This window comes from Toxorhynchites rutilus, chromosome 3 (assembly GCF_029784135.1).
Source record: "Toxorhynchites rutilus septentrionalis strain SRP chromosome 3, ASM2978413v1, whole genome shotgun sequence".
Taxonomy (NCBI): domain Eukaryota; kingdom Metazoa; phylum Arthropoda; class Insecta; order Diptera; family Culicidae; genus Toxorhynchites; species Toxorhynchites rutilus.
In genome coordinates, this window is record NC_073746.1 from 150,034,933 (window position 1) to 150,179,111 (window position 144,179).

Genomic DNA, 144,179 nt, shown 5'->3' on the forward strand with positions numbered 1-144,179 from the left:
CATCAATTTCTCTGTGCATTTTGATCTGTCCATGAAGCAAGATATCCATGGATATTCAGATTACCAACGATAGAGGATCGCTCCAACGATCTTCGATGAAAAGTATGGGGGTATCAATTGTGATAATATGTACTTTACTGATGGGTCCACTATAAACGAGTCCACAGGATTTGGAGTGTTCAACGAATTTTTTAGCACCTCACACAGTCTTCAGAATCCTTGCTCAGTGTATATTGCTGAATTGGCAGCAATTCATTGGGCGCTGGACAGCGTCGCCTCACGACCTGTTGAACACTATTACATTGTAACGGATAGTCTTAGCTCTGTCGAAGCTATCCGTTCAGTGAGGCCGGAAAAGCACTTGTCGTACTTCCTTGAGAGAATACGAGAAATTTTGAGTGCTTTATCCAGACGCTGTTATGTCATTACCTTTATCTGGGTCCCTTCACATTGCTCCATTCTGGGTAATGAGAGGGCTGACTCATTAGCAAAGGTAGGTGCATTTGAAGGCGATATTTATCAGCGTCAAAACGCCTTCAATGAATTTATTCTTTAGTCCGCAAAAATACCATCGCTAACTGGCAACGCAAGTGGAATGAAGATGAATTGGGCCGGTGGTTTCACTCGATTATCGAGTTAGCCTCAAACCGTGGTTCAAAAGTCTTGAGTCGGGACTTTATTCGCACCTTCTCCCGACTCATGTCCAATCACTGTTCGTTAGATGCACTACTCTTTCGTTTCAATCTTGCCAGCAGCAATCTCTGCGTTTGTGGCCAAGGTTATCACGACATCGAGCACATTGTTTGGTCGTGCGAGGTGTATCTGGTCGCCAGATCGAATTTAGAAAACTCCCTTCGGGCCCGAGGAAGACAGCCCAATGTGCCGGTGAGAGATGTGTTGGCTCGGTTAGACCTTGATTACTTGTCCCATATATATGTTTTCCTTAAAGCTATAGATCTTCGTGTGTGATTGTCCCTACATCCTTATACCCTCCTTTCCTTCCTTTGCGGGTAAATCGTCCCCTTGCTATAAATAGTAGAATAAGTTGAAATGTAAATACACTATAGATATACCAATAGATTTATGAAATGAATGTTCATCAACATTGTTACAATTTCCTTATATCCCATCCTCCTAAAAATATGTCACCCTCCTAAACTCGAGTACACCGCGAGTAATCGGTTTTCCACCTTACTAACCATAGATGTAAGAAAATTGTTTATATATATATAGTTTTAAAATTATATTTAAGAATTCGGCTCCTTTAAACTTAAGTAACTGAGCCTGTAAAAATAAACGAATTAATAAAAAAAATGCTCTAAATATACCGACAAAATTTAGACATATGGAAAACAAAATTTTAAAAATAATATAGCAGTAATGGGTGTCTAAATTCAAAATGAATTTATAATGCCCAAAGGCAAAAAAAAAATTATTTTTGCGCTATTTTCTTGAAAATTTAAGAAAAAATCAAGCTACATGTGGGAAAAACAACACATACGAACGCATTTAAATAAAAATTAGAGTAAAATTGGGTCTCAAAGTAATATTTTTCGTCCAAATTCCGAAATGCCTAAAAATATATATAATTTTTTTGTACTGCGAAAAACACTCAAAATTCTGAAAAAAAACCACATATACCTAAAATAGACGTAGGAAGAAACTTGAATACAAACTAGAATAGCACTGAATCTCAAAATCAAAAAAAAAAAATTAAAATTAAATTTAAAATAAAAATAAAATTTAATTTAAAAAAAAAATCATATTTTTGTGTCACAGCTATCAAGAATGGCATGAAAAAAAACGAGGTGCATTTTTCGCCATAGATTCTATGGTGTACCATATAAGGACTCAAATATCTGGTACTACTGCCGAAATGTCTTATTTAGTACCCTATACAATATTTTCCATACAGCGTGTGATTTAGTTTGGGGGACTTTTTACTCCCTTACCCAGCCAGACTCTTCGGAAATATAAAAAAAAATTGTACCGCGCAACACTGAAAAAAATCACACATATCTAGTGGTTTTTTCTAGGAAGCATAGACCAGCAAAACCAAAGCTTCAGCTTTTGGGTAAACCGATAACTCATGCTATGTCATTCAAGTATCTTGGGGTCTGGTTCGACTCCAAATGTACTTGGGGGGCCCATATTAGGTATCTGAGTAAAAAATGCCAACAAAGAATAAACTTTCTCCGTACAATTACCGGCACATGATGGGGAGCCCATCCAGAAGATCTTATAATGTTGTATAGAACAACTATTCTCTCAGTGATGGAGTATGGCAGTTTCTGTTTTCAATCAGCTGCCAAAACACACCTCATTAAACTCGAGCGAATTCAGTATCTTTGTCTCCGTATCGCGTTGGGATGTATGCCCTCAACGCATACCATGAGTCTCGAGGTTTTGGCAGGCCTACTCCCACTAAAAGATCGCTTCAATTTATTATCTCTTCGGTTCTTCATCCGGTGTAAGGTCATGAACCCATTGGTGATCGGAAATTTTGAGCAGCTGATCGAGCTAAATTTTCACTCCGGATTCATGAGTTCATATCATGAATTCATCTCCATGCAGGTTGATCCTTCTTCGTATTTTCCCAACCGTGTTTGTTTCCCTGACTACATCAATTTCTCTGTGCATTTTGATCTGTCCATGAAGCAAGATATCCATGGATATTCAGATTACCAACGATCGAGGATCGCTCCAACGATCTTCGATGAAAAGTATGGGGGTATCAATTGTGATAATATGTACTTTACTGATGGGTCCACTATAAACGAGTCCACAGGATTTGGAGTGTTCAACGAATTTTTTAGCACCTCACACAGTCTTCAGAATCCTTGTTCAGTGTATATTGCTGAATTGGCAGCAATTCATTGGGCGCTGGACAGCGTCGCCTCACGACCTGTTGAACACTATTACATTGTAACGGATAGTCTTAGCTCTGTCGAAGCTATCCGTTCAGTGAGGCCGGAAAAGCACTTGTCGTACTTCCTTGAGAGAATACGAGAAATTTTGAGTGCTTTATCCAGACGCTGTTATGTCATTACCTTTATCTGGGTCCCTTCACATTGCTCCATTCTGGGTAATGAGAGGGCTGACTCATTAGCAAAGGTAGGTGCATTTGAAGGCGATATTTATCAGCGTCAAAACGCCTTCAATGAATTTATTCTTTAGTCCGCAAAAATACCATCGCTAACTGGCAACGCAAGTGGAATGAAGATGAATTGGGCCGGTGGTTTCACTCGATTATCGAGTTAGCCTCAAACCGTGGTTCAAAAGTCTTGAGTCGGGACTTTATTCGCACCTTCTCCCGACTCATGTCCAATCACTGTTCGTTAGATGCACTACTCTTTCGTTTCAATCTTGCCAGCAGCAATCTCTGCGTTTGTGGCCAAGGTTATCACGACATCGAGCACATTGTTTAGTCGTGCGAGGTGTATCTGGTCGCCAGATCGAATTTAGAAAACTCCCTTCGGGCCCGAGGAAGACAGCCCAATGTGCCGGTGAGAGATGTGTTGGCTCGGTTAGACCTTGATTACATGTCCCATATATATGTTTTCCTTAAAGCTATAGATCTTCGTGTGTGATTGTCCCTACATCCTTATACCCTCCTTTCCTTCCTTTGCGGGTAAATCGTCCCCTTGCTATAAATAGTAGAATAAGTTGAAATGTAAATACACTATAGATATACCAATAGATTTATGAAATGAATGTTCATCAACATTGTTACAATTTCCTTATATCCCATCCTCCTAATAATATGTCACCCTCCTAAACTCGAGTACACCGCGAGTAATCGGTTTTCCACCTTACTAACCATAGATGTAAGAAAATTGTTTATATATATATAGTTTTAAAATTATATTTAAGAATTCGGCTCCTTTAAACTTAAGTAACTGAGCCTGTAAAAATAAACGAATTAATAAAAAAAATGCTCTAAATATACCGACAAAATTTAGACATATGGAAAACAAAATTTTAAAAATAATATAGCAGTAATGGGTGTCTAAATTCAAAATGAATTAATAATGCCCAAAGGCAAAAAAAAATTATTTTTGCGCTATTTTCTTGAAAATTTAAGAAAAAATCAAGCTACATGTGGGAAAAACAACACATACGAACGCATTTAAATAAAAATTAGAGTAAAATTGGGTCTCAAAGTAATATTTTTCGTCCAAATTCCGAAATGCCTAAAAATATATATAATTTTTTTGTACTGCGAAAAACACTCAAAATTCTGAAAAAAAATCACATATACCTAAAATAGACGTAGGAAGAAACTTGAATACAAACTAGAATAGCACTGAATCTCAAAATCAAAAAAAAAATTAAAATTAAATTTAAAATAAAAATAAAATTTAATTAAAAAAAAAAATCATATTTTTGTGTCACAGCTATCGAGAATGGCATGAAAAAAAACGAGGTGCATTTTTCGCCATAGATTCTATGGTGTACCATATAAGGACTCAAATATCTGGTACTACTGCCGAAATGTCTTATTTAGTACCCTATACAATATTTTCCATACAGCGTGTGATTTAGTTTGGGGGACTTTTTACTCCCTTACCCAGCCAGACTCTTCGGAAATATAAAAAAAAATTGTACCGCGCAACACTGAAAAAAATCACACATATCTAGAAAAGCCGTTGGAACACATTTAAATATGAATTAGAGTAGTACTAAATCCCTAAATAAAAAAAAATTAAAAATTTCAATATTTTTTTAGTGCTTAATTTTTTGATGAGCTTTTTTTGATAATTTTTCTTGATACACCGCGGTAATATGCACATTCAGAATTTTTTTCAAATTTTAATCTCGAAGCTTTTGAGGATGGCGTGGAATAATTGAAAAAGAACGTTTTTCACTACAGATCCTATGTTAAACCACATAGGGGTTCAAATAAACCGCCAAAATTTCTTTTTTTATATCCTATACAATATTTGCCATACAGCTAGTGATTTGGTTTGGAGGCACTTTTTACTCCCTTACCCGGCCAGGCCCTTTGACGCAGCCCGCTTCAATTGGTCCATGCTCATAGATGTTAGTCCGTCTCCCGTTATAAATGAAAAATCTGATGCTATAACCGCTATAGCTTCTCCACATTGTCCATACTATTTAGGATACTTTCCCAAAGATCTAGAAGACAAAGAAATTTAAAATCTATTTGATTCAATAAAACTTCAGACGTGCTTCATCACTGATGTATAAAGGTTGTTAGGCTTTCGGATTGTACATGACAATTATTTAAGAAAGATAATTATCCATTAATGTTTATTACACTCAAATGATAGCGCTGCGATTTGTTTTTGCATACATTTTATTTTGTACAGACAATTCTGACAGGCCGTTTTCGCTAGTCGAGCTACGATGAATTTATATTCCGCATATGCAACTACAAATTTGTGGAAACGTTGTTACTTGAAAATTTTAGATCCGCAACTGTTTGTGAAAACCGGAAATATATAGCTCGTTATACTGTCTAACAGAAAGCTCATTGCTTTTAAATCTAACGATAATAAATACCTCTGGCGTCTCGTAATAGAATATATATTTGAACGTATATTATTCATTCAACATTGTTGTGAATTTTTTAGCACCACAAGGTGTAGACCGCATTTGTGGAATTATCAAAAATACATTCAAAATAATCAATTTCAGTGAAATACTCAATACTTTGTGTAAATAGATATGAATACATGAAATATATTGCGTTACGTTTTGAACGAACCCTCTATTGATTGAAATTTGAAATATTTTTGAATGTTAAGCCTTGCCTTGTTTTCAAATACAGTTTATGATTAAAGTAGCACGCAATTTATCAGTTTTTTTTTCTTTCTGTATTATAGTGACTTTCAACACTTTTGGCTGGTTTTGAACGAACCCTCTATTGATTAAAATTTGAAATATTTTTGAATGTTAAGCCTTGCCTTGTTTTCGAATACAGTTTATGATTAAAGTAGCACGCAATTTATCAGTTTTTTTTCTTTCTGTATTATAGTGACTTTCAACACTTTTGGCTGGTTCGTCACACAATTTATCAGTGATAGAAGCATTACACGCATAATACAGCTATGTTTTACAACTGCTTTCAATAAAACGCTTTATCGTCCTCTTCAATTACACTTACGTTCCATACAGGAACTTCGTCATTCCCTCAGTATTTGATTGAAGTTTCGATGCCGAATAATAGGCATTGATTTGAGTGGTATGTGTGATTGTATTTTTGTCGACTTGAAGATATGTGTTTATAAGTCGATAGAATTTCTATTGACGAGAAAAATCACTCGTTCCGAACGGGGGTTGAACACGTTATGTAGGATAAGCACTGAGGCCGCTAATCATTCGGTCTTCTTCTTCTTCAATGGCACTAACGTTCCTAGAGGAACTTCGCCGTCTCAACGTAGTATTACTTGCGTCATTTTTATTAGTACTTAGTTGAGATTTCTATGCCAAATAACACGCCTTGAATGCATTCTGAGTGGCAAGCTCTAGAATACGCGTGATCACAGTGCAAGTCGGAGGAAATTTCTTTGACGAAAAATTCTCCCGACCAGAACGGGAATCGAACCCGAACACCCGGCATGTTAGTTATGACGCTAACCACTCGGCCACGGGATCATTCGGTCACGGAAGCCGAATCACCTGACTTGTATTTTCCCATTATTTTATTTGATTTTTGTAGCAGCATCACATGATCGTACCATTTTTGCTGTTATCGTATTATCATAAATTCATAAGCATACGAAGCTTAGTATCATTAACTTGAACACATTTTGCAATTAAGCTCGTTACTACTGATCCCCTTCACATGTTGGAACTTCTCAATTCGCATTTTTCAATTTCGAAATTAGTTATCCGAGAGCGATAGTGACTGCTGTTGAAACATGTTGTGTTACTCTGTTTACTTTTTTCAGTTAAAATTAAAATTGTACTTTTGTGTTAAATGTATCTGTAGACCGCAGCATATTCAATGGCAGAATGTTCAATAATAGAAAAGTTGTAATTAAGATTAGAATAAGTAGAACTTCATCCAGATTTTAAATTTAGTTCGAGATAGCGGAAGCAATTAAGATCTCAAAAGCACTTGGAAACACTATGTAGTACTAGTCAAAAATTTTTATGGGATAGGTAAATATGTTTAAAAAATTGCACTTCTGCTTACTCTATAAACAATAATTTGATGCTTATCACAACATATAATGACATTTGAGTATCGTCATTCACTTCGAACACAAACCTAACATTTATTGCACAAATTCATATGAATGTAGTATATTTAGTCCCTATGTAACTTCTTCTGCTCCCAGGCAGTCTGCATGGACCAAATACTGAGGGGTCGCATGTAACCGATAGCCCGGTAGTGCCGTTCAGCATAGAGCGCTTCTGGAGTTTCAAAATTCATACCAATTTTTTCTGAAAGTGTTTGGTAAAGTCCTCCGGCAGTTTGAAACGCTTCAGTAAACATCCCTTCGTGAATCATCGTCGAAGCCAGAGCATAAGTTACACCGGTCCAAACTTCTTCCCCCTGCAGTGTTGAAATATCCGGTCGACCATCTTTGTTCGGTAGGTTACTGGGGGTGTACCCATTGACTGCCCCCATATTCCCACCGCAAAAGCCCATCACATTGTTATCGAATATCGTTTTGAGTGCTGTTCGAACGTTTTCCTTTGGCAATATGTCGTAATCGAAACCACAACAACGCAGGTACCAATGGCCACATAATTGATCCGACATAATGGAATTTTTCGAAGTACTTTGTGCGTCGAATTTATAGTATGATCCATTCCACAGTTTCTCCTCGAATGACGCCTTACCTTTCTCCAAAATTTCCTGATACTTGACACAATCCTCCGATTGGTCGAGCAAATTCGCCATCACCGATATACAGTGAAGGCTGGCCAGCCAAAGACCTCCACAGTAAGCACTCGGCCCGTCCATAACCCACGTGTCGTATGTCTGGTCGGGTGATTTACTGTTCTCGATCAAACCGTCACCGTCCGTGTCCCACTCGAGTGTCTTCTCCAGCACCAACTTGCAGGCCGGATACATACTTTTCAGATAGGCCATAGCGTCCATCAGGTACACCTTCCCGTTGGATTCGTTGATGTACATCGAGGCCGATTTTCGGTTTTGTGCTTTCTCCTCCGGGGAAACCCTGTTCCGGTTGTCCTGAATGTACATCTCGTACGTACTTTCCTTGTCGATAAACTCAATCGAGCTGAATTTGCTCGCGTTCTCCGCATTGAGGTGTGCGTAATGACTGAGCGTGTAATAATCCCGGTAGACCTGAAGGATGAACTTGGTATTCAAATCTCTCCACTCGGACACATCGTGTATCGGGTATGCGTTGATCAGTTCGAACGGTTCCTCATCTGAAACGGTATGAATGCACAAATAAAATTTAAATGCAGCTTGTTTAAAAGTTGTAATGAGTTGAAAATCTATCAAACTATATTTGGCGAATCATCTATATATTAGGCTGTCAAAAAAGTCCTGCGTTATTTTTTTTTAATTTTCATTTGTTCATAAAATTAGTTACAATCATCTGTTTTAAGTCAAATATGCGCCGTTTTGTTCGATGACTTGTTCCCAACGAGATGCCAACTTCATAATACCCCTGTTATAGAAGCTCGCTTCCTTATTGGCAAAAAACTCTGATAGCCAATTTTCACAGGCCTCTTTTGTGGCTAACTTCTGACTACCTAGCTCGTTCGCCATGGACAAAAACAGGTGGTAGTCACTTGGTGCAAGGTCCGGACTATACGGCGGATGCAAAAGAACCTCCCATCCGAGCTCCCGGAGCTTCTGGCGCGTCACCAAACAAGTGTGTGGCCTGGCGTTGTCCTGATGGAAGACAATGCGGCCTCTGTTTATCAAAGCTGTCCTCGTCTTCATGAGTGCTACCTTCAAGCGGTCCAGTTGTTGGCAGTACAGGTCCGAATTGAGCGTTTGGCCATAGGGAAGCAGCTCATAATAGATTATTCCTTGACAATCCCACCAAACACACAGCAGAATCTTCCTGGCCGTTAATGAGGGCTTGGCTACCGTCTGAGCCGCTTCAGCGGGCTTCGACCACGACCGTTTGCGCTCCACGTTGTCGTAAGTGACTCACTTTTCATCGCCAGTCACCATCCGCTTCAGAAACGGGTCGATTTTGTTGCGATTCAGCAGCGATTCACATGCGTCGATACGGTCAAAGATGTTTTTTGAGTCAACGTGTGTGGCATCCATACATCGAGCTTCTTTGTGAATCCAAGCTTCTTCAAATGGTTAATAACGGTTTGATGACTTATCCCCAGCTCTTGGCCGATGCTACGGCTGCTACTATGCCGGTCTTTCTCGGCTAATTCAGCGATTTTGTCGCAATTTTCGACGACAGGCCTTCCGGAGCGTGGCGCATCTTCGACGACCTCTACACCAGAACGAAAACGTTGAAACCATCGTTGTGCGGTGGAAATGGAAACTGTATCGGGTCCATAAACTGCACAAATTTTATTGGCAGCTCGAGATGCATTTTTGCCTTTGTCATAGTAGTACTGTAAAATATGTCAGATTTTCTCTTTATTTTGCTCCATATTTGCGACACTATAACTCACGAACGACTTAACCAAACAAAACACTGTCAAGGACTATAATATAGCGCGCAAAAATACCTTTCCAACAAGCTATAGTATGACTCGATACAATGAATACAACTAGAACTACGCGCTTACAACGACATCTCGCGGAAATACCGCAGGACTTTTTTGACAGCCTAATATATAAAAATGGATTTCTGTCTGTCTGTCTGTCGGATTCTTATGGATTCGAAAACTATTGAACCGATCGACATGAAAATTGGTATGTGGGGGTTTTTGGGGCCGGGGAAATTTTTCATGATAGTTTGGGACCCCTCTCCCCTCTCTAAGGGGGGGACTGTCATACGAATGAAACACAAATTTCTGCATTACTCAAGAATTAATCAAGCAAATGAAACCAAATTAGGCATATGGAGGTTTTAGGGTGCAATAAATGTTTCTATGGTGGTTAGATACTCCTCCCCCCTCCTAAAGGGGGGCTGCCATACAAATGAAACCCAAATTTCTACATTACTAGAGAATTAATTAACCAAATGAAACGAAATTTGGCATGTGAAGGTTTTAGGGTGCAATAAATATTTCTATGGTGGTTCGATACTCCCCCCCTCTCTTAGGGGGGGCTGCCATACAAATGAAACACAAATTTCTGCATTACTCGAGAATTAATCAAGCAAATGAAATCAAATTAGGCATATGGAGGTATTAGGGTGCAATAAATGTTTCTATGGTGGTGACTCGACCCCCCTCTCTAAAGGGGGGCTGACATATAAATTAAACTCAATTTTCTGCATAACTCGAAAACTAATCAAGCAAATGGAGCCAAATTTGGCATGTGAAGATTTTAGGGGACACGAAACGTTTCTATGGTGAATAGACACTCCTCCCCCCTCTCCAAGGGGAGAAGAGGGGAGGGGTCTGTCTTTATTCTATCATATTTTCTGTATAAAACATTTATTCCATGTAACGGAGAAACATGTTATTTGCAAGTGGTTGAAAAGTATTGAACGAAAATTGTGTCTGAGAATAATCTGATATGATAATGATGAGTTTTTGTAGATGTACTAGGAGTTTTTTTAGAAGATCAATCAATGAACAGTTCTGCGATTGGACCCATGAACTTGCTGTTAGTAAGAAAACGTGAATGTTTGAAGGTATTGAGAACTAAAAACAAATTTTGGGCGGGATGAAGTTTGCCGGGTCAGCTAGTCCTCTCATAAAAGTATATTGAGACTGTAGTGTAGTTTTAGAGCGCGTTGACTATAATAGATCCGAGCGATTTTCATTCAATTTTAATATTTATGACGCTAATAGCATTCCTCGGGATCCTCGGGTTGGCCATCTAGTGTTACTTCATTAGAAACTATTTTGTATAAGCAACAATCACGAAAACCTAAGAAGTCATTACCTAATTTTCTTCAACGTAGGACTACATCTTTCTGTAATAATCCCAAAACAGAAAACAGGAAACGTTTTTATGAAATAGAAATAGCAGCGTTCTTTCAACAGAAAACATTGGAATTAAACCTCCGCCCGTTTATAATTTATCGATTATATATAACAAGCAATTCGCGATTTTACAGCAAGGTTTTCCAAATGCCGTTTTTCAAGGCCGAAAGATGGATATCGCACACAGTGATTTCTTGTTTGGTGAAAGCACCGGTCAATTTCCATGCCGTCTGGTGGAATTTTTGCACAACATCATTTCTGTATCTGTACTGGAGTGTAATGGATGCCATCGGATGACCATGATAGCCCAAAAAAATGTTGTTCGCTCTGGTCAACCTCAGTTTCAATTTCGCTACCGTGTTGAAAGAACGTGCAGAAATTTTTGTCTAAGATTGCATTTTCAGAATATGCGCAAAGTAAGCATAGTGCAGAGTTTGAATTGACAGGCAGAAACAAAGCTGAAGAGGTGTACTAAAAAGGACGTGCAGTGTTTGTTTTGATACCGTTATGTGGAGATTTGTTGTGTATGATTGAATCACACGTACGAATTGTTGATTTTTTACGTTATCAAATAGATAACGGTGGTGGGGGAACAAATATTTAATCGTCTCGGGACGCACTGTGTCTATTCGCGATACATTCTGAGTACGCTACGTGCAATGACAATATGGACACAAATCTCGAGAACAAGAATGACTCATGAACCAACCATCTTCAACTGCTTCTACAAAATCACGCAAACTCATCGGTTCTTTTCTGGGCCACCAAAAATTTTGAATTAAGAGTTTTTTTAAATTTCGATGCACTCAAAAAAAAATATTCGAAAAAATCAAAAGCGAATTGATTTTTATAATTTTATGCTGGACGATAGCTTCTGTGGATTTATTGGTGTAGTTATGATAATGTTTTGAGTTATAGAGGCTTTCTCAGACTTTCAGACTTTCTCATTTCATTCGCCTATAGCTTCAAGACAGGTCAATTCGGCAAACTAAACTAAACACTCGGCCGTGAGAATGGCCACGGTGACTTATTGGTGACTTTTTCTGATCGATCAATCAATTTTCGTGGATTTGAGCATAGTTTCCGGTTTAAATGTGGCGTCAAAGTGCGCGCATTTCAAGTCGGATGTGATGAAGGTATTTTTCAACGATAAAAGCTGCGTTCATCGGTGCAAAACTGAAGGTAAAAATTTGTTGTACACCATATCCGACTCGGTTCGAATTTTCTGTCACCAGTCACCATCTTCTTCAAAAATGGGTTGAGTTCGTTCCGTTTCAGCTGTGCATAGCATGCGTTGATTCGGTCTAAAAGAATTTTTTGCGTCCACTCGTGTGGCACCCATACATCCAGCTCTTTTTGGAATCCAATCTTCTGCAAATGGTTCCAAACGGTTTTATGGTCTATACCCAGTTCCTGGCCAATCGAGCGAGTGCTCACATGCCGGTCTACTTGGATGATTTCAACGATTTTATCGGTTTCCACGAAGATTGACTTACCAGTACGGGGTGTATCTTCGACAGCCACTACACTAGAACGAAATCGATTAAACCAACGCTGTGCTGTGCGAATCGTTACAGTATCGGGTCCTTAAACTATATGATTTTTTTCGGCCGCCTTCGTTGCAGTTTTACCTCGCAGGTAGTAAAAACGTAAAAAAAGGTGAATTTCTTGCTTGGTGGACTCCATCTTTGGCGCGCTATAACTTGAGACTGAAAAGGACAATCACACTGTCGAAACGACACTTGTAGCACAGATTGTCGTCTTTAAATAGCCGTATACTATGACCCGATGCGATAAATACAACACAAGATATGTTTAAGTGTTGCCATATATTGGCAATATACGACATTTCTTTTTCCCCAACCCAATATCTGTGGTATAACCGCAAAGGTGACGTAGGACTATCGTTGATTTGGTGATCATTTGTTTTTAGTTGCAGCTGAATCAATTCTGAATGAATGAATAAATGAATATTTGGGGAACTTCGAAAACGAGAGCGTTATGTGAAGGCACAATATCCAGCAAAAGAAGCAATCACACGAAAGTTGTATAATACATAATACATTGCTTGTATTGTGATATGATTTATATTCCATTTCCAATAGACAAAATATCTGTTGCATCAAAACAGTCTGCATAATTTTTGCGTTCGCTCATCCTTTCTCACAACACCCATTTCTTATTTGAGAAATTGTTGAGTAAACATCGTTTGCCAGCGCACGTAGAGCGGGAATTTTTTCGTATGATTCATTGCATCTCTAATAAATTGCCGAAAGATGTGGTCCTACGTTGATCGCACTTGATTGAAAAATCACAAAACCAAATGTATTTGGTCGCAGTGTTATATGGTTAGAAAACATTAGAATAAACTCTTTCACATGAATGTATTTTTCAATTCCAAGGGGAACTGGTAGATTATTTTTCAGCAACGATGACATCTTTACGGATGTCTCCGATGTTTTTCGATGCTAATACTCTCTTAGTCGCCTTCTCTTCTCCCCCTGATGGATCGGCTCAGGTCAGGTCAGGTCAGGTCAGGTGATGAATCCCTCGATCCTTTGCCGTCCAGCTCGTCCAGCTCATTCAGCTCGTTCAACTCGTTCAGTAACGATGTTGTCTTGTCGATGTCGTCACGAAAAATGAATGCGTTTCACCACCAGAGTATCACTTAAGTATGCTTTTTGTCCGTGTTTGAATCGAGGGGAGGTGTGGTTTACGATGGCAATTTGGAAGGCAAGCTAGAGGCGAATGAACTCTTTGAGTTTGAAACTTTCAGCGACTGAGCGATAATCGAATGAAAATTATATGATCTTCGCGAAACATTTTCCGTTGCGCGCGCAACCAATATTGGATACGAAAATATCCTACTGATGGGGAAGAATAAACTTCAGAAGCTTTCCTGCTAATTGCACTTGACGATAACGATAACATCTTTCCAGATTCTCCTCGATACTCGAAGCCCACCAGTGGTTAATGCTAACTTTATAACCACCTGCTCATTGCACTTGATTGAAAAATCACAAAACCAAATGTGTTTGGATGCAGTGTTATATGGATACGAAACATTAAAATAAACTCTTTCACATGAATGTATTTTTCAATTCCAAGGGGAACTGATAGATTATTTTTCAGTAACGATGCCATCTTTCCGGAATCTTCTCGATACTGGATGGCAACCAAACAAAAATAGTTTCGCGCGTGTATGTGTGTGTGTGGTGGCTGCTCCGATGTCTCAAGCGGAACCGTTTGGGGCATCACTCTTCTCCTGATGGATTCCCTTCTGGCCTAAGATGCACAAACAGGCCCTTGGTGACACCGTTCATCAGCGCTTTCATGATAAACGAAGTTAGCTTCAGCACAACAGCGACAACATGCTCCAATCGCTGTTCAATTATAACTGAGTGGATTTACGAGCGGCGCTCGCTTATATACCGATTGGCGATTTCAATAGCCTCTTTTGAAAGTAGTTTTAAGGCTATTGAAACAAGTTTTTGGACCAAAAAGTAACAAGTATATAACGCGTAGACATTTTATCTTTCGAATGAAATGTGTATCAAACCATTTCGTTCGGTTGTTTAGGAGCTATTATCGCTCAAAATCTCGGTCTCTGGCGTAACGCTTTCGTTTTCGAAACTTTGATTTTACACTCCGGTATAGAAATGAAATACGTAGTCCTACGTCAAAACAGAAGAAGAGTAAGAAGTCAGTTGCCCGATCTCGTCTTGTTATTCACCAAATGTGCCGTTTCACACGACGATGAAGGCAGGGTGAGATTGACGCTGAGGTAATTGGGTCTAGGCTTCCCCTTCCTCATGAATCGATGAAGGGGTTGTGGTGAAGGTAATTTATAAACACAGCGCTAACGCCAATAAGGTGTCCCAGGCATGCGGCACATTCTACAGTCGATTGTGAACAGAGATGTGCTGGTGAAGAATATTCCGGAGCGAGGAAGATACACTTAGTTTAGTTTATTAGATTAGATTATAGGCTGCAAGCCCGTTATCTTTCTTAAAAACTAAACATGGAAAATAAAACTCATCATAAAAACTAAACATGAAAACAGAAATAAAACACATCATCACTTATACATTTATTCGTAGAGACACGGGCTTCTTATCCGTCCGCTCAATAGTTTACAGAAGAAAGTCATATCTGCGATTCTGTGTCTACTTTTGATAGTATCCATGTCCACTAAACAGCAGAGATCTTCGTATACTGGCAGGTGTTCTCCTCTCCATCCTAAATTCCTCAGCGCAAACTTCAGGAACTTTTTCTGGACATTTTCTAATCTTTGGATATACAGATCGTATTGCGGTCGCCACACTACACTCGCAAAGTCGAGTTTAGACCGTACAAGGCTGGTGTAGATCTTCAGAATTACATGCGGGTCAGTGAATTCTTGCCCAAAACGACGAGTGAGAGCAAATAGTTGCAGCGCTTCCTTGACTATTCGTTCTAGGTGGAGGTTAAACGTGAGGGATTGATCCATCGTCACGCCTAAGTCTCGGACATACTCTACTCGTTGTAGATCCGTACCTCCTAGCCTATAGTCGAAAGTTATCGGCTGAGCTCTCCTGGTGTAAGTTATAACGGAGCACTTGCTGGGGTTTACACTCAGTCCGTTGCTCTCGACGAATCTCCGAAAATTGACTAAATCTTGCTGAAGAAGATGGCAATCATCGATGTTTTTCACGGGCAGGAAAATCTTCACATCGTCTGCGTATATGAGCACTTTTGCGTTGGCCAAACATGATGGTAGTTTATTCATGACCATGACAAACAGAATAGGCCCCAAATGACTACCCTGCGGAACACCTGAACTAACACCGAAAGACCTGGATACGTGAAAGCAGAAGTAATTGGTAGGGAGATCAGTTTTAAGCGGGGCCCGAAATCTTCGAAGGTGAAAAATGAGGACCGACTCTACTCTCAACAGCTTCGCTTCGACTAGTACTGCTTCGGCAGTCGCCACCAACAAAAAGTGACTTGACTAGAAAATGAATTGACTAGCGTTGACTAGCGAGGATGACTGGTGAACTAGTCCAGACAGTGGTTATTTTAACTGACTCGACTAATGAATACAAATCTGCCTCTTCATTCAACTGACTTGAATCCACACTTCCATTTCCCCCTGACCCTAATTCATACCCGCGTACACAATCTTATTTTTACGTCCATATAAAGAGGAACGAAAACATGATTTCTGATGCAAAAACAGGGAGTGGGTTATGGTATAACCGCAATGGTGACGTAGGACTATCGTTGATTTAGTGTTGTTGAATCTGAATCCATTCTGAATGAATGAATAAATGAATATTTGGGGGACTTCGAAAACGAGAACGTTGGAGGTACAAGGTTTTATGCATCCAATATTGGATACGAAAATATCCTACTGATGGGGAAGAATAATCTTCAGAAGCTTCCCTGCTAACTACACTTGATTGAAAAATCACAGAACAAAATGTATTTGGTCGCAGTGTTATATGGTTAGAAAACATTAAAATAAACTCTTTCGCTTGCATGTTATTTTCAATGCCAAGGGGAACTGGCAAATTATTTTGCAGCAGCAGTATCTTACCGGATTCTTCCCGAAGTCCACCACCAGTGGGTAATGTTAACTCGATAACCACCTGTTAATTGCACTCGATTGAAAAATCACAAAACCAAATGTATTTGGTCGCAGTATATGGACAGAAAACGTTAAAATAAACTCTTTCGCTTGAATGTAATTTACACCTCCATTCCAAGGGGAACTGGCAGATTATTTTGCAGCAACGATCACTTCTTTCCGGATTCTCCTCGATAACCAGCAAACGTAAAGAGTGGCGCGCGTGTATGTGTGTGGCGGTTGCTCCGATGTCTCATGCGGAACCAATTTTCGATGCTGGTATTCTCTCGGTCATCTTCTCTTCTTCTGATGGATCGGCTTTTCTGCGCTCCGTCACAGTCCCAAACAAACTGAATGCGTTTCAGGTTAGGTCATGCCAGGTAATGAATCCCTTGATCCCTCACCATCCACCTCGTCCAGCTCGTTCAACTCTTTCAGTAACGATGTTGTCTTGTCGATGTCCTCACGAAAAATGAATGCGTTTCATGGATAGAATGGTTTTGTATTATAGAGACTTTAAACTTTTCAGTTCATTCGTCTCTAGCCTTGAGAAAGGCCCTTGGAACTCTACTCTAACTCCTGCATTACACCTCCACCCTCATTGCCTTGAGAAAGGCACTCGATCCCTCGCCGTCCAGCTCGTCCAGCAACGATGTTGTCCAGTCGGTGTCCACACAAAGAATGGTGCGTTTCACCACCAGAATATCGCTTAAGTATGCTTTTTGTCCGTGACTGAATCGAAAGAAGGTGTGGTTTACGATGGCAATTTGGAAGGCAAACTAGAGGGGAATGAACTCTCTGAGTTTGAAACTTTCGGCGACTGAGGAATAATCGATTGAGAATTATGTTTTTCGTTTTTCGTTTATGTTTGTATTGGAAACGAACATATCCTACTGATGGGGAAGAATAATGTTCAGAAGCTTTCCTGCTGATTGCATTTGATTGAAAAATCACAAAACCAAAAGTATTTGGTCGCTGCGTTATATGTTAAAAAACATTAAAAAAAACTCTTTCGCATGAATGTATTTTTCAATTCCCAGGGGAACTGGCAATTATTTTTCAGCAACGATAATATCTTTGCTGATACTCTCTTGGTCACCTTCTCTTCTCCTTCTGATGGCTCGGCTTTTCTGCCCTCCCTCACAGTTCCAAACAAACTGCATATCTTTCAAGTCAGATCAGGCTAGGTAACGAATCCCTCGATCCCTCGCCGTCCAGCTCGTCCAGCACGTTCACCTCGTTCAATTACGATGTTGTCTTGTCGATATCTTCACGAAAAATGAATGCGTTTCAAAAGGAAGGTCTTGAATTATAGAGACTTTAAACTTTTGCTGTTCATTCGTCTCTAATTTGAATGCGTTTCACCACCAGAATATCGCTTAAGTATGCTTTTTGTGCGTGATTGAATCAAGAGAAGGTGTGGTTTACGATGGCAATTTGAAAGGCAAACTAGAGGGGAATGAACTCTCTGAGTTTGAAACTTTCGGCAACTGAGCAATAATCGATTGAAAATTATATAATTTTCACGATGCGAAACATTTTCCGTTGCGCGCGCATACAATATTGGATACGAAAATTTACTACTGATGGGGAAGAATAATTTTCAGCAGCTTTCCTGTTAATTGCGATTGATTGAAAAATCACAAAACCAAATGTATTTGGTTGCAGTGTTGTATGGATAGAAAACATTAGAATAAACTCTTTCGCATGAATGTATTTTTCAGTTCCCAGGGGAACTGGCAGATTATTTTTCAGCAACGGAATTTTCTCGATGCTGAATGGCACCCAAACGAAGAGTTCCACGCGTGTATGTGTGTGTGTGGCGGCTGCTCCGATCTCTTCCCGGGGAACCGTTTGTGGCATCACTCTCCTCCTGATGGATTCTCTTCTGGCCTAAGGTGCACAAACAGGCTCTTGGTGACACCGTTCATCCGCGCTTTCATGATAAACGAAGAGCTTCACCACAACAGCCACAACATGCCCCAATCGCTGTTCAATTATAACTGAGTGGGTTTCCGAGCGGCGCTTGCTTATATACCGATTGGTGATTTTAATAGCCTATTTTGAAAGCAATTTTAAGGCTATTGAAACAAGTTTTTGGATGAAAAAGTAACAAGTATATAACACGTAGACGTTTTATCTTTCTAATGAAGTGTGTATCATACCATTTCGTTCAGTTGTTTAAGAGCTATTAACGCCCAAAATCTCGGTGTCCGGCGTAACGCTTTCGTTTTCGAAACTTTGATTTTACACCCCGGTATAGAAATGAAAGACGTAGTCCTACGTCAAAAAGAAGTTACCCCATCAATGGACGGTTTGTTGTCCACCCATCGTGAACTCAAACCAACGAACTTAGACAATTATCAAGTATGCTATAAAGGTCCTCGCGTTCGTATTAGTTAGTATTAGGCGTGCAAAATAGCGCACACACACTGCACGTTATTTTATACGTGTAAGTAATTTTCGTGTACGATACAAAAGAATCTAGCTCACCTGTAGCGTATGTCAAACCACGTTGAACTCAAACATCGATGCATGCACATGTACATGAGAGAGAGAAAGAGAGGAACGAATTCATTTTGGGGGAAGTCACTTCAAAATGCAATGAGGACAATTTGACTGGGAAGAATGAAATGATATAGTCGAGTCGGTAGAAGGAGATAGCGACTAAACGCCCGACTGACTGTTCAGTCGTTTTGGCGGAGAAACTGCGTGAAGAAGCCAAAAGTCATTACTAACTGACTATGGATATAGTCAGTCAGTTAGTCAGCTGACTCTCCTCAGTTGACTATGACTATGCAGAGCCCTGGTTTTAAGCTCGACACTGAATCGGATATCGACGTCAGTCTCGAGCAAAGGCAGGCAGATCGGACAACCAGCAACGAACCCTACAAGCAAGTTTATTAGCCCTACAAGTCCAAGCAGTCATGGAGTCGGGCTAACTCTTGAAGCTGGATTTTGAGTATCTAAGGGTCAGTTCTGCAATCAAGTCAATAACTATTCAACATCAATAAGCTCTCCTAAGCACATTTACCAGCGATTTCATAGTTTTGCTTGAAGATGAAGATTGAGTTCACGTCCACGGAAGGTAAGTCCTCAGTAATTCAGCCGAAGAAACCAGGAATTTGTACGTTCCCAGTAATTCAGACGAAGAAGCCACGTGCAATACTGTCTGCCTGGAGTTGGACCAACTGGAACCAGTCTTCAAAAAACATACGCTGCGCTGCGCTCGAGTTCAATTTTCATCAGCGCGCGCTCATAACAAACACGCATTCTCTCTTGGTACGAAGTGCACCGAACTCAGCAACAAGTGAGCCCAGAATCAGCACGGTGCAGAATTCAGATACTAAACTCGCTTCTCACTTGTGTGATGCTCGCCTCATTCTATACACACACACATCGAATTCTAGCGCCCGTTTTGTTTTCGCTCGTTCTGAGCTAAGCATAAAACCAACAGCGCGCCCCCATACCAACCGGTCTCAATAGAGAAAGCAAACCAGACAAACAAGATTCGAGCGCGGTTTAAAATTGGGTATACAGTGATACAAACTCGTAGTCGTACTCCACCGTGCAAATCTCTTTTCCCTTCTTTTGAAAGTTGAAAACAAAGCTTCAGAACATTTAGATGAAGTCATAGTGTCATATGAGAGTTAAAAGGTATGCTATCTGTTTTCAGAATAATGGTTTTTATTTCTCTGAGAATGTATGAAAATTGACTCAAACTCATAATCGTACACTGGTTGAAATTTGAACTCGTTGAACTGCGTTGATCAATTTCAGGATTCCATCATAAGTATGGTATCCCTTGTTCATTGCGACTATCCTTAGCTGTCTTTAGCCGTTATTTACGAGTTTTTTGGTGTATTCCGAAAGAATATTCATCCATTTGTTAATCAAGTGGTTTTTAGAATTGTTTTTTTTAAAGTGATGGTTTCTAAATTTCCTACATAGATAACTTCCATATTTTTTAACTGGGATTGATGCTGGGAGATTGGGAAGAAGTATCAATAACTTTTGAGCAATTATAATGTGATCATGTGCGAACTATATGTGTCTTGTGCTTAGGGTCATTGTCTTGGTAAAACTTGAATCCTCGATTCAATCTCATTTTGTTCTCACTTTGCTACATGTTTTTTTAGGATGTTCAAGTGAATATTCTGTCCCAATACACTATCGAAGAAAATAAAAGTGAACCAAACAAAATATTTTATTGTGCCGAGGAAGAACAACTTGAATGCCTGAGCACAGACGGAAGAACCGTTCAACGGCAAAACAAATCAGTAACTCAAATTTCCATTTTTCTAAACAGCATGAAACACATCAATGTCTTACTGGGAAGATGTTATTCCCGTAGATTCCCGTAGATTTTTTATCTTTGACTCCGACGGTTATCGTTTCATACGAGGAAGCCAAACGATGAATTGAGCGTAAAAATCTGAAAGTATCACTGTATAAACCGATGTTGACAACAAAACACTTCAGCTTTGCTTCGGTGCGCGTTGATTCTTCCGGGCGCAGGTGTGCGCAAGGAGTGAGAGTTGAACTAGGTGCAAAAAAAAGTTGCACATCAGCACCGCGTTGCATTCCGAAGACTGACTGGAACGGACCAAAATCATCACATCGGTCGATTCCACAGAGTATGCTGCTACAATCGCCGAAGTTTACAGAGTAAGTCCTGCGGAAGTCGAAGCAATCTTCAACATGCCGGCGCCAAAAGACGTAACTGGTTTTCATTTTTTTTTGCAAAAATAGTCAATGATTTTGGATACGGCATTATAAAAAAATCAGTCCCAATGAAAATTAGTCATCTGATAATGAAAGTTGGCGTGGAATCGCTCTGTGATAACGGAAAATAGACATTTTCGGTAGTCGCCACGATATGTACAAAGTTTTTCTTTTCAACCATTTTTAGAGGGTTGCCAGCAGATAGATGATCCTGTGTGGCATTGTTGTTGTTCATTGCTGAATTTCAATGTGATCCCACCTTCCCCACACTTTTAATGTTTCTTGTGCCCCGTGTTGCAAAATAATTCAACAAACAAAATTAAATATTAGAGCTACGGAATGTATACAATACCTGGATCGCCCAAATCATGAGGAACGGAGTGACCGACCTTTCTTGGTGTTATTTTCCCATCATACAGATGCTTTCGTCCTTCGGCAATCTCGTGATATATAGCATCCTTATAATCATATTGTAAACTGACCTGAAATGAATACAAAAAAAAACATCACTCTAATATCATCTCAAATTGATTCTCGCTAGATTCTTTACTTGCAGATTAGGCCACAAACTTGCCAGCGCATGGGATGCATAGAAGTGAACGTCATACGTGTTATACATACGATACTCGTGACCTTCTAAGTATGCAAATCTTCCATATGCCAATCTGGAAACGGACAAAACTGAATATTAATTCCAATAAATGTCTTTCCACGAACGATTGAAAGAAATCGACCTGGGATCATCGTACGGAAGATCAGCTTCGTCAGTGGTGAGCCACACACTGCCTCCATCGGCGATGAAGTATAGTTCATTGAATATAGCACTTTTGTACCAGTCCGGTAGATCACTGCAAAAATCAATGTTCTCATTAGTTGAAATCTAAATGTATATAAGTACGGTAGTTTTAGAGGCGAATGAACTGCAAAGTTTAAAGCCTCTTAAAAACAAAGAAGAAGAAGAAGTACGGTGGTACCTATCATTTAAAATAGGCCGTTGCCATTCGTCTATTAGCACCTCCCATTTTCCATAGTTTTGTAGGGCGTAATCCGAAATCGATGGCCCAGCATCTCCACTTTTTCCAAAATATTTGGTATAGTATTTGTAGTACTCTTTCACTCGCTTAGCAAAATGAATCTTTGGCATATCCCAGACTAGAGAAAATTCCAGCTCGGAGCTTCTTTCTGATTGTACTAGAATTTGTGCGCTCACAGCAACTGCTACATCCTTACCTGAAGTTTAGAGTCTTATTGTATACATTGGTTTTCACGATAAAGTTGTCGTCGTTTACCTTTTATGTTCTCGTCGAATGACTTCTCTGTGAGGTTTCCATTTTCCTTCAAATCGTTCCAAAGCTTTTCACCATTCGTGGTTGGATCGAACTTTTCGCATCGTGTCAAATTAATCTCCGACGAGGACTTACAACTGATGCAATAGGTACACTGCATATCTACGATCGATTGCTTAATACTGACTCCTTTGGCGGCACCGTGGTCGAATGAGGCCGTTTCGCAGTTTCCTTCTGCGTCCTGCTTCTTATTACCGGTTCCATTTTTGAACGTGAATGTGATCGTTACCTGCCGATCCTTACCGCAGACGTTTTCCACCGTCCAAACGAAAACCGCCGCCGGCAGAGAACTTTCCTTGTAGTCATGGGGAATGATGGGAGAAATCTGGCGCTGGACCAGCTTGATGCCGTAATCGCTGAGATCATACTCTGACCAGGCTCGCGGATAGAGTGCAGTGTAGTTGCACTTCGACGAATTTATGTTGCTCTCCCAGCTGCCCAGCGGGCTCTTAGGTCGGCTGTTGAACGAAGATTTAGATAAGTTTTTCGATTTCTAATGTGTTAGCGATGAATGCAACGTGATTAATATATTCGAGCAAATAATTAATTAAGTAAACAAAAACAAATAATTCGATTTTTTGTAAGAGGATTAAATTATGATCTCGATATTCTGGATATTAGTAACCATAAAAAAGTATAATGCTCATGTTTTTTTTGCACATTACGATCTTCAATTTCTCAATTGGGATTATTTCCATATGTTCATACATTTGTTCGGAACGTTTCTTAACAGAGGCGACAATCACGAGTACATAACGTTTGCATTAAAAAAAATGGACAAAAATTGCCGATTTTTCATGGGTTTACCTTCACACGCACTGACGAAACTACCCACGCAGCATCAATTATAGTAACCCAAGAGTCAGCAGAAAAAAATTGACAGCACTATCAGTCGAACTCTAATCGTGATGGCGAAAATAGTGAAGCTACTCCTTTCAGAAGTATGCGCGTTCGAAGAACCCCGCAAAGGTACCCCGCCGCGTCGAGTTGATAACGGACATCGTGCGGCACTTTGTGGACGCCGGATACGACCGTTCCGGCATCTACAACATCGTGGCACTATTGGACAACAATCAGAGCATCGAATGAAAGCTCGGTTCCGGACGGCCGACGACCCTGAGCGACAAGAAGCTCCAAAGGATGCTGAAGAGTAAGACGTCCACTGGTCTCGGAGCTGTAGGCAATGACACAGCGGCAGCGGCTGAATAAGATGGTGGTCAAGTCGATTTTCCCGGCGAATCGCGACGACCTATCTACTCTGGATGACAACGACTGGCAGGGCACTTCGTATTTTACTTCCCCCACGAAGGAAGTGAGCTCCGAAGTGAAGTTTATTTCACACACCAAGCTCCCCAAGAAGTTGGCTTACAATCAGCTAGAAGGGGATTTCAAAGCCGCTCTTCTTTAGCTCCGGACAGGCCATGAACGGGGAAATTTATAGTATGAAGTGCCTTCCTTGAAGTTGCGTCGTGCATCAAGAAATACCATAAGGGCCAAGACGCGATGTTCTCTAGGGCTTGGAATTTTGGAATTTGTTCGCTAGGGCTTGGAATTTTTTTTTGCAAGTGAGTTAATATAACTATCTTCCATGGGAAGTTTATCAAACTCAATAATCTGTCTTAGTTTTTTTTATCACCATCCGAAAAAAGTCCATTTTTTAATGCAAACGTTAGCGAACCGACACAATTTGAATAGACCAATACCATTGCCAAGCCAATCCTAGATGAGCATCATACTTCACATCATACTTAAACGGTAAAACGATAAATAGCGCACGGAATAAATAGTGCCTTTGCTGTGGCAATTATGGCATTACATAAAATCGCTCCAGAGGGTCGATAGTGTGTTGTTGAATGTTAAGACGCATCCACATTACGCCGAGCGGCTTTGGCCGTCCAGTAAAGTCGACCAAATGTGGACGTACCGCCCGGGCTTGCCGACGTGCCGAAAACCGACTCGAAACAAACCGAACCCAACACGAAACAAGTGGATCCGGTTCGAGAAAGTCGAACCAAAACAAAACGAAGTAAATTAGCGTTGACGACATGGTGCTTCGTTTGTTCGTGACGGCTTCGTACATCCGATGGGGCTTTGTCTTCGTGCACCCGATGTGGCGTCCACATTACATAACGAACCGAATATGCCGCCTGGTACAGGCCGATCGGCATCATTCGGCATAATGTGGACGCGCCTTTACACACTGCGGCGCGATCGCGAATTCGATGTGGATGTTCGATGGAATGGTGCACCACGTAGGACGTGATACCATCTGATGAACAATGTTTGTGTATTGTTGCGTTACACTCGCTCATTGCTGTTGTCTCTATGCGTTTTTAACCCCTTGCCGTATGATTTAATTTCCAACAACAGGGCCCAAACACGAGCACAGTGAGTCGTTTCGATACTCTGCTGAGTGTGTGTATCTTACTTACGATATTAGCAGTCCTGCATTATCACACGCTCGAAGCATGTATCCATTTCACATCGATAGACGACGAGTGAGGTTCGATTTTGTACGTTCTGGTACAGTCTAATCGCTACGAGTGTGGTTCGACGTTATACGTGAAGGGGTTAATAGTTGTTTATTGAAGTGGTAACTATCGTGTTGTGTTCAATTCATCAGGAAGATGGAATTATTATGGAGATGGAACTAATACATAATCGCCTGTGATCGAAGTGTGTGTTAGCTGCGAAACTGTGTTAACTATTGTTAGTAAATCGTGGTCACACACGGCCCAAACGAAACGAGAGAGTTGGTTTTGATTATCTAATTGTACTTTTTCAAGGCTAGAGGTGAATGAACTTCAATGTTTAAGGAGGTATTCTAGTCATGAAACGCACAGGAAAATTCACAAAGAAATTCGAGACAGGACAATCCGACTAAGTTCTTTCGGAAACATTGAGAGTTCGCAATTTTAACATCGTAGCGCTGCAGCTAGTGTGCTGGAAATGTTCGATGGAGCGATCGTTTCTAGGTAGTTATATCATGTACCAGAGTTGCAACAACACAAACGAACTGGGTACAGCTTTTATTCATCCGATTCAGGCCGATCAACGAAAGAATGTGCAGATTGAGGATGCGATGTCACTTCTTCAGCATCAGCATCATCAACGTCCACAGCCCCCATCTAGGTAGAACCGATGACGATAAAGACGAGCGGGCAACGATCGTGCCCGAAACACGACATAAAAATCGTTATCAGCCATTTGAACGGTCAGGTCGGCCAAAAGGAGGTGTTGGTAATTGGTGGGTTCAGCGCCAATCCGCGAACCAACGAAAGCGGCCTAAGGCTAATCGTATTCGGTGCCTCCAAGACCGGAACCTTCTTCAAGCACAGATTCCAATATTGTTATACCTGGAGATCGCATCAGCAAACACAAATCGATCACGTTTTGATCGATGGTCGGCACTAGGTTTGGGCGATCTTGGATCGATTTTCAGAAGATCGAATTTTTCCCTTTCGATTTCCGATTTTTTGGATCGATTCTTTGTACCCGAAAAAATCGTGAAGATCGATATTTTTCTTTCGATTGTTTCGATCTCACATTTTTTTTAGCGTTCATTGATTTCAATCTCGCCACATGATAAATTTTATAAACATAATGTCAACGTTTGGATCGCTCTCGAGGATGTCAAATTAGTGATAGTGAATCTAGGTGAAGCTGCTGTGTATGTTTGGTCTAGGATTGGGCGATCCTGGATCGATATTTAAAAGATCAATTTTTTTCCGATTTAACACAAACTTTTTGTAATTTTCTTTTTCAGTGTACATCAGTTTTAATCTCACCAAAAATGGCCTGACAAATTTTATAAACATAATGGCAACGTTTGACCGCTATGAAGCACTTCATTTGGATTACTAACAAAGTCAGTTTGATCATTCTCCGATTTTATTCCGTACAAGTTCTGACAAGATCGGAACTTGCGACAACTACTAGGGGTTGTTGATGTGTTACTAAGGATACTTTTTCAAATAAATTATTTAATTAAATGATCCCATGATGGTACAAGGTGAATGCTTTGGAGAACACTATTTTCGAAGATTTGATTTTTTTGTGCTTTTGATTATTGAATAGAACCATGAAATTTTCATTCCATGTTTAAACAAAATACTATACCCATATAACATAAGTAGATAAATTGGAAAAATGCTTCCGATTTTTTGAAGTTCGATTCTTTTTTGCCGATTTAATCAGTGAATCGATCCCTAAGCCGTTTAGAAAATCGATTCGTCGAGATCGATCTTTTCGTAAAGATCGCCCAATCCTAGTCGGCACTTCTCAGATATCATCGACCTCAGAACATATCGTGGCGCTAACATCGATTCAGACCACTACCTGGTGATTGTCGAACTGCGCTCTAAACTTTTTGCCTTCAATAGCATAAGACATCAGCGCTCACCACGGTATCACCTACAACGACTGCAGGAACTGAACGCTGCTGCAACATATGCGCAGTGTAGGTGCGTTGTCGAGAGTAGACGAACTGAATGCTGCCTCCCTCGATGAACGCTGGAACACTCTGAAGCAGCAATAAGCAGCAATAAGCAGCACAGTAGAGATCGTCATCTGGTATATAATGTGGACAATAGAACGAATGGTATGACGAAGGGTGCCGAGCGTTTCTGATCGAGAAGGATGCAGCATGCCTCGACACGAACGACTCGACAAAACGACGGACCGACTGAAGCGAAGGCAGTAAACACATCTCTATCGGGGAAAAAGCCTGGACGAAAAAGAGTGTGAGGAGATGAAGCTTCAAGAAGCTGAACGCCTCGCACCAAGGCTTTGTGCTGCGAGTCGAAATGTGCATGAACAAAGAAGGAGGCATCTTCACGAACGGACGAGAGGTGATCGAAAGGTGGATGGACACCTTAACAGCGCGCAGACAAGAGAACATAACGGCGTTGAAAAGGATCACACTGGTGCAGTGAACAAAGACGACGTACCACCCCGACGATGGATGAAGTTGAGGAAGCCATTGTTCAGCTGATGAACCACAAAACAGCTGGCAAGGATGACCTTGCAGTGGAGCTTTTCATGGGAGGCCCAGTGAAATTTATACAGTGTATGCATTGGTTGATAGTCAGGATCTGGAACACGGAACAGCTACCGGAGGAGTGGAAATAGGGGATAATCTGCTCCATAAAAAAGGTGACAAGCTGGATTGTGAAAACTACCGTGCAATCACGATCCTAAATGTTGCCTACAAAATCCTATCCCAAATCCTTTTTTTGCCGTCTATCGCCAATAGTAAGCAGATTTGTTTCGGTGACGGACTATATTTTTACACTGCGGCAGATCCTCTAGAAGTGCCGCGAGTATCGATTCTCTACGCACCACATCTTCGTCGACTTCAAAGCCACATATGATACAATCAACCGACAACAGCTATGGAGAATTATGGACCAACACGGCTTTCTCCAAAAGTTGACATAACTAAAGCGAGGACATGTGACGGTAGCAGACCTGTATACCCGACTGAAATACGAAGGTCGAGGTGGTCGACGAGTTTATTTTTGGCTCGTTGATAACAACTGACAAAAACAGCCGTGAAATTCGAAGACGCATGAACAACAGTGTTGGTGCCTTCTATGGGCTCCACAAGTCCCTAAAGTCCAACAAACTCCTACCCGGCACGAAGTGTATCACGTACAATCTCTTATTCGACTGGTAATCTTCTACGGGCTCGAAGCATGGACGATGCTCGAAGAGGACGTGCAAGCACTTGGTGTCTTCGAATGCCGGGTGCTCAGAATAACATACGGCGGTGTGTAGGAAAACGGAGTATGGAGGAGGAAGACGAATCACGAACAGGCGCAACTCTACGGCGAACACAGCCAAGGCTAGACGAGTGCGATCGGCGGAACATGTTGCAAGATTGTCGGACAGCAACCCCGCAAAGATGGTGTTCGCCTCGAATCCGGCAGGGGTAAGAAGAAAAGAAGCACAGCGAGCAAGGTGGTTGAACCATCAATTTAAAGCCAATTAGCTGATCTTTTTCGAAAAAATACCACAATTGCAAAAAAATTTAATTTTGGTTTCGTTATTAATGATTGTATTTGTTTTTTATAGTTTTCATGGTCTCGGAACCAAAGGTGCTATATTTTTATATTAGGCTGTCAAAAAAGTCCTGCGGTATTTCCGCGAGGTGTCGTAAGCGCGTAGTTCTAGTTGTATTCATTGTATCGAGTCATACTATAGCTTGTTGGAAAGGTATTTTTGCGCGCTATAATATAGTCCTTGACAGTGTTTTGTTTGATTAAGTCGTTCGTGAGTTATAGTGTCGCAGATATGGAGCAAAATAAAGAGAAAATCCGACATATTTTACAGTACTACTATGACAAAGGCATAAATGCATCTCAAGCTGCCAATAAAATTTGTGCAGTTTATGGACCCGATACAGTTTCCATTTCCACCGCACAACGATGGTTTCAACGTTTTCGTTCTGGTGTAGAGGTCGTCGAAGATGCGCCACGCTCCGGAAGGCCTGTCGTCGAAAATTGCGACAAAATCGCTGAATTAGCCGAGAAAGACCGGCATAGTAGCAGCCGTAGCATCGGCCAAGAGCTGGGGATAAGTCATCAAACCGTTATTAACCATTTGAAGAAGCTTGAATTCACAAAGAAGCTCGATGTATGGGTGCCACACACGTTGACGCAAAAAAACATCTTTGACCGTATCGACGCATGTGAATCGCTGCTGAATCGAAACAAAATCGATCCGTTTCTGAAGCGGATGGTGACTGGCGATGAAAATTGGGTCACTTACGACAACGTGAAGCGCAAACGGTCGTGGTCGAAGCCCGCTGAAGCGGCTCAGACGGTGGCCAAGCCCTCATTAACGGCCAGGAAGGTTCTGCTGTGTGTTTGGTGGGATTGTCAAGGAATAATCTATTATGAGCTTCTTCCCTATGGCCAAACGCTCAATTCGGACCTGTACTGCCAACAACTGGACCGCTTGAAGGTAGCACTCATGAACAAGAGGCCATCTTTGATAAACAGAGGCCGCATTGTCTTCCATCAGGACAACGCCAGGCCACACACTTCTTTGGTGACGCGCCAGAAGCTCCGGGAGCTCGGATGGGAGGTTCTTTTGAATCCGCCGTATAGTCCGGACCTTGCACCAAGTGACTACCACCTGTTTTTGTCCATGGCGAACGAGCTAGATAGTCAGAAGTTAGCCACAAAAGAGGCTTGTGAAAATTGGCTATCCGAGTTTTTTGCCAATAAGGAAGCGAGCTTCTATAACAGGGGTATTATGACGTTGGCATCTCGTTGGGAACAAGTCATCGAACAAAACGGCGCATATTTGACTTAAAACAGATGATTGTAACCAATTTTATGAACAAATGAAAATTTAAAAAAAATACCGTAGGACTTTTTTGACAGCCTAATATATATATATATATATATATATATATATATATATATATATATATATATATATATATATATATATATATATATATATATAGGAAGTAGGAATACACACCGCCGTATGTTATTCTGAGCACCCGGCATTCGAAGACACCAAGTGCTTGCACGTCCTCTTCGAGCATCGTCCATGCTTCGAGCCTGTAGAAGATTACCAGTCGAATAAGAGATTGTACGTGATACACTTCGTGCCGGGTAGGAGTTTGTTGGACTTTAGGGACTTGTGGAGCCCATAGAAGGCACCAACACTGTTGTTCATGCGTCTTCGAATTTCACGGCTGTTTTTGTCAGTTGTTATCAACGAGCCAAGAATAAACTCGTCGACCACCTCGACCTTCGTATTTCAGTCGGGTATACAGGTCTGCTACCGTCACATGTCCTCGCTTTAGTTATGTCAGCTTTTGGAGAAAGCCGTGTTAGTCCATAATTCTCCATAGCTGTTGTCGGTTGATTGTATCATATGTGGCTTTGAAGTCGACGAAGATGTGGTGCGTAGAGAATCGATACTCGCGGCACTTCTAGAGGATCTGCCGCAGTGTAAAAATATAGTCCGTCACCGAAACAAATCTGCTTACTATTGGCGATAGACGGCAAAAAAAGGATTTGGGATAGGATTTTGTAGGCAACATTTAGGATCGTGATTGCACGGTAGTTTTCACAATCCAGCTTGTCACCTTTTTTATGGAGCAGATTATCCCCTATTTCCACTCCTCCGGTAGCTGTTCCATGTTCCAGATCCTGACTATCAACCAATGCATACACTGTATAAATTTCACTGGGCCTCCCATGAAAAGCTCCACTGCAAGGTCATCCTTGCCAGCTGTTTTGTGGTTCATCAGCTGAACAATGGCTTCCTCAACTTCATCCATCGTCGGGGTGGTACGTCGTCTTTGTTCACTGCACCAGTGTGATCCTTTTCAACGCCGTTATGTTCTCTTGTCTGCGCGCTGTTAAGGTGTCCATCCACCTTTCGATCACCTCTCGTCCGTTCGTGAAGATGCCTCCTTCTTTGTTCATGCACATTTCGACTCGCAGCACAAAGCCTTGGTGCGAGGCGTTCAGCTTCTTGAAGCTTCATCTCCTCACACTCTTTTTCGTCCAGGCTTTTTCCCCGATAGAGATGTGTTTACTGCCTTCGCTTCAGTCGGTCCGTCGTTTTGTCGAGTCGTTCGTGTCGAGGCATGCTGCATCCTTCTCGATCAGAAACGCTCGGCACCCTTCGTCATACCATTCGTTCTATTGTCCACATTATATACCAGATGACGATCTCTACTGTGCTGCTTATTGCTGCTTATTGCTGCTTCAGAGTGTTCCAGCGTTCATCGAGGGAGGCAGCATTCAGTTCGTCTACTCTCGACAACGCACCTACACTGCGCATATGTTGCAGCAGCGTTCAGTTCCTGCAGTCGTTGTAGGTGATACCGTGGTGAGCGCTGATGTCTTATGCTATTGAAGGCAAAAAGTTTAGAGCGCAGTTCGACAATCACCAGGTAGTGGTCTGAATCGATGTTAGCGCCACGATATGTTCTGAGGTCGATGATATCTGAGAAGTGCCGACTAGGATTGGGCGATCTTTACGAAAAGATCGATCTCGACGAATCGATTTTCTAAACGGCTTAGGGATCGATTCACTGATTAAATCGGCAAAAAAGAATCGAACTTCAAAAAATCGGAAGCATTTTTCCAATTTATCTACTTATGTTATATGGGTATAGTATTTTGTTTAAACATGGAATGAAAATTTCATGGTTCTATTCAATAATCAAAAGCACAAAAAAATCAAATCTTCGAAAATAGTGTTCTCCAAAGCATTCACCTTGTACCATCATGGGATCATTTAATTAAATAATTTATTTGAAAAAGTATCCTTAGTAACACATCAACAACCCCTAGTAGTTGTCGCAAGTTCCGATCTTGTCAGAACTTGTACGGAATAAAATCGGAGAATGATCAAACTGACTTTGTTAGTAATCCAAATGAAGTGCTTCATAGCGGTCAAACGTTGCCATTATGTTTATAAAATTTGTCAGGCCATTTTTGGTGAGATTAAAACTGATGTACACTGAAAAAGAAAATTACAAAAAGTTTATGTTAAATCGGAAAAAAATTGATCTTTTAAATATCGATCCAGGATCGCCCAATCCTAGACCAAACATACACAGCAGCTTCACCTAGATTCACTATCACTAATTTGACATCCTCGAGAGCGATCCAAACGTTGACATTATGTTTATAAAATTTATCATGTGGCGAGATTGAAATCAATGAACGCTAAAAAAAATGTGAGATCGAAACAATCGAAAGAAAAATATCGATCTTCACGATTTTTTCGGGTACAAAGAATCGATCCAAAAAATCGGAAATCGAAAGGGAAAAGATCGCCCAAACCTAGTGCCGACCATCGATCAAAACGTGATCGATTTGTGTTTGCTGATGCGATCTCCAGGTATAACAATATTGGAATCTGTGCTTGAAGAAGGTTCCGGTCTTGGAGGCACCGAATACGATTAGCCTTAGGCCGCTTTCGTTGGTTCGCGGATTGGCGCTGAACCCACCAATTACCAACACCTCCTTTTGGCCGACCTGACCGTTCAAATGGCTGATAACGATTGTACAAAAAAAAATTGAAAAAAAAATATATATATGCAAAGGACCATGCAATTAAATTGCCATGGTCCATGGGGCAAAGGACCATGCAATTAAATTGGTGGCTCGTTATATATATATATATATATATATATATATATATATATATATATATATATATATATATATATATATATATATATATATATATATATATATATATATATATATATATATATATATATATATATATATTATATTTTTGTCATACAAATGAAACAATTTTTTTTTTTGCATAACTCAAAAACTAAACAAGCAAACGGAATGTGGGGGTTTTAGAGGGGGGGGGGTCTTGGTTGCATAACTCGAGAACTAATCAAGTAAAGCCCCTCTTCAAAGGTGAGGGGGCTCCCATACAAATGAAACACAACTTTTGAAAAGCTTGAGAACTAATCAAGCAAATGGAGCCAAATGTGAGTGTTTTTGGGTACGAGAAATGTTTCTTTGATGGTATCACACCACTCCCTCGTTTGGAATGGAGCGGGGTTCCATAAAAGTATTACACATATTTCAACCAAACATGACAATTGAAAAATTTCGGAAAACTCTGAAGGAAAATGGGAAAATTCGGAAAAATCAATTCTCATATGTTTTACAATTACATAGTGACAAGCGTTGTTAGTCCATTCGATGTTTGCGCTAACTAAATTGATCTTTGTTCGAAAGTGGAAATGGATTGTAATGTGATAAAACGCACTCCTATATCTTCTTCTATCTATAGAAATAAAAATGGATCGCCGAATGTGTGATAGGAGCAAAACTCCAGGAAGGAATTGTCCGATTTAGGGTTGTCTTTATCCTAGCAATATTCTATATCAAACATTTATTCCAAGTAACGGAGAAACATTTTATTTGCAAGTGGTTGAAAAATTTTGAACGAGAATTGTGTCTGAAAATAATCTGATATTATAATGACGAGTTTTGGTAGAAGTACTAGGATTTTATAGTAAAAGGATATTTAAAAAGGAAGATTAGAAGATTAATCAATGAACAGTTCTGCGATTGGACCCATGAACGTGCGCTAAGTAAGAAAACTTGAATAAATTTTGTGTGGGACGAAGTTTTCCGGGTCAGCTAGTAAATAAATAAAGTAATAAATCTAGTCATGATAAAAAACTCTTTTCGTATATTTTCGGAGCTAAGACATTTAAGAATACAGTAAAACCTGTTTTTGTGTGGTTTTTTATGCGATTTTTTTTTGTGCAATCGCACAAAAAATGCATCAAAAATCTCGTGCGATTTTTTTGGGCGGTGTTCGAAAAAATGAAGTCACCGGTCATTTTTTTTCTTTGATATGTATTTCATCGCTCCACATAGGGACTGTGTCGGCTAATTCACTATCTCAAATTTTATTTCGTTTGTTTCAAGGTGTCAGTAGGAGCTTATTGAGAGGAGCAAAGAGTTGATTTTATGATCTGCACAAGTGCGCAAGTTGTTGCGGTCCCTATCCACCGCATAAAATATGTTTTTTTGTGTAGCGAACACTATTTTTTAAAGATACTGGTGAAGTTTAGTACGATTTTTTTGTGCGGTCCCTATCCCCCGCACAAAGATAGGTTTGCCTGTGTGTTGGAAGGATTTTTTCGAATTCACATTAGTTATAACAATTTTTTGTGACCATATTTTCAATATGCCGTGAAGTTCATTTGACTGTGCATAAATCAACGCACACGGACGAAACGAAATCAGTTAGCGACGAAAGGTTCGAATGACTTCCAATTTATGTTGACAAATAAGGCTGGAAGAAGCAAAAACTCATTGCGAATTGAATGCCAAGGCTTCCCCTGACTTTGCCGAGTACTACTCAAAACAGACCGCATCTAATCTGTGACTAGCGATGACATGATACGATCGCGATTCAAGTATTTATTTAGAAACTGAGCTTCTTGAAAACAAAAATATAGTGGAAGAAAGCAACACTTGTGATAGAGCAGCATTGCAATACAAAAATTGAAAAGAAATGATTTTGTAAATTTAAAACACAACATAACATCGATGTTGATTGGCATTTTTTGCTACTTCCCAAGGCAAAGGACCATGCAATTAAATTGGTGGCTCGTTATAACGAAGACGAGGAACGCAAGTTTAGCTAAAGATCACGAGCTCCCAGTCACAGATGCAAAAGAGTTATGATTGGGCTAACCAGAAAAGAGTGAGTGATCAACAAAAAAATCGTTTTGTTGAAGTCAAGTCATGTTGCGTGCCATGCAAATACGAATAGAGAGTCAATCAATATCTTCAATATCTTCGATCAGGCAAAAGGTATTACTGGTACACAAAAAAAACGATTTGAGGAAAAAACACAATTATGTCGGCATAATAGAAGACAATGTTTCTTAATAGCATCGTACTTGAAATCTCATATTAAGATTTATTTGTGTCAGACTGTAGTACCAATTAAACATGCGTTCGTCAAATAATATTTATAGTGAAATTATCAAATAAGATTTGCCTAATTTCATTACTAAACAGCTCGGAGCAAAGCTCAATTAGCGTGCAGATTAATAATCAACCGCAGCTGACGAAAGCACAAATTGATTCACCATACACACACCCTCGGCAAAGCGAAACCACAAGAGCAAACCGGGCATCATGTGCGAGCTGTCAACTGGCAGTAAGCTTTATGTTGGGTGAGTGCATTTTTTAATTAAAACTACATCATACCGCTTTCGCACATTTGCGGTTGATATCATCAGCATGCCACTGGTCCGGGTTTAATTGGGTGTGAACTCAGATGGATCCGATGTCATAAAACTGTCAGTACGGAGCCAAGCGATAGGATTGAACTCCATCTCGAGTAAGGTGGTTGTTCCTCTGATGATGAAATTCCAACAGCATATGCATTTCTGTTTTGATACATGGCCCAGGGCGGCTAAAATTATGTTGTTCTTATAACCAAACATAGCTTATACCGGCTATGGACGGACCCATTGATTCTCGATTGTCAACACCCTGGGGCGTCAGTTGCGGAATTAGATTGCGAGATGTAAACCATAAACTGCTATGATTATTTAAAGTACAGTCGAGTATTGCTACATAACGGAATACATTGTTGGTATACACTAAAAGGTATAAAAAGGATGTTTTACTTTCTTCTCTTTGAAGCTACAACATATTTGTTCATGGTGTGCACGGAAATAAAAAGTGTGGCGATGGGGAAATGATGTGGGAGAATCCCTGGAAAAAGTAACGAGCGAATAGGAAGCCGGAATTCATTTGTAGGATTCACAGTTTGATGTGTGTTTCTACTGAGTGTCTGTTCTTGATTCTGAAAGCAGCAGATACAATCATGTGAGTGGGAATTTCTTCTGCTAAAGATGCTTCAATTTTGAAATATGAATTCATTTGCTATCACAAAAGCAAACCTACTGGAAACCATTAATTTTGTTCGTAGTTCTCTGCAAATTGGATCAACGGATCACGACTTTTATCCGTACGGTACAGAGTAAAGAAAAATCCTCAATAAAGCCGAGCCCTGATTTAATGGAGCATACCGTAGATGGCTCTATTTAGGTGTCATCGATTTAGTTCACACAACTTCGTAGTGAAATGATAAAAACATGCTGACGAGTAATCATTCTATCAACCCAACATAGGCGAACTACAGCCAACCGCAATAATCTCGGCGCCACTTTGGTGTATGATTTATACATTCAGACTCTTATGTACCTGTACGAGGAAAGCAAACTCTGGAAAATGGTTACATTGTTCTCGTCCTTAATGGTGACGATGAATTGGTTCGCGTGCACAGTGTTATACTCGTACAGGCCCGGCTTGAGCTGGAACCGGCAGAACTCGCCGGCGAATCCACGCCCAATCGTGCCGGCGCCAATGCCCCCGATCGGGGCTCCGTAAATCTGCTTGCCGTTCTGGGTGTACCAGTAGTCCATCAGTACCTGGCGGTTTTCGCGTGACACCTTCCAGTAGTACGGGATATATCTAATAAGAAAATGAAAAAGGAAAATGAAAAATTTAATTCAATATACATACACTTTTGCAGCATTTATGAGAGATTTTGATAAAACTATTTTGCGACTCTGCGTCGCTGAGCCTTTGACGTGTAATTACAGATATGGTATCAGAATGATTGTACTATTCAAGAGTCTGTCCATCCGCGACAGGCAGCCCATGAATGTTAGTAAAGGGTTATCCATTAGCGACTTGTCAGTTTTGTGTCTTCGTGTGGCCGAACCCTTAAACCATTTTAATGATTTGTCAATGTCGAAACGATAGTCAAAATCAACATTTTCATCATGGTAAAGTATCCGAACGAGCAACGCGTGCATAGTTTAGAGACCAAATTTAAGTCTACATTTTCGCTGTTGGATGTTTCAGTGCCAAAGAGAAGCCGCCCGCATGAAGCAACGAAAATATCGCAGCCGCATCTGAAATTACTCAAATCAGTCGATTGCACGGCGTTCCCAAGAGTTTATTATTATTATTATTATTTGTTTATTTGCCAACAGGCTAGAAGCTCCAATGGTAGTCTTAGTATCTAAATTAGCTTTACATAAATGTTGCATTAAATTACAAAATTACATTAAAAATTTGCATTGCCTAGTAAGTTGTCCGAAGTCAAGGTATAAAAAACATTAAAAATTTACGCTGATTACAAACACGGGACAGGTTAAAGTCAAAAAGTCATCTTCAAGTCAAACATAGAGACTACATGCAGAGAAGAGAAGTGGAACTTGAGAGAAAAAAGTGGCAACGATTTGTGGCAAGAAAATGTAAACAGTGAAAACATTGACAGATGGTTTACGCTCTAAAAATTGAACATATTGTTAAGATGTCTCTAAGAGGGTGGGATACATCATATATAAGGTGGGAGGTTCGTATATAATGTTAGCATCATCATGATAAACACGGCGAATGGGATATAAATTATGAACTGAAAATTGAATAAAATATACATATACACGCTGAAACGCTGTGGACAAATATTATAATGCATTTTTATCGGCTTATGTATAATGCATTATCAAAATAAACCCATATGTATTGTAATCATAACTTGCTGTTCTATTCATAACAACATTTATGGTCGTATTCCACCAATGATGACAAATGTGTAATTTACGAATGAAGCTTCGCCATAGAAACTGAACATTGAAAAAAAAAAATTAAAATGTGGTAAGAGCATCAGTTGAAATATTTTAAAGCATTCTCATCGGAATAAATTGAATGATACAATAATTATACGACTAAATAATGTATGTACGCTTAAAAAACAACTTAAAATATGATTTCTGAATAAATTTCTTTTTTTTTCAGTTTCGAACACACCCCGTAAAAAGCCATTTTTTTAAATACCCTCTGTTGGTATTGTATCTAGAATTTACAAGGTAATGAAACGTTAACGTCAATTAGTTTTTAGTAAACAGCTTTTTAGCTGCCGGGGAAATTAACACCAAACTATATACTATATATATTCCATGTCAATTATTGTTCGTAATTGTTCTTTATAGTTTTCATTCAAGGGCGCTACATTTTTTTATATTTTTTCTCGAAAGCTGAGGATTTTTTAGACAACATATCCAAAAATGTGTCCTTCTTCGTTTTTAAATTATGATTTTTCAAATTTAACCGATGGTTCAAAAAATCATGTTTCCCCCTTTTTTTTTCCAAAAATTACGTTTTTCAAAATTCATAACTTTTGATCTACTGAACCGATTCAGATAATCGACATAGTTAATTCAAGTCAATAATTTCACACCTGCAAAAATTTTTTTTTATTTATAAAAAAACAGATACAATTATTAATCACGAAAACAAAATTAATTTTTTTCGCAAGTGCAATATTTTTCCAAAAAATTCTAGGCTTTAATTTGATATATCTATCATCTGAATCGCTCTAGCAGTTCAAATGTTATGAATTTTTGAGAATAGGAAAAAGGGGAAGAAATTAATATTCCGAACTATCGGTTAACTTTAAAAAATTATAACTCAAAAAAGAAAAAAAGAACATATCTAATTTTGAGTTAAAAATCCTGTTTTCAAGAAAAAATATAGAAAAATATAGCGCCGTCGGTCCCGAAACCATGTAAACTATAAAAACGGATACAATCAAGAATTACAAGAAAAAAAATTCAAATTTCTTGCAAGTTTGACATTTTAATTTTTTTTTTTTTTATAAATTATTTTGTTTATTTCAATTCATATGAAATATTATTTACAGTAATAAAAATTCAACTTTCACATCTTAAATAGAATGAAAGTGCACCAACATCGATTCTGTTATTAGTTCCATTAACATAGTTGATGTATAGTATTAGAATTTTCAAGATTTGACTACGTTTGTTTGGTCTGATGTTCAGCAGCGCAGGTTTCATTAATTCCTCGAATGACAGTCGTTGCCATCCGTCGAGTATTTCTATTATTCTCAATTGTATGTATGCCCAGGCAGGTGCTACGCGAGGACAGTCACTAAATTTATGTTGCAGCGTTTCTATCGCAGCATTACAGTGTAGGCAGTGTTCGCCATCCGCTCGCTGGATTATTCTCATTAATTTTCTATGCTCTATCTTCTCATTGACGAATAAATATAAACTACTTCGCTGACTCGACGATAGTTGATTCGTTGCAATATTTTTCCAGATTCTCTTCCAATCTGTGCCCGGATTTCTCCGTTCAACACGAGGTGTTTCGGTTCTCTCCAAGAGTATACGATGTATTTGATCACTGGATGGACTTGCTCTAGCAAGTGGGGGGAGAAGGGGGATTTGTTGGGATATTATCTTGAGGCAGGGAAGGTCTGCAGGGGGAGGAATAGCTTGGTTCAGGAGGGATCGGTAGTAGGGAAGGTATCCAATTGCCTGCATGTGACGATTCAATAGCAGCGCTCTACATTTAAAGGCTGGTAACTGCAGTTTTAGTCCACCAGATTCGGTGTCACGCGCCAGTTGCTCCATTGGGACTCGCGCCGGTAGTCCACGCCAGAGGAATGATCCCATGATCGACGTTATTTTCGCCGTGTGAACGCAATACGGCGTAAGAATTGATGCCACATACCAAATCTTCGCCGTGATGAAGGTGTTTAATGCAATTATCTTCTGTTGAAGGTTGAGATTTCTTAATGAGTGCAGCCATAACTGCTGAGCAAATTTGGCAACAAGAGCGTCCCAGTTGATTTTGTTCATTTCTCGGATCGAGTTGGTGAAGTATACACCCAAAATCTTCACTTTATCTTCTGTACGTAGCTACGGCACGCTCAATGGATTTCCATCAACGAGCCCAACGTCGATTGCAACCGTTTTGGATATATTTAATTTTGCTCCGTGCCGCTGGAAATAACTAAAAAGTTCATTGATGCGTTCTATAGCATTGGTATTGGTAGCTATCGCAGATATATCATCTGCGTATGCCACCACCAGGTCGGAGCCGAGTTGTCCAATATTTTACCATAACGAAAACAAGCTACCAATTTTCACGAAAATCTGAAAACTTCTATATCAGTTTGGCATGGAATGGCTGCAATAATACTGCAGTAATACTGCAATAGTTCACAAATTTCAAAGTTCGCGTTTTTCTTGTTGTTTTTCATGTCTTTTAGTGCGGCCATAATAATAATTAAGATTACTGCATTTGGATTGATGGTAGAAAATATCATTAACTTCCTTGAATAGTGGATGTGATATAATCCACTTTATATATGTATATATATATATATTAATAAATATTTTCAAACGAATACATTTGTCAAACAAACTGCAAAACTAAATACTTTTATACTGTGCCTTAATTTTTTGATTTTAACGTTCAAAGACTCTTCAATAAAAATGGCAATTATGACGGATGATTGCTTCTTGATTGACGCGTGTTCCAACTGGCGAACTGCCAATTAAAAGGCACTCCAACTAAAAAAGCGCTATAAAACTACTATAAAACTGTGAAAAATTTATAAAAAATATACGAAGACTCTTTTTGTCGTTTATGAGTTTCTTTTTTTTAAGTTGCTACTAGGCATGTTTGCGGATTAATGGAAAGATATGATATGTTGATCCTTGATATGAGAATGAAAGTTAACAATTGGAAAAAAAAAATCATGTGAATGGAGACGATTTTTGTGTACAGCACATGCCACGTGGGCCTTTTGCTGATTAAATAAGTAAAATTTCTTCCAAAACGTCATAATTTTACAACCATTGAGTCGATTTCAAAAATCGTAATATCAAATGAAATCTTATTCTTCTATGAATCAACTTAAATCTGTCATTCAAACAAACTCAAAAATTAAATACTACATAAAAACTTTAATTATAAAGTTTAGAGAATTTGCGACTTAGTTTTCTACAATTCGCTCTTTCACACCAAATTTCTATCTTGTCGCAATTTCAAACCTCTCAAATGATAGGTCAAAGAAAGAAAAGCAGGAAAAATTAACAAATAATGGGGTGTAAATAATAAAGCAAAGGTAATCGTGGATTTTTAATAGATTAATCTCATAAAAATATTGAAAAAAAACATTCCTTTTTTAATTTCTCTTTCAAATTTTGATAAAATTGCACTGAATAATTAAATAAGGGCAATATTAATATTTGAATAAACTTATGTAATTATAAACATGGTGCTCCCGTGGCCGAGTGGTTAGCGTCATAACTAACATGCCGGGTGTTCGGGTTCGATTCCCGTTCTGGTCGGGGGAATTTTTCGTCAAAGAAATTTCCTCCGACATGCACTGTGAACACGCGTATTCTAGAGCTTGCCACTCAGAATGCATTCAAGGCGTGTTATTTGGCATAGAAATCTCAACTAAGTACTAATAAAAATGACGCAAGTAATACTAAAGGGTGTGTCACATCAAATTGCATCACGGAAAAAACGCTGTAGAAATTTAATTTTTAGGAATTATATCTTCAGCTTTCGCTTTAAAATCAGATAAGAGTGTATAGATCACGTTGGCCATGCTTCACTGTCAATTTTTCGTAAATTTGGAAAAATGTCGTCGAACGAAAAAGAGCGTCGTGAATTAATCCTGTGTACTCCGGAGTTGGAATCCGGAGTTGTCACATCGGGACATCGGTAAGATGCTGGGAATCGTCCAATCCACGGTCAGCAGAGTACTAAAACGATACTTCGAGAACCTAACCATCGACCGGAAGGTGAAGAACGGCAAAAATGGATGCTCCGTCAGTGAAAAAGATCACAAGCGCGTAGTTAAGCAGTTTAGACGTGATCCGAGAAGTTCGGTCCGGGATGTCGCCAATAAGCTGAATTTGTCAAGTTCATTCGTCCAGCGGACCAAGCAGCGGGAGGGCCTGCGTACATACAAGGTTAAGAAGGCTCCTAACCGCGACGAAAGGCAAAACATGGTGGGGAAGACGCGAGCCCGGAAGCTGTACACCGAAATGCTGACGAAGCCGCATTGCCTGGTAATGGACGACGAAACCTACGTCAAAGCGGACTTTCGTCAGCTGCCGGGCCTGTTGTTCTTCTCCGCAGAGGACAAATTCAGCGTTCCGGAGGAGATTCGCATACAGAAACTATCCAAGTTTGCCAAAAAGTACATGGTGTGGCAAGCGATCTGCTCTTGCGGAAAGCGGAGCGCCCCCTTCGTGATGACCGGCACGGTAAACGGGCAGGTTTACCTTAAGGAGTGCCTACAGAAGCGCTTACTACCACTATTGAAGCAGCACGAGGGCCCGACCATCTTCTGGCCGGATCTCGCTTCGTGCCACTATTCAAAGGACGTGTTGAAGTGGTATGAAGCCAACGGGGTCACCTTCGTGCCAAAGGAAATGAACCCGCCCAACGCGCCGGAGCTTCGCCCAATAGAGAAATATTGGGCGATTATGAAGCAGGCCCTCCGGAAGAACCCAAAAGTTGTCAAATCGGAGGCGGACTTCAAGAGAAAATGGATTTCTGTTCAAAAAAAAGTACAACCTGACGTTGTACAGAACCTTATGGACGGGGTAAAGAGGAAGGTACGAGCATACGGGCTTGGGCTCAAAGTATGAAAAATGGAAAATGCCAAAAGTTGTTTAATAGTTTTTATTTTACTGTCTAAAATTTTCAAAAGGATCGGTTTACTGGGCGAATTTCTACAGCGTTTTTTCCGTGATGCAATTTGATGTGACACACCTTTTACGTTGAGACGGCGAAGTTCCTCTAGGAACGTTATTGCCATTGAAGAAGAAGAAGAATTATAAACATGTTAATATAAACCTTCCCATCTTCTCATTTTTCATTAAAGACCTTGCGTCAAGACAGCTAGAAATCCATACACTCTCAAATCAAGTGTGCCTGAAAAAATTATATTCTTCACGTAAACAAGCGATGAAAATGTGGACACTTTTTAGTCAGTGAATTGTATGGAGTTCCACATGGTTGAAAATGCGCAGCAGACCTGTAACAGCACCATAGGCACCGTAGCTCGTCGAGCTAGAAGATTGATCCTATGGAGAATGGCAGGACAGTCGATTCGTGAGGTTAAAACGTCAGATATCAGCATGGCTCGGGCAGTGTTCTGACGCACTTCCAGAGTGTCTAAATTGATTAGCTGACAGCGGCCTTCATAGCTGGGAAGGCTATACGGATCTCGCCACGGCAGTAAATGCAAAGCGAAACGAATAAACCGTCGTTGTACGTTTTCAATGCGGTACATACTGTTCTGGTAGTGCGGGTTCCAGACGGCAGAGCAACACTCCAGTATGGAGCGAACAAGGCCACAGTAAACAGCCTTCAGACAGTAAATGTCTGTAAACGATTTCGTCGTTCGAAGCATAAAACCAAGTTGTCTCGTTGCCTTGTTGACAATATATGCGATGTGATACTTGTATGTAAGTTTTGCATCCAGGAGCACACCAAGGTCGTTAACGCACTTCACGCGAGGTAGAACAACGTTTGAAAGCCGGTAATCAAAGGAGATAGGATTCCGTTTTCTTGCAAACGACACGACTGAGCATTTATTGGGATTCAGTACCATCCTATTCGTTTCACACCAAGCTGCAAAGGAGTCCAGTTGCCTTTGGAGGAACATGGCGTCGTCAATCGATCTAATGTAGCAGAAGATTTTCATGTCATCAGCGTAAAGGGACTCTCTAGTAATTATTGCAATCGTTGAAGTGACATAAAAAAACAAGTGGACCGAGATGGCTGCCCTGTGGTATTCCGGAAAACGATGCAAAACATGAGGATAGACGATCACCAATCTTCACGCAGTTTGTTCTGCCAGTCAGGTAAGATTGGAACCATTGCGGCAGATTACCGCAGACTCCCACGCGTTCCAACTTGGCCACTGCGATTGCGTGGTTCAGCTTGTCGAAGGCAGCTGACAAGTCGGTATAGATGGCGTTAGTCTGGCATCCCTCCGAGAAGCCGTCGATGACATGCGATGTAAAGACAAGCAGGTTCGTTGTTGTGGAGCGTCCGGGCATGAATCCATGCTGATCGTTGCTTATTAGTTCCTTATAATGGAACTACATAGACGGCAGAACTACGAGTTCAAACATTTTTGACGTGGCGCATAGGCTGGAAATTCCCCTGTAGTTGTCAATATTCGATTTGTCACATTTCTTGTGTACCGGCAACATATACGCAGTTTTCCAAAGGATCGAGAATTTTCAACAACGATAGGCCAAACAAGTGGCGGGGCGAGCAGCGTTTGGGCGCACTTCTTTAGTACGAATGAGGGTATCCCATCGGGGCCCGCTAACATTGATGACTTCAATATGGCCACAGCCTTGAGGATACACTCATCGTTTACGAGAATTCGGCTCAACAAAATCTCATTAACCGGAACATTCCTGGCGGCTGTCCATACTTCGTCGGGTGATAGCGTGGCATTATTATTCCCGAGAATTTGAGTGCGAAAAGTCGTCGAATCCCTTCAGTATCAGTCGCAACTTCATCTTTGTAGAACATTGATGGTGTCATTCCGCTTTTCTTTCGTTGATCGTTGACATATTTCCAGAAGGCTTTCGGGTTTGATTTCAGCTTTTGCTGGATGCGAGTCTGATGTTTGATAAAGCTGCGTCTACTTTGTAACTTATTAATATGTGGGTGAAGATACCAATAAAAAGATACCAATAACTTTTAATTACAACTGACATTTTTTGTAGCCGATGATAAGACAGTTTTATCATTTAAATTAGAAGCACACCATCCTACGAGAATATTCTGAAATGGTGGAGTGTTGGAATTGACCTATCTGGTCATGGGAACCATTTGAAATTTCAAGAAATTCACGAAAATGGACAAGTCCTAAGGCTAATATTTTTCGGAGGCGATAGAATGTCAATTTTATCATTTGAATTAGAAGCATACTATCCTCCGAGAATATTCTGAGATGGTGGAATGTTGGAATTGACCCATCTGGTCATGGGAACCATTTTAAATTTCAAGAAATTTACGATAATGGACAAGTCCTAAGGCTAATATTTTTCGGAGGCGATAGAATGTCAATTTTATCATTTGAATTAGAAGCATACCATCCTCCGAGAATATTCTGAGATGGTGGAATGTTGGAATTGACCCATCTGGTCATGGGAACCATTTTAAATTTCAAGAAATTTACGATAATGGACAAGTCCTAAGGCTAATATTTTTCGGAGGCGATAGAATGTCAATTTTATCATTTGAATTAGAAGCATACCATCCTCCGAGAATATTCTGAGATGGTGGAATGTTGGAATTGACCCATCTGGTCATGGGAACCATTTGAAATTTCAAGAAATTTACGATAATGGACAAGTCCTAAAGCTAATATTTTTTGGAGGCGATAGAATGTCGATTTTATCATTTGAATTAGAAGCATACCATCCTCCGAGAATATTCTGAGATGATGGAGTGTTGGAATTGACCCATCTGGTCATGGGAACCATTTTAAATTTCAAGAAATTTACGATAATGGACAAGTCCTAAGGCTAATATTTTTTGGAGGCGATAGAATGTCGATTTTATCATTTGAATTAGAAGCATACCATCCTACGAGAATATTCTGAGATGGTGGAGTGTTGGAATTGACCCATCTGGTCATGGGAACCATTTTAAATTTCAAGAAATTTACGATAATGGACAAGTCCTAAGGCTAATATTTTTCGGAGGCGATAGAATGTCAATTTTATCATTTGAATTAGAAGCATACTATCCTCCGAGAATATTTTGAGATGGTGGAGTGTTGGAATTGACCCATCTGGTCATGGGAACCATTTGAAATTTCAAGAAATTTACGATAATGGACAAGTCCTAAGGCTAATATTTTTTGGAGGCGATAGAATGTCGATTTTATATTTGAATTAGAAGCATACCATCCTACGAGAATATTCTGAGATGGTGGAGTGTTGGAATTGACCCATCTGGTCATGGGAACCATTTGAAATTTCAAGAAATTTACGATAATGGACAAGTCCTAAGGCTAATATTTTTTGGAGGCGATAGAATGTCAATTTTATCATTTGAATTAGAAGCATACCATCCTCCGAGAATATTCTGAGATGGTGGAATGTTGGAATTGACCCATCTGGTCATGGGAACCATTTGAAATTTCAAGAAATTTACGATAATGGACAAGTCCTAAAGCTAATATTTTTTGGAGGCGATAGAATGTCGATTTTATCATTTGAATTAGAAGCATACCATCCTCCGAGAATATTCTGAGATGATGGAGTGTTGGAATTGACCCATCTGGTCATGGGAACCATTTTAAATTTCAAGAAATTTACGATAATGGACAAGTCCTAAGGCTAATATTTTTTGGAGGCGATAGAATGTCGATTTTATCATTTGAATTAGAAGCATACCATCCTACGAGAATATTCTGAGATGGTGGAGTGTTGGAATTGACCCATCTGGTCATGGGAACCATTTTAAATTTCAAGAAATTTACGATAATGGACAAGTCCTAAGGCTAATATTTTTCGGAGGCGATAGAATGTCAATTTTATCATTTGAATTAGAAGCATACTATCCTCCGAGAATATTTTGAGATGGTGGAGTGTTGGAATTGACCCATCTGGTCATGGGAACCATTTGAAATTTCAAGAAATTTACGATAATGGACAAGTCCTAAGGCTAATATTTTTTGGAGGCGATAGAATGTCGATTTTATATTTGAATTAGAAGCATACCATCCTACGAGAATATTCTGAGATGGTGGAGTGTTGGAATTGACCCATCTGGTCATGGGAACCATTTGAAATTTCAAGAAATTTACGATAATGGACAAGTCCTAAGGCTAATATTTTTTGGAGGCGATAGAATGTCAATTTTATCATTTGAATTAGAAGCATACTATCCTCCGAAAATATTTTGAGATGGTGGAGTGTTGGAATTGACCTATCTGATCATAGGAACCATTTAAAATTTAAAAAAAAATCCACGCGAATGGTTGAGGTTTATGGCAACTATTTTTTGTAGCCGATGGAATGACAATTTTTTCATTTTTGACTTAGACGACAGGATTCTATCTCGTTTCTGAAAGGACTCAAACTGGACAAATAAAAATACTTCAAGTTAAAAGGTAATATAAAAATTTATTGATGAGACTTAAAAATTATATCATTTTAATTTTCGAACATATTTCACATTGTTTTGTAGATGGAATTTTTAGCACCATATTTGGGGCGCATCTACTGCAACACCTCCGTCCACATGATTGACATGACAAAATTAGTGATTTCAAGCTGCTGCAGTATAAACAAATTTTTATTACTGCTGTATTTAGGAGTTTTATTTTGATTTGTTTCCTCTCAGAATCCATGTTTCCTAGCCCGGTCAACGGTTTCTTCAAAAGAAAGTTTTGTGCATATTTAGCTACATATACACCACAGTTGTAGTCGTCGTTTTGCTTGTCGTGCGCAATATTTTTCGAGCCGCTTTGCCAATTGGTTGAATCAAATGGTTGATTTTTAAGTCTCCGAATAGAGCTTACTGCCTTCAAAAATTCTTCTTGTACGTCCTTCAAATATGGGGATGCTGTTTCGAGAGGATCTAAATAAAAAGTTTCTCTATTCATAAAATCAGCAATGAAGAGAACCCAATGGTTCCCTCTTCCAACTTGCTTGGTGGGTGCTTGCCCAGCTCTAACATTCAAAGGAACCACCCATACTCCCGATGTATTGGTTAGAACTGGTAAAACATAATCTCGTTTCCTATCCAATACTTCTTTTAGTTGAGTTGTATCAAACAAGTTTCTCGACATGTAAGTTGATACCAATTTTACGCTTTCGACCTCACATTCTTTTATGGCCACTGCAATTATCGCATCTAAGGTTTCTCCATCCATATATGTATGTGCATCGAGCGTTTGAAGCATTTCTGAGCTTACAATCATACTACTTACTCCTATGCTCTCATATTCTGAAGGAAACTCACCGAAATACCATTTGGTGGTAACTGGAAATTCAAATCCTTTGTCAATGAATTGATGAATAGAGGACAGATTACAGGTAGTTTCTAAATCTTCTTCTAATGATCTTTTTCTGTTGTTATCACTGTTTTCCTTTGAATCTGGGTGCTTCTGTGTTGATTGTTCAAGTTGTGTGTTTAAGCTGTTAGTTTCCTGCTTCTTTTTCTTCTTGAACAAGTGGGTTGAAGCATCTTTTTGAAAGTATGGACTATGCCATTCGTCCTCTATGTCTTCTACGTTTCCGACAAATCTGTCATATTCTGCGATTCTATCATCTTGACGTTTTTTAGCATTACTTATTCCTTTATCAGTAGCGTATATATCTTCAATGTCAAAGTCGGAAAAGTGGAACAGAGATTCAATATACGATTGTAGTTTTCGAAGAAAATGTGTTATTCTTTCGTAGAGCTGACCTTTCATAACATTGTGTTTCAATGTTCGGAAGAAGCTTTCAACCCTTGCGTTTGAAATAGTATCCGGATTCGAGTCAATTTGAGATACTATTATATTTGACCACAAACAAACCACAGGCATGTATTTTTTCAAGGCGACATCTTCCAAGAATCCTTTGAAATACAGTGGGTTCTGTGATCCTTGGCTGAGATCATCTATTTGTTTTAATGTTGTTTCAAATGTTTCTTTTAACAACGCATAAAAAGGCGATCCCAAGAAGATTTTGTCCTCATCTTTTTTTAGAATTTCTGGTTCACCGATGCCAGTATAATCAAATTTACCAGCGCTTTCTGAATCGAAGCTTGTTCTATCATTAATTTTTGCATCTAGTTCTTTTAGTGATGTCTCAAGCATTCGGTTCTCATTTGCAGATCCAAAAATGCATGTCATAATGATAAACAGATCGATTAAGTCCACTAAGTTTGTAGCACGTACAGCCAATCGCATACAGTCCATGAACTTATGTTTTATGTTGATTGGAGCAGATTTCAAGTCCTTAGAAACTACATTCATGAAATGACTGTAGCATAAATGAATGATAGTGAAATTGAGATTGAGTTCTCTTATGCAAACTTTATAACAATCTCGGATATACTCTGGTAGTGTATGGTGTTGATTATTAAGAGCCCGTATCAATCCACCAATCAGTGACCAGCTCCAATCAACACTAACAATTCTCGCTATTTTATTCAATTTATTCATAGAGCTGCCTGACTCGTACGAAGCACGAAATATATTCAACCAATTGTGGAAGTCTACTGTTTTTTGGCTTTTAGTCACAAAGGTTGTTACGGGTACACTAAAATTTGACCGGTAATTGTATGCGACCAAAACATATATTTGAACACGCTTCTCAGCTTTTGAATATCGTACAACCGATCCAGTACCATCCATGTAGAAAATAGGACTGTAAGTCTTGTTTTTTCTCAGCTCTTTGAACATTTTTGTATTAAAACAAATTACACCAAAGGGCTTTCTAAACACATTTTTGATATAAGATCCGTTATCCTCAGACATTTTTATCAAATCTTGAAAATCATCAATATCCCTGTTAAGCTTCGATTTAGCTTCACTGCTAATTTTTTTCAATACATTTTTGCTGACAATGTCTACCTTCTCGAATGGTTCCCTTTTTTTCTTTTCGTTGATCAACTTAGTTCGTAATTCAAGTGGTTTTTGGAGCTGCAGTTTTTTCATATTTATGTTTCTTTTTACTCCTTTGCAATATGCCGCTTTCAGGTTTTCCCCGTGTATCAGGGTCATAGCGACATTAACATAGACATCGACTTTATATATGTTATCACCATCCGTAACAGAAACAATTTTGAAACGATAAGATCTGCAGGTCTTGTGAGCGCAGACACCATAAAATAGCCAGCCAGATTTGTTGCAATTATGAGAATTTATATTGATTATACAATAGATATTGAATTCTTCATATTTGATTTTTAACAAATCTTCTAAGGCCACTATAAAAGGCCTTCTATGCTTTTGTTGCTTATATTTAGCATCGCCAACCTTGGTTTTGCTTTGCATTATATTATGTTGATCATAATGTTTACACATTTCAATGTTCTTCTTGTTGATGTAAAAAGAACACTCGTAAATTGAAGCACCACTATAAAGTCTTTTTGTGGCAGTTGCCCCACATTCCGCAACCTTGACATTGTATTTGATCCTGTTACTGTTGCCTTTTTCTTTTATCTCTTTTCGTAGGTTTTCAAAGTCCGTTGTATTGAACACAAGTTCAGTTACATCTACATCACTGCTATAAGTAGTATCTTGTGATTTGGTCGATCCTTCAAGATCATTGGTATCAAATGAAACAATCGAGTCTTGCATGTCGTTCGTTGATCTCTCTTGCATTTGACTTACTGATGTTTCAAAAATGCGACATTCAATTTCTGGAGCATTAAGTTCCATTCCTTTCTTACATACTTTTGCAGGAAACTCGACGGATAATGATTTTATTTCGACACGCGATAAATCTGTTCCTTTCAATAAAAATCCGAATGGAGGTTGCTGAAGAATAATACATATTAATACATGAATAATTAATTGGAAATGTCATCTTACTTCGTTATCTTTTCCCGTATTATCAACGCCGTCAAAAGTAGTACTTTGAGAGTCGGCCAATTCCTCGAAATCGTTTGTGTCAAATGATACAAATGATAATGTTCTTGTTTCGACACGTGAAGGAGATGAGTTTGTTTCGGACATATGATCTGTTTTATTTAATAAAAGCTGCTAAATAACAACTATTAATACATGAATTAATAAATAGAAATGTCATCTTACTTCATGAACTCCAACGCAGTCTTGTGGCAAGCAGGCACTTTCATTCTCAAAAGAACATTCTTTGAAATTATCGATCTATAAAAATTTGAAGTTACTGTATGGCGTGACTATTTCAAAGCAATTTGATATTTTACACTTACGTTATGACTTTCAGCGGCAATTGAATGTTCAATATTCTGCGGAAATGATTTCACATTGAAAATTTCAAAATAGTTTTATTAATTTCAGGAAGCTTATAACAATTATAAGGGTTCTCACCTTTCGTTCTGCACGATACTTCTTATATGTTGGATTACAAGCGAAGTTATTCCTAACTTTTTTTAAGTTAGGTGCGCATTTTTCGTTTAATCCCATTTCTACAAGAATTTCTTTCAGATTCTTAGAATTCAATTCGAATAGCTCATCCAACTCTTCTCTAGCGATCAAATCATTCGCTGCATCCCAACAATTCTGCAAAGTAATCTCAGGAGCAAACCGTTTTACGGATTTTCGATGTTTCATTAGAAGGCTTTTGATTACCTTCATACTAGGATAGTTCGTTTTATCTAATCCCATACGCTCCAAAATTACTTGCATGTTCTTAAAATTTAACTTGAAATCATATTCTAGGCACTTGGTTGAAATTAAACTGTTAACCGCTTCTAAACACATCTCTAAATTAATTTTATAAGAGGATGCCATCTTCACAGTACACATTTCTCAATCCTTATAGTACTCCGGTTGGAAAGGGTCTGACTAAATTTACTGTAGGAAAAAACGACACTAGTTTTCAAAGTCCAAATTTTCACTATAACTTTCTCTAATGGTTTCTAAATACACGTGGTGAATAAAAACTTATAAAGATGGATCATATGCTGCTCTGCTACTTTTATACTCCCTGAAATTGGTGGGGTGTTTGTCCTGTCGGCTTCGCTCGGTTAGCTCGGGTGATATTAGTTTGTTGTGTTGATACTGCTTTCATCTCACTTTCGCACGTCTCTCGGTGATGCGATTGAATGAAAAGGATAGAAATTGTTTCGGCTGGTGTACGGAAAATTAGTGTTCCAAACGAAATGGATCGTCGTGGAATGGATCATGTTCTGCTCTGGTGGGGTATTTGTCCTGTCGGCTTCGCTCGGATAGCTCGGGTGATATTCGTTTGTTGTGTTGATACTGCTTTCATCTCACTTTCGCACGTCTCTCGGTGATGCAATGGAATGACAGGTCATGTCGCAACACGTATGCGCTCGCTCCGCGTGGCGCAAACAGTAGATATTATCGTCTATTACTGCTATTAATCACCTAATATTATTCTATACACTAACTTAACGAACCAAAAAAATAAACACCCTTATTCTTGTTTTCGAACGAACACAAAACGTTCGAAAGAATGCCTCATTCGTATCCTTGGTTTCGTACGAAAGAAATCTATCCGTTCGAACATTCGAACATCGTTCGTTCGAACGAATTGCCCTATCCTCGTTTTCGTACGAAAGTGTTTTTTCATCGGTCAGTCAAACGACACTTTTGAGTAGCGAATCAGATGAAGCGTAGAAGAAAATTTAATCGATGTTTACGTTTTTGTGGTTTATTCAGACGCATAAAATACTCAAATTGATTTTCTCTAATGTTTATTTTAATTAGGGTGGGAAATTTCTATAGAAGCAGATAAAAAATATATAGACATGATTTCTTGATCTGTCGATATTTTCAATTTCGCTGCCGGAGAAAATCGTTTGGTCGTCGAGGATTAAATGAATTGCTGCTCGTTTGTGTTGAACAGGTGAACAATAATGGCTTGAGAGTTTTTAACCTGTCCTCAATTACCATCGCCAAGGTTCGAGCCATACAAATTAATAGTTTAGTTAAACGTTTTGTTTCTGAAAAAAATAATACGTGAAAATTGATGATAATTACTTAGTAGAATATCGACATGCTGAAATTTAAACTGCTTAGCCGGATGATTTTCAATTTTTATCCGTTGAATCCATTCCACGTACCGTGTTTCATCCCTTTTGATTATGAAATGATATTCCTGGTCGACATCTCTTCTTATAATAGGAAACAACGGAAATTATGTGACTGTTGGATTTCGCGTTATGATCATAGGCTTTAGTATCACTAACGCAAATTTCTCCATATTTTCATACCAATTCGTTCAACTTTTCAGACCCATTTATCATTGGGTTCTGGTGGAAACATTCAGAAGCTCTTTTAATAATACATTTAAAGAACATGTAGCAATAGTTTCTATTCATGTTTTTAAAAAGTGAACTCAGGGGTATGAATGCCACACAGAAAAAAGCGCAATTTTTATTATGAATTAATTTTGTCGTAATAAAATTTTTACTGAAGTCATAGATTAATACAAACTGAACCTACCTCAATTTCCATGCATTCGTCGGATTCCAGCTGTATTCCACTTTCAATATCATCACAACTCATCGCAATCGTTTCATTGCCGAACGAAAATTCGCCACGGCGCAACTCCGCCACCGAATATTTTCATTACGATTCGGCGCTAGAGTACGTGCTCCCGTGGCCGAGTGGTTAGCGTCCCACACTATCATGCCGGGGGTTCGGGTTCGATTCCCGTTCTGGTCGGGGGATTTTTCGTGAAAGAAAATTCTTCCGGCTTGCACTGTGGTCACGCGTATTCTAGAGCTTGCCCCTCCAGAGTACATTCAAGGCGTGTTATTCGGCATAGAAATCTCAACCAAGCACTACTAATAAAAATGACGCAAGTAATGCTGCGTTGAGAAGGCAAAAGTTTCACTGGAACGGTAGTGCCATCCAAGAAGAAGAAGAAGCTAGAGTACACAACTTCACTTTGGTGACTTAAGATAATAGCGCTGACTTAGTATTTTTTTTATTTTGCGCTTTTTTATGTCGAAATATTTTTCAGTGTTGATCTTAACGCCTACAGAAAATGTATAGCAGACCAGGAGACAGACACTTCTGTCGTCAAAAATTTCGGCGGTCGACGCCATATTTGAAAATGTCGACGCCGGTTTTTTTCAACAAGAAAAATGGGGCCAACGGCGACCGCCGCTAGCTTATTTTTCTAGTTGACTCGATCGGCTACGGATGTTTTTAGTTCATTCAAGTCTGTTCAGAAGATCGGGACTATCCTGTACCGCCTAGTATGGAAACGACCCCGTGTTAACACTAGATTTACCAGCTATTTATATATACCTATTTCTACCAGCACCAGTCAAAATGACTGGTGTATAAGAAAAAATGAATATTGTGGTTCCAGTCTGTACTATTACTTATCAAATGGCGAAAATAAGTTGAACAATATTAATTGTGATAGATAAATGGACTAATAGACATTGTCAAATAACAAAACACTTAATTGTTTACAGTTTGTTGCTCACAATAGATTTTGCAGTGTATACACTTTCTACATAGACTTTTTTTGCATTTATTGCAAATATTTGTAGTCTTATTGTTATTAAAATATTCTATTTGACACCATTTGCGTACAGAAACAGTGCCATTTGTAGTTGGTATATCAGCTTCGTGTGGTATTTGCCTTGAAGTCTGATATTCTGAAGCAAGTTCTTTTGCTAATTGAAACAGAAAGTCTTCTCGTGAGATATTTTCTCCTGTTATGTTTTGTTCAATATCCAGCTATTTCTTCCGGCTGAAACTAAATTATTGAAAAACAGTTGAAGTGGTCACCTTCTGGAACCTGATTTCCATTCGATCAGTGACATCGACGCCAAAATATGTCTGGTTGCCAATAGAAGCGCGTATCGTTCCAAGCAACGAAGTATTTTGAGATCTTAATTTTAACGCCAAAGGAATACTTGTAAAAAATATCAGTTTTACGCTCCTTCATGGTATACGGTTCAAGAAATTTCATTACGACAAATTTGCATAGGGGGATTGATGCATTTCGAGTCTCGCTTTTTCCTAAATAAGGAAAGCCATTTATCACATATTTCGTCTCTACATCAGACGCCAATTAGAATTTTATGCTAAATTTATGGGGTTTGTTTGGAAAATACTGAGTAAATCTGCATCTGGCCTCCGATGGAAAAAGTTGCTTATCCCCGGTAATATAAGTTCATCCCCTGTTTGAAGCTATTTCCTTCGTACGCCCCACGCGCGCACAATATTGCAAGAGATGCCTTCAATTTTTCTTGTGTAATTGTCCACTTTTTTCCAAAACTCGAGAGGCTTCTAACTCTGTACAAATTCGTATATGTTCCAAAATATGGTTATCAATCAGTAATTGGAACGCACTACTTAGATTCCCGTTCATAATATTTCTTTCAGCATGTGCTGTTGGACCGTGTACATCTTTGAAATTACTATGAACTAGTAATCTACCAGCAACACCTCCTTCTTCAATTCTCGTTCAAATAGTTCCGTCTAAAGCAATTTCAGTTTGCTGATTTGGTACGCTTGATTGGAATTTTTACGCAACCACTGTCGCTTGGCTCATCTATATTGTCATCATCAGGAATTTCCTCATCACTACTCTCGATAATAGCACTGTTATCATCACTTCCTTGAGAATCAATTTTTCTATCTAACAAATCATCGCCGCTGTCGTATAATTCACTTTCCACATCTGAACATTCCAGAGGTATGCTGGTTGCATTTTCTAAATATGCAGAACATTTTCAGGGGCTGACAATTGCTGTCAAAATATGTTGAAATTAAAACGCTCTCATACATTTCTTCATAGAAACATGCACCAGTCAGTTTGACTGGTACTGGTTTAAATGTCAATAACAAAAAAATATATTTGTTAGTAATAAATATTAAGTAACATTAAGTTTATAAAATGTTTTTTCTACTTATAGCTACAAAAGTCATAACATCATTTCGGAAAGCAAATGTAATATGTCGTAGGAATTTTAAATTGAAATTGCACGACCAGTCAAAATGACTGGTCTGGTAAATCTAGTGTTAAATAAGTTGCAAGTGGTTGCTCACGGAAGTTACGAAGGCTAAATTCGCGTTCAGTGGATTCAGTAGTAGATGTATATGTATGACAGAAGTGGAGAAAAAGGAATGAAAATGAACAATCGATCATTACCAGAAGTGATGACAACGCGGTTAGATCCAGGAAAAAATCAATACAGTTTTTTTTTATATAATTACGCCTAATTGATCTACTGATTGTAGGACGTATTCTATTCATTTAAAGTGAATACTCACGGGAAAAAGTATGGCGAAATAAGATTTAAATTAATAACAATTTGCAGAACAAGATATTTTTCTCTAGGCTCAATCTGAGAGGAGAACTTGAATTCCATTACTCAGTGGGTTAGGTATTACCTCTGACTACCAAGGAGTCGCAAAGAAAACCCTATTGTAAGATTTATATCACTTGAAAGCATACGTTTACTTATAATAAAAATACTTCAGCTTCAAGTCGTCTGAACGAGACTGATCTGAGGAGGTTTCTTATTCAGAAAATCGGAACAAAGTCGAATGATTAATATCACTCGATAATAGTCGATTTCAACTTTTTTTTCGTAAATTTAAGCCGGGAGTCTCGAGTCATGGTTAAGAAGTGTTCTCGATGCATCGATTTCGCGAACTGAAAATTAATATCGACTAGCATTTCCGAAAATACTAGACTATCCCATGTTGTAGGTTGCTCAACCGATCAAAAATTCGTTTCCTCATATATTTTCTCAAATATTCTTAATTTTTTAAGCACTTTTTTGTGAGAATATGATGAGATTTTACAATAAAACATGAAACAATATTTTGGAATGGGTTAATCACGTTTTGGAATCGGCGCCTATCCGGCTCGACTAAGAAAATCTAGAACTGGACTATAATATTGATCGGCTAAATTTTAGAGAAACTTAGTTTATTCGACCCAAAAAATTATTTTCTTTTTGAATATTTTTTCATTGACCGATGTAATATTTGGTCCAGAGATGTAAGCTGATTTACATTTAAGCCGCGATTCATTAGCCATCGAAGCAAATTAATTGGTCGACTTAAGCTGACTTTCTTGTTATGAACGATCAATTTTTGAAGCCGCCATTCAAATTCAAAAACGATTATTTTAGCAGTAGATGCCGGTTTGATGACTAATGGAAAGACTCGTGTGTCTAATTAAAATGAAAAAAATGTCATTCCATCGCCTCCAAAAAATATCAGCCTTAGGACTTGTCCATTTTTGTGAATTTCTTGAAATTTCAAATGGTTCCCATGACCAGATGAGTCAATTCCAACACTCCACCATCTCAAAATATTCTCATAGGATGGTATGCTTCTAATTCAAATGATAAAATTGACATTCTATCGCCTCCGAAAAATATTAGCCTTAGGACTTGTCCATTATCGTAAATTTCTTGAAATTTAAAATGGTTCCCATGACCAGATGGGTCAATTCCAACATTCCACCATCTCAGAATATTCTCGGAGGATAGTATGCTTCTAATTCAAATGATAAAATTGACATTCTATCGCCTCCGAAAAATATTAGCCTTAGGACTTGTCCATTATCGTAAATTTCTTGAAATTTAAAATGGTTCCCATGACCAGATGGGTCAATTCCATCACTCCACCATCTCAGAATATTCTCGTAGGATGGTATGCTTCTAATTCAAATGATAAAATCGAAATTCTATCGCCTCCAAAAAATATTAGCCTTAGGACTTGTTCATTGTCGTAAATTTCTTGAAATTTAAAATGGTTCCCATGACCAGATGGGTCAATTCCAACACTCCACCATCTCAGAATATTCTCGTAGGATGGTATGCTTCTAATTCAAATGATAAAATCGACATTCTATCGCCTCCAAAAAATATTAGCCTTAGGACTTGTCCATTATCGTAAATTTCTTGAAATTTCAAATGGTTCCCATGACCAGATGGGTCAATTCCAACACTCCACCATCTCAGAATATTCTCGTAGGATGGTATGCTTCTAATTCAAATGATAAAATCGACATTCTATCGCCTCCAAAAAATATTAGCCTTAGGACTTGTCCATTATCGTAAATTTCTTGAAATTTCAAATGGTTCCCATGACCAGATGGGTCAATTCCAACACTCCACCATCTCAAAATATTCTCGGAGGATAGTATGCTTCTAATTCAAATGATAAAATCGACATTCTATCGCCTCCAAAAAATATTAGCCTTAGGACTTGTCCATTATCGTAAATTTCTTGAAATTTCAAATGGTTCCCATGACCAGATGGGTCAATTCCAACACTCCACCATCTCAAAATATTCTCGTAGGATGGTATGCTTCTAATTCAAATGATAAAATCGAAATTCTATCGCCTCCAAAAAATATTAGCCTTAGGACTTGTTCATTGTCGTAAATTTCTTGAAATTTAAAATGGTTCCCATGACCAGATGGGTCAATTCCAACACTCCACCATCTCAGAATATTCTCGTAGGATGGTATGCTTCTAATTCAAATGATAAAATCGACATTCTATCGCCTCCAAAAAATATTAGCCTTAGGACTTGTCCATTATCGTAAATTTCTTGAAATTTCAAATGGTTCCCATGACCAGATGGGTCAATTCCAACACTCCACCATCTCAAAATATTCTCGGAGGATAGTATGCTTCTAATTCAAATGATAAAATTGACATTCTATCGCCTCCGAAAAATATTAGCCTTAGGACTTGTCCATTATCGTAAATTTCTTGAAATTTAAAATGGTTCCCATGACCAGATGGGTCAATTCCAACACTCCACCATCTCAGAATATTCTCGTAGGATGGTATGCTTCTAATTCAAATGATAAAATCGACATTCTATCGCCTCCAAAAAATATTAGCTTTAGGACTTGTCCATTATCGTAAATTTCTTGAAATTTCAAATGGTTCCCATGACCAGATGGGTCAATTCCAACACTCCACCATCTCAGAATATTCTCGTAGGATGGTATGCTTCTAATTCAAATGATAAAATCGACATTCTATCGCCTCCAAAAAATATTAGCCTTAGGACTTGTCCATTTTCGTGAATTTCTTGAAATTTCAAATTATTCCCATGACCAGATGGGTCAATTCCAACACTCCACCATCTCAGAATATTCTCGTAGGATGGTATGCTTCTAATTCAAATGATAAAATCGACATTCTATCGCTTCCAAAAAATATTAGCCTTAGGACTTGTCCATTATCGTAAATTTCTTGAAATTTAAAATGGTTCCCATGACCAGATGGGTCAATTCCAACATTCCACCATCTCAGAATATTCTCAGAGGATAGTATGCTTCTAATTCAAATGATAAAATTGACATTCTATCGCCTCCGAAAAATATTAGCCTTAGGACTTGTCCATTATCGTAAATTTCTTGAAATTTAAAATGGTTCCCATGACCAGATGGGTCAATTCCAACACTCCACCATCTCAGAATATTCTCGTAGGATGGTATGCTTCTAATTCAAATGATAAAATCGACATTCTATCGCCTCCAAAAAATATTAGCCTTAGGACTTGTCCATTGTCGTAAATTTCTTGAAATTTAAAATGGTTCCCATGACCAGATGGGTCAATTCCAACACTCCACCATCTCAGAATATTCTCGTAGGATGGTATGCTTCTAATTCAAATGATAAAATCGACATTCTATCGCCTCCAAAAAATATTAACCTTAGGACTTGTCCATTATCGTAAATTTCTTGAAATTTCAAATGGTTCCCATGACCAGATGGGTCAATTCCAACACTCCACCATCTCAGAATATTCTCGTAGGATGGTATGCTTCTAATTCAAATGATAAAATCGACATTCTATCGCCTCCAAAAAATATTAGCCTTAGGACTTGTCCATTATCGTAAATTTCTTGAAATTTCAAATGGTTCCCATGACCAGATGGGTCAATTCCAACACTCCATCATCTCAGAATATTCTCGGAGGATGGTATGCTTCTAATTCAAATGATAAAATCGACATTCTATCGCCTCCAAAAAATATTAGCTTTAGGACTTGTCCATTATCGTAAATTTCTTGAAATTTCAAATGGTTCCCATGACCAGATGGGTCAATTCCAACATTCCACCATCTCAGAATATTCTCGGAGGATAGTATGCTTCTAATTCAAATGATAAAATTGACATTCTATCGCCTCCGAAAAATATTAGCCTTAGGACTTGTCCATTTTCGTGAATTTCTTGAAATTTCAAATGGTTCCCATGACCAGATAGGTCAATTCCAACACTCCACCATTTCAGAATATTCTCGTAGGATGGTGTGCTTCTAATTTAAATGATAAAACTGTCTTATCATCGGCTACAAAAAATGTCAGTTGTAATTAAAAGTTATTGGTATCTTTTTATTGGTATCTTCACCCACATCTTATTAATTTGGTTCAGTCTACGGTAGTGTTCTCTGAGCGATAACACAACGTGATTCGCCGAGCGACATGTTCTAGCCCTGGTATACTGACTGAGTGCTGCTCTCTTTAAGGTCTTCATTTTTCTAAGCTCTTTTATCATCCACGGAACCCGATTGTCGGGAAAATACTGTTTCGGAACATGCCTGTCGATCACATAACCGAGAATATGCGAATATGTCTGCACTGTGAGGTCAATATCATCCTTGTCAAGAACACTATTCCAATCAACACTCGATAATACTGCATACATGCTTTCGATGTCAGCTTTGAAGAAATTATAGTTGACGGGAACAGTAGTTGATTCGAAAGTAGTGAGTGTCTTCGTGTTAAGGGATACCAGCAGAGGAGGACGATAAGGGACGTGTTTCACAAGTGGCGCTGGAGCCTCGGATATCACTGGGGCATGATCACGTTGTGAAACGAAACAGAGGTCCAACATGCGACCGTTCTCATTTTCGATGTTATTGATTTGACGAAGTACGTATACTGTACGTATCAAGCAAATTAGAGATGATTGCGGGATGGGTCGTTAATGATGGATCAGTTGGGCATCTCCCAAACCGCATTGTGGCGTATTTTGCGAGTAGATCTTGAGCTACATCTTTACAAGATTAACTTGACTAGACAACTTCACCATATGACTTTTTTGCATGTTCCCTGATTTCTTGACAAACATTCAATTTTACCTGATTTTCAGAAATGTCTCGATTTCTCCTGATTTTTGTATTTTTCAATTCATCAGAATGAAAATTATTCGGAAAAATATACTGGGATTCCTGTCATCTCCTGATTGGATGAGATCTATCATAATAGCTCTCCGGTTCGCACATGTACAATGCTTACATTAAATTAAACTCCTGATACAGAAGCTTTACCAAACTTGTTATTTTATTTCCGAATTATTTTCGATACGCACAAATGTTTCGAGGCTTTTCAAAACAGTGCTAGATATTTCCATGATTCCAGAATATTTAGCAAATTTAAGAAATAATAACGATATTGAGTTTGAGGAACAACATTACCTTGTATGATGTATATGTACGAGTAGCCGCAAAGTTATTAATGAAGGAATACGTTCCAAAGTGTAATATTACTTAAGAGAAACTATTTGAATTCAAAGTCAATATAAATAAAATAAAACATTTATTTATTTATTTATTTATTATAATTGTTGTAGAGTAAGGTGAACCCTTCTAACGTTGAGTGCCACGGTTTTATAGCGATTGGATGGACATTTTTAAACATATTAGAACCATCGTTTCTTGTCGTGGTGGATAGTATTTCTGCTCGAAAGGGAATGCTTATAAGCTTATATGATTATATTATTTACCTTCATTATCATATGTTAGACTGGCGGTCAACGTGTTAATTTACCACAATCAGGTATACTTATCAACATATTCAACAATGTTTTGACCAAGGATAACATCGGGTAACAAGGTACGATTTCTAGTCCTTGAAATGAACATCACCTTAGTTTTATCTACGTTTATAGGCATCAGCTTTTTGAGAGACCAACTATTAACTCTATTCGAGTCATTATTCAAAAGATTTGCCACCTCTTCAACAGGAATATTTATAGAAGCTGTATATTAGCGTGCCAATGAAAATGGTCATATCGAATTTCAAAAACTTACCTCATAAAAAATGTTCACCACCTCGAAAAAATACCCTAAGCAGAATATCAGCTCAATCGGACTTAAGGGATGGTGGCGCAAAGCGATCGAATTCGAGTCTTTTGAAAATCGAAAAATCACCCAAGGGAGGAGTAAAGGAAATCGGGGTTTTCGAAAAAAATTGGATGCCAGTCTTGAAAAACTTTTTTTTTTTGTCAAAAATCGACACTCTTGGAATTAGTCGTTTTTCAGTATATGAAGTAAAACGTATGCTTTTAAGTACGAAATGTCTTAAAATTGGATTACAGGTCGGACTCGATTATATACAGACTCGATTACATGTGATTCGATTATATACAATTTTTGACTCGATTATATACAGTTTGGAAAAAAATATTTTTTTTAATATTTCAAATATGGCTTTTTTCATGAAGAAATGTAACCTTTCAACGTTAAAGTGAAGTTTGAGTGGCTATTACATGTACAGTGGGGTAAAAATCGTGATTTTTGAACATCTTGCTTGAATATTCACCAAGAATTGTTTATACCGATATTGCAGCCAAATTAAGAAAGATAGAAGTTGGGCGTCAAAGAAAAAATTGTAGAGCGGTTGAAGACCTTCAATTTTAATGATAGAAACAATCTAGTTTATTATATTTTTTTAGGATAAAATTAATAATAACACATTAAAAATTATTAACTTTTAAGTTTTTCACTTCCAAAAGGTTATTAAAATCCGCTAATGTAGTTGTTCCACTACTATACCTGTACTAAATTTTCTCATCTTTCAAATGAAAGCATCAGAATTCACTCGATTATATACAGGATTCGATTATATACAGTGAAAAGAAATCAAAAACTGATTATAGTCCGCGCTGTACTCGTCAAGATTTACTGTTATTCTAAAAAAAAATTGAGAAATTCTTTTTTTGCGCTTGGCCATTTTTCCGTCTGAAAAGTCAATTTTTGACAATTTTTTTTGAGATAGCTGTAAATCTCGACTTGTCATGCATTTTCAAGACTTTTGGTATAAAAAAATTTGGAAACCCCGATTTCCGGTGATTTTTCGGATTCCAAAGAACTCAAATTTTAACGTCTGCGACACTAATAAATGAAGCTCGAATGAGCTAATATTTTTCATAGGGTATATTACCGTACAAACCAACATTTCGCAGAAAGTTCCGAATGAAAAATCGAGATAACTATTTTTATTGACACACAAAACCATACATTTCATCTTGTATTCCTAGAAAAAGTCCCAGAGTGTCGATTTTTGACAAAAATCATTTTTCGAGATGACACTAGATCTCGTTTCATGCAATTTTAAGACATTTGGAATCAAATTTTGACGTAGGACTACGTCTAACCGGAAGATATAGGGGGTGAAATGGAAATCCAGGCACTGAACAAGTAGGAAAAAATGCAAGATTTGGAACGCTTATAACTCGAGCATTTCTCAATAGATCGCAAAGGTTTTTGCATCAATTGATAGGAAATATATAGCTACGCATCTATCATAACGAATAACATTTCATTTTTCTTGAGATAAATAATTGAATAATTGTGAAATATCAAGCATTGTCAAAATGCACTATGTGCCCATTTTTGATTGGTCCATTTTGTGCTCCTCAAATCGTACCGACCAAAACGGGCAACCAGAGCAGCAGCGAAATAGAATGAAGCACGATTGGAAAGGAAAAAGAAAAAAATGAACGAAACATTGGTCGCAGTCTCACACATGCGTAATTCTCGAGCCAGCCAGTCAGCTTAAAAATCCCCGCTCCGCTGCCGTAACGATCATTCTCATTCGAACCGTACACCACATCGGTTCGCATCACAACACATCAACAAACCAACCCAAGCAGCCATGTCTGGACATGGTAAAGGAGGAAAAGTGAAGGGAAAGGCAAAATCCCGCTCGAACCGTGTTGATCTGGAGTTCCCCGCAAGGGTAGCTAGGCCGAGCGCGTTAGTACCAGTGCACCAGTCCACCTAGCCGGCGTTATATAGTTTCGGCCGCCGAAGTGATCGAGTTGGCTGGTAGAGCTGCTCGCGACGATAAGAAAAACCGCATTCAGAACAAAACACATCAAGACAACAACAGACAGTTGCAGCGAGTGGCGAGTGGCAAACGCAATCGCAAAACGGCATCAGGTAGCAGAAGAAAAAAGTTTGTTCTTTATACAAACTGCTTTGGTGGCAAATCCAGAACAAGGCGGCATCGAGGGCGTTCGAAATGGTTTTTTTCAAAACCACGAGTACTAAGTTTTCTAAATTGGAACCATTCCATAAAACAAGGCGCTTTTCAGGGCCATTAAACCTTCCAAAAAAGAGTTTAGAAGATACAGTTCAATGCTTTCTAAAACATTATCCAAAATAATAATAAAACACAAATTGATTTTTTCATAATTTGTTTGCCAGGATATGATGAGTATGTGAATTTGGCAGTTGTTCTGAGCTTATTGATAGTTGGGGACTTTCCTGATTATTCAATTTTCACCAATTCTTAAATTGTTTCCAGATTGAAAGTACAGTAATTTACAATTAGTTCGACATTTAGCTAATTGGACGGACATGTAATGCGACTTATTTAGTTGGACATTTTTGTAAACATAGAGATCCAAATTATGACCCCAAATTGAAAGTCGACACTGTACCACTGTCATCGTAAATATTCAATTACAGGTTGAAATCGCCTCCAATGCGACACTGAGTGGCGCTTTGGCACGTCGCATTGAATGTAATTTACTGTAAATTATGTCACAAGCTGGATGGGAAGAAATTTTCCAACTGTGAAAGCTGTGGCGAGTGGCAAATGCAATCGCTAAACAGAAAGGTTTAGCCGAACAAGATGGGGATATCGAGTGATAACAAAACAATAAACTCTTTGGATTGAAGATAATTATGTGATCCTGAAAAGGACCCTCTTTAGCCTGCATGTGAATCCAACGAGCGAACAAATCATAATGAATGTATTTTTTTGCCATCGCTCCCTTTTAACGCTCATTCGTTCGTCTCGTTGGACTCGCACCTCTGGCTGAGTCTGCCGATTTGTCTCTATCCTGTGAGTGTGTACCGCTAGAGTATAAAACACGCGGACCCCAAAAAAATATCTTATTTTCTTTCAAACCGTAAACCCGTGTGGTTGTACGGCATCGGCATCGTGGACATAACAAAGGAGGACAAGTTAAGGGAAAGGCAAAGTTTCACTCGAACCGTGCAGGTCTCCAGTTTCCTGTTGGTCGCATTCACTGATTGCTCCGCAAGGGTAACTAGGCCGAACGGATTGGTGCCGGAGCACCAGTATACCTAACAGCGATTATAGAGTTTCGGCCGTCGGAGTGCTCGAGTTGGCTTGCAAAGCTGCTCACGACAATCAGAAAACCCGCATCAAGAACAGAGCAGCTTCGGTTCGGCGCTCATCAAGGCAACAATTAGTTTCAGTGAGTGGCAAAGTGTTTCTCCGGCACGTCGCATTAAATGTAATTTACTGAACAACATGTCACAAGCTGGATGGGAAGAAATTTTCCAACTGTGAAAGCTGTGGCGAGTGGCAAACGCAATAGCTAAACAGGAAGGTATAACCAAACAAGATGGGAAATCGAGTGATAACAAAAACACAACACCAAAGGTTCTTTTCAGAACCATCAACATATTCATAAAGAGTAAACAGTAAACTAATCCATTTTTCAGGTAGATAGGCAGGTATTCACGTATTCAAAATAAAACAATATATTTAAAATATATATTTAACAAAAGCTGTCCCCTTTGTATTGTCCTACGTCACTCCGGTTATGTCCCTGACATTACCCACCCGTCTTTTTTTTTTTAAATCCCGATTTCCGATTTCCCTTTGGTGATTTTTCGATTTTCAAAAAACTCAAACTTTGACCGCTTTGCGTCACTCTCCCTTAAGTCCGATTGAGCTGATATTTTGCATATGATGTTTTTCCGAGGTGGTGAACATTTTGTATGGGGTAACTTTTTGAAATTTTAGGGTCAATTCGTCGGGCCTGAGCCATTTTGTGGATTATCTACATCATGCATGAAATCGGAGCTCAAAATCTGGAAAATATCGATGATTGAAGCCAACTGGAGGGCTCTATCAACACCAAGACAATCCAAATTATTCATTACACCTTGTAACAGAATAACACGCAACCTACTCAGCTTGAATAAGGCCGATTTGAGTACTTTAACCAGTCTATTGACTGGACACTGTCCGAGCAGGTATCACCTTGAAAAAATCGGAAAACTGGCAGATGATAACTGTCGTTTCTGCAATTTCGAAGCAGTACACTAATTCAGCGAAGACTGCGAATTCTTGGAAAGGGCATTCTTATGCCTAACGAGATTTGGTCTGCTGAACCAAAACAGATAAGGAACTTCATAAAGGAAGTCCTACCTTCGTGGGGGGATATGCAAAGTCCTGGTGCGACTATCACTTATTCCCTGAGTGATGGAACGAACTGACACTGCATACATAGCAAACTGGAGTGCACTACAATATATCAAACTAATGGTCGCAGTGGTACAATGCTCCTACAGAAGAAGAAAAAGAAGACACTAGTAAATGAAGTCCGATTGAGCTGATATTTTGCATAGGGTAGTTTTTCGTGGGAATCAACATTTTTAATCAAGTTCGCTTTGAAAATTCGAAGGTCACATTTTTTCCATACATCCATTGGCACCCTAGCGTTCATGAACAATATAGATACCATTGTGCAGCCGTACCGACCTCGGACGTTCTTTTTTGGGTCTATCGCCCACATCAGCTGTTTCTTTGTACTGTTGTAGTGTACGGAACACGAATTGTTCATTGATCAAAAAAGGTTTGAGCAGCTCGTAGATATGTTTAGCCGTTTTCTCGCACTTTAATAAAGTGACAGTTTCCACACGTTTCTCGTGCAGACCGAATTTTATCGTTGCTAGGAAACCAAACAAGTACTGATGGGACCACGAAACTTGGTGAGAGTGAAGGACGATATGCTTCAAGACATCCTCGAATCCTACATTCATAGAGCAATTCCAAATGGAATCGATCAATGATAAAACATGAGTATTTTTGATTCCAATGACTTTTGACTCAAGTGTAACTTTTGAAAAGGGCGTATCGATTTCAGTAAGAGAAATCTTTGAAAACTTATATCTCAAAAACTATGAGTGGTACCGAATAATGTTAAACTATAAATTATATTTTTTAAATTAGTACTCTTTTTTATTTACAAAAAAAACTTTAATTTACAATCTTTCAAATGACGGTATATGGCGTTAATATACAACACATAATTAAGGAGTATCATCTACCGCGAAAGCCAAGTTTTAAGTTATACGCTCTATTAAGTAACGCTCCCCGCCAACTTATAGTAATGGCCCGGTTGAAATTAACCCTTTGTGACATCATTATTTCTTATATTCATCGTGCCACGTAGGTAATTAAAATTGCTTCATTGGAAACATAGGGGAACCCGGGGCAAGAGTGTCCATCTGATTATTCCATCTTTTACAATTATTTAACTACAGAACTTTGTTTTATACAGATACTGCATATATCTTACATATTATAAGCCAGAACCTTAAATATTTTTTTATTGGAAAACAGATAAATACTAACTGAGCTTCTTACAACAGCAATCTATATAAGAACGCACAGGCGCAAAGTAGCGAAATACCCATATGTTTGCATGACTCCACCCATAAATACAAATAGAATAATCATTTTTCTTCAACTTACTGTATGAACTTAAATCGTACGCATTTATTACAATAAAAAATAAATTTGTTATCTCTCAACTTCCGAGGCAAAAGGATCCTTTATTACCGGGGTAAAAATGCCATAGTCGTAACCACCAATTCGATCTATCAAACGCAAAAAGTATAATCGTGGTTGTGTTTGTTGTGGTAATGGTTTGTAAAGGGTGTGTCACATCAAATTGCATCACGGAAAAAACGCTGTAGAAATTCGCCCAGTAGACCGATCCTTTTGAAAATTTTAGACAGTAAAATAAAAACTATTTAACAACTTTTGGCATTTTCTTTTTATTCATACTTCGAGCCCAAGCCCGTATGCTCGCACCTTCCTCTTTACCCTGTCCATAAGGTTCTGTACAACGTTAGGTTGTAGTTTTTTTTGAACAGAAATCCATTTTCTCTTGAAGTCCGCCTCCGATTTGACAACTTTTGGGTTCCTCCGGAGGGCCTGCTTCATAATCGCCCAATATTTCTCTATAGGGCGAAGCTCCGGCGCGTTGGACGGGTTCATTTCCTTTGGCACGAAGGTGATCCCGTTGGCTTCGTACCACTCCAACACGTCCTTTGAATAGTGGCACGAAGCGAGATCCGGCCAGAAGATGGTCGGGCACTCGTGCTGCTTCAATAGTGGTAGTAAGCGCTTCTGTAGGCACTCCTTAAGGTAAACCTGCCCGTTTACCGTGCCGGTCATCACGAAGGGGGCGCTCCGCTTTCCGCAAGAGCAGGTCGCTTGCTACACCATGTACTTTTTGGCAAACTTGGATAGTTTCTGCTTGCGAATCTCCTCCGGAACGCTGAATTTGTCCTCTGCGGAGAAGAACAACAGGCCCGGCAGCTGACGAAAGTCCGCTTTGACGTAGGTTTCGTCGTCCATTACCAGGCAATGCGGCTTCGTCAGCATTTCTGTGTACAGCTTCCGGGCTCGCGTCTTCCCCACCATGTTTTGCCTTTCGTCGCGGTTAGGAGCCTTCTGAACCTTGTATGTACGCAGGCCCTCCCGCTGCTTGGTCCGCTGGACGAATGAACTTGACAAATTCAGCTTATTGGCGACATCCCGGACCGAACTTCTCGGATCGCGTCTAAACTGCTTAACTACGCGCTTGTGATCTTTTTCACTGACGGAGCATCCATTTTTGCCGTTCTTCACCTTCCGGTCGATGGTTAGGTTCTCGAAGTATCGTTTTAGTACTCTGCTGACCGTGGATTGGACGATTCCCAGCCTCTTACCGATGTCCCGATGTGACAACTCCGGATTCTCGAAATGAGTGCACAGGATTAATTCACGACGCTCTTTTTCGTTCGACGACATTTTTCCAAATTTACGAAAAATTGACAGTGAAGCATGGCCAACGTGATCTATACACTCTTATCTGATTATAAGCGAAAGCTGAAGATATAATTCCTAAAAATTAAATTTCTACAGCGTTTTTTCCGTGTTGCAATTTGATGTGACACACTCTTTAAATATGAACGGATTTCGTTCCGAAACCAGTGGCAGATGGAAACTATGGTTGTTGCCGTACATTCTGTAAATCATAGAGACGAGCTGCGGAGGAATATAGTTTGCCCAGAAGAACATTGGCCAAATATGTGCAGAAGTTAGCCCGTTTTAAAACTGTGTTTTCTAAACAACAGGAGGAGTAACTCGTGAGTCACATTCTTAATATGCAGAATTTATTTTATGACAACACACGATATCCCGATCCTATGGTATAAAATCGCAGAGTGAAAAAAATTAGATCACTCTTTCGACAAAACATCCAAATTGGTCGGAGAAGATTGGCTTGCCGGTTTCCGTGAACGCCACCAGAACTTGAGTTTGCGTTCTTTGGAACCACCGTGAATTTCACAGTGCTTTTTTCATCAAAAATTATATTTTTATAAGATTGGCACCCTTGCCCCGTCGAGGTGGCACTCTTGTCCGTACTGGAAAAATACAAGCCAAAAACATCATTTTTGTAAATGAAACATTTTCATAGCAAACAAAACTTTTGAGCAATTTGATGCATGGCTACACCTAAATAGGAGTATAAATGAACAAACCAGCAAAATATGGAAAAAATATAACAAAAGAGCATTCAAAAACGCGTATTAGCTTAAGGTGCCACTCTTGCTCCGGGTTCCCCTATCATCGTACTGTTTGTCTCTAGGGAACTTCATACTGTTTTGTGAGTTTTTACAAAATACGCTGAACACAACAGATAGTTGAAGGTCTCCGTAGCCACATTGGTTGCGCGTTTGCTTATTAAGCGATCGATCGTGAGTTGAAAACTCAGGGCCCTTATTGACCATCTTTGTGTTGTTACAGAATAACTACGTCCACGCAACAATCATCAGCGATGGATATTGATCCACGGTCGAAATAAAATCGATTCATCCATACAACTGCTCTGCTCTGCAAGACACATCGGGCTGCTGTTCTATAAATAATTCAACAATGATAACCATCAACTGTCTCCGCTGTCCGGTGGTCTAACTGGATAATGGAAGAACAGAAAACATACTCTTACGCCTAAATGGCCACTGTGTAAATGTACCATATGCAATGGTATAGAAGGAATACTGGCAAATGGCAACTATGTAATGTGCTAATTATAGATATGATAACCATGTGACATGTACACGATTAAAATTCGGCTCTGTCACAGCTAAAATGCTAATGAGCCTAAAATAAATAAATGGGATAAAAAACAGATAGTTATAATGGAAGGTTTTAGATAGGTGAATCGAATGGACCAAATTATTAGTGATATGTGATATCCAATGGACTTTTGGCTGTTCATCATTTTAAACGATACTTCTCATGAAAATATTTTCCTTTTTCGGAAGTAGTTTTCATGTTTTGCTTCCGGATCAGACGAAATTTTGAAGGAAAAATATCGAACATAGAAAGTATTGCAGTTAGAATTTCGTGTACCGAATCGCGGAGGATTCAGAAAACTGAATTAAGCTAAAAATTATACAGAAAATAAAACAAAAACATGTGAAAGTCGGAATGAAAATTCTGCGGGCATCATGGAGTAGCTGAATACTCAACTTTCTTGAAATTGATAAAACTATAACAAAAGGTTATGCAAGTTATGCAAGCAGTCATCTGGAAAACTATTTTGAATGAAGTTGTATTAATTTTGATGGCACAATTAGAACAATCAAATGAAAAAGTCATGCAAATCTATATTATTGAATTCTCTTACATAATTTTCAAAACAATCCTTCGATGGCTTCAACATTGAACAACAATAATTGTTTTTTTACGATGTTTTAAGGTATTTTAACCAATCATTTGATCCTTTTTGGTGATGAACAAACGTTTGTTTCAGAATAACCTTTCGTTTCATGAAACAACGAACAACGTATTTGATTTTGCGTCACTTCCCCTTGAATTCTTTTCACTTCAATCATATAGCCAGCAGCGGACATTTGCGTTCGTGGTTTATGTTTTATCTAAACATACAGGGGGAAATTGAATGGTACGTGCCTGGTTTATACACTGAAGATCAGTTTGGGAGAGAAATTAATAAAACAGAAAAAATATATCTAAAGTGTTTCCCACTACGCTAGAAACAGATGCGGTTAGCTCGATAGCTTCAACTTAACCTTGTGTGTTGATCTTTCATGTGGAAAAGATGTAAAACTGAACTGATGTGATGTGTTTGTTTATGATTGGTTGAACGAGAGCGGATGGATGGCTTACGCTGTCTTCCAGAAAACCGATTACCTAACCGCTACACATCCTTTGATAATTATCAGAAAGATAGAGAGTTTGTGCGTACGCCAATTCCGACGATAAATATCGTATGGTGAGAATTGGTTGTGTTGGTTGATTGGCTATGATTTTTCAAATACGGGAAGTGTTTGAAGAATACAGAGTATGAATGCCACTCTATACTTTTACCCCTCTGCCATCGAAGAATGAGATCATACTGATTAGCCAAGCTGGTTAGTAACTATGATACGGAACTGAGCCAACAACTCATGAAACCGTGTAATGCAATGTGAGCATTTTCCGCTTATCAGAGAAGTCTTATCTACAGGATATACAGCCAGCTGTGGCTGCTGAGAAAAAGTAAAAATCGAATTGCTGAGTTGAGCAAATGTTTTATAGAGATAGGCTAGTTCACGAGAGAACACAATAACAATATCATAAACTGATGGCTCATGAAATCATGCAATTGAGAGATTTAATGACCACAATTGTAACTGCCGTTTATCTTTAGTAAAAAGACGACTCATTCCGCGTCTGATAACATTTGTGTTACTAATCAATGCATATGTCATCATTCTATCAGCTGAGATGTTTATTTACACGTCGGCACCCACCCGGCGAATCAATTATCACACACCCACGTAAAACAGTTTCCGTCTAGCCACCGAATTTCGCAGAACTTCGGCACCATCGTCGTCCTTGTGGAAGAGGACGAAAACAAAAAAAAAAACAAGAGAATAGCAACAAATGACTAGAAGTTGGTCAAAACATTATCTGCACTATCAAACACACACATAGCCAAGTTGAACCTGAATGAACAACAGTTGACAGGACTTGGGTTTGTGTTTGCTTTGGGTAACACATTTTGTCGCAAGCAGAACCTTCGTCGTTATTAATGTGACAGATATAACAATGAATTGTTTGGTTGGGTAGCTTCAAAACATGCGACAGCATGAAGTGTGTAGATGATGGATTAATCGCGAAAAAAAAGAAAAAAGGGAAAATCGATACCAGCTCCCGTTGTGTCTCGTTGGCCCTACCCAGCAATGATATCGATGTTAAATTGATTGAAGATCGATGCTGGTGTTGTGTGAATGAAAACATATCCCACTTGGATGATGCCTATCTCAAAAAGTGATGACGTACCTTAGGGCTAACGGGATGATGGGCCATATTTGGCGGAACGATGGCTTCAGGTTTTGGTTCCTAGTCTCCGGGAACACATGATTGAATTTTACTTTTACACCGTATTGGGGCACAGCTGACACTTGTTGTTTAAATTCACAAAACGATTGAGCACTATCACCATCCATGTTTTCGCACAATTAAGCACCTCTTCAATTCCTTTATTCAATGAGTACCACTGGATCTATTAATAAACAAAACAGCAAGACTTGCTTTTCCCAACTCTACCGATAAACAACACACCCACCCACAGTACCTTGAGCTGATTAAAATATCCCGGCGAGTTAAGGCTCACTCGATGCAGCAATGTTTTACACACTCTTCCATAGATATTTGCAACTTTTTTTCAGTCCAAACCTTTGTTTGCGCCCGACAAGTACCTTCGTAGCCAAAACAACCGCACACGACAGCACTTCTCCGGAGACTGACTGCTGGCGGTCTCTTTCTGCGAAGACGGAATGAATAATGAATGTAGCTTGTAGTGTGCAGTGAACTTTGCCGGTGATCTCACACATACACTGTGGAACACTTCTGAGGGGAACTCTCAGCTATCTGGTCTTTTCACTACCTTCACTACCTTAAATACCCAGTCTACATTGTTGTGCCAAATCGGTCCCAACAAATGGTGTCGACAACGGTACCGATGTCGTGCCATTTTGCAATTATTTTGTCGACCTATCCTTCGTATTTGACAACCAATTACGAGCCAAACCTGTGCCAATCTGGCACCGTGTCGACCGAACGGAAAACTGCTCGATCCTTGTTATGGCTCTATTTTTATTTGAGAAAAATAAAACAAAAAATTAAATTTATGTTGTTTACTGATATTTATTATTTTTATAAATTTATACAGTTATATTATGTTTATTTAAGATTATTTAAGAGCGAATTTATTTGTGAGATTTCATATTTTTGTAATATGTTGAGGGTACAAATTGAAAAACTATATATTGGTAGCGTCACGAAAATTGCGCAACTTTGTGCGCTTATTATTCGGTCGTTTTTTGATGTATTTTGAGATTTATGCACTAATCGATGTGGACTAAGACTAAGACTATAAGACTTCCTGACTTATATTGACGAACCTATTTTTTTTTTTTTTCCAAAATATATATTTTTATCAAGGCTCATATGACGTTAGCCTCACGGGGCCGGGAGTTCAATACGTTGACAATTTTTCTTATTATCTATGTTAGTAATATGTAACCGATTACTCGCGGTTGGCTCGAGGTTAGTATTACAAGTGTTTTCGTAATTCGGATGTTGCTGTCTCCAATGCTCTGTACGTGTGCCCGACACGGGATACTTCCTATTGGGATGCAGCTGACCATTAATCAGCAACGCCCCCCTAGTCTGTACCCCATATCTAGCGTGGTGCGTCTTTCTCGACTCGAGGAATCCAGGATAGAATGGTCACTAGCCGGCGCAGTCATCAGCTCGTGTAGAGTTGTCATGAGCGGTACAACCTTTGGCTCTTGTTGAATGATCAGTGGACTGCACAACCTTTGGCCCGTGTATCTGTAAAGAGTGTGTGTATGTATTGCCGCGACTAAGTAAAAGTTTATCGATCGGATAGGAGGGATATAAAACGGGGACAAAACGAAGGAAACATCATTAAACGTTGACATCGGCGTTTCTGAGGAACAGGTATAGATGAAGCAGAAGATCAGGATCACGGCTACCTAAGATAGCCCGGACGGGGATCTCCGATTGTCTGCCTTGTGCTCTCAGTGCTCTAGAGAGCTGAGAGCGAGCAGTATGGAACCGGATACACGACCAGACAACATGCTAGATGTCGTGGTAGCCATCGCCACAATCACAAAGATTGTTTGCTGCGAGCCCAATGCGATAGAGATGCGCGTTTAGGTTGTAGTGATTGGACATAAGCCGAGATATCACGCGAATGAAATCACGACCTACATTCAATCCCTTGAACCATGCACTCGTCGAGACCTTAGGGATAATCGTGTGTAACCAACGACCGAACTCATCTCCACTCCACATGCGCTGCCAACTTACGAGCGTGTACTGACGAGGAATGTGGAAAAATTCATTATAAGCAATTTGCCTTTCAAAAAGTGTGCCTTCTAAAGCGCCCACCTTAGCTAGCGAGTCCGCTTTCTCATTCCCCGGAATCGAACAATGAGAGGGAACCCATGCTAAGGTAATCTTGAATAATTTTTCGACCAAAACACTAAATAGTTGTCTTATTCTAGTTAGGAAATAAGATGAGCGTTTATCAACCTTCATTGAGCGGATGGCCTCTATTGAGCTGAGACTGTCTGAAAAAATAAAATAGTGGTCGATGGGCAATGTTTCAATGATCCCCAGTGCGTAGTATATCGCACCCAGTTCAGCGACATACACGGAACAAGGATCTTTGAGTTTGAAAGAGGCACTGGAATTTTCATTGAAGATGCCGAAGCCAGTGGACCCGTTTATGAATGAACCGTCAGTAAAGAACATTTTATCAGATCTAACTTTCCCATATTCTGCCGAAAATATCGGCGGAATATAATCGGAGCGTAGATGATCTTGGATTCCATGGATTTTTTGTCGCATGGACAGATCAAAAATGACAAAGGAATTGCAAAAGTATGGGAAGCAAACTTGGTTGGAGATGCCTGGTGAAGGGTGCACGTCGTGGGTAAGGTACTCATGGTATAAAGACATAAAAATTGACTGAGGAATCAGTTGGAGTAGATTTTCGAAGTTATCAATCACCAATGGATTCATGATCTTGCAACGGATGAGAAATCTGTAGGATAATTCTGTGAACCGAAGAGTAAGCGGGGGTACTCCTGCCAAAACTTCGAGACTCATCGTATATGTCGAATGCAAACACCCCATGGCTATACGCAGGCAACGATATTGTATTCTCTCCAGATTGAGAATATGAATCCTGGCAGCTGATCGGAAGCAAAAACTGTCATATTCTAACACTGATAATATCGTTGTTTTGTATAACTGAATGAGGTCTCCTGGATGGGCACCCCACCATGTTCCGGTTATTGTTTGGAGAAAATTGATTCTTTGCTGGCATTTCTGTTTCAAATACGCAATGTGTATTCCCCAGGTACATTTAGAGTCAAAATATACTCCAAGGTATTTGAAAAACATCGAGTGCTTGATCGTTTTGCCGGATAGGTGAAGCTGGAATTGGGCGGGTTCGTGCTTCCTAGAAAAAACGACCATTTCAGTTTTCTCCGTAGAGAATTCGATACCCAGCTTGAGGGCCCACGTGAACAGATTGTTCAGGGTATCTTGCAACGACTTTTGCAGAACGACGGGATTAGTACCCGTGATGGAAATAACTCCATCGTCTGCAAGTTGTCTCAGCGTGCAGTCTCTAGTTAGACAATCATCTATATCATTGACGTAAAAACTGTACAAGAGGGGGCTTAGGCAGGAGCCTTGTGGTAGGCCCATAAAACTGTATCGAGAAGATTTCAAGCTGCCATGATTGAAAAACATGTGCTTTTCTGACAGTAAATTGTACAGGAAATTATTCAGAATTGGTGAAAGTCCACGATTATGAAGTTTCTCTGAGAGAATTTCCATGGAAACTGAATCAAATGCCCCTTTGATATCGAGGAAAATGGAAGCCATTTGTTCTTTGCGAGCAAATGCGATTTGGATTTCAGAAGATAGCAGCGCCAAACAATCGTTCGTCCCTTTACCTCGGCGGAAGCCAAAATGCGTATTTGACAGCAAATTGTTCGTTTCGAGCCACTTGTCCAAACGAATTAGAATCATTTTCTCTAACAATTTACGAATACAGGATAACATTGCAATCGGCCTATACGAGTTGTGATCGCAAGCCGGCTTGTTGGGTTTTCGTATGGCTATCACTCTCACTTGTCTCCAGTCATGCGGGACAATATTCAGCTCCAGAAACTTGTTGAACAAGTTCAGCAAACGCTGTTTCGCCAAGTCGGGAAGATTCTTCAACAAGTTGAATTTAATCTTGTCCGACCCAGGAGCTGAATTGTTACATGAGAGGAGGGCAATTGAGAATTCTACCATCGAAAAATTCTCATAGTCGCATTGGAGCGGAATGTCGCGTACGACGCTTTGTGCAGGAACGGAATCGGGACAAACCTTTCTTGTAAATTTGAATATCCAACGGTCAGAGTATTCCTCACTTTCATTTGTATGGTTCCAGCCACGCATTCTCCTAGCCGTATTCCAAAGAGTGCTCATAGCGGTCTCCCTTGACAAACCATTGACTAACTTTCGCCAATATCCACGCTTTTTTGCTTTAATCAGACCTTTTAGTTTGGTTTCTAGAGCTTGGTACTTTCGAAACCATTCCACTGATCCAGTTTTCCTGAATTTTTTGAAAGCGGATGATTTTTCAAGGTAGACCTTTGAACACTCCTTGTCCCACCAAAGTGATGGAGGACGACGTCGGAAAGTGGTAGCCGGTACACGTTTCTTTTGAGCTTGAAGTGCGCTTTCGTAAATCAAACTCGATATAAAGTTATACACTTCGAGTGGAGGAAGTTCATGCATTGAAACAAGTGCTTCAGATATTATTTCTGCAAATTTTCTCCAGTCAATATTTTTCGTGAGGTCATAAGCAATATCGACTGACTCACGAGAACCTGATTCATTGGCGATCGATAAAATTATTGGCAGGTGGTCACTACCGTGGGGATCTTGGATTACCTTCCACGTGCAATCCAGGGATAACGAAGAAAAGCAAAGTGATATGTCTAGCATACTTGCCCGTGCAGGAGGGTTGGCTATTCTAGTTGCTTCCCCAGTATTCAAAACTGTCAATTTGAAGTTGTCGCACAGATCATAAATCAAAGTGGCACGGTTGTCATCGTAGAGTGAACCCCATGCTGTTCTATGGGAGTTAAGGTCACCTAAGATTAGCCGCGGCTCCGGTAGTGCCTCGATGATATCAAAAAACTGATGGCGGCCAACCATGGTTCTTGGAGGAATATATATCGAGGCAATGCAGAGGTCTTTGCCATTGATTTGTGTCTGGCAAGCGACAACTTCAATGCCTGTCAACGATGGGAGAGTGACTCTATAGAAGGAGTGACATTTTTTGATCCCCAATAGTACGCCACCAAACGAGTCATTTCGATCGAGGCGAATAATGTTGAAATCGTGGAAATTCAGTTCGTCGGCTGAAGAAAGCCATGTTTCACAGAGGGAAAATACATCACAGTTAGAACTATGAATTAAAAATTTAAATTGATCTAGTTTAGGGATGATGCTTCTGCAATTCCACTGTATTACAGTGGTCAAATCCTTGACCTCTTGCACTGAATCAGGCATCGAGGGAAATGAACGCTGCTAAAAAACCACATTTTTCTTTCAAAAATGTTCTCACAATCGGGAGCAAACATAATACTATGCTTTTAAGAGGGTCATTTATATTTAAAGCATTTAAAATATTGTCCACCAGGTCAGAAAGCGCAAGCAAGCCAGATTGTGACTGTTGCCTCGACCGCGAAAAAGGAACAGACGTGTTGGGCTCTGCTCCGGGAAGTGCTGAGGACCCCTGGTGCGTAGAAGAACCGCTTAAACCAGGAGGTACTTGCTTCGGTCTATTCTCAGCACGTTCGATACGAGGTTTCATTCCAATTTGGGAAGTTTCGGTCTTCTTTCTGGGGAGTGATGGAAAAGAAGTAATTTTTCTTTTCCTAATGACACCCTGCGATGTACCGGAACTTCCTGCATTGGGAGCGTCAGCAACAGGCTCGTCGTTCTGCAGAATGGAGTAGGGATTGTCCTGAGTCGTTGAAGCGGAACTCTTAAGCATTTCTGCATAAGTCCGCTTGGAACGTTCCTTTAAGGAACGCTTGAGTTTTTCCCCTCGTTGTATGTACACCGGGCATTGAGAAAGATCATGTGGAGCCTCGTCGCAATGAAGACACTTGCGCTCTTTTGCGCAAGAAGTCCCATCATGACTCTCTAAACAATCTGCGCAACGTTGTTTATTGCAACAATAGGCGGCCGTGTGACCGAGTTGCATACATTTGTTGCATTTCATTACCCGGGGTACAAACAACCGAACAGGTAAACGAAGTGCACCTATTGCAACGTAGTTTGGAAGAGCGGAACCCTCAAATGTCACACGAAAAGAGTTTGTCCGATTGAGAACTCGTTTGTCATTTTAAGTGACACAGACTTCAGTCGATCGCATTCAAGAATCTTCACACTTTTAAGTGAGGAGTTCTTGAAGCGACCGACACCATCGAGTATCTCTTTTCAAGTCAAACCCTTTTCGTTTATTACACCGTCTATTTCAACGTTGCAACAGGGTACTTATACGCGATACTCAATCGCAAAGAGATCACAGCGCGTTATTGCATTCGCTTGGGTCCTGCAAGAGACGACAACTCGTAATTTGTCTGGTCCCATCCGAGTAATTTCAGTAACTTTGGAAAATTTCTGCGTTAGTTCTTTTGAGATGCGAATGACATTAAGAGGTTTTGATTTTCGTCTAAAGTATACAATGAATGGACCTTTGAATCCCTCCGGGTATTCCTTTAGACGAAAATCATGTTTTTCATCAATTTCCTCATCTTCAGAATTTTCTACTTCATACACAGAATTTTCCTCCTCAACGTCTGCTTCATCCTCCTGCTCTTCAGGAGGTGGGTCAGCATCAGAAACATTCAATGACGTGGATGGGGGATCCTCCCCGCCCTCAGCCATAATAATAAATTAGTCACCTGTTCGATGTGATGAACAGTATAGAATAATAATAAAAAAATAGAAAAAAATAAATGAGTAAATAAATTATATATGTATTCAAGGTATATATAAATTATATTTATTTCAATTTTTTATTGTATAAATTCGAAAATGAAAAAAAGTTTCAACAAAAGTTCAACGGTAATGTAAGAAAAATGTACACCCCTAATGCCAACGCTTGCCGAATTGTTAAATACAATGTTGGACAATGGTGTAAATCGTACACAGGAGGTTGAAGGAATGATAAATGGAACAATAGAAAAATAAACTTCTACTTGCCGCTGCTGTGTAGCGTGTGATGAATGTGTGTTGATCTGAACTGGATCCTCAGCGTCTCGATCGCGCACCACTTTTTATTGAGCTCGCTTCACTCGCAAGCGCTGATGAAAAAAAGCACAATATAAATCTGCGTGAAAAAAAAACACCGTTATCGGATCGATTCTCAAACTTGTCCGATCAGCTCGCGAGTTCTCGAACGAGTGAAGTGACGAACCTATGTTAGATTTAAAACCAGATGTTTTGTTTTTTGGCTTGAAACTCGTTTGAATTTTTTAGAAAAAATCTGAATTTTTCTTAAAATTTTAAAATTTTTCATTCTTCGCTCAAAAGGTTAGAAATCATCATTTTACATTATTTCATTCATAACGTATAAAGAATGACTTGGGATTAGTGTTTATTTTACATTTTGTTTAACTAGGCAAACGATGGTTGGCATGTGTTGCGCTTTAACACTCCTATACTCGCGCATTGGTCTGTCAGACAGAGAAATCAATAATTCGTTCATTTCTCAGAAAATATCAACACCACGACTTTGCGATTCTCTAGCTTCGTTATTCGTCGTTCGTCATAGTTTAGCGTATCGCATGTGTTGGTACAAAGGGGACGTGTGCCACTTTTTTACCACTTTCGGTCTGACACACCGACGCGAGTATAGGAGTAACTTTTTTGGACAAGTGTCATTTTTCATATTCTAGAATATTGTTGAATGAAATGTATAAATTAATGCTAGCGACGTGGAATATTAATTGAATATAATGCATACGATCATTACCAGACTATTCTTATTTGATTTCAGTTCCTTTTGTAACTGGATTGAACGGATCCATATATTAACTATTCGTCGATATATTCGTCGTAAGATTCATACGTTCAAAAGCAAAATATGAATGTTTGGCTTTCGTATAGTTATTCGCTAAATATAATGGTCATACATATACACACTTGTGAAAGAATTTAACTTGTGGAAGAATTGTAAACAGTAAACTATAAACTAATCAGTGGCTTATGGTAATTTTTAACAGAGCCAGTTTCTGGGATATTTTTTTTATAATGGACAATATCTACAAGAAAACAAGAAAAAGAAAAGGAAGTTCCTAGAAATCCTTTTATATAATCTTTTTATGCCCTATCTAAAAAACAACATTAATTCTTAGTTTATTAAGAATACATAGACAAAGAATATTTATATTCCAGAACCTTTATCATCTGATAATTATCTAGAATACGTTATACATTCTTCTCTTTGAATAAAAAACCCAAAAAACATGCAACAACTGCATGAAATGTAAAAAATATGTTTGCTTCGAGCATGCAGTCATGCTATGTTCCGATTCTTACTCCAATGAAACCACAATCAATGAATACGTTTCTATGTTATTTTATAGCTCTTTATACTTCCATGAATTCAGTTGCTTACATTTAATTAATAACAGTGGAAATTTCGAATTTCGTTATTTGTGTTGGAGTATCAAAAATTACTCTGTTTTGATGAGGCTGAATTAGATGACTATAAAAACATGATGAAGACGAAGAAAACATATTTTTTGAAGTTTTTTCATTCAATCATACCCTTTTCGGCAATAAAATGCCAATAATGCCTGAAAAATACACAATGGCAACATTACACAGAAGTTTAATTTTCGGTCTGTGACACCGTGCGCGAGTATACGTGTTATGATTTTGCACGCGAGTACAGGAAGGTTAAATACTGCATAATACTGATATCAATTAACTTAACATGATATCGATAGCATCACTATTATTCACAGCATGAGCTTCTGAAAAATGTCTGGATGTTAATACTCATAACCTTTATGCACTGTCAAGCTTAAAACAAATCGAAGATTATCTATAAATTTGGTCCAATCACGTATTGAAACCATTGCAAACATATAAAAACCTAACTTTCTTGCCATTTACTGACGACGATTTACTGATTTCATGATTAAAATGAATTTAAATAGAAATTAATAAAAATAATTTTGAATCTCGCTTTTAAGTGGGTAGAAATTCAAACATCAACATTTATTTTTCGTTACCACATTCACTTTTTCTTACTAAGCGCACGTTCATAGGTCCAATCGCAGAACTGTTCATTGATAGATTTTCTAATCTACCCTTTGAAATTACCTTTTACTATAAAATTCCTAGTACTTCTATCAAAACTTGTCATTATAATATCAGATCAAGCTAACACTTCGGCTGAAAAGTTCATGAGGTTGACGTCTAGATGGCGCCTCTTGCAAAATTCTACTTGACTATCACAAAGCACCATCTTTCAAGGGATACGTGTCAAAATTTGACAGCAATCGGACGATTGGTTCGTGAGTTACAGCATTGAGAGTGAAGCAACTTTTGTTATTGTAAAAAAAATGGAAAAATCACAAATCAATGGAAACGGTGGCAAAATTGCATGAATTGGGTTTCGAATTGCTTCCGCATCCACCGTATTCTCCAGATCTGGACCCCAGCGACTATTTTCTGTTCGCAGACCTGGAGAGAACGCTCGCTGGCAATAAATTTAAGACCGATGACGAAGTGATTACCGAAACTGTGGCCTATTTTGGAAAAACAGAAAGAGTACTATATAAATGGTATCGAAAAGTTGCAAGATCGCTATAATCGCTGTATCGCCCTCGGAGCCAATTATGTTGAATAATACAATTGAATTTTACAAAAAAAAAGAGTTTTACTGTGTTACCTTTTAAACTTTTCAGTCGAACTGTTAAGCTAAACGAATTTTTATAACTTGTCCAAAGTTTATACAGTTTTCTTTTTTAGTTTGTTTAGTTTATTTATTCATTTATTTAGGCTAAACGTCTTTAAACCATGGCCTGATTCACAATAATTAATTCGATTTGTGATTATCTCTCTTCAATTCCGCGGGTATCACGTGCTCCCCATGTCCTACTCTGCTTGATTTATCACCTTGCGCACTGCACTCATCGTCGTCTCGTACTCGCCGGACTTCTGATGGACCGGTGTTCTTGAATAGTTGTCCGGTATTCTTGCAACAGATCCTGCTTAGTATTTCCTTCCAGCTTTGGTCATTTTAAGGATGCTGGGTTCACGGAGATTTTCATGAGCTCGTCGTTCGTTCTTCGCCTCCTGCACATCACCAAAGATGGTTCTTAAAACACGTCACTCAAAGACTCCGAGTGCTCGCAGGTCCTTCTCAAGTATTGTCCAAGTCTGATTCCTGTACAGAACAATCGGTGTTATGAGCGTTCTGAACAGGGAGGCGATCTGGCATAGTGGTAACATCCATACCTCTCACGCTGAAGATCACGAGTTCAATTTTCACTCCCGACATTCTTCCAAAAATGGTAGTAAAAGTGACGAACCAGCCAAAAGTGTTGAAAGTCACTATAATACAGATAAAACAACAACAGAGAATATTTCGTATATTTTGCTGTTCGACCTCAAGTGTTTGTGGAGACCATATCAAGCACGATTGGCACGATTGTCGGACGTTATAATTCAGCCAAGGTAGACAAACTGGTCCATTATAAAGACCACATTGCCGTCGATAGCTACACTACTGCTTAATCAGACATTGTCGAGCTCGAATCCCGAAGCCAGCATGTATTTGGTTTTGTACACATTAATTCTCAGTCCAACTATTTCTGATTCGTGCTTACGTCTGGTCTAATGTTCAGCTACCGTCTGAAATGTAAAAATAAGCGAAGCAGTACCGATCACTTGTTTTTGGGGTTGTGTTTGATTTGGTGACCTCCAAGTGGAGAAATGTGTGCTAGAAGAAGGTACTACGTATAGTCATATTCTTGGAGGCAGCGAGATCGATGAGTCGATGAGAAACCTTCTTTCACGATAAATTTTCCGACCAGAACGGGAATAGATTTTCTCAATAGAACATGCGGAGCTCCTTTCTTTGTAAGTGCCTCGCTAGCAGCTTCAATTCCGCGGGTATCACGTGCTCCCCATGTCCTACTCTGCTTGATTTATCACCTTGCGCACTGCACTCATCGTCGTCTCGTACTCGCCGGACTTCTGATGGACCGGTGTTCTTGAATAGTTGTCCGGTATTCTTGCAACAGATCCTGCTTAGTATTTCCTTCCAGCTTTGGTCATTTTAAGGATGCTGGGTTCACGGAGATTTTCATGAGCTCGTCGTTCGTTCTTCGCCTCCTGCACATCACCAAAGATGGTTCTTAAAACACGTCACTCAAAGACTCCGAGTGCTCGCAGGTCCTTCTCAAGTATTGTCCAAGTCTGATTCCTGTACAGAACAATCGGTGTTATGAGCGTTCTGAACAGGGAGGCGATCTGGCATAGTGGTAACATCCATACCTCTCACGCTGAAGATCACGAGTTCAATTTTCACTCCCGACATTCTTCCAAAAATGGTAGTAAAAGTGACGAACCAGCCAAAAGTGTTGAAAGTCACTATAATACAGATAAAACAACAACAGAGAATATTTCGTATATTTTGCTGTTCGACCTCAAGTGTTTGTGGAGACCATATCAAGCACGATTGGCACGATTGTCGGACGTTATAATTCAGCCAAGGTAGACAAACTGGTCCATTATAAAGACCACATTGCCGTCGATAGCTACACTACTGCTTAATCAGACATTGTCGAGCTCGAATCCCGAAGCCAGCATGTATTTGGTTTTGTACACATTAATTCTCAGTCCAACTATTTCTGATTCGTGCTTACGTCTGGTCTAATGTTCAGCTACCGTCTGAAATGTAAAAATAAGCGAAGCAGTACCGATCACTTGTTTTTGGGGTTGTGTTTGATTTGGTGACCTCCAAGTGGAGAAATGTGTGCTAGAAGAAGGTACTACGTATAGTCATATTCTTGGAGGCAGCGAGATCGATGAGTCGATGAGAAACCTTCTTTCACGATAAATTTTCCGACCAGAACGGGAATAGATTTTCTCAATAGAACATGCGGAGCTCCTTTCTTTGTAAGTGCCTCGCTAGCAGCTAGGCCACTGGTTAGATTAATTTTTATCTCGAAATTTAACATTTGATCCTAGTACAACGTACATATTGTCGAAACGCTCGAGAATAACACAAAGTTGGGATAAAAATTAGAGTTTTTTTTACACCGTTATCAAAAAATTTTCCCAAATATGCCTCGAATCGATTAAATAACAGTTTATCTAATCATTTTAAAATTATAGGCACTATGATTTTCTCATCGGTAAAGATAAACTTTTGTATCCAAAAAACTTTTGCCATTTCCATCTTAACGACTTTTCTGTCGGAAAACGATGGAAAACGAACCTTCGTCGCTTTCAGTTGTGATATCGTTCCGGCATCACGGGACGTTATACCTCGATACTATGCAGAAGTAAACAAAAAGGAATCTCAATAATATTGAGGAAATATCATATGAAACATTAAATCGTTATCGATATCGTTCCGGCATCACGGGACGTTATACCTCGATACTATGCAGAAGTAAACAAAAAGGAATCACAATAATATTGAGGAAATATCATAGAAAACATTAAATTCAATGAAAATCCGATACACTATCGCATCTGTCATCGGAACAGTTTCAAGTGTGGTCACTTTTTCTTAGTTTTTGAAGAAATAATAACGCACAATATTTAAAAGTATAAAAACGTCGAAATGTGTACGTCGAACAAATCCAGAATTTTTTGAAATTAGGTATTATTACATAACAATTAGGCGATATATTATTCCTGTTATTTTTTTTATGTTGTGATCGGATTACAGAATTCAACATCGTGATAATTTCAAATCCGGTCGGATTCCGGAATAGTGATGATTATGTCTTTGTTAATGTTGTTTGAAAACTGAAATATTTTACAATCGTAATTTAAAGTCGATCTAAAATATGGATGCTGCCTAATCTGTTACTAACTATTGGCCGAAAATATCGTTAAAAAAGTAGTGCATTTGTCTCAGTGTCATTCGCCGCTTCTTTCATCAGTGTCACTTGTTTGCTTTTGTTCTTAGTAATCAACGGAGACTTTTGTCTCGAGTCATTCACTTCCTTTTTGACGTAGGACTACGTCTTTCATTTCTATGCTGGGGTGTAAGTTCAAACTTTCGAAAACGAAAGCGTTACGCCGGAGAACGAGATTTTGAGCATTAATAGTTCCAAAACAACTAAACGAAATAGTATGTTAAACATTTCATTCGAAAGATAAAATGTTTACGCGTTATATGCTTGTTACTTTTTGATCTAAAAATTTGTTTCAATAGCCCTAAAATTGCTTTCAAAACAGGCTATTGAAATCACACCAATCGGTATATAATCGAGTGCCGCTCGGAAATCCACTCAGTTATAATTGCGCAACAATTGAGGTACGATCGCTGGAATGGATGGATGTTTCCCTAACACAGACTTCAAAACCATGGAGCCAGAGGAAACCGGTATTGCAAAATAGATGTGAGCAGTAGATACTTTTATACTCGCTTGCGTGTCTGGAAATGGGAATGTTTCCCTAGCACAGACTTCGATACCATGGAGCCTGAGGGAAATCAACATTGCAAAACAGTTTCAAGCTGCGGGTACTTTTGTACTCGCTTGCGTTTCTGGAAATCGAAATGCTTCCCTAACACAGACTTCAAAATCATGGAGCCAGGGGAAATTGGTATAGCAAATTAGATGCAAGCAACGGGTATTTTGTATTCGTTTGCATTTTTGCAAATTGGAATGTTTCCTTAACACAGACATATTGGTTTACGAATGCTGCAATCGATCGTCGTTATTGGGAAGTTTGAATTGTTGGGAAGGTGGTCTTATTTTCGCTGTGTAATTCCGAGGAGGAATCCATTCCTTCTCAAGCGTTAATAATCCTGCTCCGGATCAACGATGATTCCAATTGTCGGGGCTTGGGGAGTGGGTACTATTTGTGCTGGGTATTTCCGAGGAGGAATCGATTCCCCCTTTGAACGTTAAAAATTGTTCTCCGGCTAAACGAAGTGGTATGATAATCACTTTATTCGAAAGATGAAATATTTAAGATATATACTTGTTACTTATTGATTGTCATTGAAGTCAACGTTAGTCCTACGTCCACCTTGCGGTTATACCAAAGATATAACCCACTTCTAGTTTTTTGAACTTTTCCAAGCAGAAAGTCCACTCCATATTCTGAAGAACTTCCAGCGGTTTGAATACATATTGTCACTAGAAGACATTACTTCATTTGCGCTCGAGAATTCGAATGACATATTATTCTGGGCCTAGTTACCTAGATCAACCTAGATCTTTCAAATAACCACTTCACAAATCGAAGGTTTTCCGGTTACATATCTTTTCAATAATTAGTTTTATGGATATGGTTTGAGTTACAACCAAAACTTCGAAGCTGAAATAAACAAATTGAGTTATCACGGTTCCGTTTTTGTGGAAGAACTGAGGCTATATTCAGTCTATCGACGGTTTATCAAGCCAATTATAATTTTGAAACTTTTAAAATTCAGTTCGCAGTTGCACAATACATTCTTTGCTCACATTTATTGAAATAAGCCTCAAAGCCTCAAGGTAAATTTAATGAAATGCACTATATAACAATATAATATTAAAATAAACATTGAATAAGCTATCAAACTTTGTTCAAAAGTAAGTTATGAATTTTAGTTTCCCCCGGTATTGTGAAGACATTTTTTCTTACCCTGTGAAGATGTTTGAAAAAATCACCTTTTGTGAATAAATGTTTCGTAGAAAACGACTCAGTAAAATCGGTGTGCCAACGGATATGTGAAATATTTCAAAATAAACTTTCACATCGGAAGCTCAAATCGGAAATATTGCGACTGCTCAACGAAATATGCATCGGGTAGCAAGATTTGAATGTTTTCAATTCTGCTGAATGAAAGCACTAAACTGTTATCAAGGATACCGGTTCCTTTTAGTAAAAAATATGCTTCAACAACATATTATTAAATACATTCTGATTAATTGCTTTAATGATTTTGAAGCTTATATGATCATCTGCCAATGAGTTTACGCTATCCGAAAGCGCATGTTACGTGCTTATGTTAGTGATATAATTTGTGAAACTATCCTCATTTTTGTTTTGATGCACCAATCGTACCTGGCATTCATCGTATCCTTCTTCTGAATGTTTGTATCTTTTTCTTTATTTTTGCGTAAATCCGATTTGCGTGTCCTCTGTTGCAACATGTTTTTGGTGTTGAACTTTTTGCGCTTCCCGTTTTGCTTCAAACACACCTAGTATTTAAATTTCGCAAGAAAAAAACATCGAGTGGACATACCTGAGAGAGGTAGCATTACAAAAAGAGAGAATGTAGAAAACTAAATTTACCTCTGAAAATTCCTTTCTCTTCTTCAGTTAAATGGTTATAGACGTGTAAGGAACTGTATTTTTATATATTGCCGTATTTAAGTGTTGTTTTTGTTTTCCGGCTGTTCTCATACACATTTACTCCAATATTTGCAGATTATATGTTATTTTTCGTACAATGTTTCGTACAATGAATGTCTTTCAATATGTTTGATGTCCTGCTTCTGCCGTTTCACTGCTAAAGGTGATTAGACGGAAAATACCAGAGTAATTAGATTTTGAAATGATGCTTTGTTTTTTGAGAATATATCGCATTCCATCGAAAATTAAACACAATATACTTTCAAAATTGTACGTTGTATCGAATTGTACGTTATATCGAAGCATAATAAAGTACTCACAAACGTAGTCTATAATACATTATTGTGTTGCTGTTTTAGTAAAGTCAATGAATAACTTCAATCAGAAGACGAAGCCAGCCTTTCTCATGATGTTTCCCTTCGTACTGTTGATTAAAGCATGATTCATTTAGAATCCGGAATTACAAAACCAGCTGTATTTCGGGATTGATTGAAGGTACAAAACTTGTTTTAGCATCACAATACAAATAATTCATTGTTTTATATATATATATATATATATATATATATATATATATATATATATATAAATAAGTGCTACAGGCAATTGAGAATCACAGTTTACCTGAGTCTGCGCTAATATACAGAACACTTCCACACATAATGATGAAATTTACCGTATTCCTACTGTTCGCAATGATAATTGCTACTGTTACCTGTTATCCGGGAGGTTAGTATAATTTGACGTTAAAGTGATGAATTTGTTCAAATTATGTGTGCTCTAGGACTGTGCGGCTTCAACGAGATTGCTACATGTGGAAGGCTCTGGTCTAGATCGTGCGGGTGTTCCTGTGCTCCAGGATACATACGAAGTGTGGTGGGAGTATGCGAATCTAGTACCCTCATACACGAGACGCGCTATGGATATTCTGGGTGGATTGGCGGGTACGGATATCCTGGCTGGGGATACGGTGGCGGCTACCCATATGCTGGAATTGGTCTGATTAAAATAGTAGAGAATCCGCACAATTTTCATTTTCACGCCGAAGCAGTTATGTATTCTGAAATTTTGAATAAATGCTTGCGTAGTAATGAATATGTTCTTAAATTTTTACTTTTTCGAATTCGAATATTCTTAGTTCTATGGCGATAATTTAGTTACCCTTAATGTCACCCCGCTGCCAATCGGTTCGTGTATTCATAATGCTGATTTCGTTTCATAACATAGTTCCAGGAATAAACAGAAATTATTGTTGATTGATAAAACGTTGCGGTATGAACATTTCTCTTTGTCCGTTTACTTATCCTAGAAATCGCATCTATTTCTTCGCACACTAGCAAGTGCAAGTTACTACGATGGGCACAATTTTAACAATATGCCGGCGTTATAGAGGTGTCAGTTTATTCATGATGAAAAGGAAAAATTCAATTGAACACAAAACAAGTGAGAGCTGGCAAAATGGCGCACATATCAAAAAATGCTGCTAACTTCATCATTAAAGTACTATTAAGGAACAGTAATCACATTGTCATAACTAACTTTGTAGTGTGCCAGATTGCAGAATCGATTATAGATATCACCCTTTTAGAATCGTTTATTTATCAGTTTTATTTACTTACCATCTAAGACTAAGAACTTTATAATTACTAAAGAATACGAGTTTGATTGGTCGGGGCTAGGATTTAGGAATAGGATGGAGCAAGACAACACCAAACAATGTCTCGGTTGTTGTCTTGAGGAAGTTGATTTTTTGTTGGCACTTTAGTTTCAGACGCACAATATGTCCTCTTTGAGTGCATTTAGAGTCGAAAAACCTTTACATAAAAGTAATACAATAAGCGAAGGCGGATATAGTTTATTTGAGAAACTACCGAACATTCAAGAACAAAATCCATATTTTTCCGACTGCAAAGTCAGATGCAATTGTTATGAGTTGGTTCAGTCCATATTTATGCAGTTTATCTGATAATATTTCAATCGAAACAGAATCGAATGTCCCTCTGATATCACGAAAGATTGAAGTTATTTTGATTTGAAACGAAATCAACGCCAGCCTCTCCGTGTAATTGCTTCCTCTGAACCCAAACTTCGTACATGAGAGCAAAATGTTCGTTTCTACTCATTTGTCTGAAAGCGATGTGTCACGAATGACATTTTGTGCTGGCAAACTTTGGTTCCAGTCTCACATTTTTAGCCCTTTCCAAAGAGTATTCAAACTGAACTGCCTCGTTAGACCATTGATGTTTTCTCGTCAATACCCACGATACTTTGCTTTAGTCAAGCTTTTACAGGGTATAACGGGAATTATTGCATGTTTGTGAAAATGTACGCCAAAGAAGTGATTACGTTTGCTGCTCGAACAGAAGACGCCGCAGAAGATTGCCAAGGTTGCAGGATGTCGCTTGGCCACAGTTTACCGCATCAAAAAGGCTCTACAGTTTACATGGTTTCGGGACCAAATTTTTACATATTTTTTCATGAAAGCTGAGGTTTTTTTTCACATAGGATATCAGTGAAATGTGATTTTGATCGTTTTTGAGCTATGATTTTTAAAAATTAACCGATAGTCCGAAAAATCATTTTTTTCTCTTTTGTCCATTAATGACTTTTTTTTCAAGAAAGAAGAAATTAAAAAAAATATCAAAAATTAGGCGCCCTTGGTCCCGAAACCGTGAAAACTATAAAAAAAACAAATACAATCAATAATTACGACAACTTGGCAAAATGTAAGCCACCAAAAAGTACGCTACGTAAGCCGATTCTGTTGCTTCCGTTTGAAAAATGAGGAAAAATTATATTTTATATTTCTATATTTTGATTTTTTTATATTTTGTATGAAACGACTCAAGTAACATTTTGAGAGTAGAAAATTTAAAAGTTAGCAGTTTTAAGTTGTTGTTATTAATTTTATCCAATAAATTCATTATAAACTTGATTGTTTCTATAAATTAAATTGAACTCTCTAAACGCTCTATAATTTGTTCTTCGACATCTAACTCGTATGTTTTCTAATTCCGCTGTAATATAATTTGAACAATTCCTGATGAGCTTTCAACTAGAATCTTCAAAATCCTCCATTGTATGTATAATAACCATTTAACTTTCACCTTAACTTTGAATTATTGCTTTTTTTCTTGAAAAAAGTCATATTTGAAATATCAAAAAGTCCAAAAAGTTAAATTTTTACCCAAAAAAGATAACAATAACAATAAATCTCGACGTTTCATGTAATTCTAAGACATTTGGCAGCAAAAAAAAATTGTTTGAAAACCCCGACTTTCTCTATTCCCCCTTGGGTCATTTTTCGATTTTCAGGAATTTGAATATTGAGACCAGCGACAATATTAAATGAAATCCGAATGAGCTAATATTTTGCATAGGGTATTTTATCGTGGAAATCAACATTTCGCAGGGAGTCCCGTATGAAAAATCGATATGACGATTTTCATTGGCACCCTAAACCATACATTTTGCCTCGTATTCCGAAAAAAACGACTAAGAGTGTCGATTTTTGGCAAATTTTTTTTTTCGAGATGACACTAGCTCTCGACGTTTCATGCAATTTGAAGACATTTGGCATAATTTTTTTTTTTGAAAACCCCGATTTCCCCCTGATTGGAGGTTTTAAGGTGCAATAAATGTTTTTACGGTGGTTAGAGAGTCTACCCCCTCTCTCTAAGGTAAAGCTGCCATACAAATGAAACACAAATTTCTGCATCTGGATCCAAATTTGGCATGCGAAGATTTTAGGGGAGACTTAACGTTTCTATGGTGAATGCACACTCCTCATCTCTCTCTGTGGTGTTTTGGAGGTTACTGAACAACTCGAGAACTAATCAAACAAATGGAATCAAACTTAGCATATAGAGGTTTTAGGGATCGATAGACGTTTCCATGGTAGCTCGACACTCCCCCCTCCTTTATAAAGGGGGGCTCCCATACAAATGGAACACACATTTCTGCATAACTCGAGAACTAATCAAGCAAATGGTGCCAAATTTGGGATGTGAGGGATTTTTGGTACGAGAAATGCTCCTATGATGGTATGACACCCCTCCCTTCTCAGGAAAGAAGAGGGGCCCCCATAAAAATAATGCACATATTTCAACCAAACATATTCCAACCAAACATACAATCAAAATTTTTCGGAAAACTCAGAAGGAGAATGGGAAAAATCGAAAAAATATATATTGACAAGCGTTGTTAGTCCTTCTGATGGTAGCCGTAACGAAATTGATCATCGTTCGAAAGTGGAAATGGATTTTAATGTGATAAAACGCACTCCTGAATCGTCTTCTATCTATATGAATTAAAATGGATCGCCGAATATGTTGATAAGAGCAAAACTCGAGAAAGGAATTGTCAGATTTAGGGCTGTCTTCATTGTATCATATTAGGCTGTCAAAAAAGTCCTGCGGTATTATTTTTGAATTTTCATTTGTTCATAAAATTAGTTACAATCATCTGTTTTAAGTCAAATATGCGCCGTTTTGTTCGATGACTTGTTCCCAACGAGATGCCAACTTCATAATACCTCTGTTATAGAAGCTCGCTTCCTTATTGGCAAAAAACTTGGATTGCCAATTTTCACAGACCTCTTTTGTGGCTATCTTCTGACTACCTAGCTCGTTCGCCATGGACAAAAACAGGTGGTAGTCACTTGGTGCAAGGTCCGGACTATACGGCGGATGCAAAAGAACCTCCCATCCGAGCTCCCGGAGCTTCTGGCGCGTCACCAAAGAAGTGTGTGGCCTGGCGTTGTCCTGATGGAAGACAATGCGGCCTCTGTTTATCAAAGATGGCCTCTTCTTCATGAGTGCTACCTTCAAGCGGTCCAGTTGTTGGCAGTACAGGTCCGAATTGAGCGTTTGGCCATAGGGAAGCAGCTCATAATAGATTTTTCCTTGCCTTGACAATCCCACCAAACACACAGCAGAACCTTCCTGGCCGTTAATGAGGGCTTGGCCACCGTCTGAGCCGCTTCAGCGGGCTTCGACCACGACCGTTTGCGCTTCACGTTGTCGTAAGTGACCCACTTTTCATCGCTAGTCACCATCCGCTTCAGAAACGGGTCGATTTTGTTGCGATTCAGCAGCGATTCACATGCGTCGATACGGTCAAAGATGTTTTTTTGCGTCAACATGTGTGGCACCCATACATGAGCTTCTTTGTGAATCCAAGCTTCTTCAAATGGTTAATAACGGTTTGATGACTTATCCCCAGCTCTTGGCCGAGGCTACGGCTGCTACTATGCCGGTCTTTCTCGGCTAATTTAGCGATTTTGTCGCAATTTTCGACGACAGGCCTTCCGAAGCGTGGCGCATCTTGGACGACCTCTACACCAGAACGAAAACGTTGAAACCATCGTTGTGCGGTGGAAAAATTTTATTGGCAGCTTGAGATGCATTTCTGCCTTTGTCATAGTAGTACTGTAAAATATGTCGGATTTTCTCTTTATTTTGCTCCATATTTGCGACACTATAACTCACGAACGACTTAACCAAACAAAACACTGTCAAGGACTATATTATAGCGCGGAAAGGAAAGGTATTTTTATATATTATAAAAATACCTTTCCAACAAGCTATAGTATGACTCGATACAATGAATACAACTAGAACTACGCGCTTACAACGACACCTCGCGGAAATACCGCAGGACTTTTTTGACAGCCTAATATTTTCTGTATTGAACATTTATTCCATGTAACGGAGAAACATGTTATTTGCAAGTGGATGAAAAAAAATTACAGGAGGTTGTGTCCAAGATACGACCGCATTGTTGACGTAGAACTACGCTGTTATTTTATATAAGTCGCTTATTTATATCTTCGGATATCATTCTATAACATGTTATTTGCAAGTGGATGAACAATCTTGCACGAGAATTGTGTCTGAAAATAATCTGATATTATAATGACGAGTTTTGGTAGAAGTACTGAAATTTTATAGTAAAAAATAATTTTAAAGGGTAGATTAGAAGATCAATCAATGAACAGTTCTGCGATTGGACCCATGAACATTATTAAATTTAGGGCGGGACGAAGTTCGCCGGGTCAGCTAGTAGATATGTAAAAATGGATTTCTGTCTGTCTTTCTGATTCGAAGTTTGCCGAAAATGCTGCTACAAAATGTGTCCAGAATTTGAATCATGATTAGAAAAGTTTCCGGAAGATTTGAATCATGATTAGAAAAGTTTCCGGTTGAGTAAATATAGCATGATTTATGTGATTCATAACTTATAAGAATGCTTTCTATTTGATGCTATGCTATAGCAATATTTTTGGTAGCTTTTAGTAGTTATTAGTAGTAAGACAATAAGTTACCTTTACCTCGACATCTAGCTAATTGGAAAGACCTGTAATTCGACATTTTCGCCACTAATTGGACATTTTTGTAAACATCGGGTTTAAGACCTAAATTTTGGCCCCAGATTGAAAGTCGTCACCAGACGTCGACACTGTACCACTGTCACCGCAAATGTCCAGGTACAGATCACAATCGCCTCTGAATGGTGCCTCGGTATGTCGAATTAGAAATAACTTACTGTAGATGGTATCCTTGTGAATGCGTGAAAGCGAAAAGCTGAGGCACATGCTTTTCAAATACATGTGTTGTCAACATCACAATAAATGTTAATCCGTAAAATCATACTTGTACACCTAATAACGTATGCATTAACAAAAAAAAAAATGAAATGGGCGATTAAAAAAACTACAAAAGATAATTCGATGGACCCACTTTTTCTAAAACCCGACGCTTTCGCTTTTCTCCAGAAGGGAGAATATGTTTCAAAGCCCGGATCGGGTGTATCCGACGGAAACGAAGTGCCTCACGATGGTCAACTCTTTTGTTCCGGGGTGGAGGTTGCAGTACGAATGAAGCATCGAGCATAGATATATGATTGTTTTCATAATGGCTGCTGTAAATCAACTGATAAGAGTGTCGAAGCATTAAAAAAAATTACAGGAGGTTGTGTCCAAGATACTACCGCATTGTTGACGTAGAACTACACTGTTTTTTATATAAGTCGCTTGTTTATATCTTCGGATATCATTCTATAACGCTTTGGCGCACAATCTTAACGTCTGCTTCGCCATAACGTCAGTTTAATGCATTGATGCATCCTCAAAGGCACCAACGAAGCCCTTATGATGATGGAAAACAAACAATGTTAACTGTTTGGAAAAAGACTGAATTATGCCACACAGCTTGTAACCTGCCGTAACACCCTTCGATGCGAATTCGCTGATGAGTTTGTCAAGAGCGACCGCCTTCATCACCAGCGAGGAGAGCTTGATTTGGTTGCTGCCTGGGTAACGGCGTTTACATGTTCGACCGACGCGCCGAAATCGCCTACTTCGCTGTTGTTCGATGCGGTGTCACACTCGCGAAGGCTCGTTCAGTGCGAGCGCTTTTCACTGCACCAACATCGCGTGCATCATTAGATGACGCTTACCTCGAAATTTTATTGCCTCTGGCAATGCGTTCGTTTTTTGTAGGGCTCGAACCTGCCTTCCTCTTCTTCTTGCTCATCACACACTACGCGAAGTGTCCAATTTATGACGCGGAAAGAAGAACACACGATACGAATAACGCCAAAAACGAACTGAAAAAACCACACGACGATATCCAAGTTGGATTACCACTGGTGGGGTCCTTAGATCGAAGCGCAGCGAATGCAAAGTGAACTGGATTACTCAACAGTCCGATGCCGAATGAAAGTTTGCCTCAGCGAGATCCACTGTTTATACTCTAAGCAAAAATTCCCCTTCATTCTTCTACTTTTTCTTTGTTCACGAAGACTTGAAATCCTACGACTTCCCCTCCGTTGGTTGTCGATAAGTTGCTCGTTACTGACTGCTCTGTTCGGGAAAGCACACAAACGTACAGAACAAATGTATGGGAAAATGAAAACGCTAAAAGTTTTCATGATTTTTAACCATTTACAAACCAGGGAATTCTAATATAAAGCATATTAAACAAATCTTACGGAATTTCCGATTCGTTTAGTATGCAAATCGCCAAAATCCTTTCGCGGCAAAAATAGTTATTAACGTTAACTTTATTTCATAAAAACGTGACCTGTTTTCTGATTTGGCACCCTTAATGAAAGACGTAGTTCTACGTCAAAAACTTAATAAACGTAGGATTTGATAAAATGTTGTTCCATTGAGTTATCTTATGTAATTTTTATTCTTATCGCCATCCGAAATTAGCGCATGATAAAAGAAAATTTCATTGGTCCAATACAAAAGATAGTTCAATGCCAAATACCAAATTTTCCTGAAATCCTACGTTCATTAGACAATTGACAATTGGTTGAATCGCAAAATATGTTGCAACATTTTTCTGCCAGGCCTTGATAATCAAAAGAGAAAATCAATTCAGAGAATCGATCAAATTAGATAGGTTCTATCGAAAAGTTATGCGAGATTTAATCCCGTATCATCACAACATCCGCGATGAAGTAGCTGAATATCACCCTTCTTAAGAATTCCAAACAAACATCTCGCAGCAGATCACGTTGTTTACCGCTCGCATCAGCTGGGCGCTTGTGAGAGAGAAAGAGCGAACCATGCTGAGCACATTCGAGAGAACCCAGTGATCGCATTGGAGAAGATCATGATCGCAATGCACTTTCCTTCTTATGTTTGGCCTTTCCTCTGCGTCCACTGCAGTTGCCGCCGCCTTCACAACACGGGAAGGAAGATCAATCAGCGCAAAATCTTTGGCTTCGGTTAGTCTTCGTCGGGATCTTTCACAGTACGGACGTGATCGGATGCGCGCGCTCAATTAGACTGGGTCTTTGAAAACGGTTGTCGCCGAGGACCTCCAAAGCTGTCGGTTTTTGCGGTTTCGAGTTGAATGGGATTTTTGGATCGCCTGTCCGCGTGGTTTTGTTTTCGTGGCTGAAGATGTATGGTTTTGTGGTCCTTTTTGACAGATTGCCTTGAATTGTTTCATGTGCTTCGGGGCTGAAGGAAAGTAGTTTACAGAATACGCGCTAAATTAAAGTACTTGGTGGAGTGTGCGATTTAAATAGACTGCGTTGCGGTGTCCGATCAAAGAGCGACGCGGTGAACGCGCACGGTCTGCGTTCGGTCTGTGGTGCGTTTATTTAGTTCCTTTTTTGTTGCCCTGAACGGATCGAAATAATACGGTGTTAATATGTCAACGGCTTTTCTCGCCAGCCGTCGCGAGTTTAATGTTGTGTTTTCCCATATAGCCGATGCCAATCCGCAAAATTGCTTATAGATTGAATGAGGATAAAAATAAAAACAAATTTTCAGCCAATCATCGGTTCGGAAAAGTGCGCAGACGAGGTGGCGAAGAGAGAATTATCCTTTGCGCGTTTCTCGAAGAATGTGTGCTGAATTGAGCCAACAAATCTTCTGCTCTTTTATTGGTCTCGAGAAGTGAGAAGGTGTAATAAAATCAGGAAAAATAACGAGAAAAAAAGTGAAATGTAGTTAACACAAAAACGAACAATTTTGAGAGTGCAATCGAAACAGAAAAATTAAGTGCCGTAATCAGGAGGGCAGTGGAAGCAACATGAGTACAGTGTCGATGGTTTCAGTAAAGCAATATCATTCTTTGGCCTAAGATTGTGTCCAACTGGAACTTTTGGTATCGACGGTGTTGTGCTGTGGTCGTTGAGAGTGCACTTTTGAATACTCCTGTAGCCGCCGCATCCGCCACCATCGGGCCCTCGAAATAAGTGACGGGTCTTACATTGGTTCCCCGTCCTGCGTGAACATTTCTTCTTTCTTCTCGGTGGACCTTCGAAGTGAGTGTAATTATAGTTGCCCTCTTATCAATGTAATGCCATTATTCATCGTCTCGTGTTGCTGCTCCCCGTGGCGAGGGATGTCCAAAACTATCGATTGATTTTGAAACCTATTTTTAGAGAGCGGCAATTGCGCCTTGCGTATTCAAAAGTGTTCATTTACTTTTAGGCTAGCATTCCATATATCCTCACCTTAGGGATCACAGGTAATCTTGGGCTGTCACACGGGTAGACTAAATAGACACAGATCTAATGCAAAATACTTCCATGACTTGGAAAATCCCATATGCTTTGATTGTTTCTTTCCTTTCACGTATCCTTCGAACTTTAGAAGCACCTCTGACTCACATTTGGTGAATCGAGCAGTTCAAATGTAAATTTGTAGGATTTCAGTTAAAAAAAAGAAGCTCGAGCATATGGTTAGCACCTCTTTGCATAATGATGCTCGATTGCTTTTAATTGTTTTGCATAATCGAGAAAATGTGAAACAGAGCGTTAACCCGCCGGGTGTGTTTGACCGGCCGATAGCAGTCGCAATCGCGCGTGATCGGAGAATGCAAAAAAAAGAAAGATTACCCGAGAGAACGGTAATAATTGCAGGGTCTAGAACGTGTGCGGGTTTATGTGGTAAACTGCGATTTCAAGTGGCTCTTAGTCGTGGCGATTGTAGTCGAGATTCTGTATGTATGGAGGGACAATTCAACCGTGAATTTGAAAAAAGATCTTGGAATGAATGATATTTTTTTTCATTTTCGAGGGATTTCAACCCGCCTTTTGTGTGCACTTCGGTTCAACGGCAGGGGCGTATTTCCTTTCGCACGATTTTGGTACTCAGGTAGAACAATAACACGGAAATTCGGGCGATTGCCTGTCGTATTTTGAGTGTGTGTTTACGATCGTGGCAATGCATTTGTCAGAATTTTGTTTTTTAACAATAGTTTAGAGCACACATATTAGTAATTTCGCCGTATTTCAGATGTTGTAGCTGTTCTTGAGGCGTAATGCTTGCCTAATAATTGAAAGAATATACACATGGCAGAACTTCTATGCAATTGTGTTTAACTGTATACACCCATACCTCGCTTTACGGCCTAAATCCGTTCCACGAAACTTGGCCGCAAAGTGAAAAGCTGTATAAGGGATCAATTACAGGCAAATCTTTTTTTGTGCGGGGGATAGGGACCGCACAAAAAAGTCGCATAAAAAAATCGTGCAAAACTTCGCCAGTAGCTTTAAAAAAATCGTGTTCGGTACACATTTTGAAAAAAACTTTTTTTGTGCGGTAGATAGGGACCGAATAAAAAAAGTTTCCCCCAAAAAAATAACTCAAATCCACGCCATTCACCGTTCAATTTCCTTTTGTTTCCCTGCTTTGCGATGGGACACTTTGCCTTTTCGGTTGCGCGTGGCTGTTTTGTGCTTTTAGTTGCGTGTCGAAACGTGTTGCTGTTAGAAATCATGTCATGCAAAAACTGATTTGATTTGTGATCTGATGATTTCAGAAGTGGATAATTGAGACGCAAATTTGCTTTTTTCGCACTGAAATGCATATAAACCTTCGAAAAAAACTAAATGGACGATAACTTCGTCAAATATGCTTCTTTTCATACACCGCACAAAAAAAATCGCCAAAAAAAAAACCGCACAAGAACAGGTTTTATTAATTGGTAATTGGTTCAGAAGTGTAAAAGATATGAATTTTTGAAAAAAGTCATTTTTGAAAAACGGGAAAAAGTTGATTTTTCGGAACACTCTAAAATGTAAATAGGCACCTTTATGAAAAATAAAAAATACTGGACCACTATTTTTCGACAAGGAACAAAACTACCACTTTTTCACGAAAATCTGAGAGCTACTACATCGGTTTGACATGGAATGGCTGTATATCGACATCGAAAAAAAGTTTTTACTGCCGTTATAACGAATCATTTTGAGTCGTAAATCGAAAATCTGACTCAATTGAAGAGGGCCGTTATAGCGAAATGCCGTATAAAGAGCGGCCGTATAGCGAGGTATGGGTGTATACTAGAGTGCCAATGGATGTATGGGAAAAAATGACCCTCGAATTTTCAAAGCGAACTTGATTAAAAATGTTGATTCCCATGAAAAACTACCCTTTGGCAAAAATCAGCTCAATCGGACTTCATTTACTAGTGTCGCACAGCGGTCGTTATATCGATTTTTCATACGCGAATCCCTGTGAAATGTTAATTTACACGATAAAATACCCTCTGCAAAATATTAGTTCATTCGGATTTCATTTACTATTGTCGCAGATGTAGAAATTCAAGTTTTCTGAAAACCGAAAAATCCGAAAAAGGGGGGAGTAAAGGAAATTGGGGTTTCCAAAAAAAAATTTTTTTGGTGCCAAATGTCTTAGGATTGCATGAAACGTCGAGGTGTACTATTATCTCGAAAAAAAAATTTCGTCAAAAATCTACGTTTAAGACAAAAACGACCAAGTGCCGAAAAGTCAATATTTGACAATTTTTTTTCTCGAGATAACAGTTAATTTTCAGTTCATTTTTCGGTTTTCAAAAAACTCAAACTTTGACCGCTGTGCGACACTAGTAAATGAAGTCCGATTGAGTTGATATTTTGCATAGTGTACTTTTTCGTGGGAATCAACATTTTTAATCAAGTTCGCTTTGAAAATTCCAGATGACCATTTTCATTGGCACTCTAGTGTATACAGGTCGGACTCGATTATACATGATTCGATTATATACAATTTTAGACTCGGTTACATACAATTAAAAAAAAAATTTTTTTATTTCAAATATGACTTATTCCACATGAAAATTAAATGTGTCAACCTTAAAGTGAAAGTTGATTGGCTTCTATATGTACAGTGAAATAAAAATCGTGATTTTGGTAAATTCACCAGGAATTGTTTAAAATTATATTGCAGTGAAATTAAAAAAAGATAGAAGTTGGGTGAACGAAGTAAGGTGGCTAGAGAGCTTTTATTTGGTTGATAGAAACATTCGAGTTTATTATGCATTTTTTGAATAAAATTAAGAACCTTAACGTAACCTTCTTCTTGGATGGCACTAACGTTCCCAGTGGAACTTTTGCCTTCTCAACATAGGTGTTCCTTGCGTCATTTTTGTTAGTGGTACTTAGTTGAGATTTCTATGCCGGATAACACGCCTGGAGTGGCAAGCTCTAGAATACGCGTGACCACAGTGCAAGTCGGAAGAAATTTCTTTGGCCAGAACGGGGATCGAACCCGAACCCCCGGTATGATTATGTGGGACACTAATCACTTGGCCACGGGAGTACCTTAACGTGACCTACGTAACCTTAAAAACCACTTTGGTGTTTTTCACTTATAAAATGTTACTTAAATCCACAAATTTTGGAAGTTTTATTATCATCATTATTATTTGTAGCATGTAACAACAAAAGAATGGAAATGCCTTCTGCAAGATCATATTTGAACAAACGAAAGTGAATTATTCAGAAAGTATTTTATGACTTTAAGGGGATGAGTCTCCTTTTATATTCAAAAAACGAAATATATATGTATTAAAAAAAACAAATAAAAACAATCATATTCGGCACCAGTTCAACAAATGAGTCATGTCGTCATCTGTTTTTTATTTTGGTAGCTATTAAAAGTGATGTGCGAATAAAAAAATCATTAAAACTATGTCAGCGCAAAGGGTTAAGATATTATTCTTAATATCTTAACCCTTTGCGCTCAAATGTCTGCTTTTAGCCACTAAACCCTTTTTCACCGTTCCGATCATCTGTCTGCTCTCAGCCACCAAAGCAAGGAATCATACTAATCTTATACTGAATGACCATGAATCCATGTTTACACTTTTTCAAAATGAATCTTTTGTCTAGTGAACCTGTTCACGAAACAATACTCATATGCAGAGTTGCAAAATCTCACACTCACTTTACTGACAGCGCAAGATATTGACACAACATCAAAATCAACCACCAATGCCCCTGCAGTTCATGACAAATGAACCAAACTTAATTACATGCAACCGACACTCCGTCACGTGGAACATTTGGTTTTTGCATTATTCCCCACACTCATTCGTTCTACTGTCTCACTGAGAATTTACCAGGGGTATGACTAAAACGTCAAATCCCTTATATTGCCAGTGTACCCAATATTGCTGCGGTTCACTGACATTTTGGTTCCATCAATTACTGTTGTTTACAACACGGTCCGGTTATATAGTCGAATAGTGGCTAACTTGAAACTCCATGTTAAATGTAAACAGCTCCATGTGAAACCGAAATATGAAAATCGCTCATGCAGTTAGGAATAAAGCATACTATCTCCGTGATTTCAACGATTTCAATCCTCGCAAATGATATGTTAGTAAACAAATGACGCCATATTGATTTTGATTTTGGGTAGCCCATATTCAATTGATGTCTAACCCCTGGAATTTACGCCCGAAATTTTCATACGCATCTTCGATCAGCTGACAGTGGAAGGGAACAAAATTCCATACAAGGAAATATTATCTCACTGACACCGCGTCAGACGTTTAAACGCGTGTTCGTGTGTATGTTTTCCTGGTATGTTTCTAGCCCCGGTCCCATTTTTGTGCCGCTTATTGCACACACATCGATGGGCAACGGCACATTTGAGTGCTGAGTTTATGGGTGTATGACCAACGAAAATTTCACCAGGACGCAATGAAAGGTGATATTTTCGGCTTGAGCATTCACTGACATCGAGAATGAACTGATATTTCTGTTGATGGAACGAAAACTATATCAAAACAAACGAGATGGTGAGCCAGCGGTCATAGGCACAGCGGCACCGCGATAGAAAAATGTGAAGAGTGTCGGTGGAGATATTTTGCACTGATAAAAATTGCTTTTCGATTTCAACATGTTCTTTCGAAATTTTGCATCCTTGCTCATATGCTCATATGAGAACTTCACATGAAAACACGTTGTTCAGTAAATGCATATTAGGGTGCCAATGAATGTATGGACAAAATCGACCCTAAAATTTCAAAATGTTACTCTATACAAAATGTTCACCACCTCGAAAAAACACCCTATGCCAAATATCAGCTCAATCGGACTTAAGGGAAAGTGGCGCAAAGCGGTCAAAGTTTGGGGTTTTTCATAATCGAAAAATCACCCAAGGGGAGAGTAAAGTAAATCGGGGTTTTCGAAAAAAAATTGATGCCTTGAAATTGCATGAAACGTCGAGATCTAGTGTCATCTCGAAAATTTTTTTTGTCAAAAATCGGCATTCTGGGATTCAGTTTTTTTTGGAGTACGAAACAAAAAGTATGGTTTTGGGTGCCAATAAAAATAGTTTTCTCGATTTTTCATTGGGAACTTGCTACGAAATGTTGATTTGCACGATAATATACCCTATGCAAAACATTAGCTCATTCGGACTTCATTTACTGGTGTCAAAAACATTTTGCATAAATTGTTTTTTTTTCGAAACTCCCGATTTCCTTTACTCCCTTGGGTGATTTTTCGATTTTCCAAAAACTCAAACTTTGTTTTTTCGAGGTGGTGAACATTTTTTGTGGGGTAACTTTTTGAAATTCGAGATGATCATTTTCATTGGGACCTTAATGCATATCTATAGTTCATAAAAATAAATAAAAGTGGTTCATAATTTTACTTGTTATACATCACTACTCATTCGAGGAAAAAAAATCTGACTAAACGACACTCATGTCCAAATTTAATACGATCGCAAAGAATTAAATGTGAGGAGGCGATCTTGCGTAGTGGTAACATCTATACCTCTCAGGCAGAGATCATGAGTTCAATTATCCATCCCGATATTTTTCCAAAAATGGAAGTAAACGTGACGAACCAGCCGAAATGTGTTGAAAGTCACTATAATAGAGAAAAAAAGAGGATTAAATGTTATTTTTATTAGTGAAGAATGGATAGTGCCTTATCCGGATACCGGATAACAAACAATCGGGCAGTTTCGAGGCCAAACTCTTGATTTAAGAATGTGAAACTGAGAAAAACTGCATCTGTGCATGAAGCGAACGGAGCGTTAAATTTCAGGGAGAAATACACAAATTAAATAAAAATTATGAATGAATATTGAAAATTTAGTTTAGAATGAATATCCTGTTTTAAAGTGTTTTCTATACGGAATCTTGAACAATTTTTTTCTCTGATAACGATTTTACATTCTAATAATTAGGAAATAATTACGTGTTTTATGTATGCAATCAATCAATAATCTTCATTCAAGATGAAAAAATTCAGGGATAGTTATCTGAGAGAGCTTACTTCACTACAACTCAAAGCTATTGTAGGCAGCTACACACTAACTTATTTCACGATTCAATAGAGAGGCTTGATGGAATAGTGTGTTAGGCTTTTGCAATCACTTGAAGAAATTACAAAAATTGCAGGATCCGGCCTCTCCTGTATATTCGAGGCAATCCAGTGTGTTGCTTCATTAAGAATGCGTTTGGAGTATTGGATGAGACTGCACAAAGAACACCGAACCTGTCTTGTACGAGAGCACCTTTTTACGCTGGATTGGAAAGTCGTTTCAATTACACAAGAGTAGATCCAAACTAAAGGGTGTGTCACATCAAATTGCATCACGGAAAAAAACGCTGTAGAAATTCGCCCAGTAGACCGATCCTTTTGAAAATTTTAGACAGTAAAATAAAAACTATTAAACAACTTTTGGCATTTTCTTTTTATTCATACTTCGAGCCCAAGCCCGTATGCTCGCACCTTCCTCTTTACCCCGTCCATAAGGTTCTGTACAACGTCAGGTTGTAGTTTTTTTTGAACAGAAATCCATTTACTCTTGAAGTCCGCCTCCGATTTCACAACTTTTGGGTTCTTTCGGAGGGCCTGCTTCATAATCGCCCAATATTTCTCTATTGGGCGAAGCTCCGGCGCGTTGGGGTTCATTTCCTTTGGCACGAAGGTGACCCTGTTGGCTTCGTACCACTCCAACACGTCCTTTGAATAGTGGCACGAAGCGAGATCCGGCTAGAAGATGGTCGAGCCCTCGTGCTGCTTCAATAGTGGTAGTAAGCGCTTCTGTAGGCACTCCTTAAGGTAAACCTGCCCGTTTATCGTGCCGGTCATCACGAAGGGGGCGCTCCGCTTTCCGCAAGAGCAGATCGCTTGCCACACCAAGTACTTTTTGGCAAACTTGGATAGTTTCTGCTTGCGAATCTCCTCCGGAACGCTGAATTTGTCCTCTGCGGAGAAGAACAACAGGCCCGGCAGCTGACGAAAGTCCGCTTTGACGTAGGTTTCGTCGTCCATTACCAGGCAATGCGGCTTCGTCAGCATTTCGGTGTACAGCTTCCGGGCTCGCGTCTTCCCCACCATGTTTTGCCTTTCGTCGCGGTTAGGAGCCTTCTGAACCTTGTATGTACGCAGGCCCTCCCGCTGCTTGGTCCGCTGGACGAATGAACTTGACAAATTCAGCTTATTGGCGACATCCCGGACCGAACTTCTCGGATCACGTCTAAACTGCTTAACTACGCGCTTGTGATCTTTTTCACTGACGGAGCATCCATTTTTGCCATTCTTCACCTTCCGGTCGATGGCTAGGTTCTCGAAGTATCGTTTTAGTACTGTGCTGACCGTGGATTGGACGATTCCCAGCATCTTACCGATGTCCCGATGTGACAACTCTGGATTCTCGAAATGAGTGCACAGGATTAATTCACGACGCTCTTTTTCGTTCGACGACATTTTTCCAAATTTACGAAAAATTGACAGTGAAGCATGGCCAACGTGATCTATACACTCTTATCTGATTATAAGCGAAATCTGAAGATATAATTCCTAAAAATTAAATTTCTACAGCGTTTTTTCCGTGATGCAATTTGATGTGACACACCCTTTACCCGATTGCAAGTAATTTTTTCCCCTTTTTTTGCACCACAAAAATTCATAACTTTTAAAGTACTGGACCGATTCAGATGATTGATAGAACAAATTAAAGGCTATGAGATAGTCTTCTTAACAAAAAAAAAACTAACTTGCGAAAAAAAAAAATTTGTCTTGTAATTATTAATTGTATCTGTTTTTACAGTTTACTCGGTTAAAGATATAGGGCGCTATATTTTTCTATATTTTTCTTGAAAGCTGACGTTTTTTCACACGTTTCATATCCAGAAATCAGAGAGGCGTTTCCTTTCGTTTCTGAGTTATTATTTTTCATATGCTCTCGTAGGCTTGAATTTGATATTTCAATCATCTGATTCACCTGATGGATAAAAGGGGAAAAAGTTGATTTTTCCGACCACCCAAAAATGGAAATGGGCAGCGTCATGAAAAAATTAAAAACTACGGGTTTAATATTTTTCGATAAAGATTAGAACAACCACTTTTTCGAAAAATCCATTTTTTTGCAGTTTTTCGAAAACTCTTCATAACTTCATTTGAAAAGACATCATAACGATTCAGATGGCCGACATATCAAATTAAAGCCAATTAGTTATTCTTTTCTGGAAAAGTATTTTTTGGATTTTGGTTTTGTAATTATTGATTCTATTTGTTATTTGTTGTTTTCGTGGCTTTGGGCTAGAGGGCGCTATATTTTTTTATATTTTTTCTTGAAAGCTGAGGTTTCTTTACATAGCATATCCAAAATCAGAGATGTGATTGTTTTCGTTTCTAAGTTATGATTTTTCAAAGTTAACCGAAGGGTAAAAATTCAAAATTTTTCCCTATTTTCCAGAAATGATTTTTTTGAAAAAATCATAACTTTTGAACAACTGAACCGATTGATACCATCGACCTATCAGATTGATGCCTATGATCTAGTATTTTCTGACACCGTGCGCGAGTATGCGAATTATGATTTTGAGCGCGAGTACAGGAGGGTTAACCATTCATTATTTTTTTCAGTAGTAATTTTCCAATTTTCCGAAATTTTTATTCGTTAATAAAATTTCGGTTGGTTTTCAATGTACGTTGTCACAATCTTGTACTTGTACTTAAGACAGAATTCTAGTCTAGACATTTGAAAAAAATCGAAATATTTCATATTTCTAAAGCTATATATGAAGAATATACCCTAGAAAGGACTTTTCTAAAATCCTATTATTTATCGAGCTATAACCATTTTAGTGAAGCGGAATCTAACCTGGTACGGCCTTAACAATAAACTTCAAACGCGTTTTTCTCGAAATTAGTTTTTTCCAACTGGCGTACACGATATCTCAAGTTCTACTGAATCGATTCCTGTCGAATTTAAATAAACAAAATCTGCATGCATCTCTCTATCGTATGAATCAATAAAAAATGATAGATAGAAGGGCTGGAATCGTGTACGCCATGGCACATCTTTTTTTTGAAAAAAAAAAATCGTGTCTCTACATTAGGATACCCCCTTAAAGAGCAACAGTTTTGAAACAAAATCGATGTTTATCTTCTAATCACTTCGTTACTGAAAACTTGGTGATAAAATCCAGAGTAAAATATATTTTTTCACCGCAAGATATTTTTTTCAATAACACAAATCCTAACATAAACATGCTGGAGGCAAGGATACCAAAATGTCATAGTCATTTTACTCACAAGACAATATATTGAGACATTGAGATTGAATACGATCAATCATCAATTTTCTGTAGTTCATAGCAAATCTGAATTTGAAAGAATATTTGTACTTGGCGTTTATTAATTACTTGAAACTTAGTAAATTTTCCGTTACCCAAACTAAACCTTATCATTATAATATAAAATCGTCTTCAGGCACCCCTTTTCATTTACATAGCCATTTTTGGAAGAAAGGGCAAAGAATGATTTTTTTCAATCACCGGTTGAATTTGAAAAATTATAACCTAAAAACGAAAACAATCTCTGATTTTTGGATATGTTATGTAAAAAAATGTCAGCTTTCAAAAAAAATTTAAAATATATATACAGCCGAAGCCATGAAAACACCAAAAAACAAATACAATCTATAATTACGAAAACAAAAATCCATTTTTTTGCATGTTTAATATTTTTTCAAAGAAGAATAAGTTATTGGCTTCAACTTGATATATCGATCATCTGAATCGGCCCAGTAGCTCAAAAGTTATGAAATTTAAAAAAAAAATCATTGAAGGAAAAACGGCAAAAAATGGATTTTTCGGACCACCCTAAAACGAAAATGGGCACCCTACTGGAAAAATAAAAAAAACGTGTCTTATATCTTGTGATAAAAAAACAAATCTACCACTTTTCACGAAAATCTGTGAACCATTATATCGGTTTGGCATGGAATATGCAAAAAATAATTTTCATTCTCTTTTTTTTTTATTTTCAAAGTTTGTTATTTCACATGAAAAGCCTTTATAATTTTCGCCTCACATATCGAGAACGAAACCGTGAATGCATTCAACGCGAATTACACTCACTGAGAACGAACACCCAATATATGTGCACTGTCCGTTTCGTTAGGAAAATTGATCTCTATTACATGTAATAGGAGTACCGATAATTTTTTTCCTTTTTTTTCAAAAATGCTTTATTCTGGAAAAATTTAAATTACAAATTTAATTTTCAAAGTACTGCCCATCGCTAGTCACAACTATCTCCCATCTTTGTGGCACTTCACGAGTTCCTTTGCGGAAATAAGCGGCCGGTTTGTCAGCTAACCACGAAACGATCCAATTTTTGACTTCATGCTGGTCAACCAGGTCATGTTGCATCGAATGAAAAAGGTAGTAATCGGACGGAGCAATGTCTGGAGAATATGGCGGGTGGGATAGGACCTCCCATTTCAGCGTTTCCAAGTGTGTTTTGATCGGTTTCGCGACATGCGACCGAGCATTGTCGTGCTGCAAAATAACTTTATCGTGTCTTTGCTCGTGTTGTGGCCGTTTTTCCTTCAGTGCACGGCTCAAACGCATTAATTGTCATCGGTGGAGGTCCCCCGTAAAGGTTTCATTCGATTTTAGCAGTTCATAATACATCACACCCAGCTGGTCCCACCAAATAGACAGCATAACCTTCATCACCAGTAACGATTCGTTGCAAAAAATCCTTTCTTTTAATTCCGTTGGAGCAGTTGTTCGCACGTGAAAAAACGGCGTTCGACGTCTCGTGGCTTCAATTGTTTTTAAACGATCGGATATGGTTGGCTGGGCTACTCCAAGTGTATCTGCAAGTTCTTGTTGCGGTTGTGACGGATCATGATCGAGTAAAGCCTCCAATTCTTCATCTTCAAACTTTTTCTCATATTCCAAGTCAAAATTATCACTTTTAAACTGTGGAGCTTGGTCACCATAAACTTCCACCAAAATGCGATGACTTTCCGCAGTTTTTTTTCATATTGAAGTAATGAAGTAACACACTCCCCGCAAAAACACTCTCGCTGGTACGAAATTCGACATATTCGAAGTGGCAAAAAAACTATGTTGTTTACGCTTCAACTTTTTGACACACATTGAAAAGGACGCGCAATGACAGTAGCTTTCAAACGAATGTCTGGAAATTTGTTTCACTGGAATAATAATCAAGTTACGCCATCTGTTGTAAAACCGAAAAAACTTACCGGTACACCTACTATATTAAATCGGGGGTTTTTGAGGAAAAAAATTATGATGACAAATGTCTTCAAATTAGGGGAAAAGGCGGGAATTTGGACCACCTAAGCAAATTGCCTAATATTTCCAAACCTATACGGTCTAAATAAAAAATGTTACTTTGTATACTGAGCTACACTTGTTTTCTCAATAAATAATGTTTAATCATTATATGAAGCTTCAATCTACCAAATATAGCATAAAATGAAAGAGATGATTTTTGGACATTAAAATTTGATGCGGGGTGATCTGGACCGCCTGTGGGGTGATTTGGTCCAGGTGTTTCATCGAAAAAAAATTTACTTATGTTTATGTAAAGTATTTTTGGGATAATGTTGCAATCAGTAACAATGTTTTGGGATCGATACCAGGTGTCTTCGCCAGATTCCAGACCAGAAAAGTTGGATTGACACCATCTCGAATTCTGCATGAATCTTTTCACTGTTGGTCGAGCATTTTCAAACAATTTTGATGCTTGGTCAAAGGAAATCCGTTCTCGATGGCTTGCGTTGCTCTTTCAAGCTCTTCCTCCTTCCAACGTTGTCTGTCCATCCTCTTTTTGTAATTCAGCGGCATCTGGAATCAGATAGACCAAAGAAAAGTCTCAAACCTGTAGGACCAATTCACCCCACAGAAACGTGTCCATGTCACCCCACACAACACGCAAAAATTGAAATGCAATTAATTTCATTTATTGTTATCAAACTTACAGTTTCGCTACGTCAAATTGTTCCTCTTCTGTAGGCGAACAGAACTTTACTGCACAATACACGAAAAGTTTGTTTAATTAGCGGGAAAAACCTTAAAACCACTATCGGAAAACTCACATTTTCTGACGATCAAAGTGCTTGCTGTGTTTATGCTACCGTAGAGGTACTTGTGAAGTTTTACCAAAGTTTTTCTACTTTAGGTACATACGGTTTAACAGTAGAAGGAAATGACATTATAAAAAAAATTCGAGTTTTTCTAAAACCACGAATGCATTAAGAGAAGTAAATGATGGTGGTGTCACTGGTTTCCGATTTCAACATGTTCTTCCCAAATTTCACATCCCTGCTGAAGGCTAATATCAACGCAAGAAACTTCTCTGTGCAGTTTTGCTAATTCTCGTCAATCATAGAGCTGCAGTCAATCAACTCTACACCACAAACCACAATCCAATGACTTGTGTGAAGTTAGCGGCCAAAATCCAGCGGCTAAAATCGCATACAAGTCATATGTTGGATGCAACATGCGATAATTTTGTTTTTCGTTATTAATTATTTTAATAATTATAAATTGAACATTCATCGAATAAATAACGTTAGATATATACTCATTCGAAAGAGAAATATGTTATCTATCTTCTAGCATGATTTAACCCATCATCAAAGTATCAGAAGGAAGTTATACATCAAAACGTGCACATGAGTCAATAATTTGAGGAGTACCAATTTCGGAAAATCAAAAAAAGTTGTTCGAAACACCCAAAAACACATTCTTGAAACAATGTTCATTCGATAGAGAAATATTTTATCTATCTTCCGGCCCCTACTTTCATTGATCGGAAAAGGGTCTAAGGAAAGTTATAGGCCAAGTTGTATGGGGGAAATTAATTAATTCAAACAACATTGAAAAAAGTTATTAGAAAGCACCCAATACACATTTTCGAGATAATATTCATTCGATAGAGAACATTTTTATCTATCTTTAGCCATATTTTCATTGATCGGAAAAGGGTTCGAGAAAAGTTATAGACCAAAACGTGTACGAGCTATATGGGAGAAAAAATAATTTGAGAAAATGCGTACAAGTTGTATGGATGAAGGGAATTATTTTAAAGAAAATGTAAAAAAGTTATTTGAAGGCCCAAATTCACATTTTTGAGATAGTACTCATTCGATAGAGAATATTTTTATATATCTTCAACCATATTTTCATTGATCAGAAAAGGGTCTGAGAAATGTTATATGCCAAAATGTGTACAAGTTGTATGGGGGAAATTAATTAAATTAAAGAACATTGAAAAAAAGTTATTAGAAAGGATCCAATACACATGTTTGAGATAATACTCATTCGATAGAGAATATTTTTATCTATCTTCAACCATATTTTCATTGATCGGAAAAGGGTCTGAGAAACGTTATATGCCAAAATGTGTACAAGTTGCATGGGGGAAATTAATTAATTCAAACAACATTGAAAAAAGTTACTAGAAAAGACCCAATACACATTTTCGAGATAATATTCATTCGATAGAGAACATTTTTATTCATCTTTAGCCACATTTTCATTGATCGGAAAAGGTTGGACTCGATTATATACTCGACCGAAAAATTAGAGGAACAGAGGGCGATGTCGGAAATTTTAAGTGATTTTTGACATACCTACTGTAACTTCGTGAAAAATCAACGCATATCGATGGGGTGCGCATCATTTTAAAGTTATAACTTCCAGTTATTAGAACATTTTACGTATATATTTTTATCTTGAGATGTGTAGGTGTAGTTGGCAACAATATCAAGAATAAATGAAAAATCGATTTTTGTTTGTTTTTTTTTTTGAGAATATTCTGGACTAAAACGTTTTTTTTGCTAACCAACTCAATAGTAAATCCAATTAACCTTATCAACCAGCTTTCATTCGATTCCAAGAACGTTCCTGTAGGACCTTCCCACACAGAGGTATTTCTGTTTGAGTCTTTGTCTTTGGTGATGAATAATTCAATAAAAAACATCGCATCGTAAATCTAACGGCAGTTTTGAAAACTCCAATAAATTCAGCATGAGAATAATTTGTTACTTTGACGAAAAAAAAATTATTTGAATTTTTTGTATCGATTTCATAGAAGTGTCAAACCAGGATTTTTATAGTGCTTTACAAAAACCACTGTTATTCTGCAAATATAGTAGTAAGTTCTAATGTTTGCAGACAATTTTTGTAGCCTAGTGTATTACCTAAACATTTGTGAACGTTTCATATCGATACGTTCAACCGTTTATTCTAGACGATTTTTCATAGTTTGGATTAAATTAGAGGAGCATTTAATTGCAAACCGTATCAGAAGTACAAAATTCGACTCCAAAAATGAAAATATGACTTAGTTCAAGCAAAAATGTAACCTTTCAACGTTAAAGTGAAATTTAAGTGGTTATTGTATGTACAGTGGGGTGAAAATTGTGATTTTTGAAGATTTTGCCTGAATTTTCACAAGGAATTGTTTGTATCGATATTTCAACAAAATTAAGGATGATAGAAGTTTAGTATCAAAGAACAAATTGTAGAACTGTTAGAAGCTTTAATTCAATTGATAGAAACAATCAAGTTTAAAATAAATTTTTAGGATAACATAAATAATAACACATTAAAAATTACTAACTTTTAAGTTTTTCACTTCCAAAATTTAAATGTTCCAGTACTATATCCTATATTATAATTTCTCATTTTTCAAATGGAAGCAACAGAATCGTCTTCCGTACGTAGCGTACTTTTTAATGTAGAATTTGAAGCAACAAAGTCCGAAACAGAAAAAAAGTTCTATAACTCTCTCATTGTTGAAATTTGAACATATGCGTAGATGGATTTTTTCATCCAATATGATTGTTTATCATCCCCTGAGAGATTCCGGATAAATTCATTATTTCCATGTGAGAAAGGTGTTTTCTGACTTCAAAGGGATGAATCAAAAATAAAAATCTTCTTTTATATTCAAGAAACGAAACATATAAGCATAAAAAACGATTTTTTTGTGATATACAGTGAAAAGAAATCCGAGACTGTATCGAGTCCACCCTGTATTTTTATTCACTTCAGCCCTGTACATTTATCCACTTCACTCCAATGACATTTAGTATTGGAAAATTTCCAATATTTTTGGTTTCGTTATTGATTTCGGTGCAGTTGAAAATCATTACCATCATAACAACATCCAAATCTATTAGCAATACGTTGGATGTGATTTCGATGCGCGTCTCAATTTTTGCGAGGATCCATATCTGATGAGACCATGCATAAAATATGATAGCTGAATAGAAGACATTTTACCGATGAAAAATGATTTAAAATTAATTAATAATCTCACTATATTAAACATACAATACGTTACGAACCGTAAGTGTTGTTGTTCAGATGATCAGTACTATTTTTGGTAGATATGTTTTGGTGTAATTATATTTTATCTGCACAGTACTCGGGCGATATTCTTGGATGTTTTTTTTAAATTGGAAATTAACCCTGATTTTTAAAGTACCTCAAAATTCAAACCATTTTTCCTTCATATTTGGTATGATTAAATTTGAACTTTTAAATATTTTGTTTTGTTTAATGCTCAAGACTTTTGTAGAATTTTTCGAACGGTCTGGCTTGATAAGGAGGTAAAAAGTGACCAATCCAAATCACCAGCTCTATGAAAAATATTGTATAGGGTTCCAAATAATAAATTTTTGATTTTTTTTTGAATTCTTATAGGTTGGGTGTTGGAACATTTTGATAATTGATTAGGGTATATTTGACGATGTATTTTTTGTTGTTGCCGATATAATAACTATTATACTGTTGACAGCTGGGCACGTGGCAGTATTTAAAAATTGGCAATTGTCATTGAATAAAAAATAGCTGTTTTTTTCAACTAAAAATTCAAAATTTTAAATTTAAAAAATCATATAAATTGAATAATTGAGATAACAAAAAACGACTACGTAAAAATTTAGATAATTCATTTTTACATGCTAGAAAAAAAATTCAGTCAAATTGTGAAATAAATGTACCACCAGCTGGAAAAAACATGATTTCAAAAAAAAAAAACGCGCTTAAATGATGCGTACAAAAATGCTACTTCACTTGGCGTAACCTCATAGTCTTTGCAGTAACTTTTCAACGAGATGCAAAATCGAAAAATCCTTTCCACATAACATTTTTTAAGGCTTCCGAAAATGCAAAAATTTCCTCTTTTATTTTTAAAAATCACAAATTTAGAATCACAAGAAATTGTACCGTGCAATGTTCTGAAATTCTGAAAAAAAACCCAAACTAAAAACACATTCATTCAAATAAAAATTATGTTTTTGTTTTCATGGCACTTACGTTCTCAGTGGATATTTTGGCTTCTCAACGTAGGTGTTACTTACAGAATAATTATCAAAAAACACATACGAACATATTTTAATATAAATTAGAATAGTACTGGATCTCAAAATTCTAAAAAATCAGAATTTGAAAACCGAAAAAAAAAAATTTTTGTGCTGCGCCAAATTTTGAAAACACTGAGAAAAAATCATACATGTCTAGAAAAGGCGTGAGAACACATTTGAGATCAAATTAGAGGAGTTCGGATTTTTTTTGCAAAATTTCCAAATTTTTTCTTGGTATTCAAATTGTTGATGAATTTTTTTTCGATACATCATAGTAAATAGTAATTAGTAAAAACAGTAAATAGTAAAATGAATTTTCAGTATTTTCTTTCTTATTTTTATCTCTAAGTTATTGAGAATGGCGTGAAAAATGAGAAGTGAATTTTTCATCATGAATTATATAGTGAACATCAGAGATTCAAAATATAGTCATTTTTTCATTTAGTACCCTATACAATATTTACCATAGAGCTCGTGATTTGGTTTGGGAGCACTTTTAACTTCCTTAACCAGCCAGCCTCTATCAACTATTCTAAGAACACACGTATTACGATTATGTAATATAATGTAGGAGGAAAATAATGGTTATGGAATTATTAAAAATTTGGTGCAAATTTTCATTTCTTGTTTTCCGAAAAAGTGTGTATTTTTTTAACAAACTCATATTAGTACAACTCGTTTCTAGACTATTTTTGTGTACAGTCAGAGGTTTCCGAACTATAATTTTTTAATAAAGATCTTGCTTGCGTCGTTTTAATAAATTACACGTGATAAAAAAAATCATTCCTTTTGTGGAAAAGCTCAGTTTCATAGTCCAAATTTATGTGTAATACTCTATCACAATCAATAAAACTGATAAAAACTTCGCATATTTTCAAAATATTCTGGCAGAAAATTCCCTACACAAAAACATGTTGTAAAAACTGAATTTTTAGAACACATACCGAAAATTAAATTCACTAGGAAGTGTGTCGTTTTACTTAGCGATATTTTCTTTTCAGCTAAAATGGTTAAGTCGAGGAAGCAGACTGTTCTTCAAGAAAATCGAGACAGAGATCATTTCGAATCGAAATACGGTGGTCTATGGATGAATCATTTGAATACGCATGATCCCGAAGCGTACACCGTATTGGGGGTGAAATTTACAGAATCCAATCACTTGAAGATTCTGACCCTGATCAGAAAATTTCAAAAGTCTTCTGTTATTAATGTGGGTGTGGAAAATTATGAGAAACATCATCTTTCTAAATTGCCTTCATTTGATGAAATACACCTAATTGACAAGGCTTCATTATCCCTCTCAACTGTTAGAGGTTCATCATTATTTATTGATAGTGATGATTCAATTTATAATGACGCACATTTTACGAATCCAAATAAAACATTGCTTTAACCAAAAATAATAAATTTGTTAGTACAGGAGCAAACTGCGTCATTAATTGTAACTTTGAAAGTTGTGAAACAACTAGTACATTGTCACAACAGGAAGTTTTCAGTTTTGAGGAAGGTAGCAGCACTGATATACAAGATGAAGTGTTAAGTTTAGATGAGGTTCAGAACAGTATATTGAATGCGCAGGACATTGATGCAAGTAATGTGATAAATAAATCAATTGTACAAACAACTATTGGTAAGGTAGACGATATGAACTCTACTAATTTACCGCAAAGGGACACTAGATTTAACGAATTTAAAATGAAAGATTTCTGGGATTCGGGAAAAGCTCTCGTTTGGAAACGAGAGCAACTCCAATGTTTGTTGGATGGGGAAAACAAATTAATTAGGTTCAAGACTGGATATAAAGAGCGAATTAAATTCGACACTTTTCAAGAGCAAGAATCATATACAACATTCCATGATTTAATCCGACATCCTAATGATACATGTCATGTTTATTTCAAAGGTGTAAAAGATTACGTTCCATTGAAAAAAAACCAAACGAACGATTAAAGTTTTTGCACGTTGCATGTTTCTTCCATGTAAACGTTTTATGTTCATCACTACATTTGATCCATTGAAAAATGATGCCATAACTTTCAAAATTCTGCATGACATGGATGATATTCATCATCCAACTCCATTGGCTCCACAAATTCGGGGAAAACATAGAATTAAATTACAACAAGAAATTTTGAAAACTACCACTCGTGATTTCATTTCAAACCAAATTGACACTCTTCATGATAATCAAACTTTGTTCGATTTGGATAGAAATCTTCGAGGATGATACAGCCAGAAAGATGGCTTCTGAGGCAAGATATAAGCTCCGAGAAGATAAGAATGTCTTCTCTGCTCTTGTAGAGTTGTTGAGCAAGCCTGAGACTTCAATTATGTTTTTGCAATACAAACCTATTAATATTCTTCTTATGACGAAAGCACAGCTTGATATTTTCAATAACATTTCAGTAGAATCTGGTCTAATTGACTTTCATTGACTTCCACTGGTATTCAGTGGTATTCTATATCCGGTAAGAGTATGCTTCTGTATAGTTTAATCGCACGTGTTCAAATTTGTCCTCGTGATAAATTAAAACCATTTCCTATCGCCAATTTTTTTACTGAAAATCACTACACCTGGAATATTGAGACTAATTTGGGTTTCATAAAACAATTTATAGTCAATAACACGAAAAAAAGTCTCCCTTCTATTTTTCGAACTGTCACAACAGATTTTTCACTAGCTGAGATAAATGCTCTTATGACATCTTTTAATGGAATGTCCATAATGCAGTATCTCAAAGCTTGTGAAGCGTGGGTTCTAGACAAAAACTTGAATCAAAAATTATATTTTGTTGTTATCAAGTTGTGTAGCTCTCATTTGACGAAAATGTTTTATAGGGATGTAGACAAATTCATACCTGAAAAATATCATCCGAATAACAATTTTTTGTAAAATTGTGTTTGCGTCTTTGTTCAATATAAGATACGCAGCCACGATTTACGATATTTTAAAATTATTTTTCACATATTTATTGACTAAAAAGACAAATACCAAATTAGATTCATATGGATGTTTGTCAAAATATTTAAATTTATTAAAAGAAGATGTATCAATACCTAGTGATACAGAATCTTGCACTGTAAGTAACGTTTTTGATACAGAAAATTGTGATGATTTCAAGACAATTTATCAGTCAAGTCCTTTTTATCAACGAGGATTGATTGATTTCAAATCTGTGGTGAATGAAGAAGTGGGTGATTTTGGGATAGCAGCATCAGAAACAAACTCAATTTATACATTTATCAACACATTTTTGAAAAAATATATTACATATTTACCTTTCTGGACCCCTTTATTATCCAGAAACGCAGATCGTTGAATTGAAGCAAAGATTCAATCGATCAAATAATGGGACTATTCAAGAATATCACAAGGACATAAAATGTGATATTAAAAATTGCACCTTTATTGGCAATCAAGATCGGGTGAGAATCGATGATTATATTTTACATATTCATGAAAATAATGTAAATACGATCGTCAAGAGATTCAAATTGCGAGTACCAAATACGCGAAATACAAAAATGAAGAATTTTGAACGACCTGATGCAACACCTTTCTTGAATAAAACTTCCCGAAAACGAAAACTGTCAAATTCTGAATCATTCGTTACTCCAGCCTGATGAAGCAAACCCCTCTTAGTAAAATGCGTATTTCAGAATTGTACAGAGAAAAAGAAAAATTAAAGAAAGGCAAGAGTAGAAGAAAGCTTCCGTTTTGTGATAAAAAATTAGATTCATTGGAATGTATTTCTAAATGGTGGGGAAAATATAAAATTGATAACGGAAAGCAAAACCTTGTTGAAGAAGGCGTCCAAGCTGTGAAGCCTGACAATTAAATAATGAATTAAATTTGAATTCTGTTAGCAAGATTCGTCTTATTGTAGAATAGATGAATCTGTCTCCGAAGAATTGTAGATTATTATACTGCTCCAAGAACCGAAAAATGTGATGGCATAAAATTAATCTACAGAGAATCTACCTTACAATAGGGTGATCTCAAGACACTTTTCGAATGTGGATGGAACAGTTATTTAACGAATTTTCTTGTAGATGTTTTACATAGAGAACATAATATGTTCCATTGCTCGTAATGCACATAGAATATTCTGCGACCAAACTCCAATGTTATTTGGGCTTTCTCCAGTCGATCTTAATATTCTAGAGAATATTTGTTTGAATATAAATAATGCTGAAATGTCAGTTTTACCTATGTTATTCAAGGCTCATTTCACTTTAGCCCTTATCAATTTAAAGGAAAAAAACATTTATCTTCATAGATTCTAAACATGTGTATAGGTCGGATCAAATGTTCAACATTATCAAAACTAATCTAAACAAATACACCAGGAATCGTGAAACTTCAAATTTTTTAAATATTTTAAATAAATTCACTCCCATTGATATGAAATGCAATTTTCAACCAGATGGAGTAAACTGTGGAGTTCATGTTCTTTATAATATTGAGATGTATCTCACCAATCAAAATCTTTTAAGTACTTCATTCGATCCAAAATATGAGCGGATGAGAATTTAGAAAAACATTATTTTAAATTCCAATAATGTTGAAAAGATGTGTCCGGGCTGCGGAGTAACCGAGAATGACACATCGTTTTCGGAACAGTGAATTTGGCAAAGTGTAATAAATGCAACAGGGTGTGGCATGTGAATTGCATCAGGGATAAAATATTACTTAAAAATTCCACACATTCTTCTTGCGTAATGTGTGTTGGAATCAAGTACGATTTCAAGAAGTAAATAAAAATGACCAACAATTTTATATTCAAATGAAATATTTTTTTCTACCATACAAGAAGTGGGACTCAACAATTTTTATATAACTTTTTTATAAGCATCAGTTGGATTCAACTCCGCCAGCCTTTTAATAAAAATTATACGCTGACGGTTCCAAGTCCGTGAGGGAGGAGGAAATTCAACAATACTTCATAAAAGAATTTAATGCTTTGGAATCAAGGAAGTTCAAAATGGAGAAAAGTAAATAAATAAAAGTATTGTTTTAATTTACCAACCTGTCAACACTCATTATTGAATATTTGCAGGAACTATTGTAGCTTCTCTGAAAGCTAACTTTTTTATGATGTTGAAACAAGAAGGTAAATTTCACACTTAAAATTAGAGATTATTATATTATTATTATTTTAGATGGAACGTATATTCCGTAACTCAATTATAACCCAATTATATATACTATCCGGTTGCATAATGAGTATTGGAAAAAAAACCTTCCATTAAAACGAAATAAATCATAACACAACAACTAAACATCATTCATTACTGTCATGTCAGAAATATTATTAAAATGAATGAAATAAAAGAGTTACAGTATCAAGAGAGTATTCTAGTCTAGAAATTTGAAAAATATAAAAAATATCTTTTATTTTTGAAGTTTAGCTAGTTTTTTTGCAAATCCCGTTATTTATCGAGTGATAGCCATTTTATTGATGAGGTATATAATCTAGTAGGGCCTTGACTCCAAACTTGAAGCACGTTTTATTTTTTTAAACAGACGTACACGATATCTCAAGTTCTACAGAATCGATCAATTGCAAATGAATGTGAATGTGTGATGTAAATAATTATTTATACATCCCTCTATCGCATAAACCAAAGAAAAAATTTTTTTTTAATTTTATTATTTTCGAAAAAAAATTGTCGTAAAAACGTTCAAAAATGCAAATTATTTTATCAAATGGCCACCATTTGGTCAAAACTGATTTTTTTTATTTGTCCGAGGTTCATACGATAGCGGTATCTGTACTGATTCATAATTATTTCGATTTTTATGTTTAAGATAAGCAGAAAGACTGAAATCGCGTTCGCCATGGCATAACTTATTTTTAAACCCCCTCACAACACCAGCTTGTAACTACTTTAATTTCGAATTTCCCGTTTAGTTCTCGTTGTATTGTCAGAAGATAAATAAAGAATTAATGAAATAATTGATGGTGAAAATATTCTTTGTTTTCTTTGTTCAGAAACTCGAGTCCTAGAATCCTAGATCCTTAATCCTAGAATCCTAGAATCCTTAATTTATTATCAGTACTCAACAATAAACTAGTTGTATATTATAATGAAAGAATAATAATTTTTCAACAGTAGTAAATATTACTGCAAAGGGCTTAAAGATGAACTAGTTAACTATTGTTTTCCTTTGCCACTTCGTTGAAACAGTCCCAAAACGTGTCGTGAGCTTCGCATGTTACGTATGATTGTTTCTCTTTCCGTTTAACAGGTGTTGAAGACGGCAATGAGCTGTTACTCTTAAAAGATTCGTAGCAAAATATTTCTGTATTATCCATTTAGATTTTTTGTCAGGCTGTCTCCGTTTGGAGATCTTCCATAGAACATCGTATCTAAAAATGTTGCAATATGGTTATTTAGACCTTCTGTGTTACATCAAATTGCATCACGGAAAAAACGCTGTAGAAATTCTCCCAGTAGACCGATCCTTTTGAAAATTTTAGACAATAAAATAAAAACTATTAAACAACTTTTGGCATTTTCTTTTTATTCATACTTCGAGCCCAAGCCCGTATGCTCGCACCTTCCTCTCTACCCCGTCCATAAGGTTCTGTACAACGTCAGGTTGTAGTTTTTTTTGAACAGAAATCCATTTTCTCTTGAAGTCCGCCTCCGATTTGACAACTTTTGGGTTCTTCCGGAGGGCCTGCTTCATAATCCCCCAATATTTCTCTATTGGGCGAAGCTCCGGCGCGTTGGGGAATTCATTTCTAGGCAATGCGGCTTCGTCAGCATTTCGGTGTACAGCTTCCGGGCTCGCGTCTTCCCCACCATATTTTGCCTTTCGTCGCGGTTAGGAGCCTTCTGAACCTTAAATGTACGCAGGCCCTCCCGCTGCTTGGTCCGCTGGACGAATGAACTAGACAAATTCAGCTTATTGGCGACATCCCGGACCGAACTTCTCGGATCACGTCTAAACTGCTTAACTACGCGCTTGTGATCTTCTTCACTGACGGAGCATCCATTTTTGCCGTTCTTCACCTTCCGGTCGATGGTTAGGTTCTCGAAGTATCGTTTTAGTACTCTGCTGACCGTGGATTGGACGATTCCCAGCATCTTACCGATGTCCCGATGTGACAACTCCGGATTCTCGAAATGAGTGCGCTGGATTAAATCACGACGCTCTTTTTCGTTCGACGACATTTTTCCAAATTTACGAAAAATTGACAGTGAAGCATGGCCAACGTGATCTATACACTCTTATCTGATTATAAGCGAAAGCTGAAGATATAATTCCTAAAAATTAAATTTCTACAGCGTTTTTTCCGTGATGCAATTTGATGTGACACACCCTTTAATTAGTGAGCGTGTCGCTTTAATGTGTAGTGAAGTAAGTCTCCCTCTCTCGGCTTAGCTTCCTTGAAATCGGTTATAATGTTTTTTTCAATCTTGAATGAAAATAATTAATTGATATTCTTCGTTCACTCAAAATTCCAAATCCAAAATGAAAACACACACATATCCAAACAAATTGCATTATTATGTTATTTTAAAAAACATTGAGATTCTTTGTAGGAAACTTGGTGCACTATTAAATATTATATCTACTCTAAGCGAAAAAAAAAATATACGTTCATGATTTTTATGTGTCTGTGTTTATGATATGTTCTGTAAAATTCAAATCTGTAAAATTTTATTACACTGATTTTATTTACGCGACTGATGCGTGTGCGCAAAAAAAAAGGCATAATAACAGAATTCCCCTTCACCGGCGCGCGCTCGTCAGATCACGTATTTTCAAGAAAATCGCAAATTTCGAGAGAATCGCGTAGATAAAATCACGGAAAAAAATCGCGTAAAAAGAATACAGTTTATACTTATTTATAGAGCCATTCCATGCCAAACTGAAAAGTGGGTCTTAGATTTTAGTGAAAAGTGGTAGTTTTGTTCTTTTTCGCAAAACAATAGCATTTCTCAGACCCTTTTCCGATCAATGAAAATATGGTTGAAGATAGATAAAAATATTCTCTATCGAATGAGTACTATCTCAAAAATGTGTAATTGGGCCTTCAAATAACTTTTTTACATTTTCTTTAAAATAATTCCCTTCACCCATACAACTTGTACGCATTTTCTCAAATTATTTTTTCTCCCATATGACTTGTACACGTTTTGGCCTACAACTATTCTCGAACCCTTTTCCGATCAATGAAAATGTGGCTAAAGATTGATAAAAATGTTCTCTATCGAATGAGTAGTATCTCAAACATGTGTATTGGATCCTTTCTAATAACTTTTTTTCAATGTTCTTTAAATTAATTATTTTCCCCATACAACTTGTACACATTTTGACATATAACATTTCTCAGACCCTTTTCCGATCAATGAAAATATGGTTGAAGATAGATAAAAATATTTTCTATCGAATGAGTACTATCTCAAACATGTGTAATTGAGCCTTCAAATAACTTTTTTACATTTTCTTTAAAATAATTCCCTTCGCCCATACAACTTGTACGCATTTTCTCAAATTATTTTTTCTCCCATATGACTTGTACACGTTTTGGTCTATAACTTTTCTCGAACCCTTTTCCGATCAATGAAAATGTGGCTAAAGATTGATAAAAATGTTCTCTATCGAATGAGTATTATCTCAAACATGTGTATTGGATCCTTTCTAATAACTTTTTTTCAATGTTCTTTAAATTAATTAATTTCCCCCATACAACTTGTACACATTTTGGCATATAACATTTCTCAGACCCTTTTCTGATCAATGAAAATATGGTTGGAGATATATAAAAATATTCTCTATCGAATGAGTACTATCTCAAAAATGTGTAATTGGGCCTTCAAATAACTTTTTTACATTTTCTTCAAAATAATTCCCTTCACCCATACAACTTGTACGCATTTTCTCAAATTATTTTTTCTCCCATATGACTTGTACACGTTTTGGCCTATAACTTTTCTCGAACCCTTTTCCGATCAATGAAAATGTGGCTAAAGATTGATAAAAATGTTCTCTATCGAATGAGTACTATCTCAAACATGTGTATTGGATCCTTTCTAATAACTTTTTTTCAATGTTCTTTAAATTAATTATTTTCCCCATACAACTTGTACACATTTTGGCATATAACATTTCTCAGACCCTTTTCCGATCAATGAAAATATGGTTGAAGATAGATAAAAATATTTTCTATCGAATGAGTACTATCTCAAACATGTGTGATTGAGCCTTCAAATAACTTTTTTACATTTTCTTTAAAATAATTCCCTTCGCCCATACAACTTGTACGCATTTTCTCAAATTATTTTTTCTCCCATATGACTTGTACACGTTTTGGTCTATAACTTTTCTCGAACCCTTTTCCGATCAATGAAAATGTGGCTAAAGATAGATAAAAATGTTCTCTATCGAATGAATATTATCTCGAAAATGTGTATTGGGTGCTTTCTAATAACTTTTTTCAATGTTGTTTGAATTAATTAATTTCCCCCATACAACTTGGCCTATAACTTTCCTTAGACCCTTTTCCGATCAATGAAAGTAGGGGCCGGAAGATAGATAAAATATTTCTCTATCGAATGAACATTGTTTCAAGAATGTGTTTTTGGGTGTTTCGAACAACTTTTTTTGATTTTCCGAAATTGGTACTCCTCAAATTATTGACTCATGTGCACGTTTTGATGTATAACTTCCTTCTGATACTTTGATGATGGGTTAAATCACGCTAGAAGATAGATAACATATTTCTCTTTCGAATGAGTATATATCTAACGTTATTTATTCGATGAATGTTCAATTTATAATTATTGAAATAATTAATAACGAAAAACAAAATTATCGCATGTTGCATCCAACATATGACTTGTATGCGATTTTAGCCGCTGGATTTTGGCCGCTAACTTCACACAAGTAATCCAATGGGTCGGGTCCACAGCTTTCATAAGTTATTATTAGCATTGACGCAATAAACCGCCGAGTCAAGAGAGAATAAAGCCCCTCTCATCACTGGACAATAATTTGAAGAATAAATTGCTGTCGAGAGTTAATTCAACTGAATCATGAAGTGATGATCCCCCGTCCCATATCCTCCAAATTCTTCGGATAGTTTACCAACGAAACCGATATTCCCGAGACCGAAGAGCGAAACTCGCTTCGTATATAAAACAAGCGTTTTCACACCCGAATAACGGCAAATTTGCATAATCCCCCTATTTAACGTTCCACCGTGAAACAAAGACGGTGATGGGCTAAGCTCTTCGACGTAGATTTGCCAGCCCGCGGCCTGCGACAGATTAGCGAAATCCATGCGATAGCATCGATGACCCAAATCGCCACGCGCCACGCCAGACAGCATTGATGAGCGTGACTGTTCACTAACCGGTCATCGATTTCATGCTCCCACTCCCTTCGCCATTCCTTCGTCCAGAACCTTCTTGTCACTCACCTTGTTTTGCTTTTAAAATCTATCGGAAAGGTCCCGACGAGAGGCGTCACGGTGTATTTTACGATCAAATTTACCTTAAAATGAGGAATAAATCGAAGGAATAAGCACCCGTCTGATGGGGGAAACTGGTTTTCGGAAAAGGGTTCCGTTCCCCGCGTTCCGGAGCGCTATCGCTGTCAATCCACTAATTTCGATTGGCTGCGTATTCAAATGAGTGTATGAGAAATGGAATTGATAATCGGGCTGGACGCGCTGATTGCAGTTGTGAGCCACAGCTCGATAGTGCCTATCCGCTCAGGGCAGCAGATACTTCGAAGCTGATTGGTGAAGAAAATGATTATTAGGATTCAAAAATGATAATTAATCATATCTATGCAGTGCGACAGAAGTAAGTTTTTTTTGTTCATAATCATGTTTATAATAACATAAAGTTAACTAATGACCCATCAAGATACGTATAATCAAGAAGGTATGGATAATATTATTCATGTGTCATAGACAACATGATTTCTAAGTTCAATAGAACAAATAAAAACCGAGTACCTAACTGAAATATTAATATTACAATTGCGAATTTACGAGACTTCAGTTGCAACGTTTCTCTTAGAGGCATCGAAGTGCCTGCAGCAGTTGTTATTTTGAATAGGAACAATACAAGTGAAGTATCTTCAAGTCTTCTTCAATTGAATGGTTTTATCTATATACAGTAGAGTGTCAATGGATGTAGTAAATCTCGTAAATCTTGACGTTTCATGCAATTCTAAGACATTTGGCATCAAAAAACTTTTTTTTTAAAAACCCATTCACTCCCCCCTAGGGTGATTTATCAATTTTCAGAAAACTAAAATTTTGAGATCTGCGACAATAGTAAATGAAGTCCGTATGAGCCAGTATTTTGCAGAGGGTATTTTATCGTGCAAATCAACATTTCGCAGCAAGTTCCGAATGAAAAATCGATATAATTATTTTTATTGGCACTTAAAACCATACGTTTCGTCTCGTATTCCGAAAAGAATAAGTCCCAGAGTGTCGATTTTTGACAAATTTTTTTTTCGAGATGACATTGGATCTCGACGTTTCATGCAATTTGAAGACATTTAGCATCAAACTTTTTTTTTTTGCAAACCCCGATTTCCTTTACTCCCCCCTTGGGTGATTTTTCGGTTTTCCAAAAATTCAAACTTTGACCGCTTTGCGACATTAGTAAACGAAGTCCGATTGAGCTGATATTTTGCATAGGGTAGTTTTTCGTGGGAATGAACATTTTTAATCAAGTTCGCTTTGAAAATTCGAGATGACCATTTTCATTGGCAATCTAATATACAGCCATTCCATGCCAAACCGATATAGTGGTACCCAGATTTTCGTGAAATGTGGTTTGTTCTTTATCACTAAACATTTGACCCGTATTTTTTTTTTATTTTTTCAGTAGGGTGACCATTTTCATTTTAGGGTTGTCCGAAAAAGGAAGTTTTTCCTTTTTTTTTCAAAAATGAGCGACATATCAAATTAAAGCCAATCACCTGGTCTTTTTTGAATGCTGCAACTCCAGAAAATTCGAATTCTGTTCTCGTTTTTATTGATTGTATTCGTTTTTTCTTGTGTTCATAGTCTCGGGACCAAGGGCGCTATATTTTTTTTCTATTTTTTCTGGAAAGCTGAGGATTTTTCACATAACATATGTCGAAACCAGAGAGACGTTTTCTTGGTTTTTGAGTTATGGTTTTTCAAAGTTAACCGATGGTACACAAAATCATTCATCACTTTTTTCCAAAAATGTTCTTTGTTCAAAAATGTATTACTTTTGAACTACTGAACCGACTCAGATGATCGATATATCAAATTAAAGCCAATTATCTAGTCTTTTTTTTTAAAATGACAAATTGGTCAATTAATTGAATTCTAGTCGCATACATACAGTCTAGTTGCATAGAAATATTGAACGAAGACTGAAGACATGTTAATTTTGAAAAATCATAACTTAAAAACGAAAACTGACACATCTCTGATTTTTTGATTATTGTTATGTAAAAAAATCTCAGCTTTCAAGAGAAAAAATATAAAAAAACATAGCATCCTTGGTCCCGAAACCATGTAAACTATAAAAAACAAATGCAATAAATATTTACGAAATCAAAATCCATTTTTTTTTCGCAAGTCTAATATTTAAAAAAAAAACTAATTGGCTTTCATTTTCGATCATCTGAATCGGTCCAGGAGATCGAAAGTTATGAATTCTTGTGTTGAAAAAAGAGGAAAAGAATGATTTTTCGAACCATCGGTCAGCTTTGAAGAATCATAACTCAAAAACGAAAAAAACGCCTCTCAGGTTTCGACATATGTTATGTAAAAAAAAAATATAGGAAAATATAGCGTCTTTGGTCCCGAGACTATGAAAATAATAAAAAAACGAATACAATCAATAATAACGAGAGCAGAATTCGAATTTTCTGGAGGTATGGTATGGAGGTATGGCCAGGTTATTGGCTTTAATTTGATTTGTCGATCATCTGAATCGGTCTAGTTGTTCAAAGGTTATGAATTTTTGAAAAAAGTCTTTTTTGGAAAAAAGAGGAAAAAGTTGATTTTTCGGACAACCCTAAAATGGAAATGGCCACCTTAATGGAAAAATAAAATAAATACGGGTCAAATGTTTTGCGATAAAGAACAAAACTACCAACTTTCACGAAAATCTTTTTGTAGCAAACGAGCATAAAAATTCAACAACAGTTCATTCGTTTGATACATTATTACACCTGCAGCTCACATATATAAACATGATACATTTCATGAAAGTGGCAAAAAGTTATGAGGTAAAAAGAGTTTTGCGATGTTTTGATCTATTTTTTAATTTTGGGAATGTAAATAGTTCTAAAATAATTGGAAAGTTCGAAACTACACAGTTTCGATTAGTTCAAAAATTGCTTGTGGGGCGAAAGTTCAAACCATCATTTTGCTCTCAAAAAAATTATAAAATGTTTTCAACCAAATTTTTAACGGGATCCACAAGAAGAAAACTGATTTGAAGAAATGCACTCCAGAAATGCTGTCGGACCGACAGATGCTTCGGGAGAGAGTCTCGAAGCGTCGGATTGCGGTAGACCCCGGTATTTCTGAATCAGTTCTGAGGAAGAGGCTCATACCAGTAAGTGATTTATGATTTGAATCTTCGTTTATTGACATTTCTACTTCTGCTGGGATGTGCCAGCGAGCACCTAGGACGGTTCGGACCAGTTGAACTTTTTGACATATGCTGAAAAGGACGCGCAATGACAGTAGCTTTCAAACGAATGTCTGGAAATTTGATTCACTGGAATAATAATCAAGTTACGCCATCTGTTGTAAAACCTAAGAAACTTACCGGTACATCTAATTTATTAAATCGGGGTTTTCAAGAAAAAAAATTCTGATGTCAAATGTCTACAAATTACATGAAACGTTGAGATCTACTGTCATCTCGAAAATTTGTTTTTTGTCAAAAATAGACTCTCTGGGACTCATTTTCAGGGTGTATTTACGAGTGAGCAGTCTCCAGCACGAATTCAACCAAGTTGCAAAACTGGCAGGAAAGGATTGGGCTTTTAGCTTCATGAGGAACCATGATCTGTTTCTTCGAACCCCAGAACAGCGCAACGAAGCAACCGCGCTCCAATGCAAAGCGTCGGAATCCTCAAAACCGACATCCATGATAAGGAATAAAAATAAACAATTGCTCCAAAATAATTCAAAATGAATTTCAAATGAAAATTGTTTTTATTTTCACCATGCATTCAATTCAATAACGGTTAAGTTTCGTTTATGTTAATGTTTTCACAATGAACTTCAAATAAATGTTGTTTTTTTCAACAATGAGTTTCAAATAAATCAAGTGAAGCTATGTATTTACAAACTTGATCTTTAAAAATAAAAATGATTTGGTGTCTGTTCCTCACGATTTAACTCAAGAACGGAGCAACGGATTTAAACAGTCAGTATCAGGATTGATGCGTCTTAGTCTACATGAGGTTTATATGCCAAAAAAGAAATTATATACCGCGAGTATAGATTACGTACATAAAAATAATTTCTGTGGGAACTTGAGTGTTCGTAATGGTTTATATCAATATATTAATCGTGGGTGGGACGAAGTTCGCCGAGTCAGCTAGTTTGACAATAAAAATAATTCTGTTTCAAATGTTGGACATTTTCAGGTATCTTATATTGTCAGTGTCCATCCTCCCAAAAATTTCCACGTGATATATTCGACCATTACACCCACCCATCTTCACCCATAAAACATCATACAACACCCCCGTCCTCCCCACTGGATGGTGCCAAGTTACATCAGAAGTACAATTCAATAAGTGCGCACTTTTGCCCCGTACGGTGCGCAGCTTTGCCCCCACTATAGGGCAAAAGTACGCATTTGTCATTTTGTATTAAAATAGGTTATTGTTCAACTACAAACAAAACTCGACAAATTATTGTACTACGTTTCGAAGGTAATATACCGTTCTGAATCATATTTCGGACGCTTAAGGCATATGATGCAAAAAAAACAGATCTAAACTTTATGCACTAATACATGTTGATATTTCCAATAAATTAGTTCAATATGCATTCAAGCTTTCTACTTTGGTACCTATTCGATTGAAAACATAAAAAAATAATCGAATAAAATGCTTTTCAAATGGAGCGAATAAAAATCAAACTTCGGACACTAAATCAAATTTCGGACACTTTATTTTGTAATTTTATGGACGAAAATTACATTACACTTGTTTATATTTTATAATCAACTGCAAAACACTTACCAAGCAATCACAGTAAACTGTTAACGATGATGAAAACTGATGAAACACGGGAGAAATTTAAAAATTTATGAACGGGAAATTCTACGTGCTCACGATAAGCAAACGTCAAACACAAACGATAATGCGTGGATTTTGGATTTTGGATCGATTTCTCCCTACTATGTAATAATTCAAATGTAATTCTCAAATGAAGTGATAGTGAAACCAAGGGATTACTCTAAAGAAGCAATTGTGATATTAATTTTACAGTTCTATCATCAGTGCATTAAGCATTTCAAGATATTAGTGTCCGAAATATGATGTTGTCCGAAATATGATTCAGAACGGTATATAGTTACAATTTGGTCAGCAAACTGAATTTTATTTGCTTTTATTTCAAGAGTTTTTGGACAACAGTTAGGTTAGGACATGAAAATTGGTATGTAGGGGTTTTTGGGTTCGGGGAAGGTTCTTATGATAGTTCGAAACCCCTCCCCCTCCTCTCTAAGGGGGGACTGCCATACAAATGAAACACAAATTTTTGCATTACTCGAGAATTAATCAAGTAAATGAAACCATATTTAGCATGTGAAGGTTTTAGGGTGCAATGAATGTTTTTAAGGTGGTTAGGCACTCCACCCCCTCTCTAAGGGGGAGCTGCCATACAAATGAAAAACAAATTTCTGCATAACTCGAAAACTAATCAAGCAAATGGAGCCAAATTAAGCATATGGAGATGTTTCTATGGCGGTTAGGCCTTCCACCCGCTTCTCTAAGTACTACCATACGAATGAAGCATACATTTCTGCATAATTCAAAAACCAATCAAGCAAACGGAACCAAATTTGGCTGAAGCTACTCGTCCGTGTGAAAAAACAAAAAATTTGAAGTATCTCGGATGGCTTTTTTCTGAATCGATTCGTGATCGTTTTTACCGATTCAGTAGAATCAGCAGTAACTGAAAACATCTAAACATGGTATAATGCATCGGCTCCGCCGTCGTTACTTGTGGGTATAAATAAGCAATTTGCCATTTCAAATTACAGTTTTAATCCAGCTAGTGAACATTTTATCTAATTCTGATATCACAAACACAGAGATTTTTATCGATACAATTAATGGATGGAATGTATCGCAAACAGCGGTTCGATCGAAGCACCATGTCAATTTTCTTGCCGTCTGGTATAGAATGCTTCTGTGTTTTTGCATCACACGCACACATTGTTGTTGATTTTATGTTATTTTATGAACTAGGAGACGAAAGAGGCGCTAACACTGGAATATATCTTCGTGTTTGTTGTGGTACATGCGTTCGTTGGATCTGAGAAATTCTTGTATTGGGTGTGTTATTAGCTGACGTTCCGTACCTACACTTCAGAATAAATTCCGGGCACTTAGGACATTCGTGACCGGTTGACGAATGATCTTCGCCGCAATGAATGCACTGCGTAGTTGTATTTTCTTTAATACATCATTTGTGTGATGCTTACATCCGCATGAATTGCAACTGTTGTTAACAACACAGTGCAGTTTTGTTCGGTGGAAGCACCGCGCGAATTATCGAATTAACGCCTTTTTTAAATTTTTGGTTTTTAATTTTTTTACGCGGATTTACCTGTTTCCGCGTGTAAAAATCTGTGTACAGTGTACAGATCGACAACAGATCGTTATGCATGATCTCATGAATTCTGATATGAATCCTTCGTTGATATATACATAGCAATATGAAAATCCTTTTAGACTGATTTACCATTTTACCATTCTCGTTAAATGTTTTGAGATGAAGTCCAAGATTTTCCTGGTCTTGAAATTACCTTGCCAGGTCTTTGTTGTTTCAACCTAAATCTTAAGCAGAATAAACGATCTGAATTTGCAACAGGAATAACTTTCAATGTCACCTACTTTACTTTTTATAAGCCTACTCACGTGTATTTCGCCCACGATTTTAAAATTTCCTTTGTAAACTCTCGGTGGCGCTTAGGGAGAGGTTGTATATTAAATTATTAAATTGAAATTCCGCGCCTCGCTCTCCCCAGACGAATGTTGAATCCAAATCGAGTTTATACTTGTCGATACTATACATATTAATTGCATCGTGTCTTAACAATAAAGACTTTGTTATCGAGAATAATCATTTAATCGTTTGAGGAAATACCGATTAGTGATTGTGAATTGACTGGCAAATTACAGCAGAATTAATAGTTGATTCATTTGGATTCGGACAACGGAAAACTGTTCATTGCGACTTTAAGATTGTCAATCTCTAATCGGACACCAAACGTGAAGACCTGTAAAATATACCACTCTTTATGTTAATTACGAGGTTTACCACTTGTTTTGCCTTCATCAAGGAATGATTCGCGCTATGCATCTGACCGCCAGGCGCTCCACTGGAGATGCCCTAGATGCAAAAATGTGCGCTCTGAAAATATTTTACCAGCAACACCAGACCATCCATCCGCCTGAGTTTTATTTGCGTCTCATCATAAATATTTTTGCAGATGTTTATTTATCTATTTTCATCTTTCAGAACGGTGATTTTATTGGATAAAAAAACGAATCTCGAGTGCTGCGTTCTTTGGAAGGCAACGATGAGGAACTGTCGTGAGTTTAATATGCTAATCAACTGTAGCTGCTGCTGCCGTTGGCCATCGGAAAAGTCGAAATCGTCGTCGATCATTTGCGGGCAGCCCTAGACCTATTCCGCAGGCGGAACCAAAGTGCACCAAATGCGAGAAGAGCCACATATGCAGACAAGAAGGCAACGTTTGCATAAATCATGATAAAGTGAAAACAAAAGAATACCATTTAGAAGCGTGTGTAGAAAGTAGTAAAAGTTTATCAGAGCGAAGAGCGAAGGGAGTCGAGTGATTAGTTATCGTTTAATGGTCGAAGTGGGTGTGCAAAAAGCGAGATATAAATAGAGAATACGAAGCAGGAAGCGCGATAAGTGGATTTTGCAACCGGGAAAATGTGGTCAATTAGTGGCCTATTGGTGGCCTTCTTGGGCGCGTGCTGTCTGCTGGCGGCCACTGCCCGTGGAAAGCTAGGTCGGGACGATGTGGATATCGAGGAGTGGCGAAGGGATGATGATTTATTCGGCTATCAACAGGACGGCGAGAACTATCATCCAACCGAATCGGATGAAACACGGATTGCGCAGCCTCTGCGCCATCGCAACGGTCGAATGCGGATTGGACAGTTTCGCCGAGCTGGACATCGGGCGCGGCATTCCAAAAATGGTGAGTTTTGTTTTTCATACTCCTATCCCGGCCTCAGAGTTCGGAAGCTGTGAAATTATGACGGTCGTAAAATTTTAAGGGCTCATTCGGTTATTAATTTCGAAGATAAGTTGCGCCAGCTATCGTGCGTTCAATATTGTTGTTTTTATGGATCATTTGCATAACGATCAAGGTCGGCCGTGTCGGAGTGCTTTCCGTCGTAATTCGTCGTGATTCTGGAATTTGTGGCACTGTGTTTATTGCGATGGACTCGAGTGCTAATGAAGCCACAAATCGATCGAAAATGATTGTCTCCTGGCAGGTGAATGTAGTAATGGCAAGGGAAATGGGTGTTCAGGAATATATTAAATATTGATAAGTTCGCCAGGGTTGCCTTTTTATGTAGGTTGAATATTTTTCAGTATTTGTAAGTGAAATATAACAGAAAAAGATACTTGTCTATTTTGTCCATTTTGTCCAACTTCCAACACGGCTTGACTATGAAATACATGAAATACACACGGGAACGCTATTTTCACTCATGATATTAATTTTAAATGCGACGTAAATGATTGTGCTTATATTTAGCTAACTACTGCTTCCATGTGAAAATACTATTTTAAGTGATTTTTTTTTATCAATTAATAACAGTTGTTTCTCGAATGGTCACTGAGTGTGAGTTTAACATCAGATAATATAATGTATTTGGGTGCTATTTTTACTCATTCACCTTCATAGAAACAAACCAATTGTCATTATTCAACTACAGTAATCGTTCGCTAACTGGTCCTGGTTTAACTGGTCTGCTGTTTAACTGGGCGAACGTTAACTGGTCTTTGGACCAGTGAAAAAGCAGAATTTCGTAAACAATCTACGCCATATTCAAATGGAAGATTTGCTGTGAGGGGCATTCGAATGTAATTTAAAATGTTATGAGAATAGACATTATTTTCGCACGACAAAAACATTGATGAAACTACAGAAAAATAATTTTCTCAAATCATATGTCATACCTGTTATCGCACTCAATGCGAAACATCCATTGGAATCCTCCGAAATTTATCCAATTACAGGAACAATGCGAATCAAACAATTCATTGAAGTTTCCCTCGATTTTATTTGACGTTTAACATGCCGGACCAGTTAAAACGCGAATGTCGATAAGTGGTCTTCCCTTTTCGCCCAGTTAGTGAATGTTTACTGTATTAAAGAAGATTATTTCTGAGCTCACAGTGCACAGGAGATGTATTTAAGTGGAAATTTGTATTTAGAGCTCGACAGTTATTCTCTAGACAAAAACTATCTTCATCAAAGTTGTTACATATGATAGAGCACTTATTTTTTTGTTATCAAAAATAGGGTGACTAAAATTTCCGATGAAATAACAAATCTAACTTTCTTTCCTTTATAGATAGGGGTAAACATAGTTGGACAATGTTGTATCCCCAGTTATTCCAAGCAATTTTGTAGAACAAATTTTTTTTTTCTATCTCTTAAAATAACCGGTATAGCGTTTTTTCTCTAAGTTGAGTTAGGGTGACCATGAAAAAAAACAGGTTTTTTTTGCTCTACTTCAAAACTGTCTTCAAACGACTTTTAGAGCTAACTACGACTAATATTTTGCGTTGCATAACATATTTTTTTTATTGACGGCATATAAAAGATCATATTTCATTCTACATAATGTAAGATTTTCAAAACCATGCTATTTTTTATATTTGAGTAAATTAGCGAAAACCCATAAATAACTTTTGGTAGGGTTTAGATATTTACAAGTTCTGCATCGCAAAATGTTGGTCTTGATAAGCTCTAAAAGTTGTGCGAAGACAATTATACTGTAGAATTTGAAATTAAAAAATTAGAGCAAAAAACCCGTTTTTGATGGTCACCCTAATGCAACATAGATAGGAAGCGCTTTCAATTTTAATTGACTCTAATACTAAAAATAACATGGTTTTGAAAATCTCATGTTATGTAGAGTGAAATATGCTTTTTCAAATGCAGCCATTAAACATTGTTTATATTTGCCCCAGAGAGAGTGACAAACAAATGAAGAGAGCGTATTTTTGGGAAGATATATCAATAACTTTCAGTAGACAAGTTATGCACCGCAAAATGTTTATATTAGTAAGCTCTGAAAGTCTTTGTAGCATTTGAAATATGAAAGTTAGAGCGAAAAAAAACAGTTTCGCAGTCTCATGGTGACCCTAACGCAAATTAGAAAAAAAATTATAGGAGGTTGTGTCCAAGATACGACCGCATTGTTGACGTAGAACTACGCTGTTATTTTATATAAGTCGCTTGTTTATACCTTCGGATATTATTCTATAATGCTGTGAAATTTTAGAAACAACTGCTTAGTAGAATAATCTCTGAAATGATTTTTGACGTAGAACTACGTCTTTCATTAAGGGTACCAAATTAGAAAACAGGTCACGATTTTATGAAATAAAGTTAACGTTAATTACTATTTTTGTCGCGAACAAATTTAGACGATTTATATACTAAACAATTCGGAAATTCCCCAAGATTTGTTTTTTATGCTATATACGAGGGTCACTATTTATATTTCGGGAATAGGAACAAAAAAAATAGTTAAGCTGCGAATATATTTTTATTGTTTTTCAAAATACTCGCCACGATGATCGATACACTTTGCGCTTAAACCAATTTTCAAAGCATTTATTCCAATCGACACGAGCCTTTTTTTTAGCGATTGTCAAATTATGTGGGATCCAACGTGAACATAATTTTCGCACAACTAAGTGTTCATGTAAAATCGCATATATGCTGGTGGAACTAATGCTTAGGGATGCCTCAATCTCACAATAGGTTACATGACGATCTTGCTTAATTATTTCGTGCACAGCATCGATGTTTTCTGGCACTACAGTCGATTTTGGACGACCTTCACGAAACTCGTCGGACAGCGAACTGCGACCACGATTGAATTCACTATACCAGCGATACACAGTGGTTTTTGATGGAGCTTCATCGCCAAAAGTCAAATTAAGTTGATTGACGCACTCTTGTTGTGATAATCCACGTCGAAAGTCGTAAAAAATCATCGCACGAAAATGTTCACGATTCAGTTCAATTTTTTTGCCGAGACCAAACTTTCAACTAAATATAAAATGAACAAATAGCGTCCGTATGACAAAATGTTCTGAGTACGTATATCGTCAAAAATGTCAAACTTTACGATGGATCCGTCAGATGGACTCACATGACATCAGTGTTGCCAATTCCCGAAATATAAATAGTGACCCTCGTATTACAATCTTCTGTTGTGTAAACGGTTTGAATTGAAGGAAACTAGAAGCATCTCCATTTTTCCATACATTTCTTCTGCTCATTTGTGAGCTTCCCTACCCATGCCGTCAATAACGAGCAACTTATCGGCGATCAACGAACGGGAATGAATAGTGATGTCTAAATTTTTCATTTATTCGACTATCGATTAATCTTTGGGGCATTTTTCAATATTCGATTCATTCGAATAATTGTCTTTCAATATTCGATTAATCGAACGAGTATTTATTTCTTGAAATAATCACGTATCACGTTGTCATTCTTGTCGCGTGGTCTATCGGGTTGTCGATGTTAGATGGTTTGATAAAAAATGTTGGATAACAAAAATTATATAGCCTAATTCTTAGTCTAAAAATGCATTAACCTTGAGAAAGATTCCTCCTTTCATTAATTGCGATTACAGTGACAATTATTCGATGTATTCATATTTTGATTTCAAATTATTCGATACAAAATTAATCGGTTATAACTTCAGATATTCGATTATTTGAATTAATCGAACGATTAACCGACGTCTCTAGGAATGATTTAAAGTCTCCGTGAACAAAGAAAAGAGGAAGAAGCATAACGAACGAGAATATTTGCATAGAGCATAAATATTGGATCTCGCTGAGGCGAATTTTCAGTATCGTGCTAGACGCGAAGCAATGAACATCGCTTGTTCTTCCTTATTTTGCCTTCGTTTCGGATCGTGCTGTTATCAAATTACTTACTCGCTGATGTCTCTGGCATTGCAATCATTAAGTCAAACTGACGCCATTCCATTAAGGTTCTGAACTACACAATTGTGTGGGGAATCATCAAACTAGGCTATCATCGGCTCACCAACAAGTTAATTGGTCAAAAATTTTGTGTGTGAATTGATTCCGCATGACAGCAGCAAAACTATCTCCACCAAGGATGACAGTTAAGCTAATCGATACTGGAAATAATAATAGAAAGGGCTTCTGCTGAGAAGAGCGCAAAGCGGAGATAAGTGTGTGTGTGTAAAACAATATCCGAAGTTATTAACAAGCGACTTGAACTAAATAACAGGGTAATTCTACGTCAACAAAGTGGTCGTGTCTTGGACACAACCTGCTATAATTTTTTTCATTGTAGAATCAGTTGACGATAATTGATTGATGATTCATTCTTGCCCTCGTAAAACAATCGTATGTCGCAATTTATTTCATGTCAATGCATTGAAAATTTACCTCGAAGGCTATTCCGGTGGCCTTTTTTGAAATTGACATAGACTCGGCTACAGTCGATTATATACATGTTGCACCAGCACCATTATTCCATATCTCATAACTACATCAATACATCTTTGGCACCGCATGTAAACAACAACAATGACAACACTTGCATGTATCAAATATCATGCTACATGTTATTTAGTATTGCCTCAAAGGAATCGCACCTCTAGATATCGTTCGTACAAACTAAGCGTAAACCAAGCGCCAAACAAGCGTTCACCATAGCATGCATACAGAGCCATACATTGGTGGCTTGAAACTACTAGCAATATAAACATTTCTCATCATTTTGCGCTATTCTCAAAAGAAACGCTTCTGTGAATATTACTGGCCTCGAAAAGAGTTGCATTACTTTCTCATGCTCGAGGGAAGCGCAGCTGTCACCTTTGGGGGGGAAGTTTTGCTACTGGCAAGCAAAACCTAATCACATACAAAATTCCAGAACATTTACTTTCTTGATGACTAAACAAGAGAAATAAACTCTTTTTGTTAATAACAACCTCGAAAACAGTAGCAATGGTTCATTATGATCAATATTAGATTTGGACGATGCCAGTCAGCGCTCTAGTTGAAGTATCCAGTGAATAGAGAACAGACACTCTGTTCAGGTTAGAGGCCAATAACTTGTTCGATACTGGTACAAGTAACTTGAAAAGATTGTCTGTTCTCTGTTCACTGGATACTTCAACTAGAGCGCTGACTGGCATCGTCTAAATCAGCCTTAACTTATAACATTCCAGTAAGACATTCAAGATGCTTGGTATTCCCAAATAATTTTTTGGTGCACAACCTTAACGTCTGCTTCGCCATAACGTCAGTTTCATGCATTGATGCATTCTCAAAGGCACCAACGAAGCCCTTATGAAGACGGAAAATAAACAATGTTAACTGCTTGGAAAAAGACTGAATTATGCCACAAAGCTTGTACTCTGCTGTAACACCCATCGATGCGAATTCGCTGATGAGTTTGTCAAGAGCGACCGTCTTCACCACCAGCGGGGGGAGCTTGATTTTGGTTGCTGCCTGGGCGTTTGCATTTTCGACCGACGCGCCGAAATCGCCTACTTCGCTGTTGTTCGGTGCGGTGTCACATTCGCGAAGGCTCGGTTCAGTGCGAGCGCTTTTCACTGCACCAACATCGCGTGCATCATTAGATGACGCTTACCTCTAAATTTTATTGCCCCTGGCAATGCGTTCGTTTTTTGCAGGGCTCGAACCTGCCTTCCTCTTCTTCTTGCTCATAACACACTACGCGAAGCGTCCAATTTATGACGCGGAAAGAAGAACACACGATACGAATAACGCGAAAAACGAACAGAAAAATCAAACGACGATTTCCAAGTTGGATTACCACTGGTGGGGTCCAATCTTAGATCGAAGCGCAGCGAAAGCAAAGTGAACTTGATTACTCAACAGTCCGATGCCGAATGAAAGTTTGCCTCAGCGAGATCCACTGTTTATACTCTAGGCAAGTATTCCCCTTCATTCTTCTTTTTTTCCTTTGTTCACGGAGACTTTAAATCCTACGATTTCCCCTCCTTTGGTCGTCGATAAGTTGCTCGTTATTGATAGCTCTGTTCGGGAAAGTACTCAAATGGACAGAACAAATGTATGGGAAAATAGAAACACTTAAAGTTTTCATGAATTTTAACCATTTACTAACCAGGGGATTATAATGTATGGCACAAATCTTACGGAATTACCGATTCGTTTAGTATGCAAATCGCCAAAATCCGTTCGCGGCAAAAATAGTTATTAACGTTAACTTTATTTCTTAAAAACGTGACCTGTTTTCTGATTTGATACCCTTAATGAAAGACGTAGTTCTACGTCAAAAGCGCTATATCTGTTATTTCAAGAGATATTGGGTTGGGGAAAAAGAAATGTCGTATATTGTCCACCAAGCAAGAAATCCTCCATATTTTACGTTTTTACTACCTGCGAGGTAAAACTGCAACGAAGGCGACCGAATTCGTGTAGTTAATGGACCCGATACTGTAACGATTCGCACAGCACAGCGTTGGTTTGATCGATTTCGTTCTGGAACTGGATATAGACCATAAAACCGTTTGGAACCATTTGCAGAAGATTGGATTCCAAAAAAAAAGCTGGATGTATGGGTGCCACACGAGTTGACGCAAAAAATCTTTTAGACCGAATCAACGCATGCGATGCACTGCTGAAACGGAACGAACTCGACCCATTTTTGAAGAAGATGGTGACTGGTGATGAAAAGTGGATCACGTACGACAACCTAAAGCGAAAAAAATCGTGGTCGAAGCGCGGTGAGCCGGCCCAAACCATCGCCAAGCCCGGCCAGGAAGGTTTTGCTATAAGTTTGGTAGGATTGGAACGGAATCATCCACTCTGAGCTGCTTAACTATGGCCAGACCCTCAACTCGGTTCTCTACTGTGAGCAGCTTGACCGTTTGGAGCAGGCGATTGACCAGAAGCGGCCAGAAATGATCAATAGGAATGGTGTTGTTTTCCACCAGGATAACGCTCGGCCTCACACATCTTTGATAACTCGCCAGAAGCTACGGGAGCTCGGATGGGGTATCCTATTGCACCCACCGTATAGTCCAGACCTGGCTCCAAGTAATTATCATCTCTTCCGGTCCATGCAAAACGCTCTTGGTGATACTAAGTTGGCCTCAAAAGAGGCTTGCGAAAACTGGCTGTCTGAGTTTTTTTTTGCAAATAAGGGGGGGGGGGTATAATGAGGTTGCCTTCTAAATGGCAACAAGTTTGCGAACAAAACGGCGCATATTTGACTTAAATTGGATAATTTTAAGTATGTTAAATAAAGCGTCAAATTTCGATAAGAAATACGACATTTCTTTTTCCCCAACCCTATATAACAAAACTTTCTTCTATTTCTACTTCTACTGTATCTCAAATAATTGAGGCTACAATATTGTTGAATTATATTTTCCTCTATCTATAAAGATAAGAAACTCATATTATATTTTTTATTTAATTGACAATTTTGGTCACCCTATTTATGGTAACACAAAATTGAGCACTCTATTAGTGGTGATGAAGCAACTGATCGACTATAGAGTCGACTTCAAAGTAGTTACTTCAGAGTGATTAATTCCGCTCTAACGGGTGTTAAATAAAAAATGAGAATTTTTTCAATCACATAAAAAAAAAATTTTTTTTCATCGATTTCAGTATTTTTTATTAATAACATAATGTATTTTCTTCAAAAAAATGTCAGTGAATGTTTGAGTAAGGGCCGTGGTCTGCTGTTCGACGCAACTTTGTCGCGATGCTCTCACAAGAACGTTGTACGGCACTTACGTCCATTTTCCGGATACAATTCCGGATTCTTGTAGTCAGTTGCTTCGTGTCCTTGGCCCTCCAATTGTTTTTATACACTAGGGCACTGAGTGAGCCAAAGAAATCCTCTATTGGGCGGCACTGGGGCAAGTTTGTTGGGTTACGTTCTTTCGGCACGAACGGTATCTTTTTCTCCTCAAGATACGCCAGCGTCTTCTTGGCGTAATGGGAAGACGCCTTGTCCGGCCAGAAGACGTACTTCCCATCCGCGTGATGCTCGTTCAGGAACGGTAGCAGAATTTTATCGAGGCACTCTTCTCGATAGATTTGTTGGTTGATTGCCAGACCGCTCGGCTTAAACCAAGGCTTTGAAATGCCCCGGTCGGAAATGGCGATGTACAACATAACATTTTTCTCAAACTTGTGTTTGAACTTGTATTCCTCTTCAGGCGGTGTGGATGACTTGTCGCTGGAGTAGTAATTATCATTTCCTGGAATATGCGTTTTGGACAGCGGAAAATTTCGTCGTCCAGAACGAAAGACGTCCCGCGGTATTTTTTGGTCATCCACCGACACTGTGATTTAACCGTCTCAATCTGCTCCTCTGTGTACTCCGGCGACCTCGTCTTCTTCCTGCAGACGATTCTTTCCATCTTGAGGGTCCGATGGATCAATACGTGGGAGCAGCCATATCAAAAAGCTTCTTTAACGATGTCTTCCTCTGCTTCGTAATTATCGTCACCGGACGACCACTTCCGACCTTCCGCTCTACGTTCAGGGAACCCAGGATACGATATACCGTACTGAAAGGTATATTTTCGTCCTTAAAATGTGCCACAGTGAACTTTTTTCCTTGCTGGAAATGCGTTTCGTAGAACCGTACAATGCGTTCGCGGAGTACGTGCTGTTTCGACGCCATCTTTGCTTTGACTAAATTCAAACTAGCACAACCAAACACGCCTACTGTTTCTAGGGAGCCTAAAGAGCAATTTTCTTGGAGAAAGAAAATTTTACGCTCTTTATTTGAGTTACTGAAAGGTATTGAAAAAATTCTCATTTTTTATTTAACACCCGTTATATGGCGGCTCGAAATGGTTACGTGGAAGTAGTCGAACATTCGGCCGCACTACTCGATATAGTCAATAACATAGACGGTGATGGACGGACTCCGCTTCATTTTGCCACTGAATTTGGTCATATCGACACAGCTGAAATATTAATGAAAAAGCGTGCCAACGTAAATCCCTAGGGGCACGGACGGGTACTTGACGTAGGAATGTGATTGTTAGTGGTAGTTACATTTGAATTGATTTTTTTATTGTTCTGAAATCTGTAATTTTTACTCTCTTGATACATCAAATGGAGGTCCTGGAAAAATAGTTTCTTATATTGATTGACACTATTTGATTTTTTATTTCGATGCTCAAAAACGTACAAAATACCATTATAGCCATCACCACCCTTTTCTTCTATTTTTTTTTAATTATGTAGAAGAGGACAAAGAGTCATCATTTATCAGTGCATTTTTGAACAAAAGTCTAAATTGATTAGATCTACATAGATAAGTCTAATAAATCAATAACTACAGAAAGATAGTATGGATAAAAATAGCATTTTATCCTACGTTGCGACGTTGTCCGGAATATTGTTTGTAGTTCTGTTTATTTATAGAGAAGGGAATGGAGAACAGACAGGTGAGTTCACGGAAGTGAAGCATGCAAAATAATAACATAATTACTTCTAAGTAAGACATATATGGGAAACATAATATTATGAGCGCGACTACTTAAGCTATCATGATCTGACATATGTAGCCTCTACATCAGCAGCCGCAGCCGGTTGAATTCTTTAATTGCTTTCCTCACATTACCAAACAACATTGTCGATATCATAATATCCTGGACCACAATTGAGGGTCTTAGAATGAAAGGGGTGTAAGTGATTTCATCGATTTCTCTTCATCGACTCTCTCTTTTGGTCATAACTTAGCTGCAAACTCATTCCATGCTGTATTTGACAATGTGGAAAGTAGGTTAGAATCTCATCTATCGGATTCTATAGCAAACTCAAATTGGAATGTTTTTGCAGTTGAGTTATTAACCAAAGAAAATTTTGACGAAGAGAAATCGATCAAGTCACTTAAACCCGTTTCATTCTAAGCCCCTCAAATACAGAAATTGTTAGTAGCAGGATCTACACGATAAAACGTGAATTGAACACGAATTGATTGGACAATATACAATACAACAGCTGATAAATGCCTATTATAGGCAATTGGAGAATAATTCATAATATGCATCGATTCACATTGTGAGCTAACGCCCGAATGTAGGCAAAAAGAGTTCTAAAGTTCTGAAGTCGTTTGATCTTTTTTTTTATTGAGATCTGATCTAATGTTTCTATGACTGAAAAATAATTTCTGATATTTCATCAATCGAGTACTTTTCATCGCTGCAATTAAAATGACCTTACTGTTTGATCCTCCAAAGTGCACTCAATTATCACTGCATTCATCAAACGAATCTCAAGAATTTGTGGCAGCAATTTCCAACATTACAGCAACCGAGAAGAAACCACATTTACTAGGTGCGGCCGATGTTGATTGATGAACCCCGTCGATGCTGAAACGATACATATTATCTGGTGCGAAAGTGTGCTGCAAGATTATGCTGTTGTGACGGAGTTCCTAAACATAGTATTTTCTGTATTGTATGGCAAGCGGTAGGAGGTTTGCTCACATTTTTTTGCGGTAGCATTGCTGTCTACGAGGAACCGCGCTGCTGCTTTGGGTAATAAAAACATCCGGTTTGAAATAGTTTGGCACCGAGGAAACGTCAATTTTTATGCTTCATAGCATCATACTATTCTGATCGTCTGACTCGAAGAATGGCATATCTTTTGCAACAACATAGCCACATAAACGCGTCCCAGCTTCATTTCCGTCTGCCTCGATGGTTTTCAATTTTCCTCCGCACAAAAAAAAAATATATCCATTCACGTGTCCGTCCAACTCCAGTGCACGCACATTTATGCTCTCGATGTTACGATCGGCTTTATGGTTCTAAATATATTACCTCCTGACCGCGCAGTTTCGTGGTTCCATGATCACGGTGTGGAACGGAGCGGCTCGTGTGTGAGCGATAGTTTTTCAATGTAGGACTATGTGTAGCTTTAGGTTCGCGGGACACGATTGAATGATGATCTTCAAGATACGATACATGATGGAATGTTTTTTTTCGGTTGACAGTTTGACTAAATTAGGTTACGTATTGAAAATCGTTTCGTGTTGGCGATTTTATGCTTTTAAGTATGAAAGCTTTTGAGACTACAATGGAACTTATGAGACCACGGGTATTTATAAGGTTGAATTTTTCAAACGTGTAGATTTTTAAAAAACATTGTAATACTGATTGTATGTTGAAAAAAATAGAAAATTGTTCCCAGGACTAAATCAACTTCGTGCCTGAAACATTTCTTTTTTTGCCAAGACTTTTTCAACACTGAAATGTATAGGAAACTTACTGAGAAGCAGTCACAAAAACCGTACTATTGTTCCATTATTTCATTTATTTTATATTGCATCATCAAACCTTCGCGTGTAAGGAGGTTCGAGCGTATGTGGCATTTAGTGGATATGCCTCAAAATATACATATCTATTTTCTCATCAGGCGCAT

At 37.9% G+C, this 144,179-nt stretch overlaps 2 protein-coding genes across 6 annotated transcripts in view; one reads left to right on the forward strand and one right to left on the reverse strand.

Annotated features, from left to right (window-relative positions):
* Positions 1–5,260: 5,260 nt before the first annotated feature.
* Positions 5,261–72,903, reverse strand: LOC129774753 (non-lysosomal glucosylceramidase). Its single transcript, XM_055778692.1, has 8 exons — positions 72,429–72,903; positions 36,459–36,728; positions 22,651–23,165; positions 22,336–22,591; positions 22,096–22,209; positions 21,912–22,026; positions 21,714–21,843; positions 5,261–8,376 (listed from the first exon to the last, which is right to left on the reverse strand). The coding sequence occupies exons 1-8, from the start codon at positions 72,593–72,595 to the stop codon at positions 7,280–7,282; spliced, it is 2,664 nt and encodes an 887-aa protein (XP_055634667.1). The 5' UTR covers positions 72,596–72,903; the 3' UTR covers positions 5,261–7,279.
* A 23,661-nt stretch (positions 72,904–96,564) lies between these two features.
* The window catches only part of LOC129774960 (laminin subunit alpha-1), a 427,736-nt gene continuing 380,121 nt past the window's right edge, over positions 96,565–144,179 (forward strand). For 2 of the 5 annotated variants that reach the window (XM_055779079.1, XM_055779080.1), the window contains exons 1-2: positions 96,565–97,595; positions 131,976–132,687. In XM_055779079.1, coding sequence (XP_055635054.1) covers positions 132,417–132,687 — 271 coding nt within the window. In that variant the 5' untranslated portion in view covers positions 96,565–97,595; positions 131,976–132,416. The remainder of the gene's footprint in view (positions 97,596–131,975; positions 132,688–144,179) is intronic. The other 3 variants (XM_055779076.1, XM_055779077.1, XM_055779078.1) reach the window with 3 other exon arrangements.

Bases quoted from the DNA above. Each gene is read 5' to 3' on its own strand.
- LOC129774753 (XM_055778692.1), bottom strand. From the start codon at position 72,595: ATGGATGGTGATAGTGCTCAATCGTTTTGTGAATTTAAACAACAAGTG. The intron at 23,166-36,458 runs GTACATAAGAGT...TTCGTTCAACAG, and splicing joins AGTTTGCTTTCCTCGTACAG to CCGACCTAAGAGCCCGCTGG. The intron at 22,592-22,650 runs GTAAACGACGAC...TCTAAACTTCAG, and splicing joins ATTCGACGAGAACATAAAAG to GTAAGGATGTAGCAGTTGCT.